Source organism: Drosophila bipectinata, chromosome XL, assembly GCF_030179905.1.
Source record: "Drosophila bipectinata strain 14024-0381.07 chromosome XL, DbipHiC1v2, whole genome shotgun sequence".
Lineage (NCBI taxonomy): Eukaryota > Metazoa > Arthropoda > Insecta > Diptera > Drosophilidae > Drosophila > Drosophila bipectinata.
The window spans coordinates 16,191,545-16,313,440 of NC_091734.1; the positions used below are offsets into that span (position 1 = coordinate 16,191,545).

At 42.6% G+C, this 121,896-nt stretch overlaps 12 protein-coding genes across 22 annotated transcripts; 6 read left to right on the forward strand and 6 right to left on the reverse strand.

The window, feature by feature from the left end:
- Positions 1-3,480: 3,480 nt before the first annotated feature.
- On the forward strand, positions 3,481-23,757 carry LOC108119334 (uncharacterized). The gene is made up of 7 exons (XM_043211174.2): positions 3,481-3,777; positions 5,297-6,548; positions 13,851-14,029; positions 14,902-15,009; positions 20,918-21,094; positions 21,168-21,273; positions 22,169-23,757. Exons 1-7 carry the CDS (start codon positions 3,481-3,483, stop codon positions 22,273-22,275), a joined length of 2,226 nt encoding a protein of 741 aa, XP_043067109.1. The 3' UTR covers positions 22,276-23,757.
- A 22,096-nt stretch (positions 23,758-45,853) lies between these two features.
- Positions 45,854-55,327, reverse strand: CoRest (REST corepressor). 5 transcript variants are annotated; one of them, XM_070282886.1, is made up of 11 exons: positions 55,190-55,327; positions 52,709-53,024; positions 52,595-52,642; positions 52,401-52,535; positions 52,092-52,306; positions 51,848-52,021; positions 48,704-49,179; positions 48,280-48,493; positions 47,768-47,962; positions 47,009-47,704; positions 45,854-46,932 (listed from the first exon to the last, which is right to left on the reverse strand). In XM_070282886.1, the coding sequence occupies exons 2-11, from the start codon at positions 52,938-52,940 to the stop codon at positions 46,864-46,866; spliced, it is 2,454 nt and encodes an 817-aa protein (XP_070138987.1). In that variant the 5' UTR covers positions 52,941-53,024; positions 55,190-55,327; the 3' UTR covers positions 45,854-46,863. The 5 variants fall into 5 exon arrangements, with proteins under 5 accessions (XP_070138987.1, XP_017089116.2, XP_017089115.2 ...); XM_017233627.3 differs by lacking the exon at positions 55,190-55,327 and adding an exon at positions 53,339-53,907 and having other exon boundaries at positions 48,704-49,176; XM_017233626.3 differs by lacking the exon at positions 55,190-55,327 and adding an exon at positions 53,339-53,906.
- Positions 54,165-57,859, forward strand: Idh3a (isocitrate dehydrogenase [NAD] subunit alpha, mitochondrial). Of its 2 annotated transcripts, XM_017233631.2 has the most exons (6): positions 54,188-54,316; positions 54,561-54,626; positions 55,213-55,380; positions 56,022-56,416; positions 56,479-56,614; positions 56,718-57,859. In XM_017233631.2, the coding sequence occupies exons 1-6, from the start codon at positions 54,290-54,292 to the stop codon at positions 57,054-57,056; spliced, it is 1,131 nt and encodes a 376-aa protein (XP_017089120.1). In that variant the 5' UTR covers positions 54,188-54,289; the 3' UTR covers positions 57,057-57,859. The 2 variants fall into 2 exon arrangements, with proteins under 2 accessions (XP_017089121.1, XP_017089120.1); XM_017233632.3 differs by lacking the exon at positions 54,561-54,626 and having other exon boundaries at positions 54,165-54,316.
- A 1,595-nt stretch (positions 57,860-59,454) lies between these two features.
- On the reverse strand, positions 59,455-90,528 carry LOC108120112 (serine-rich adhesin for platelets). Of its 2 annotated transcripts, none has more exons than XM_017233620.3 (6): positions 89,716-90,528; positions 70,130-70,419; positions 69,996-70,072; positions 68,278-68,504; positions 64,536-68,213; positions 59,455-63,104 (listed from the first exon to the last, which is right to left on the reverse strand). In XM_017233620.3, the coding sequence occupies exons 2-6, from the start codon at positions 70,312-70,314 to the stop codon at positions 61,842-61,844; spliced, it is 5,430 nt and encodes a 1,809-aa protein (XP_017089109.2). In that variant the 5' UTR covers positions 70,315-70,419; positions 89,716-90,528; the 3' UTR covers positions 59,455-61,841. The 2 variants fall into 2 exon arrangements, with proteins under 2 accessions (XP_017089109.2, XP_043067081.1); XM_043211146.2 differs by lacking the exon at positions 89,716-90,528 and adding an exon at positions 89,111-89,709.
- Positions 72,505-83,456, reverse strand: Pfrx (6-phosphofructo-2-kinase/fructose-2,6-biphosphatase). 2 transcript variants are annotated; one of them, XM_017233622.3, is made up of 2 exons: positions 83,021-83,456; positions 72,505-75,330 (listed from the first exon to the last, which is right to left on the reverse strand). In XM_017233622.3, exons 1-2 carry the CDS (start codon positions 83,181-83,183, stop codon positions 73,253-73,255), a joined length of 2,241 nt encoding a protein of 746 aa, XP_017089111.2. In that variant the 5' UTR covers positions 83,184-83,456; the 3' UTR covers positions 72,505-73,252. The 2 variants fall into 2 exon arrangements, with proteins under 2 accessions (XP_017089111.2, XP_017089112.2); XM_017233623.3 differs by lacking the exon at positions 83,021-83,456 and adding an exon at positions 75,550-75,934.
- Positions 90,529-91,959: 1,431 nt separating the features above from the next.
- On the forward strand, positions 91,960-92,588 carry ksh (transmembrane protein 167A-like protein ksh). Its single transcript, XM_017233619.3, has 3 exons — positions 91,960-92,120; positions 92,181-92,290; positions 92,353-92,588. The coding sequence occupies exons 1-3, from the start codon at positions 92,118-92,120 to the stop codon at positions 92,456-92,458; spliced, it is 219 nt and encodes a 72-aa protein (XP_017089108.1). The 5' UTR covers positions 91,960-92,117; the 3' UTR covers positions 92,459-92,588.
- A 34-nt stretch (positions 92,589-92,622) lies between these two features.
- Positions 92,623-93,389, forward strand: LOC108120108 (uncharacterized). The gene has a single exon (XM_017233615.2). It carries the CDS (start codon positions 92,623-92,625, stop codon positions 93,274-93,276), a length of 654 nt encoding a protein of 217 aa, XP_017089104.2. The 3' UTR covers positions 93,277-93,389.
- ND-18 (NADH:ubiquinone oxidoreductase subunit 18) lies at positions 93,302-94,188 on the reverse strand. Its single transcript, XM_017233617.3, has 3 exons — positions 94,021-94,188; positions 93,636-93,950; positions 93,302-93,582 (listed from the first exon to the last, which is right to left on the reverse strand). The coding sequence occupies exons 1-3, from the start codon at positions 94,068-94,070 to the stop codon at positions 93,399-93,401; spliced, it is 549 nt and encodes a 182-aa protein (XP_017089106.1). The 5' UTR covers positions 94,071-94,188; the 3' UTR covers positions 93,302-93,398.
- Positions 94,189-94,930: 742 nt separating this feature from the next.
- Positions 94,931-103,920, forward strand: pcm (5'-3' exoribonuclease pacman). 3 transcript variants are annotated; one of them, XM_017233610.3, is made up of 12 exons: positions 94,931-95,251; positions 95,325-96,419; positions 96,482-96,790; positions 97,889-98,353; positions 98,418-98,686; positions 98,745-99,064; positions 100,544-102,063; positions 102,128-102,601; positions 103,178-103,288; positions 103,343-103,423; positions 103,482-103,566; positions 103,814-103,920. In XM_017233610.3, exons 1-11 carry the CDS (start codon positions 95,177-95,179, stop codon positions 103,551-103,553), a joined length of 4,791 nt encoding a protein of 1,596 aa, XP_017089099.2. In that variant the 5' UTR covers positions 94,931-95,176; the 3' UTR covers positions 103,554-103,566; positions 103,814-103,920. The 3 variants fall into 3 exon arrangements, with proteins under 3 accessions (XP_017089099.2, XP_017089098.2, XP_017089100.2); XM_017233609.3 differs by lacking the exon at positions 103,814-103,920 and having other exon boundaries at positions 103,482-103,674; XM_017233611.3 differs by lacking the exon at positions 103,814-103,920 and having other exon boundaries at positions 94,932-95,251; positions 103,346-103,423; positions 103,482-103,674.
- Positions 103,921-105,111: 1,191 nt separating this feature from the next.
- Positions 105,112-111,256, reverse strand: LOC108120106 (probable ATP-dependent RNA helicase DHX34). 2 transcript variants are annotated; one of them, XM_017233612.3, is made up of 7 exons: positions 110,622-111,256; positions 110,031-110,564; positions 109,606-109,976; positions 109,348-109,545; positions 106,358-107,295; positions 106,073-106,305; positions 105,112-106,002 (listed from the first exon to the last, which is right to left on the reverse strand). In XM_017233612.3, the coding sequence occupies exons 1-7, from the start codon at positions 111,154-111,156 to the stop codon at positions 105,404-105,406; spliced, it is 3,408 nt and encodes a 1,135-aa protein (XP_017089101.2). In that variant the 5' UTR covers positions 111,157-111,256; the 3' UTR covers positions 105,112-105,403. The 2 variants fall into 2 exon arrangements, with proteins under 2 accessions (XP_017089101.2, XP_070133992.1); XM_070277891.1 differs by lacking the exons at positions 105,112-106,002; positions 106,073-106,305; positions 106,358-107,295 and adding exons at positions 107,926-108,049; positions 108,150-108,184.
- Positions 111,250-111,855, reverse strand: mRpS14 (mitochondrial ribosomal protein S14). Its single transcript, XM_017233618.3, has 2 exons — positions 111,696-111,855; positions 111,250-111,622 (listed from the first exon to the last, which is right to left on the reverse strand). Exons 1-2 carry the CDS (start codon positions 111,756-111,758, stop codon positions 111,299-111,301), a joined length of 387 nt encoding a protein of 128 aa, XP_017089107.1. The 5' UTR covers positions 111,759-111,855; the 3' UTR covers positions 111,250-111,298.
- A 401-nt stretch (positions 111,856-112,256) lies between these two features.
- Positions 112,257-116,523, forward strand: Naa15-16 (N-alpha-acetyltransferase 15/16). The gene is made up of 6 exons (XM_017233614.3): positions 112,257-112,613; positions 112,944-113,432; positions 113,515-114,302; positions 114,361-114,788; positions 114,852-115,504; positions 115,571-116,523. Exons 1-6 carry the CDS (start codon positions 112,557-112,559, stop codon positions 115,832-115,834), a joined length of 2,679 nt encoding a protein of 892 aa, XP_017089103.1. The 5' UTR covers positions 112,257-112,556; the 3' UTR covers positions 115,835-116,523.
- Positions 116,524-121,896: the final 5,373 nt, after the last annotated feature.

Sequence of the window (121,896 nt, forward strand, 5' to 3'; positions counted from 1 at the left end):
GCAGCGATTAAAAATACTATTTGTTTTACCAACTACCACATCGGCGCATCGAAAACAGAAACGAGAAATTGAAATTGAAATTTGGAAGCCAAAACATTTTTACTCCGTCGTGCGAGCAGTCACACATACACGCATAGGTTCACATTTTTGTTGACGGATACATGTAAAAAATTCTAAAAATAGAATCGTATGCATGTGCGTTCCCCCCTCACCAACAAGCTCGACGCAAAAAGTTGACCGTTTTGGGCCCTGATGTCCCATCTATGTACTTTATAATCTTTGATATATGTTAATATCGCCAATCCATCTTTTCTGAGAGTGTGTAGCCTGGAATAAATCGAAAGCACATTGAAAGAAAGAGAGAGAGTTTCTATTATGGTAAACTAGTTCCTTTAAATTTTCATTAATTACCATCCGTAGAAAAATATTAAGAGTCGTTTTTGTATAAAACTTAATTAAAGGTAATGTCGATAAAAATATTCCTTTTGCTTTAACTGTCAACTTTAAGGACGACTTAAGCCGTCCAAACTACTCTTTTTAATTTACTATTAAATCATCAGTGCTTTTAACCTTATCAGATCAACACTCACATTCCCAATGTATTCTAAATTTTCATTCTCTCAAATCTACCTCCATGATATTTGTAATAGTATAGACCATGAATTTATAAAGTAATAGAAACAACAACATATTACAAGCTTCAAGGTGCTTCAAGGTTACAAGCTAAACATATTACAAGCTTCACAACATTTAATTTTGAGTATTATAAAAAAATATTATTTTAAGTTTCATTAATATAAATTCAACAAAAAAACATTTGACAACCATTTATTTATATTAATTGATGAGATGTGCCACAAACTAAATAAATTTAAGCTAATTATCTATTTATAGGACGTTCATTTAAATTTCAGCCAATTAAATGACTTCCTAAAGTATGACCAAGCCACTAAATCGCATAAGGTTGTTGAATTTTGAAAAATTGATGATGATATCGTATTGATGATATTTGCTGTGAAAAAATATCAATCCGTAATATTAAGAAATATCACCAAAAAATCGATATATTGAGTATTTTTGATATTCTTTTATGTTTACGTTAAAACCAGTTTTAATATAGGATTTCATACCCCATGAACTGCAAATCATAGCTATTTTGTGAAACAATAGACTATTATTTGCTTAAACTTTATACCTACTCTCAAATATATTTAAAACGTATTAATTATTAATTCATAAAATTCGTACTTAATGCTTTTAATTATTAATTAGAAAACAAATCTTTATTTATTTATTTACTTTATTTTAGAAAAGCTCGTTCGGTTAGCTTGGTGGTTGTTTTTGAGATGGTATAATACATTTTTGGCGATTCCGGTAGTTTTAATTACTTTCAGGCATAATGTGCATTTTGCTGAAGTAGCTTTCACCTCCGTGTCAAACTCTTTTTCCGAACTCATTTTTACAACTTGTTTTCTCACTTTCTGGCTTAAGAGTGACCAAACATAAAATATCGGAAATATCAACTCAAAAATATTAATATCGACTATTTCTTCCCAAAAAATATCACGATAATAATTTTTTTTAAGAAAAAATATATCTATATATTGATATTTTGATATATTTCTGACATCCCTATCTCATAAGCTACATTAACTAAAATATAACACAAAAATTAAAAAAAAAACAAGTTAATGAAATCGAACTTTCAAATCTCCAAGGTTTCTTAATTAAAAGGCAGGAAAGCAATATTTATAAGATTATGTAACTTACGAAAACCCAAAAGTACAATTTTAAACAAAAAATACTTCGATACTGTGACTTAAAAAGTATATTGGGCGAAAGCGTTTATTGCTGTGTGGCTGGGCTGGATAAATCGATTTAAGCGTAATTTATGCAAAATGGGCTCTGATAAACATCGTACCAATTACAAATACATTGAATTATGTTATTTCGTGGAAATTATCATAAACAAGAAAGGAAAGCTAATTTCGGGCTGAGCCGAGGTTGATATACCCTTGCAGATATGATCGGATAAATATCCCAAATATCGAATATAGTTTGTCGATCGGTATAATAATTTAATAATAAGGCCATTTTATTAGATTACAAAAACTTCGAAACTACCATAATTGGTATTTTTACCAAGTATCAAATACCACTTCCGAGCGTTCTATATATGACAGCTATACGATAGGATAGTCGGTCCTTATGACACGACCTTATGAAATTTAATAGGTCGTGTCATTTTGCCTAAAATAGAATCCATAGAAAATCCAAACTCGAATTCTAAAAAAACCGATTATTTCCGATCAATCAGTTATATGCCATCTATAGGATATAATCGGCCGATCCCGGACGTTCTAACTTATATAGGATGTGTGCAAAGATTCAAGTCGATTTTAACCAAAATAACAAGAATGTGGGAAAGTAAGAAACTGGAAGGTATGCAGTCGACTGTTCTTCTATTCTGAGACTTATACATCCTAACACTTCCAAAGAATGTGTCTTTAGCTAAAATTCTGTAGCACTTAAAATAATTTATAACTTACTTATTTTACTTATACTTTTTATATATAAATTCTTTGATTCGAAGCCTTGAGAGTTGTCCCCTTTTCAACAGTGTTTGGTTTACATAACAGCTCCTTTCTGGGAAATCCTTGGATTTCCTTTGCTGTCCTAGCTTTTCCTTTCTTCCTTAAACCCACCTACTCTTTCTTCCACCATCTCACTCTAGCCTCTAGAAAATAGCGAGCCAGCAACGCTTGATCGCTCCTTAAAGGGCATTGAGTGAATCCTTTGGCTGCAGAGCTTCCGCCCATGTGTCTGGCCATGTGCCGGGTTAAACTTTTGGATCCTTATTTGTTGTATTTGGTTCGGGAGAAAGTTTTAATCATTTCGAGCTGTGGCAAAGGGGCGTTGTTGTTGGCAACGGGAAAGATATGACAAGTGGCCCTTTTGGGCCCATTGCAGGCCGTTTACAGCTGTTGCGGAGGGGATGCGGGAAGGGGCAGCTGCCGGGGCAGGCAACACCAGCGACGGCGTCAGAATCGAGCCACAGCCAAACAAATGGGTACATTCAGTTGAGAGTGTTGCTTTAAGGATAACTGAGATACAGGGAAGGACTTCAACTGGCAGGACGACGACTGGATGGTGAATGGACGGACGGACGGGTGGAGCGCGGTGCGCAACTGCAAGCGGGATGAAAGAAAATGGCAAGAAAATTGGCAACAGCGCCGCGGTGAACTTGCCGCAGTCGCAGTCACAGCCGATGCCACTGCCGTCGTCGTCGTCGCAATAACCGGCGCTGTCGTCGACACATTTAACGAGGACTAATTCGTTGCGCAGCAGCAGCAACAACAATGCAGAGACTCCATTTTGCTGCTTGCCGATTGGCCAAAGCCTGCTCTCGCAGGCGGGCGGGTGTTCGAGCGAGACAACCAGTGTGTGGTGCAGTCAGGACATGGCGACCATGTGGGCAGCATGGCAGGCGCTACTGGCGTCCTTGTCTGGCGCCGTTACTGCACTCGCTGCGTCTCGTTCTGGCAACGCCTCAGTCGGCTCACAGCAACCGGCGCAACATCAGCTCCGGCACCTTATTTGAATCGCACAGGTGGAGCGGTGGCTGGCTGCCCGGACGTTTGGTCCGATATGTTCTCTGCAGGAATTCTCCGTCGAGCGAGCTTCTCCATCGATCGGCTGGGGCGAGGGGCTGCCCCGGGAAGCTTTCTCTGGCCTGGCGACCGTGAAAGTGTGTCACCGGAAGTGTGCTCGTCCAGGGTAATGGAATAACTGTTAGTGGCAGCGAGGAAGGACCGGTGGTTAGAGCGCGTGAGAGAGCGGATGCGGGAGCGGGAGCTGGAGACGGAACATGGCCAATGGATCAAGGAAAATAAACAGAGGCCGACATGGGATTTGGCATAGCCCCTTCGCACACAGCCAGGAGTTTCGGATTTCGAATGTCGTCTCTCGTCTGCTGCAAAACAAACGAGTAGGCGACGTCCCGGCGACAGCTTCGACTGCAGCAGCAAGGACAGCAATGGCGACGGCATGAACTAACGAAATTAACCAAACAAGTTAAAGCGAGACGGCAAGTGGCAGTGGTGCGCGAGCGGGCAGGCAGCTGCTGCTGTCGTTCTGTCACACTTGTTCTCCATGGGGAGACGCACACACGGACACACACACACGCTGGAGTTCCATTATTTTTTTTAAGTTATTAGTACGACTAACGATTCGTGGTCACGACTGCACAAACACAGGCGCACGCAGACGCACACCCATGAGCCACACGCACACCGAGCCAGTGCTAACCACCAATCGTTCGCGCGCATCCCGCAATTGTCCCCGCAGCAGCAGCAGCGGCAACATAGCAACATCTGCAGCAGCAGAAGCAACCACTGGCAACGAGAACCGCCAGGACGAGCTGCGAAGTCGACGTCGGCGTCTCTGTTAGCAAGCACATGATCCTTAATTTCGTTATAATTTTGTATGTTGCTTGAAATTGTATATCATTTTAAGTTTGATCGGCCGCGAATACGTATCACCGTGCGTGCGTGAACCATCTGCAGTGAAAACAAAGACAAAAACAAACGGCGAAAAACAACAAACTTGAAAGCAACAAAACAAAGCGACAGATTTGAAGTACTACACAGCATCGGCAGCAGCAACAACCACGAAACAATTGTACGTCAGGGCGCGGTGAAGTTTTTTAGTTTATTGTGTACACACGCCCGTCGCCTCTCAACTACAACCCACTAACAAGCGACAGGAAAACGGTGCTTCGGCCGTGCGCTCTCCTCCTTATTACTCGTCGTCCTATCATTATTATCCTTCTTGCTGCTCGAGAGGAGCAACGGCAACTGTCACGGCGAAGCCAAGTCGAGGACGGAAGCGGGCAAAACAAAAACGCAGCAGCACACAGTTGCACCAGCGGCTCTTGTCCCAACGGTACACCCACGGTGTACGGTCCCGGATCCCGGTAAAAGTTCGCGTAACGGTGCTCGCTCTCGCCAGTCTCCCCACTAGAGATCAAGGAGACCCAAGGACTAGCGGGACGGAAACGGGATTTCTTTTTTTTATTTGGATGTGTAGTGTGAAGTTCACCAACCGAGTTCGTTTTTTTTCAAGTGACCTGACCACAGGGATGGCAACATTCCGCACCAACAATAACCGTTAGAAAAACCACGAGAAAGCTTGAAAAAGTGCTAACCGAGTGCGAGAATCAGTGAAGTCCAAGCGAGAAACACTTTGGGTGACTCATTGGGGGAAAGAAGAAGTTTAAAACTAACTGAAGGGATAGCCGACGGCAGGAAGCAAGCTCCCCTGTCTAGGCTTAGAGCCTGCCCAGTTCGAATTCGCTTACGCAACGGGGACGCGTTCGCCGCGAGACAGCTTCCAGTTGGATTACTCACTCGACTTCTTCAAGACGTATATCGATACGCAGCGTTTCTACGCCGGCCACAAGTTGGATTTCAAACATCAGAGTTGTGCCGGCGGCCCTGGTTCCGGTGGTGGAGGCGGTGGAGGAGGAGGAGCTGCTGGAGGAGTCGTCGTCGGCGGCAATAACAACAGCAACAACTCAGCGGTCCAGCAGCAACAACACCAACAGCAACAGCACCAGCAGCAGCAACAACAGGCTGTAGCCAGCAGCGGCAACAGTGCCAGTAACGGAAGCAGCTCCAGCTCCACACTGTCGCTTACCCATCCGCACGTCCACAGCAGTCACGCCCACGGCCACGCCCAGGCCCTAGCGGTAGCGCACGGCCATCACGGACTGCTGCCGTCGGTCTCCGTGCCTCACCAGCAGCCGCAGCAGGTACCCCAGCCCCAGCAGACGCAACAATTGCCGACGGGCGTGGGAGTCGCCGCGCCGCTACAGCAACAACAACAGCAACAACAGCAGCAGCAGCAGCTGATCAACAACGGAGCGCCGACCCTGCTGATCGGTAACGGACCCAGCTCGGCCGGGACGGGCACCGGAGCTGGATCCGTGTCCGCCGTTGCAGCGGCCGCAGCTGCTGTCGCCTCCATTCCGCACGTGACGCCCCACAGCTTGGGACTTAGTCCGCAGTCGAGCGCCGACTCGCAGCAGTTTAACATCTTTCCGGCGATCTTCAGCCGCCAGCTGAACTTTTCTGCCGGCGGGCAAGCGGGAAAGCTGAGCATGGACGAGCTGCGTCCGAACTTGGTGGGCGGGTTGCTGGGCCTGCAGCAGGGACTGCTGGAGGACCACGCCAGCATGCAGCACGGAGGCGTGGCACAGGATACCAAGTTCATGTCGTTCCAGGACCAGCGGCTTATGGGCATCGGCGGCTCACACGAGAACCGTTTACTCAGCCTGGCCAGCTCGGTGCAGGACACCCGCTCCCCGATCACTACGCTGGACAAGTCGTCCTCCTCGTCGCTTAACCACCAGCGCAAGTGCAGCACCACGCCGGAGGACTTCAGCGCCCTCTACTCGGGCCTGCCCACTCCCGGAATGGACTCGTCATCACACCACCACACCCCGGCGCACACGCCGCCCTCGCGCCTCTCCGACCACACAATCTCGGGTGAGTGCCCGTGAATGATCGCCCCTAATCTGACCACAACGTCCACGTCTATTATCTGGGAATTATCCTTTAACACCCGAACCCTTTAGGGCTCAGCCATTGCCTTTGCTCTTGGTCCTTGTTTTGTGTCTTTTGTTATTCTCCTCTATCCTTTGTTCTCTTCCTGTGTCTTTTGCTTGTTTGTTGCTGTTCATTTACGGATTCCTATTACTGTGTTGTGGGCTCTTTGTTGTGGGTTTATCGCTAGGCTGTCTCGTGTCCTATGTCCGGTGGTCTCTGTGCTCTGTGCCTTTCGCCTGGCATCCTGGCATTCTTCTTTCTCCCGTCCCACTGGAGGATTATTGTATTTTGGAATGGGGGGTAGAGCAGCTGAGCTGGTAGGCCCCTTCAGAGTTTCACATGATCTATTCAATATCACACTTTGTGTATAGCCATATTTGAAATCATTCTATTTCCTAGGTGATGCCACTAAAATTTATTTACCATAACCATTACATCTCTCTTTTTCACTCTTTTCTTCTTTTGGCCCATGTATAGTTTTTCATCTCAATCGGAGTTATGAAGACATTACGTCAAACTGCTTAAGTTTTGACACTATGGCTTACAGTCACATAAAAAGTAGATACAGTCTCGTCCGTTTACCGACTGTTGCTCTATGTCGGTAAATATTGTATAGTATTCTAGAGTGTTCGTATTTTTTGTACATTGCTGAAAATATTTCCCAAAATTTAAGCCGAGGAAAAAACGAACCCATACTCACCCTTTTAGAACCTACTAGACCTAACTAAAAAAGTACTACAACACTAACAATATAACTAGAAAAGCTAACAATACGAATTAATAAAGGAAAGTTACTCAAAGAATGGCTATCGTAAAGTTCCACGAGTTTATGTGATACAAAGTACACCTCTATTTTTACATCTTTGTGAATGAATTTTTTCAGATCTTAATGAAAGATTTTCCTAATTGATTCTTAAGAAAAATGTAATTTTTTATAGACTGACAGACCCTCAGATGGAAAAGGCTAGATCATCTAGTGTTGGTTTTAATTAAGAATGTAGTGCAAACATATGTATGTTCCTTATTGGGTTGAAAAGGATTCTTTCTAACTGTTACATACCATACATACCACATCACGAATTCGATATACTTGTACAATAGTAAATAAAACCCAGGAGTATTGATAAACAATCCTTTTCTTTTTCTTCTCCAAAGACCACCTCACTAAGGGTATATCCACGCACTGACTAATAATTCATCAAAAAATTAATAAATTAAAAATATTAATACTTATATTACGACCGTTTTAAACACTTTAACGCCTGATTGAACACCGATATATTAAATCGAGTTAATAAAGTTTGCTCTGCCGTCGGTATTTCAATAAAACTATCAAAATCGTCATGTAAAAGGTCATAATTAGAAGGTCATATATAAATTTTCTATAGGTTTCAAAAAATTTTTTTAAACAGAATTCTGAATCCCAAAAGGTTTTCAATGAAAGGATGGGTTTAACAACCCGTAAATCGTCTTCTGAAAAATGTTCTTTCAATGTGAGGGTCTGTTTGCATATGAGCTTAAGAAATCAGCTAATTCAAGAGGTCAAAAATGATTCGGTTTTTATTATTAGTTACACAGTTATTTTAAAATAGCTAATTAAGAGTTAAGTGAGATGTTTATATATACATACAGATATCAAACATATTTATGGACAGGGAAACATATGGTTCCTTAAAACCACCGTCAGCTTTATAAGTTGAAATCTTATTTATTTGAATATTAATTCAAATGACACAAAACTTAAAATAAACACATACAGATTAACTTTTGAAGTAAGTATATATTTAACAAAATTTAGCACATACTGTTTTCTATAATAGTACTAGTAACAATTTAATAAAATTAGTAACATTGAGTTACATACTGGAATGAAATAGGGTAACATAAGCTTTTATCACTTTGTGGTTATCACACTTAATTATTCGATGTGGTAGTTTGGCTTATTCGCTATGACACGAAATCATCCTTTAAATTGGATCATTCACATTCTTATATGTTTTTTTTTCTTTTTAAATTTTATACATAGATGGAAAATCCGGTCATATGACTAGTATTTTCCATGCCCTAGGGTAAACGTTTACTTATTCGATATGTTAGTTTCGCTGATTCAAAGCGTTAGTTTGACTTTTTCGAATGTTACTTTGACTTATTCGACTTATTTTTTGGCTTATTCGCTTTTGATAATCTATAATCGTTAAATCGGATATTCTGTTTTGTAGTGTATTCGTTATACTTATAGTAAGTTTTCAACAAAGATGTTACTTTGGCGTATTCGAAATGTTAGTATGACTTATTTGATATGTTAGCTTGGTTTATTTGCTATGACACATAGGGTCCGTTAAATCGGATATCCTTTTTCGTATCATATTCGATATATTTATAGTATGTTTTCAACAAAGATGTTAGCTTCGCTTATTCGATATGTTAGTATGGCTTATTTGATATGTAAGTTTTGTTTATTTTCTACGACACGTAGGGTCCGTTAAATCGGATATCCTGTTTCGTATCCTATTCGCTATTCTTATAAAATATTTTTAACATACAACGAAAATCGGTTCACATGTTCTTATTCGGTATGTTACTTTCGCGTATTCGATATTTTAATACGACTTATTCGATATATGTTAGCTTGGTTTATTTGCTATGACACATAGGGTCCGTTAAATCGGATATCCTTTTTCGTATCATATTCGATATATTTATAGTATGTTGTCAACAAAGATGTTAGTTTCGCTTATTCGATATGTTAGTATGGCTTATTTGATATGTAAGTTTGGTTTATTTTCTTCGACACGTAGGGTCCGTTAAATCGGATATCCTGTTTCGTATCCTATTCGCTATTCTTATAGTATTGTTTCACATGTACTTATTCGATATGTTAGTTCGGCTTATTCGATATATTAATTTGGCTTATTCGCTATAACACGAAGGACCCGTTAAGTAGGATACCCTGTTTCGTGTCGTATTCGGTATTCTTATAAAATATTTTTAACATACAACGAAAATCGGTTCACATGTTCTTATTCGGTATGTTACTTTCGCGTATTCGATTTTTTAATACGACTTATTCGATATATGTTAGTTTGGTTTATTTGCTATGACACAAAGGATATCATATTCGATATATTTATAGTATGTTTTCAACGAAGATGTTAGTTTCGCTTATTCGATATGTTAGTATGGCTTATTTGATATGTTAGTTTTGTTTATTTTCTACGACACGTAGCGTCCGTTAAATCGGATATCCTGTTTCGTATTCTATTCGCTATTCTTATAGTATTGTTTCGCATGTACTTATTCGATATGTTAGTTCGGCTTATTCTTTATATTAATTTGGCTTATTCGCTATAACACGAAGGAATACTTTCAACATAAAAAAAAAATCGGTTCACATGTTCCTATTCGATATGTTAGTTTGGTTTATTTGATATGTTATTTTACTTTATTTTCTATGACATGAAGAGTCCGTTATATCCTGTTTCGTATTGTATGCGGTATTCTTATTGTATTTTTTTAACATAGAACGAAATGGGTTCACATGTACTTATTCGATGTGTTAGTTTCGCCTATATGATTTATTAGTTTGGCTTATTCGCTGTGACACAAAGGATCCACTAAGTGTACATCCTATTTCGTATCGAACTCGGGTTCTTATACTATCTTTTTTGTACATAGAACGAAAATCAGTCATGTGACCGGACATTTTCGGAACACACAAAGTAATCTAGGTATAAACATAGGATTAGTTCTTTCACTTTTCACTTATACTTTTCACTCTGGGACAAAAAGTAGTCTACATACAATCATTCGACTTTTTTCCTTATATGTAGGACACAAAGTAGTATGGTATAGTCATTTAATTAATTCCATGGCTGTGACAGTTATTCCAATCAATAAGAAACCAAGAATTAAATATTATATAGAGAGAACAGAACCCAAAGCTTATAGAATTAAATACTATATAAGGAGATTAGAACGATGTTGGCTCATGTGAATCGTGTATATTCTTGATCAGCATTAACAGCCGAGTCGATATAGCCATGTCCGTCTGTCCGTATGAACGCGTGGATCTCAGAAGCTACAAGAAATATAGCTATAGGATTTGGCATGGAGACTTCTACAATGCCCACACAGTTCAAGTTTGTTTAAACGGCAAAATTTTGTACAAGTACTGGAAGGTTTTTAAAAAAATTAAAATTTTGAACACGTCGATTTCGAAGACTATAAAAGATAGAACTATCAGATTTGGAACTTTGAATCGTATGATGTCCGCGCAGATCAAGTTTATGTCTTAATTTTGCCAAATGCTTCCCCCGCAACAGAAATCTGATGTCAGCGCCAGTTTGTTAATGTTTTTGGGTATGCCAAACTGGGAATGTTTTTATGCCAAGCTGTTGCAATGGCTAATCTACAATTAAACAAGAAAGGAAAGCTAACTTCGGGCGGAGCCGACGTTTATATACCCTTGCAGTTAAAACCGGATATATATCGCAAACATCGGATATAGTTGGCCGATCCTTATGAAAATATGATAATATAACCCAATTTAATATAATACAAAAACCAAACCTAAAAATATCCCAAACTTCTATCTTCAAAAACACAAAAGTTGGGTAATTTCCGATCGTTCAGTTATATGGAAGCTATAGGATATAGTCGGCCGATCCCAATGAAATTTAGTAGGTTGGATCAACTGACCAAAAATAGAATCTGTACTAAATTTCACCATTCTATCTTCAAAAACACGAAAGTTGGGTCATTTCCGATCGTTCAGTTATATGGCAGCTATAGGATATAGTCGGCCGATCCTTATGAAATTTGGCATGTCGTAATGTTTTGCAAAAAATGCTCTCACGTCAAATTTGAACTCTCTAACTTTAAAAACGTCAAAGTTATACCATTTCCGATCAATCAGTTATATGGCAGCTATAAGATATAGTTGGCCGATCCGGGCCGTTCCGACTTATATACTGCGTGCAAAGGAAAGAAGGGTGTGTGCAAAGTTTCAAGACGATAGCTTTAAAACTGAGAGACTAGTTCGCGTAGAAACGGACAGACAGACAGACAGACAGACGGACAGACGGACAGACGGACAGACGGACATGCTCATATCAACTCAGGAGGTGATCCTGATCAAGAATATATATACTTTATAGGGTCGGAGATGTCTCCTTCACTGCGTTGCACACTTTTGGACAAAATTATAATACCCTCTGCAAGGGTATAAAAAGCAGCCAATAATCGGATAATTTTTAGAGTTATAGACTTTTTAGTCTGCTTCCCTTCCCTGTTTCCGGGCTGCTTGTCTCGCCCAAGCGCAAAAGTATGAAAAAAAAATTGTTGCTGAATCTATACCGTTAAAGTTTAAACAATAAAGTTTAGTTAAATTGTGGGTAGAAGAGATGATTACGGGGTATAAAATAGTTGGGAAACTTGACTATAGCCATCCTGTCTTTCTTATTTAAGAGATAGAAATCAAGTCGATTAATGCCAAGATACATAGGTGTTTGTGTTAGTTCTACAAATAGTAAGGTGATCTTAAACTTATTTTTATGACTTCTTTGACTCTGGATAAAGCTGTAGACATTATGGAGATTAACACCATTTCGCAATAATTTAACAAAAAAATAAATTTTTGTTAAAGATGCACTGTTACTGTTAGTCCAATAATTTCTAAGGTATGTACATATATGCGACTAGCATATACATATGTATATGTTGTGATCAATTTTGACATTCTTAAAATTAAATAAAAAGGATGAAGATTAAAGTAGAGTTTGTTTGGCTGTATGATCTAAAATCACTCTCGTGTCTTTAGAAAAACTAATTTATTATTTAACAGACAAATAATAAATATTGATTGGTTTCAGAATATTTTTTGTTTTACTTCTTCTAAAGTAGACTTCTGATATGTAATAGAAAGAATATAAACAGCAGAATAAAAATGTATAGAAAGTGTTTAAGAATTTTTCGTAAGTGACCCCTCTCGTATAGAATCTTTATGAAATAGCTAGAACGACTCGAATTTTAATGCTGATCAAGGAAAAATATAATATACTTTATGATTTTGGGCCTTGCTTTCTGTTACATGTAAATATTTTCGATAAGGCATATTTCTCGTACTCGGAGAGTACGGGGTATATTTATCCCTCTCGTGGATGCACATAGCCCTGTCACTTCACTCCTGGGCATCGGATGACCAATGACGTGCCATGGTTAGCAGAAAAGTTTATCCTTCGCCCGAGCGGAAAGCCTTAATCTGCATCTGCATAATTCTTTCTACGTGCAACTGGCGGCGGCGACTGGCGAGGATTGTTTGACCTTGTTTGGTTGTGCAACAGCCGACAGGCAGGCCAACCGGGGCCGGAGCAGCTTGGCCCACACAAAGCCACATCCAGCAAGGTCAATTGCATTAGACTAGGGCCTGCAGAGGCGGAGAGGGGAGGCTTACTAAACATAAATAACAGTACTCGCCTCGTTTCGACCAGGACTAGGTATCGACGGAGATTGTGTATAAACCAATTAGTGCGGCGACATCCAGCATTTTCTACATAGTTTACATTTCGTTAACGAGCTAAGCGCGCCAATTAAGCGCCAAAGCAGCCACATCCCCAAGTCATGCCCCGTGTCCTGCGTACCGCATTTTGCGCCCCTACTTTAACCTTTGGCATTTGCCCATAATTTGCCGCCTTTTGGCACGCGTTTGGCAAATGACATCATGAGCTGGGACCGACTGCTGGGCTGTCTGGAAGCAGCACCCTGTGACCAGCAATCCGCGACCTGCGACCTGCGTCCTGGTACCCAGGTACTCTGCCTCGATTAATGTGGCTGAAATTTGCATAAATTATCCCATATTGCATATTCATGCGACCGCCATCGCCGCCGCCATGGTCGGTATGGCCGCCATGGCAACGTGACCCAAGTGTCGGGCCGGTCCCAGAACTTTTCAGCTTTTTCAGGTCGTCAGCCGAGCCTCGACAATAGATGCCAGCACAGCGTCTTGTGGCCGCAGCTCTAATGTTGACGGTTGAGGTTGCTGTTGTTACTGTTTCCTGGGCAATTATGCAACATTTTAAGGGTCAAAAGGTCGACGGGGTCACAGACGAGGCGGGGGGAGCAGAGTGGGACAGAGGGCTTTTGGCTAAACGTTTCCCGCATATTAATCAGGCGTAGTGACTGGCACCGGCCGGTCGTTAAATCTTTAATGTGAATCTGAGTAACCCCGATGTGGTGTCTTTGCAGCAGAGGGAGCCTTCAAGAAGCTCAAGCCGGAACCCAACAGCGGCCTCTCGACGGTTTCCACAGGCATCACATCGCCAGGAAGTGGATTATCAACGCTGAGTCAGCACGCCGGCCACACCCCAACCACAGCATCCTGCCCCACACCAGCCAGGCGGAGACATCGAACCACATTCACACAGGTCAGTTTCCCGCCTCTCTACTTTCTCTCTTCTCGCTTCTCCTTTCACCGTTCACCTTACACCTTTACCCAGTGTCCTACTCCCTACTTCCCTGGCGGTCCCAGAGACCTGTCGGAGAAATTTTAATTAGATTTCGTGAAGGTTACTCGTAATTAAAACTTTGCTGCCACAAGAGCATGAGGCCAGCAACAAAAGGGAGCTTGGTGTCCAGTTTGAGAACGAGAACTCGCCAATTTCCTCCCTTTGGAGGGCGAGGCTCGAGCAAGTATGAGTGATTGGGCCCAGCTAGAGCCTTCCGTTAATCCTTCTCCATTTCACTAATAAGGTGCCATGACGCAACATTTCAATAGCAAAACATAACCCTGGGGTCATAATCTTCTTAATCTTGATTATGACCATAGCTTGCCGAGCTCTCCAAGAAGAGTCTCTAATAAATCCATTATTTTAAGCTGAACAAATATTAGGGGTAGTATCATATAAGGACAAAGAAATCACAGCTATACAAAGGTACCCTACAAGTTTATCAGAAGCAATTAAACCTCATTGTTGGCTTCTTAAAGAAACAAATGAACATTTATCAACTCAAAGGAGAAGGTTTTTAATATTTTTAATGCAATATTTAAAAATTCCTAGCTGTCCTGGCTAGTACATATGTTAAAAAAATAAACATTGTACCTTCTTCTTTGTTCTATTGGACCAGTATTTTTTCAAGGTATAAAAGCGAAGAAAGGATAGTTTGTTTCTGGTAGATATGTGATTTTCGGTTTGTGATCAAAAGTAAACAGCAAACGTACAATAAAACAGAGAAACAAGAAGAGAACAGGAAAGTACTGCCTAAAAAATTAGCCTAATTACAATCCGCTTAATTTCAGGAACAATTAGCGGAACTGGAAGCTGCATTTGCGAAATCGCATTATCCGGATATTTACTGCCGCGAAGAGCTGGCGCGCACTACAAAGCTGAACGAGGCGCGGATTCAAGTGAGTAAAGCCATTCCATTGATGACAGCTCCGCGGAGTACCACCCCCCATCCCGCGTCCAACCACACCCTCCGGACCCCCCTGGACTGCTTGAACGTAGCCAATTACCTAAAATTCAACAGTTGTTCACGCCAAATAGAAATCGACTCGGGAAGAGGGCGGGGGGCTTCCAACCACGCTTCCTCATCGCAGATCCATGCCTGCGTCTGGTGGTCGCTAGTCGGTGGTCGCTACATCCTGCTGATCAGATCCAAGTCACCGATTATCGAGCGATTATTCCGAGCGACTGCTTCCCAGTGGTGTTGCTCTCAAGTGCTCATGCCAGGCCAGGCCGTACTGGACCGGCCCAGATCAGACCCTCCGGGTATCGCGGACTCTGAACTCGGATTTTGAGCCCGGGCTTGGTTCGTTGACTCTGCCCTGTACATTTTCAGGCTTTCAAGTGCGCCGCTGTAAAATTAATTTATAGTTTTATCATGACTGCTAGACAAGTGAATGCGGCGTGTGGCTCCACTCCACTGCCACTGCCACTCCGCTCCGCAGGACCTTCCCGGAGGGTTGAATGCATCAGGGATTGCGGTGTTGAGTTACACGACATTATGTTCGTTTTTACGGGGTTTTTAGAAAGTGTTTCCAACAAGTGCCTTTCATGAAAAGTTTCCTTTGAAGTGGCTTTACAAAGAGCAATTGGGGAATTGATTATCAAAATAAGTGGATCGTCAATAAAATAGCACTCGAAATAGTGCTACAATTCTAGTTACATAACTAGAATTGCATATTTATAAAAAAAAGAAATAGCTGATATATTTGATATCAAGAGTCTCCATACGAATATATGTCTTGTTGTCTCTGAGATGATCAGCTCAACCTAGAAGGATAGGGAGGTGCAAGGAAATGACTACTCTCTTGCAAAAATGGAATCTTTTTACATTTTTGAATCTTCATTTAATTAAATATTAGTTCTTCATTATTTAATTTAAACTTAAATTATTTAATACCCAAGTGTTGAGATACATATTTCAAGACAATCAAATAAAATTTACTCGAAGAACGAAGTGGTTTCAAATGTTCAAAAAATAAGGTAGATCTTTTAAACTGATAAATAATTAAAATCTTTAAAAACTTTAAAAGAATAAGTTATGAGTCAAGAAAATTTCTAGACCCATGTTCTTAGAATGTTTCAAATAGCTTGGCCATCTGCAATTGGGGTACATTCCAAACCTTATTCTTTTTCAAGAAATTTGCTAGATTAAGTTTTACTCCTAGAGTCTAGAATCTAGATTGTCAAGTGGCTCTTCTTCTAATTTTAATTTTTTCAAAACAAACCTCGACGCGAACTTTGAGCTTTTATTTATATCTGCTCGTGTTGCACCGATCGATTACGGTTGGCTAGGAACCCATCGTTTAGGGGCCCAAGCAGGCCCTAGCGTCTGCTTTATGATACACTCCTCATAAACAAAAATTTGCAATCATAATCCGCAGCCCGACCATCCTGCCCCCTCCCCGGGCGGAACAACAGTTTGCGATAAAATTACACTCCGGGAACCAGAATCGAAACCAGAAAGCGTCGTCGGGCTATTAGAATAGCATTAACCGTATTTTCCGACAAATGTTCAAATATTTATTTGGGAGCGGGGCGGGCGGTGCAACCCCCTTTCCGCTGTCCTGGCATGTGCCCCCGCCCCTGTAATTTGACGAGTGTGCGGCGCCGTCGCTCACAACTTGACTCTGCCACTCGGCACCGTCAAAAACAAACTTCGCCACACCACCACGTTGTGGCTGTTGCCGATGATGTTGCTGTTTTCTTGTTGGTGTTGACAAATTTGTCGAGTATTCTTTTTGATGCGAAATCAACTAGATGGGCGGTTGGGCAGAAAGGGGGCGTTGCCGGGCACATCTGCCTGGAAAATCTAAACGTATCTCAAGGGCCGAGTGCGACTACTGGGGTGTGCATAATAATATTCACTTGTCCAATTTCGGGCTGCACTGCTTCAGAGTCAATTATTTCATTGATTTGTTACAGAAATATGAAACAATGTGTTCGAAATGTGTACAAATTCTGAATAATGATGAAAATGATGAACCCCAGCTTAGGCAGGAATCAAAATATCAGCACTTGAAGCTGTGTATCTAACAGAATTGAATTTATTTTCAAAAAGATTGTTTGATTTTGTGGAAAGTGTTTAGAGAATTATTGTTAGTCCCCATATCTCCAATTAAATCAGTCAGAAAAGTTTTGTATAACTTTTATAAATATACATTTCCCATAGTTTTGAAACTCTTGACTTTTGAAAGGAGTTTATTCCAAAGATCGGTACAAAAATTACAGAAGCAATTAATGAACCCAACAAAATTGTTTGAATTTTTAAAAATCAATACTCATAATATTTTAAGTATTTCCTTCATGAAATATTTGTTAATACTCAATAAATACACCCAAAGTTTCAAAACCTATTGCCTACTTTGTAGAGCCCACCTTATACTAATAATTCTACACAATAGGGTCTTGGAGTCTTGGAGATAATAAAACAAGAAAGGAAAGCTAACTTCGGGCGGAGCCGAAGTTCATATACCCTTGCAGTTAAAACCGTATATATATCGCAAACATCGGATACAGTTGGCCGATCCTTATGAGAATAAAATAATATAACCCAATTTATTATAATATAAAATCTAAAAAAAAGTCCCAAACTTCTATCTTCAAAAATACCAAAGTTGGTATTTCTACCAAAAAACATTTTCGATCGTTCAGTTATATGGCAGCTATAGTTGGCCGATCCTTATGAAATTGAGTAGGTCGGATTATCTGACCAAAAATATAATCAGTACTAAGTTACAGCTTTCTATCTTCAAAAACACGAAAGTTGGGTCATTTCCGATCGTTCAGTTATATGGCAGCTATAGGATATAGTCGGCCGATCCTTATGAAATTTGGCATGTCGTAATGTTTTGCCAAAAATAGCTCTCATGTCAAAGTTGAACTCTCTAACTTTAAAAACACTAAAGTTATACCATTTCCGATCAATCAGTTATATGGCAGCTATAGGATATAGTCGGCCGATCCGGGCCGTTCCGACTTATATACTGCGTGCAAAGGAAAGAAGGGTGTGTGCAAAGTTTCAAGATGATAGCTTTAAAACTGAGAGACTAGTTCGCGTAGAAACAGACAGACAGACGGACATGCTCATATCAACTCAGAAGGTGATCCTGATCATGAATATATATACTTTGTTGGGTCGGAGATGTCTCCTTCACTGCGTTGCACACTTTTGGACAAAATTATAATACCCTCTGCAAGGGTATAAAAAGCGACAAGTGGAGTCAGAATCCACCAAGGTAGGGCTGAAAGATAAGAAAAGGATTAGAATTCCATTAAAAACTTTTCATATACCATTCCGACTACTATAATCATAGGATTCGGATAGTTTTTTTTTATAAAATATTTCGCGCATTAAACCACTGGTCTTTGGAAGGCGAAGGTATATTAGATCATGTCTATAAAACTTTTACAATAAATAAAAAAAAATAAAAATATTTAGCAACATTAAATAACTCAACTAAAGTCCACCTTCAGAAATAGGATAACAACTCGAATTCGATGATCTGCGGGGTTCTTGGACAGCTGTCCTTGCGGGGATTGCCATCTATTTAAATGATCAGAAAACGCACTGTCAGCTTATTGTAATTCGCTAGCATGAGACATTCAAGAAACATGAGACGATTTGAAAGCTTGCACTTTCCCGGCGTGTTTGTTTATTATTTTGTGTTTGCTTAGGCTTCGGTTCAGGCTCCGACTCCGGCTCAGCCTCCAGCCCAGGCTCAGGCGCCAGAAGGGGCATGCCAAGTCGTCACGTAAACATCCATCGCCGCTGTGTGTTGCTGTCCGGTCCCAAGTCCAAGCACTTTTCGGCAATCACCTGCGGCAGTCAGCTCGGCGAAGGGTCAGCTGACAATTAGCCGGACTTAGCATTGTAGGTCAACGCACCGGGTGAACCTGGTGAGCCAGAGATCCTGCCTTACTCACGACGAGTTAGACCGGCGCAAAAAAAAAGCATAACAAAATTTGAGGGAAAAGCTCTAAATGAAGCGAATGGAAAAAACCAAAACCGAGCAAAAACAAACGTTGGCAGCGGCTCAATTTGATTAAATACTGAGAGCAAATTAAATTTGAATACGTTTAATTTTCATATTTCCGGCTGGAAATATGCAGGCTGGCAGGCCGGTTTGTGCCTGTGTAGAAGCCGTATTCCGTGTTTGTGTGCCTGCCCGACCATGGCTATTTGTAGTTATAATTTTCATTCATCTAATTACTCCCCAGAATAGATGTTTATGTTTAGGCCACGCTTTAAAGCGACGACTTTAAGCGGGATACAATGGGGCTGGGGCAGGGTCCTTCGTCCCGCCTATCAAAGGCGAGCCAGAGCGAAAAGTTAGCTGAATTCGAGTGTATTTCCATTCGATATTGTTGTTTGTTGTTTTCTCGGATGTGTGTGTGTTGGGGATGGATGTGTATGTGTGCCATCAAATGGATCCTTAATTGAGTTACCCCGCCCACAGACCCACACACACACACACACAGCAGCGAGGGGATACACACCGGCGCACAGACAGGCGCTAGAAATTGAACGACAGATAGACAGAGAACCATTGAATCATTCAGATAACGCATTTCCACCCCGAGCCCAAACAGCCCATACATAGCTGATAGTTAAGAGCATTATTTAGCAGCACACCCATCCGACTGCCGCCTTGCCCATACACAGGTCCAGGGACACGTACATATCTGTGTGTACGTGTGTGATGGCGCCCTAGCTGGAATTTTTATGCTGGCAGCCAACCAGACCAGACCAAACCAGACCGAACCAAGCGATACCGACCGAGCCATAAAGAGGGCCCTGAAAACAACCCTCCAAACCGGGCAGGGCCAGCTTGTATTTCTCATTTCTCATTTAAAGGCGAGTCACCCACACAGGCACACATTACAGCCACACACCCACACGCCCGAACACAGATACATAGTCATGGACAAAGATAATAATAATGATAAAATAAATAAAAGAAAATAAAAACGAGGAAAAAGACGACAGGAAACACAGGCAGCCACTACAGCTCAGTCCCAGCCCCAGTACCAGCCACCCTCACCTCGATTCGTCTGGGTGCCGCCATTACCGCCCATGCCTCATCCTCATCTTTATCCTTATCCCCAACCCCAAAGCATCCAGTCATCCCACTTCTTTCCGACCCTCGGGCCATGTCCTCCACCACTCGCAAGTAACTCAAAGCAAGCTGAGCAGCTTTCAAAATGTCGGAAATTTTTACACACCCACCCACACTACACCCACCGCTACACACCCGCTTCACCCGCCACGTTGTCTGGGGTGGAGCGCGGCTTTCATCTTGGCAATTTCTTTTTGCCATCGGAGGCGGGCGGACTGGGCAGGACGCTGCGCGCAAGGAGCCCGGTCCCATCATCAAGACGAGGACCGTCTTTAATAATATCTGAGAAGAGGAGTGGACTGGCCCTCCCCGACCCAGCACTCGCTCGGAGAGCAGGGACCGGCCAGACCCTTATACCACACAGCGTCGTCAACTTATTTTCAATTTCAATTTAGTAGATTTTTTCACTCATAAGACGTTGGCAACGTCCCGAGCCAGAGGCAAAGACAGAGGCCTGGAATTGGGACAGAGGGACAGCGTTGGTGATGGGGACTGCTACGGCTAAGGGGGATTTTGCTATTTGGTCTCGTCTTCTTATTTTTCTCATCAACAACCCACCCTTTTAAGATCCCAACCAGTCCCGGGGCCACAAGAAGAAAATCCAAATTGGAATAGAAAGCGCCTTAAAGAGCGCCGAAAAAGGGCGAAAAAGGACCAAAAAAAAAAACTTATATCCCTTTCCTCATTTCAGGTTTGGTTTCAGAACCGACGAGCCAAGTATCGCAAGCAGGAGAAGCAGCTGCAAAAGGCGCTGGCACCGTCTGTGATCCCGTCCTGCAACGGAATGATGCGAAACATCCAGGGCTACAGTGTCTCCCGCGGGTACCAGCCGTATCCGCATCACAACACCATGAATCGCTATCCCCAGGTGAGCCTGAGCTTAAGCTTTTCCAAATACATGACAGAAATCTGACTCTAACTAACACCATTCCCGTTTCCAGGATCTTTTTCAAATGGGCGCTTCCTCGTATCCCGGCATGACACAACCGTTCTCCATGGCCCACAGTACGAACATGGGGTCTGTCGGGGTCCGGCAGGACTCGATGGGTAAGTTCGCTGAGGATGAGGGGGACAATATCACTTACCTAGGCCTAGTCCTCCAAGACACTTATCGCTTTGGCCCTCTTGGGCATGAGTACCGAACACTGACCACTACATACTATACACTTTCACAAAACCTTGAGCTCAGAAGTGATTCACCTGCTCATGTCCACTGATCGACAGCGAATGCAAGATGGGTTGCACAGCTGTGGACAGATAGCTGGCTCAGAGCCACAGGCGAAAGCTTCCACGATCAGCTGAGGTGCCGCTCTGTTCCGAAGAGCTTAAGCTCTCGGGATGGAGCTTAATCACGGTCTTGGGCGACTCTCTGGTCTCTCTCGAGAAGGGACTTCGACAGCTTTTCCGTGGGTCCAAGTAAATTTCCGCTGCAGGCGTCGGCTCGGGTGTCGAAATTCGAGGTGTCTGCTGATCGGAGGGCAGGCAAAGGAGGGCAGGCGTCTCCCCTGAGACGCCGTACATATTGTGTGACTTCGCCCTGGAAATGTACCATAGTGAAACATCCAAATTTGTCCGAAAGCACTCACGGAGTGGGGCAGGGCAGGAAGACGGTGCAAGGGCGTAAAGGCATGACAGCCGGATATTATGAAGGAGCCGGCCAAAGGAATAGGTTCGACAGTGAAATTAATTTCCGGCTCCGTCTTGAGGCGGTTGCGAGCAGGACATGTAAGGCAGGGCAGGGTAGAACGCAACAGGACGGGACAGGACAGGACTGGGCAGCATCTTGAAATCTGGAAGGGTAACTGGAAATTTCCGCATTCGGGAAATGCAAAGCGTCAAAGTAAACTGATTTAATATATGTCGCAAATACATGGAAAAATTATTTAATTCACATCATTAAGCACGGACCCCGGTCTCTCTTCTGTTCTAATCTGTTTTGCAGGAATGTCACCGGAGGACGAATGGTACAACAAAAGCCTGTCCGCCCTGCGGATGAACTCCTCGCATCATCCCAACTTGTCGGCTCCGATGCTGCAGTACCAGACATAATCAAAAACCTTTGACGACTTCTTTTAAAAGATCGCAACTCACCCGATGATGTGCGGTGTTTTAAAGGCAAGTGCGTCAAACGGTGTCCCGCAGCATCCACAAAGGTCTCTGTCTATATCTATGCATATATCGGTGTATATATGTACATAAGAGAGTGTGTGTGTCTCAGTCAGTCACTTGGTCACTCAGTCACCTAGTCAGTCAGTCAGCCAGTCAGCCAGTTAGCCAGCAAGACATTAGTTTCCATACCCAAGATCCATATCGAAAAAGGACTAAATTGCATTCGGTTGAAACTAATTCAGGCGTAGATTGTAATCGTCCGTTGGCGTTTGCAGCTCTAGTCGAGATATTACTTATAAGACTTGTTAATATGATTGTTTTTTTTTTTAACTTTTTTTATTCGGATCCAAGGAGAGTGGAGAGAAAGGGACGAGGGTGGAGATACGGAGTAGAAGGTAAATAATTGCAAATGAAAGGTATTGTAATAGACAACTAGTCATAGGATCTAAGCGAATTGTGTATTGAATTTTAGCGTGGCATTATAATGTTAAAGAAAGCAGAAATCATGCACATATATAAATACAAATATAAATATAATTATAAATATATATATATATATACAAACGTATTTAACTATATACTAGCAATAGCGTAAGTCAGGTTGTTTAGTCCTCTGAATGTCAGAGCCCAGGCTCCGAGGCGACCCGCTCGGATTAGCTCACAGGCACCAGGCTCAGGATCCGGACATGGGTTCCCACAAACCGGTTCCGGGCTTTGAACTACTCTTCATTGCCTGCTCAATAGGTACTAACTAGAGCTTAACCGCACATGAACTACATAGTCCTCCTCCTCCCAGCCGACCACTGACGAAGCAAACTGCACTAGAACCCTTCCACGTTACTCCTCCAACCAACTCAAACTACAAACTTTCTAACTAAATCAAGATGTGTCGAACTAACTATAAGACGATTTTTTTTAGCTAAGCAATCCATTAACGAGTTAAATTTAATTGTAATACTAACGAACCCAAAAAACTAAAATAAAATGAATGAAAACGAATAAAATAAAAAAAAAAATAAAAAAAAATAATGAACAAACCAAAAACCAATAAAATACATTAACAAGGGGTGCCACAGAAATCAGAACCGGATCCCTGACTCGGAATCCAGTCCTTTCTCCCTTCCCTTTTTACCAACAAAGGAATCTTCCGAGTATCTTCGTATATGAGGCACGACGGAAGCTCTGCGATGTCAGAGACACTCACCTGCCCGGCAAAGTTATGTGCTGGATGCGATACTGTTTCCGATCCGATTTCTGCGGCACTCCTAAATATATATTTAAATACGGAACTATTATAATACAACCCAAAACAAAACTACCAGGATCAAGTTTCAAAAATTGATCTAGTCACTGAGGTGGAGAAGAATGGAAATAATAAAAGTTATTAAAACAAAATCGATATTTACATTATTATTTATTGAACTGAACGCAACTGATCAAAACTATTAAACGGAAAACGAAACATTAGCTCCGCAATTTGTGAGTGTTGTAAGCAATTAAATAGAAAAAAACAAACTAAAATAAACTTAAATCAAAAATTAAAATCAAAAGACTTGGTTGTACTCTGGCTGTACTCTAGGTTTAGGGATCGTTCCCGTCGTCGTTAAGAAGAAGTGACACATATATAAACAAGTAAGTAATCATCTAACAACTTTTCCAGTATTGACCAGTTATCTGGAATGGCTTCTCGATCCGCAGGCATCAAGTCCCCAAGGGAATAAACATCTCTGATATCTGAGTGTTATAAACTTTACAGGTTGTATATATTATCTTATGGAGCCTGGTCGACCTGGCTCCAGACTACAGTTCTCTCATATTGCAGCAATTGGTTGAAAATATACTGTCTCAGTTCAAACAGATGGGAATTTTATTGATATTACCTGTTAGAGCCCACCCAATCCCACCAGTAAGCTGTACGGATTATACTTATGACTACGGATTACGAACGGATTATGAACAGCTACATATTTGAAATATTTTTCATTGCAAAAAATGTCTTTAATATTTGTAAATTTAATAATTATGTAAATGTTACATTTAAAATTAGGTATAAAGAATGAGTCTGCTTTTATTTCCATGCATGGTACTTGGCAAACTCAGCAATCAAATACTTTAAATTTCCCACAAATAGTCGTTTCTGAAAGTTTTTTTCAAGGCTATATCGACTCGGCTGTTGATGCTGATCAAGAATACATGTAGTATACCTTATGGGGCCGGAGATGATTGTTTCTCTATGTTACATACATTCACACGACTACAATATACCCTTGTATAATATATTATAATATAATAATATATATATTGTATAACCATTTTTGCATAATTTTCTTCCTTTTTTTCCCAGGAGTATCCAGTATCCATGAAGCATATCCAGTCGCCTTTTTCGCGCTTTTGTTTTTCAACCATACATCAGAATCATCAAAGCTTTGGGCTTTTTCTAGGTAGCTCCCTGACCTAATGTCAGTCGTAGTGGGTAAAATAGATGTTTTTCCATCGACTTGTTGTTTATGCAAGCAAGGTTTCAATTCCTTAAACAAGGAGAACTAAAAACGGTGCTTCAGAACCTTTTCTGTTTGCTACCAACCGGCTTCTAGCCCCTAATTTGATGATAACAACAAAGGAATGCTAACTTCGGGCGGGGCCGACACCAATCAGACAGACAGACGGACATGCTTATATCAAATCAGAAGGTGATCCTGATCAAGAATATATATACTTTATAGGGTCGGAGATGTCCCCTTTCCCCCCTTTTATAGAGAAAATGCCAAATTTCATAGGGATCGGCCGACTGTATCCTATGGCTGCCATATAACTGAACGATCGGAAATGAGCCAACTTTTGTGTTTTTGAAGATAGAAAGCTGGAACTTACAGATTATATTTTTGGTCAGTTGATCCGACCTTCCAAATTTCATAACGATCGGCTGACACATAACTGAACGATCGGAAGTGGTTTTTGGTAGAAATACCAACTTTGGTATTTTTGAAAATAGAAGTTTGGGTTTTTTTTTAAATTTTTTATAATAATAAATTGGGTTATATTATCATATTCTCATAAGGATCGGCCAACTATATCCGATGATTGCGATATATATGCGGTTTTAACTGCAAGGGTATATCAACTGCGGCTCCTCCCGAAGTCAGTTATATGGCAGCTATAGGATATAGTCGGCCGATCCCAATGAAATTTGGTAGGTTGGATCAACTGACCAAAAATAGAATCTGTACTTTCTATCTTCAAAAACACGAAAGTTGGGTCATTTCCGATCGTTCAGTTATATAGCAGCTATAGGATATAGTCGGCCGATCCTTATGAAATTTGGCATGTCATAATATTTTGCCAAAAAATGCTCTCATGTCAAATTTGAGCTCTCTAACTTTAAAAACACTAAAGTTAAACCATTTCCGATCAATCAGTTATAAGGCAGCTATAGGATATAGTCGGCCGATCCGGGCCGTTCCGACTTATACACTGCGTGCAAAGGAAAAAAGGGTGTGTGCAAAGTTTCAAGACGATAGCTTTAAAACTGAGAGACTAGTTCGCGTAGAAACGGACAGACAGACGGACAGACGGACATGCTCATATCAACTCAGGAGGTGATCCTGATCAAGAATATATATACTTTATAGGGTCGGAGATGTCTCCTTCACTGCGTTGCACACTTTTGGACAAAATTATAATACCCTCTGCAAGGGTATAATAAGGGTATAAAAATTATGGTTATACTGGTTTACATATGTATGTTATGTACACAATTTTAGCTCAACCTTATTGCCTAAATGTAGAAGATTTACAAAATTTAATTTTACTTAAATTGGTTTCTTGTCTAAAAACTTGGGTTGTATCGAGCGTGTTCGGTACCCATAATGAAGGAATTCTAAAACTGATCTCGCAAGATCCTTCGTATATGGGCATTTTCAGCATCGGGGACGTTATATGCGTAATGTATATAATTGCGAAAAAAATATAAAAAAATAATATTTTTAGAAGTGTTTTTTTATACGATACAATACTGTTTTATTTCTAAAAGGCAAGATTTCGGCAAAACTTGTTGATTCAAAATAATTTGTAGAAAAAAATCCATCACAAACGGTACAAAAAATATTTAATTTTTATAAATAAATATTAAACTTAATAAAATTCAACTTAAATAAACATAAAATATATACTATAATATAAATGTTTGACTTTATGTTTGATTTTAAATTGCGAAATCCTGCAAATTTGAATGAATAATTTGAAAGAAAAAAAAAAGGGAAAGGTAACTTCGGGCGGAGTTGAAATTGATATAGTCTTGCAGTTAAGATCGGATATAAATCACAAATATCGGTTATTGTTGGCCGACCTCATAATTTTGGCCCCACATAAAAATCTCATAGTTTTAATTATAAAACAAATTTTATAATATAAAATTTAAAAAAAAAATACCCAAATACCTATCTACCATATGAAAAAGGCTTTGGGCATTCACAGAATAAGAATGTAAGAATAAACAAACAGATTCCACTACATTCAATATTTTATTTTTCCTTCTGGTTGACATTTTTCTAGAAATACCCATCAAAGAGTCAAAAAGAATACCTGTCGCGATGATCTAGCTCTATCTATTATTTTATCTCCCTTCAATCTTCTTTCTATATTTATTCAATAGCATGTTCTTCCGATTCTTTTGATATATTCTGTGACTAATCTTATTACTTAATATAAATGAACAAATTTATTTCTTAAAATTGCATTGTCGCAATGGATTTACGGCTCTCTAATCGATGGATTCTTATTTTTAGCAGGTTCCCGCAAAGTTGTGTGTGGGGTTTTCAATCCGGTTTCTGTGGCACTCCTGAATATATGTATATTATACTTTAACAATGCAACCCGAAAAAACTACCAGGATCATGTTTTAAAAATTGATCTAGTCACTGAGGTGGAGAAGAATAGAAAAAAATAAAAGTCATTAAAACAAAATCGATATTTACATTATTATTTATTGAACTGAATGCAACTGATCAAAACTATTAAACGGAAAACGAAACATTAGCTCCGCAATTTGTGAGTGTTGTAAGCAATTAAATAGAAAAAAACAAACTAAAATAAACTTAAATCAAAAATTAAAATCAAAAGACTTTGTTTTACTCTAGGTTTAGGGATCGTTCCCGTCGTCGTTAAGAAGAAGTGACACATATATAAACAAGTAAGTAATCATCTAAAAACTTTTCCAGTATTGACCAGTTATCTGGAATGGCTTCTCGATCCGCGCAGGCATCAAGTCCCCAAGGGAATAAACATCTCTGATATCTGAGTGTTATAAACTTTACAGGTTGTATATATTATCTTATGGAGTCTGGTCGACCTGGCTCCAGACTACAGTTCTCTCATATTGCAGCAATTGGTTGAAAATATACACTGTCTCAGTTCAAACAGATGGGAATTTTATTGATATTACCTGTTAGAGCCCACCCAATCCCACCAGTAAGCTGTACGGATTATACTTATTATGAACAGCTACATATTTGAAATATTTTTCATTGCAAAAAATGTCTTTAATATTTGTAAATTTAATAATTATTATTAAAAACATATATGTATGCATAGAGCTAACAAAGAGCAATCTCTAGTCGGCAACCGAAAACATTTTGCATAACACGTTCGCTATATCTAATGGTTTTCATTAAAGTATAAAAGAAGAAGTGGCTTTTATTTCCATGTACTTGGCAAACTTAGCGAACAAATACTTCAAATTTCCCACAAATAGTCGTTTCTGAACTTTTTTTTTACACTTATTAAAATAAATCTATTACAACAACATACCGATACTTCTTGAGCATTCCATTTTGTTCCATGTATGATTTGACACCTTTGATTTCAGGTATCGCTCTACTCACAGTATCTAAATTATTTATTTAAACAGTAGTTAGTACTAAATACAGTACTTATTAAGGGAAGAATCCGTACAGCTTAATATACCTTAACCACAAATTGATTGAAAGTGAAAAAATTAACAAAACCTCAATACAAATATGAGGATTATTGGCTTCTAATTGTTTTGGCAAAGCCTTGCCGTTTAACGCGTCTTAAAGGTCTAACTGGAGGTAGGTTTCTAGCAAGTAGGCTACGGTGTCTCAAAAGTCTTTCACTGTATCGGCTTTTGTGCCTACCAATCTGGTCTTCTACAGTATGTAGCTTTAATGTATCTTTATGAAGAGTGGCCCCGCGCACATACTAGTGACAGTCTGTTGTATTTATTAGTATCCGGTTGTGCAGCACCTGGATTCGTTTATAATTGTATTTGGCTGCGATCCCCCAAATCTGTATTTCATAAAGCCAAAATGGCAGGATACAATGCGCATATGCGCAGGATAAGCGGCAATTTGCTCTTTCTATTTATAAGCCAACCTTAGGTTAAATTTTCTAGCCGTGGATTTAAAATGTGGTCCAAAGGTAAGGCGCTTGTCCAGGGTAATGCCTAGATTGACTCCCTCTAGTTGGATTTCAAGCGTATTCATTATTTTCCTCTTCAGTGTGAAACAGGTGTTCGTTGTTCCACCGTTTGCACCAAGCTGCAACAGATTCAAGATACTCCTGCAGCCCATTAGCTGCTTCATGGCGACAGCAGGAGTTGTAGATGTCTTCAATGTCATCGGCATAGGTCGTAATAAAAGCTTTGGAGGGAGCTATCATATGTTGATTGTTGGGGCTGGGTATGTCAGCAGTATACAACGAATAGAGCAACGGTCCAAGTACGCTGCCCTGCGGAACTCCTGCTCTCATTAGGTAGTTATTTGAATGTGTATTCCTAACTTTAACCACTAACCAAACAGCATAACCATGCTGTATGGTTAGTGCGTAACCTTACATTTAACCTTAACTCTCGTTCTTCCAACAGGTAAGAAGGTAACAGGCTTTTAATTTTGCATAGTAGGCCATCATGCTTATCGAAAGCTTGTTGCGTCGAAGGCATTCAGAGTATCTAAGCTACAAACAAGAAATAAAAGCTAGCCGCAGGCGGAGTTCAGGCGAAGTTGATGTACCCTTGCAGCTAAAATCGGGTAAATATCGCAAATATCGGATATAGTAGGCCAATCCTTATGAAATTTGGCATTTCGTTATATTTTGCTAAAAGTCTATTAATTTAAATTTTAAAAACATCAAGCTATACCATTTCCGATCAATCAGTTATATGCCAGCTATAGGGTATAGTCGGCCGATCCCGACCATCCCGACTTACATATACACTGCGCGTCATCAGGTTAGCGCCCCCCATCTAACTCAACATTAGTGATTATTTTTCGGTAAACACATTGAGCTACATTGATCCAATAATTTTTTTAATAAACTGCAATGAATTTACTTTAAAATGAAACTAATTTGAATCATATAACGCTTAAGATAAGATTTTAATGAATTTTTTAGAAAAATGTTCAAGAAAAACGTAACATAAAATTGGTCATCAGGATAGCGCCTGCAAATGTGATTTCAATTATCTCGTTTGTTTTGCCGCGTACAGTCACCAAATTTTTTGTGTAACTTAAAACAATAATTAGCTGTGTAAAAATCGAAAAAATGGGAAGAGGAACAGTTTTATCTGAGAAGGAAAAATCACAGATTGAGGCATACTATGAGTGTGGGCTATCTCTTCACAAAATCGCCGAGAAAACTGAAAGGCACAGGAAAACAATATCAAGTTTTCTTAGAAATAAAGAAAACTATGGAAAAAACTTTAAAGGCGGTAATAATCGTGTGATTTCTGATGTTAACAGGCGATCGATACTAAGGCAAGCATCAAATTCGCATGACTCATCTGCAAAAATAAGAGAAAACTCAGGTGTTAAAGCGAGTTTGTCTACAGTTCAAAGAGTCATCAGAAAAGCTACACATCTTAAGAGATTAAAATTGAAGAAAAAACCCCCTCTTAATTGCCAAAGAAAAGAAACACGCTTAAATTTCTCTCGCTTGCACATGTCATGGACTACTGAGTGGCAATACGTTGTTTTCTCTGATGAGAAAAAATTTAATTTAGAAGGGCCCGATGGGTATAACTATTACTTTCATGACCTACGCCAAGAGGAGCATACTCTGGACCGCCTGCACAGCCGGGAAGGGGGTGTCATGGTGTGGGGGGCCATACCGTACTTTGGCACCTGCGAGTTGCAGTTTTTAACATCGCGTATGAATGCCGAAAACTACAAATATGTTTTGATAACGGCATTTCCGCAAATGCAAAACCTTTTCCAAAACTTGAAGTGGAGTTTCCAGCACGACAGTGCTCCAATTCACACAGCCCGGTCCGTGAAGTCGTGGATTGTAGCTCAAAACGTTGATGTCCTTGAATGGCCACCATACTCTCCCGACCTCAATATCATCGAGAACGTCTGGGGTTGGCTGGCTAGGAAGGTGTATGAGTCCGGAAAACAGTACAAAACAAAAACAGAATTGATAGATGGAATAAAACACGCTTGGAGCACCATTTCATTAAATTACTTAGATCAGCTATACAAATCTATTCCTAATCGAATTTTCGAAGTAATTTCCAACAAAGGCGGATCAACACATTATTAATTAATCATTAAGTTTGTTTAAAAAAGAGTATTTAAGTATTAAATCGCATAATTGTTGCTTTAAAAACAATTTATAATGAATTTATGTCAGATGGCGCTATCCTGATGACCAATTTTATGTTACGTTTTTCTTGAACATTTTTCTAAAAAAATTCATTAAAATCTTATCTTAAGCGTTATATGATTCAAATTAAAATCAAATTCATTGCAGTTTATTAAAAAAATTATTGGATCAATGTCGCTCAATGTGTTTACCGAAAAATAATCACTAATGTTGAGTTAGATGGGGGGCGCTAACCTGATGACGCGCAGTGTATACTGCGTGCAAAAGAAAGAAGGCTGTGTGCAGAGTTTCAAGTCGATAGCTTTAAAACTGGAGACTAGTTTGTGTAGAAACAGACAGACGGACAGAAAGACATGCTCATTTCAACTCAGGAGGTGATCCTGATCAAGAATATATATACTTTATAGGGTCGGAGATGTCTCCTTCACTGCGTTGCACACTTTTGGACAAAATTATAATACCCTCTGCAAGGGTATAATAAGGGTATAAAAATTATGGTTATACTGGTTTACATATGTATGTTATGTACACAATTTTAGCTCAACCTTATTGCCTAAATGTAGAAGATTTACAAAATTTAATTTTACTTAAATTGGTTTCTTGTCTAAAAACTTGGGTTGTATCGAGCGTGTTCGGTACCCATAATGAAGGAATTCTAAAACTGATCTCGCAAGATCCTTCGTATATGGGCATTTTCAGCATCGGGGACGTTATATGCGTAATGTATATAATTGCGAAAAAAATATAAAAAAATAATATTTTTAGAAGTGTTTTTTTATACGATACAATACTGTTTTATTTCTAAAAGGCAAGATTTCGGCAAAACTTGTTGATTCAAAATAATTTGTAGAAAAAAATCCATCACAAACGGTACAAAAAATATTTAATTTTTATAAATAAATATTAAACTTAATAAAATTCAACTTAAATAAACATAAAATATATACTATAATATAAATGTTTGACTTTATGTTTGATTTTAAATTGCGAAATCCTGCAAATTTGAATGAATAATTTGAAAGAAAAAAAAAAGGGAAAGGTAACTTCGGGCGGAGTTGAAATTGATATAGTCTTGCAGTTAAGATCGGATATAAATCACAAATATCGGTTATTGTTGGCCGACCTCATAATTTTGGCCCCACATAAAAATCTCATAGTTTTAATTATAAAACAAATTTTATAATATAAAATTTAAAAAAAAAATACCCAAATACCTATCTACCATATGAAAAAGGCTTTGGGCATTCACAGAATAAGAATGTAAGAATAAACAAACAGATTCCACTACATTCAATATTTTATTTTTCCTTCTGGTTGACATTTTTCTAGAAATACCCATCAAAGAGTCAAAAAGAATACCTGTCGCGATGATCTAGCTCTATCTATTATTTTATCTCCCTTCAATCTTCTTTCTATATTTATTCAATAGCATGTTCTTCCGATTCTTTTGATATATTCTGTGACTAATCTTATTACTTAATATAAATGAACAAATTTATTTCTTAAAATTGCATTGTCGCAATGGATTTACGGCTCTCTAATCGATGGATTCTTATTTTTAGCAGGTTCCCGCAAAGTTGTGTGTGGGGTTTTCAATCCGGTTTCTGTGGCACTCCTGAATATATGTATATTATACTTTAACAATGCAACCCGAAAAAACTACCAGGATCATGTTTTAAAAATTGATCTAGTCACTGAGGTGGAGAAGAATAGAAAAAAATAAAAGTCATTAAAACAAAATCGATATTTACATTATTATTTATTGAACTGAATGCAACTGATCAAAACTATTAAACGGAAAACGAAACATTAGCTCCGCAATTTGTGAGTGTTGTAAGCAATTAAATAGAAAAAAACAAACTAAAATAAACTTAAATCAAAAATTAAAATCAAAAGACTTTGTTTTACTCTAGGTTTAGGGATCGTTCCCGTCGTCGTTAAGAAGAAGTGACACATATATAAACAAGTAAGTAATCATCTAAAAACTTTTCCAGTATTGACCAGTTATCTGGAATGGCTTCTCGATCCGCGCAGGCATCAAGTCCCCAAGGGAATAAACATCTCTGATATCTGAGTGTTATAAACTTTACAGGTTGTATATATTATCTTATGGAGTCTGGTCGACCTGGCTCCAGACTACAGTTCTCTCATATTGCAGCAATTGGTTGAAAATATACACTGTCTCAGTTCAAACAGATGGGAATTTTATTGATATTACCTGTTAGAGCCCACCCAATCCCACCAGTAAGCTGTACGGATTATACTTATTATGAACAGCTACATATTTGAAATATTTTTCATTGCAAAAAATGTCTTTAATATTTGTAAATTTAATAATTATTATTAAAAACATATATGTATGCATAGAGCTAACAAAGAGCAATCTCTAGTCGGCAACCGAAAACATTTTGCATAACACGTTCGCTATATCTAATGGTTTTCATTAAAGTATAAAAGAAGAAGTGGCTTTTATTTCCATGTACTTGGCAAACTTAGCGAACAAATACTTCAAATTTCCCACAAATAGTCGTTTCTGAACTTTTTTTTTACACTTATTAAAATAAATCTATTACAACAACATACCGATACTTCTTGAGCATTCCATTTTGTTCCATGTATGATTTGACACCTTTTGATTTCAGGTATCGCTCTACTCACAGTATCTAAATTATTTATTTAAACAGTAGTTAGTACTAAATACAGTACTTATTAAGGGAAGAATCCGTACAGCTTAATATACCTTAACCACAAATTGATTGAAAGTGAAAAAATTAACAAAACCTCAATACAAATATGAGGATTATTGGCTTCTAATTGTTTTGGCAAAGCCTTGCCGTTTAACGCGTCTTAAAGGTCTAACTGGAGGTAGGTTTCTAGCAAGTAGGCTACGGTGTCTCAAAAGTCTTTCACTGTATCGGCTTTTGTGCCTACCAATCTGGTCTTCTACAGTATGTAGCTTTAATGTATCTTTATGAAGAGTGGCCCCGCGCACATACTAGTGACAGTCTGTTGTATTTATTAGTATCCGGTTGTGCAGCACCTGGATTCGTTTATAATTGTATTTGGCTGCGATCCCCCAAATCTGTATTTCATAAAGCCAAAATGGCAGGATACAATGCGCATATGCGCAGGATAAGCGGCAATTTGCTCTTTCTATTTATAAGCCAACCTTAGGTTAAATTTTCTAGCCGTGGATTTAAAATGTGGTCCAAAGGTAAGGCGCTTGTCCAGGGTAATGCCTAGATTGACTCCCTCTAGTTGGATTTCAAGCGTATTCATTATTTTCCTCTTCAGTGTGAAACAGGTGTTCGTTGTTCCACCGTTTGCACCAAGCTGCAACAGATTCAAGATACTCCTGCAGCCCATTAGCTGCTTCATGGCGACAGCAGGAGTTGTAGATGTCTTCAATGTCATCGGCATAGGTCGTAATAAAAGCTTTGGAGGGAGCTATCATATGTTGATTGTTGGGGCTGGGTATGTCAGCAGTATACAACGAATAGAGCAACGGTCCAAGTACGCTGCCCTGCGGAACTCCTGCTCTCATTAGGTAGTTATTTGAATGTGTATTCCTAACTTTAACCACTAACCAAACAGCATAACCATGCTGTATGGTTAGTGCGTAACCTTACATTTAACCTTAACTCTCGTTCTTCCAACAGGTAAGAAGGTAACAGGCTTTTAATTTTGCATAGTAGGCCATCATGCTTATCGAAAGCTTGTTGCGTCGAAGGCATTCAGAGTATCTAAGCTACAAACAAGAAATAAAAGCTAGCCGCAGGCGGAGTTCAGGCGAAGTTGATGTACCCTTGCAGCTAAAATCGGGTAAATATCGCAAATATCGGATATAGTAGGCCAATCCTTATGAAATTTGGCATTTCGTTATATTTTGCTAAAAGTCTATTAATTTAAATTTTAAAAACATCAAGCTATACCATTTCCGATCAATCAGTTATATGCCAGCTATAGGGTATAGTCGGCCGATCCCGACCATCCCGACTTACATATACACTGCGCGTCATCAGGTTAGCGCCCCCCATCTAACTCAACATTAGTGATTATTTTTCGGTAAACACATTGAGCTACATTGATCCAATAATTTTTTTAATAAACTGCAATGAATTTACTTTAAAATGAAACTAATTTGAATCATATAACGCTTAAGATAAGATTTTAATGAATTTTTTAGAAAAATGTTCAAGAAAAACGTAACATAAAATTGGTCATCAGGATAGCGCCTGCAAATGTGATTTCAATTATCTCGTTTGTTTTGCCGCGTACAGTCACCAAATTTTTTGTGTAACTTAAAACAATAATTAGCTGTGTAAAAATCGAAAAAATGGGAAGAGGAACAGTTTTATCTGAGAAGGAAAAATCACAGATTGAGGCATACTATGAGTGTGGGCTATCTCTTCACAAAATCGCCGAGAAAACTGAAAGGCACAGGAAAACAATATCAAGTTTTCTTAGAAATAAAGAAAACTATGGAAAAAACTTTAAAGGCGGTAATAATCGTGTGATTTCTGATGTTAACAGGCGATCGATACTAAGGCAAGCATCAAATTCGCATGACTCATCTGCAAAAATAAGAGAAAACTCAGGTGTTAAAGCGAGTTTGTCTACAGTTCAAAGAGTCATCAGAAAAGCTACACATCTTAAGAGATTAAAATTGAAGAAAAAACCCCCTCTTAATTGCCAAAGAAAAGAAACACGCTTAAATTTCTCTCGCTTGCACATGTCATGGACTACTGAGTGGCAATACGTTGTTTTCTCTGATGAGAAAAAATTTAATTTAGAAGGGCCCGATGGGTATAACTATTACTTTCATGACCTACGCCAAGAGGAGCATACTCTGGACCGCCTGCACAGCCGGGAAGGGGGTGTCATGGTGTGGGGGGCCATACCGTACTTTGGCACCTGCGAGTTGCAGTTTTTAACATCGCGTATGAATGCCGAAAACTACAAATATGTTTTGATAACGGCATTTCCGCAAATGCAAAACCTTTTCCAAAACTTGAAGTGGAGTTTCCAGCACGACAGTGCTCCAATTCACACAGCCCGGTCCGTGAAGTCGTGGATTGTAGCTCAAAACGTTGATGTCCTTGAATGGCCACCATACTCTCCCGACCTCAATATCATCGAGAACGTCTGGGGTTGGCTGGCTAGGAAGGTGTATGAGTCCGGAAAACAGTACAAAACAAAAACAGAATTGATAGATGGAATAAAACACGCTTGGAGCACCATTTCATTAAATTACTTAGATCAGCTATACAAATCTATTCCTAATCGAATTTTCGAAGTAATTTCCAACAAAGGCGGATCAACACATTATTAATTAATCATTAAGTTTGTTTAAAAAAGAGTATTTAAGTATTAAATCGCATAATTGTTGCTTTAAAAACAATTTATAATGAATTTATGTCAGATGGCGCTATCCTGATGACCAATTTTATGTTACGTTTTTCTTGAACATTTTTCTAAAAAAATTCATTAAAATCTTATCTTAAGCGTTATATGATTCAAATTAAAATCAAATTCATTGCAGTTTATTAAAAAAATTATTGGATCAATGTCGCTCAATGTGTTTACCGAAAAATAATCACTAATGTTGAGTTAGATGGGGGGCGCTAACCTGATGACGCGCAGTGTATACTGCGTGCAAAAGAAAGAAGGCTGTGTGCAGAGTTTCAAGTCGATAGCTTTAAAACTGGAGACTAGTTTGTGTAGAAACAGACAGACGGACAGAAAGACATGCTCATTTCAACTCAGGAGGTGATCCTGATCAAGAATATATATACTTTATAGGGCCGGAGATGTCTCCTTCACTGCGTTGCACCCTTTTGACCAAAATTATAATATCTTCTGCAACGGTAAAAAACGGTAAAATTTATGTTTTATGGATAACAAGAAAGCAAAGCTAACTTCGGGCGGAGCCGAAGTTGATACCGGATATATATCGCAAACATTTGATATAGTTTGCCGATCCTTATGATTACATCATAATAAAACCAATTAATTACAATAAAAAATCTAAAAAAAGGTCCCAAGCTTCTACCTTCAAAAATACAAAAGTTGATATTTCTACCAAATACCATTTCCTACGTTCAAATATATGGCAGCTATAGGATATAGTCGGCCCATCCTAATGAAATTTTGTAGGTCGGATTAACTGACCAAAAATATAATCTGTACCAAGTTCCAGCTTTCTATCTTCAAAAACACGAAAGTTGCGTCATTTCCGATCGTTCAGTTATATGGCAGCTATAGGATATAATCGGCCGATCCTCATGAAATTTAATGTCGGCATGTCGTAATGTGTTGCCATAGGATATATATATATGGCAGCTATAGGATATAGTCGGCCGATCCCGGCCGTTCCGACATATATACTGCATGCAAAGGAAAGAAAGGTGTGTGCAAAGTTTCAAGTCGATAGCTTTAAAACTGAGAGACTAGTTTGCGTAGAAACAGACAGACGGACAGACGGACATGCTCATATCAACTTTTATCGACTTTCTACATAATCAAGATCAGGAATATATACGTTATAGCGTCGAAGAAGTTTTTTTTAACCTTTGGCATACTTTTGACCAAAATTAAAAGGCGACTAATCGTTTTTCTTTTCTACTCCACTTCCCTCATATCCAAAAAGGTTATATTTAATTGAACTTATCTTTCCAGAAATAGATTACTAATATAAACTTATTTAACACAAGCCAGATAAGAGGAATGAAACTCCATCTAAACTATTTAAATAGATTTCTCCATTAACTTTTTGGACTCTTTCATCAAAGTCGCTTTGTATTGTATTAGGCACGGTACTTTTCATGAGCTCATCTTCAATATTTCCAACTTGCTGTATTATATCCTGCAGACCGTCTTCTATGAATGCCTCCAAGACATCCATTTTACCCTCCGCCTCTTTATTTTATTCTTCGTCGTTTGAATTTTCCCAATCGAATTCGCAAAATTTTTTTTTATTTTCAGTTCGTTTAATCGCTTTGGACGCATGCCTAATGAGTACAAACCATTTATCACTTGGGAACCTCTTATGACCAATGTTGCCTGTAGGCACCATTTACTTTTGAAAAAATCCACACTCTTTATACAACAATTTTCAAGCCCAACATTATACTTTTATCATAGTCTTGCCTATTTTGAAGATACATATGTACGTACTATTTTTTTTTTTATATTTTTTACTAATTTTAGTTAATCGCATTTCTTTTACGGACAGCTGTTAAAAACAGCTGTTTATGTTAACATTTACATGAGATTAAAATTTACGATTTTTTGAATCGATTTTAAAAACGCGAATATGTACTGAAAATTTTATGAACAAAATCAAAAGTTTTGAAATGAATACTTTTCAATGTGGTTTGTATTATGTGTTTGTGTATGTGAAGGGTCCAAAAAACTTGTGTTGTCCTTTTAATAAAGTGAAAATGTAAGTAGTCTAGCAAAAGAAATTTTTAGAAATAAATCAAATTGTTAAAAAGAGATTTAAACTAAGTCGAGCCGAGTCGAACATTGTAATTTAGTCCATGTTGTAGATTGTAGATTAATTTTCTACATATGAGTGAAATATGAAAATGCACTTCTATGCTCTTTCTAATAAATTCATAATTAAAGGAGGCAACCTCAAAGCCTTAAATGTGAATCTGTTGGCTGTGAGACTAGTGCAAAACCGATTTAAATTTTAAAAAAATAAAAGGTTTTTAATAAAAAAAACAAAAAACCACTCCTACTTTTCCAAAAGAAGACTATGGCTTTATAAAACACTAAAAAAGAACCAAATTGAAATATCTTGCTTAGTTCTTCAGTTAGCATGTTATTTTTAAATACGGCGCGTTGCCGCGCTCACAATTTTTTTGAAAATATAAAGCTGAAACTTAGCACAGATTATATTTTTGGTCAGTTGATCCGACCTACCAAATTTCATAACGATCGGCCGACTATATCTTATAGCTGCCATATAACTGAACGATCGCAAATGGTTTTTGGTAGAAATACTTTGGTATGCTTGAAGATAGAAGTTTGGGACTTTTTTTAGATTTTGTATTGTAATAAATTGGATTATATATTCATATGTTTGCGATATATATCCGGTTTTACCTGCAAGGGTATATAAACTTCGGCTCCGCCCGAAGTCAGCTTTCCTTTCTTGTTTTTAGATATTTTATTGAAATTAATTGGCTTTATTATGATATTCTCATAAGGATTGGCCAACTATATCCGATGTTTGCGATACATATCCGGTTTTAACTGCAAGGGTATATCAACTTCTGCTCCGCCCGAAGTTAGCTTTCCTTTCTTGTTATTTATCATATACCAGGCCATTAAACACCCAACCCAACATTAAGAAAAATCTTAAAATAATACATATGTAGATTGCGAATGGCTCGTTCAAGTTTCTTATATGTAGAAAGATAAGTGTTGAAATTGTATAAGTAGGCTCTGGAGTAGGAGTTTGGATATATTTGGTATAAAAGCAAGTTCTGTCCTTTCGAGAATCAGTTGCTGTCTGCCTTGAAAGCAGTTAGGACCTCATTTTATTCCACTTTTTTAGTTAATTTTTATTCTTTTTTTTATTATTTCTCAATTGTTTTCATGAGTAATGATGGGAATCTTTTGAATAATCTGATTTTCTGTTTTAATTTTTTTTATTTAATATTATTTTTACTTAAGAATTATGTACAAAGGTTTTCGTCGAAGTCCTCATCTTCGTTGGGATGTTTTAATTTCAAATTATTAACTTCTGACTGCTGTGGGACTTATTTCGATAGAGTAATGCAATGGATTTCTTAATATTTTAATAATTCATAGAGCTTCAAAAGCAAAGATTCTTGATGTTTTTGTTTGTTTTGAGTTATTTCCATCTGAAATATTAAAGAGAAATGGAAATATTTTTTTTTACTATTTTCACCAATGTAGTTTATGAAAAAAAATTTTGTTTTTACCAATGTCTTATAAATGATAACTTTAAAAAAATAAAAATCATATGAAAAGATATATAAACATCTTATTATCTTAGCTAAATGGTTTTGACTTTGTGTTTTAAGTTAGAAGGAGGGGCTTTCTATGGATTCTATTTTAGGCCAACTGATCTATATATATATATGCTGATATTTTATAAGGATCGGCCGACTATAACCTATATCTGCTTAAAACTGAACTATAGAAGGACTACCATTGTAGAGCCATACATTGCATGATTGTAAGTTTGTGTCACAAACTTTGTGACTTTTCCCAAGCTATCCGATTTATCGATTTTAATATTCGATCCGATATATGTATGTATATCCTACACTTCCATTTTACTGCAAGGATTTTATTGCCTTCCTTGCTTAAAAATTATTTCTAGGGTGTTGGTGGTGGCAGTGCGTTCAATTCCAATTTCACCACTTATTTTCCTTCAAGATTAAGAACAAAATATTATAAGCTGTATTTATAGACACAACTTTTAGGCGCGAGTTACCAAATAGAGGGAAACCCGGTATAACATGAAGTGGTTTTGATGGTGTTTTAGTGGTTGAAGTATTTTACGATTTGAATTTAATTAAGACCAATGCCTTTGGATTGTAAAACTGATCTGAGTATATTCTCCCGAAAGGTTTTACAAAGAAGCTCAAAGTAAGAAAAAGAATGAATGGTTCCCGTACATGCCGCCCCCGGAATGCTGGGATCAGCATGATATGGCTTCTATTGTGTTATTGGACTTCTTCAGGTTTCGGAGTAGGATTGGTGGATATTGGCAATGGACATAACTTGGACAGGGATCTCTTATAGGTTCCAGAAACGGTTTTCAGTGAGGCGACGCGAACTAGTCCATCTTCTCCAGGATGCAAATTGATTATTCGAGCCATCTTCCATTCGTTTGGGAGGAGCCGGTCATCCTTGATTACAACTAGATCGTCAATTTGCAGATTCGTTCGTTCTTGGCGCCATTTCGGGAGTGCTTGTAGATGTGAAAGCCAATCGGCGCTCCATCAATGCCAAAATTGTCTCAGGAGCTTTATGGACTTGTCTGAAAGAGAAGGTTCCGGAGGTGCCAATAAAGGTCCTCCTATAAGGAAATATATGTCGGAAGAGATTTTCCGCTCGAAGTGGTACATGATGCATCGTACACCCCCCAAACTTTGGTCGTTGTACTGTCCTCCTTACCACGGCATGGTGTGGGAGAGTACATGATGAGAAATACAGTTAGCCTCTTGGAGTGATCATTTGATGTCGAGATTCTGCGGTAGTGACTTTGGAGAGTTGCCTTATGAAATTCAGTTTTTAACGGAAGCCGGACCAGGTAATTTCCATTGGGTTGTCGGGTGCAGGTTAGCTGGAAATGATCCTCACACCATTGTTCTTCTGCTGTTAAAGCTGATTTGATCGTGATCGAAAAAACCCTTTACCAGTGCATCCAGATTAGTCTGATGGCAACGAATGGTTACCACATTTGCCCTTGTTTAATTGCTATGGCCAAACACGATCCAACCCAATTGAGTGAGTTGAGCAATAGGTTAATTTGAAGCTCTTTTCCGTAAATCTGGAAGCAACAAATATGGTATTAGATCTACTCCAAATAACGCGTCGATGCCTGAAGTGTAATCCCTGAAGATGCTGACAAGTTGACATTGCTTTTTGGTAAATGAGAGGTTATCGAGTTGAGGACATACGCTGGTCGCACCAGATGGTGAAATTGAGGGTCCATTCATGAGCTTATGGAGAACTCTGTACTAAATCTACAGATGTTCTTTGAGTTATCACCGATCCCGGTGATCTGTGCTGTGACAGTGCTGTGGGAAAAAAAATCAGGACATCACCGCAAAATGTGTTGCCCCTTACAGTTTACGCAAGAGATGGGACCGCTGGTTCAAGTCGTGGTGTGGAACGTGCTGCCCTTGTAGAAGCCGGAACCCTTTTGCTTAGGATTTTGGCGTGGATAATTTGTCGATTTTTTGATCGTAGAGTTTTGCGTGGGCTGTGAACATTTCCGGTTCTCAATGAGTTTCATGCTGACGAGGCGATTGTTGAGGAAAGTTTACAAATCAAGGAAACTCGGAATGTCGCTGGAGTTTCCCAAGCAATGCTCCCAGGCTTGTACAGTTGTCGTAGGCAGTCTAGCGATCAAATTATGGACTATCCATTGCGGGCTACAATGGATATTCATTTTGAGACGATTGAACTCGTTGATGCATACGTTGGTTACGTTTAGCATATGTTTGATCTCTGATGAGCTTTCCCCTGAGATAAAGGGTAAGTCGTAGAGGGCGTTCATGTGGTGCATGAATTGTAAACGGGGGCTATCATAGCGTTTGATGATGAGATCCCATGCGATTGTGTAGGCGCCATCCGTTAGTTCCATTTGGTGTACATCTTGGTCCTGCTCTTTAGGCAGTGCTTGCTTGAGGAAATGGAATCGCTGAATATTTGACAACGCCTGGTTCTGGTAAATAAGTTGCATAAACAGCACATGGAAAGCTGGCCAATCTATATACCTTCCGGAAAAGTTAGGTTCTGGCATTTTTAGAAACAGGCGTCGCTTGTTGCTCGGCGCACGCTGGTAGCTGACTGGGGAAAAGTGTTTCGGACTCCGTAGATATTAAACAGAACGCTGTGATAAATTCCTCTTCGAACTGGTCTGCTAATTTATCGACGAAGTAAGGGTGTGTGGGGTAGCCAGCGCTTACAAACTCTTGCTGGCTTATTAAGTTGAGTTTGGACAGACGCAGTTGGAAATAGGGCTAATTTTTCCGAGACGTGCTGTCCTTCTTGAAGTTTACTTGGAGTTGGTTGAGCTGATTGTGAAGATCTTTCTGGAGTGCAAACAAGCTGTCGGCGTTGCCACCCTTTGTCATTGTTTCAGACTCTGCACTGGAAGTGCTCGCTGGCTTGAACTTGCTCATTTTGCGTATGCACTCACACTTACGTACGTATCTTCCAAAGTGAGAGAGCGACAATGGGCAAGCGTTCGCGCGACACGTGCGATGCAAAGTTTGATTCCGTTATTTGCGCTTCCTCTTTGTCAAAGAGAATGAAGGAGTTGAAAAGAAGAATAATGGTTCCGTGTTGAGATTAGGTTTCCATTAACGATTTTGATGGAAATGTTGGAGATGAACATGGATTGTGGAGTCGTGTGTGGATTGTTCCCCTCATGGGCCACCAAAAATGTTGTGACAAATGCCGTTCATGGGCGTAATGTCATAGTTGAGCACAGTTCTGCTCGGGGGTTTTGAATCCAAACGACTAGACACAGTTATGCATTGAACTTCATTTTATTTACTTGCTTAATTAACGTTGGTTAATTTACAATTATATTTAATGGGTCAGCCTTTAATCCCGCGTGGTTTTTCTCTGACCTTCTACTACTTCGATCGCCTTGCTTGCTCTACGACTCTTCTTAAAACAATATTTTTACTAGGGGAGAGACAAGACAAGGAAAGCTTTGCAAAGATTACAGGGCGAAATCTGGGTGGATTCTAAGCTCGCTGAAGATGGAGCGATAAATCATAAAGATAACGCCCGTACAGTGTATAGGTTGCAAAAGTGCCTAGCTCAGCAATGGGCCGGATGCTTGTGCTTGGGATGATCCTCCTAGTCAGCATACGGCCGGGCGCTGACCGTATTGGGTGTCATCGAGGTGTAGACACGATGTGAAGTGGCAATAGGTGACCGTGACTTTAATGGCTAGTGACGTCGTCGGTAACTCTTCCCCTCCTAGAGTGAACTGACGTTGAGACCATACCTGAGTGAAGATATGGTCGACACGAATTACAGGGTTGTTTCCGGGGAAAAAAATGTTGTTGGTTGTCTTCTTCTCCTGATCGGGATTGAGATTATTGCCATTGTGACTATTCCTTACCAAGAGTATGTAAAGGTGGTCTTCGATCGCTGTTTCGCTGATCTCGTTATTTTCTTTTTTCTAAAGGTATAGTTCCTTAAGGTTTGGTGGTTTTGGCACTTGGCAACTGTTACGTTCAGGAGTTCGTTGAATTCACCAATACTTCCTCTGTACATAATAACGTTGATAGTAGTGGGACAGTTTTTTATTTCTAATAGGCCTGTACCGGTGAAGTTGAATATTTCACCACACGAAGAAATTATTCTAGTGTTTCGAGCGTTGATTAGGACGATGTTTTCGCCCTCTGATTGCCCGATCCGTTCCTCCTGGTCGGTTTCCTTTGTCATGTCGTTGATGTTCCTGATAAGATTTCCTCCAAGCATTTCTTTTAGACTTAGGATCCCTGTGGCATAGGTACACACAATTTTTTGACACTTATCTTCTACGCATTTATTCAATTTATCCTTGGAGCTTGCATGTCTTCCCAAGCGATTGAATGAATCATTTATTTCATTCACTTATTGAGAACTACCGCAGAATTGCTAAGCTGCGATTCCCAAACTGCTAGAGAAACTGGTTACTTCCCAACTGCAACATTTTTGTAACAGCATTATTTTCACTTCACAGCATGGTTTTGTCAAGCATCGCTCTACCACAACTAACCTTCGTGAATTCACTTCGATCATTCACAGAGGTTTTCTGAGCCGCATACAAACTGATATAGTATACTCTGATTTTAGCGAAGCGTTCGACTCTGTGAACCATCATCTCCTCCTTCATAAGCTGTATGTTATGGGGTTTTCTTCAAAAATCGTACAGTGGTTGACCTCCTATCTATCCAACCGCACACAGAATGTTTTGTTTAAAAACATTACATCACAGATTATAAACGTTTCATCTGGTGTCCCACAAGGTAGTCAATTAGGACCTCTTCTTTTTTATTTATTTGTTATTTATTAAGTGAAGAATCCGTACAGCATAAAATGTACATGAACACACATGGATAGAAAGTGAAAAAAATGAACCAAGCCTCAATACAAATATGAGGATTATGGGGATGGGAGGCTTATTGGCTCCTAATTGTTTCGGCAAAGCCTTGCCGTTTAAGGCGTCTAAAAGGTAGGTCTCTAGCTAAAATTCTAGCAAGTAGGCTACAGTGTCTCAAAAGTCTTTCGTTTCTCAGGAACGCGTTCCTGAAATTCCTGAAGGGGAAATTTTGTAAATTTGTCAAAATGGTTTGAAACTCTACTGAATTCACTCTGAATTTTGTCTATTAAAATTCACTTCGTAAAGGTAAGCACCGGAGCCTGCCTGAATATTACTATACGTTTCCACGTTTTCCTTGTCAAATTTTAACGTTATTAATTAATTTTATTATACCGATATGTTAAAGATACGCTAAAATCTATTTAAATTCTATCAAGGCAAATTCAATGATTCGATAAAAAAATTGGATTGGAGCTTTTATTCGTTGCTTTGAAGGGGTCTTCAAGTAAATAAATTTTATAAAATCGTAAAATTTTATTTCATAATTTTAGAGGCATTTTCGAAGTTAAGGCCTTATTAGTTTCGTGGCAGTAGACCGGATACGCGGATGACTAAAACTTGGAACGCCTTTTTCCCAAACCATTTTTTTTTTAACGGTTGACATGATACCTCAAGTTTTAAACCGCCAAATTTGGCACGACTATTCCTTAAATATCTCGATATCGCACAAACTAACAATAACTAAAATTTGTCTTATGAAATCTGAATTTATCATTAAGATTAGGAATCAATATTCCTATTTTCTTTAAGTTAGCTGCAGAACTCTGAATCATGTCAACTAGAAAATTTTTTTACTAATTCGGGAGCGCTTTTATTCTTATTAAATTATTAAATGGTTATTCTTATTTAAATTTATTTTATTCAATATTTTTAAAATGAAACTACATTTGTGCCCTTTTGTCCAAATCAAATGTGCTATTATTTTGTTGCCAACTGTACATATGTAGTGAGTTTGGAGATCCCTATCTATCCTCACGCACTTTTTAGTCAGCCCATCTGAAATAGAAAAACGCCATTTCTGGATTTATTTGAAATAATACACATTTTATTGAATTTTTTACATTATCTATGTATTTTACGCTCATAAAATAAGAGAATATAGTTAGGTTAAGGCGCGGGAACATGCAAACCTGCCCAAAGTCGTAAAGTTTTCAAGTTTGTGTTCAACTTTGGTATACAAATATTCAGAACTTAATATGTCGTGCAGAAAGTCAAATACATTAGATAAAAATCAAAATATTAAAAAAAAAAAAGTGCCTTCTTAAAAACCCAGACATAAAGTTTATTCCCATAACTTAATATGTAGCAACGCGGACTTCACGCTAAATTATTTAATAATTTCTCTTACGGGGGTGGCAGGCCACAACGAGCTCGCAGTTCTGCCACAGATAGGTTACAGTGCGTAGTGTTCCGAACAGGAGTGCGCAACTTTCCATCGCGTGCTGCTATTTTTCATGTGGCTGGCCGCTCTATGAAATGATGGGTGTTGCATTTCAAGGCCTGCCCTAGATAGTATTCTATACGCTAAGTTACAGTTCACAAAAAAAGGTTTATAATTTACACGCTTATAATTCGTTATTAAAATTATTTTAATACTACATCCGTTTGTAGTAACTCTTCCACTGTTGCATATTCTACTCATTAGGTTTGTGTGTGGTCTTCGTAGGCCCGCCATTGGGCCATCGGGACAGGAAAGTGTGCAGCCACAGTTTCCTAAAAGATCCATTGGTCGAAGCGTTTTGCAACTCATCAGATAGACTCACTTTTACCGGTATCAAAAAATAAACTAACATATTTAAATCTAGATCAAACCGTGATGCTTTTTTAGTGTATAATAAATGCGTCCCAAGTACTGAAGACAAAGAAAAATTTTAACTTAGCCGATTCAATAGGTCAGAAAAAAAGGAATCCGCCCAGCTAGCTGAGCACTTCGTCTTCGTGGCCGCTACCCAACTATTAGCAATGCTTATCGGTATATATTAATGTGTGCATATATATCGCGCGTCACACATCCCCAGTGCCGCTGTGTGTCCTTACTTTCCGGCGAACTCCACGGCGGGACTTAGCCCGATCTTTTTGGCCGGCGGCTGGTCAGCCACGTTCTTGAAAAAAAAAAAAAAAGGAAAAGATAGTAAAATTAGATAGTGTTCATCGTATTCGACTGGACGTGTCACTTACCATGGGGGCACTCTCTCGCTTGTTGTTGAGGTTGGTAGGAGGACTCGACGCTGAGCCTGCTCCAGTTGTACCGCCCGTGGATATGGACTTGGGGGCGGACGACTCATCGCTGCTGGCCACGGCTTGCTGCTTGGTTGCGGACGCAGTAATAGCGCTGCTGGCGGCGGCTCCAGTAGAGCCACTGGCAATCACTTCGCTGCTGGAATTAGTGGCAGTGTCGGATTCGTCGGTGATGGTAATCGTGGCAGTGCTCGACTTGAGCCCGGCGGCATCTGTGGCCGAGGCTGCAACAGTAATAGAACTGCCAGCCAGAGCGGAGGCGGGGCTTTCAGTGCCAGCTGCTTCTTCACCTCCGCTGGGTTTAGGAGTACCAGTCACCAGCTCTGACTTCTTTTTATCCTCCTTCTTGGCCAGCGGCTCCTGGGTTGATTCGCCCCCGTTGTTGCTGGCATCGGCGGACGGCTTCGTAGCTGCTGGAGTTGAATCAACGGCACCGGGTACCGCGGTTGCTGCTCCCATGGCCACTGCAGCTGCTCCATCGACTCCCGGTTCAGCCTGTTCCTCTGCTCCAGAATCCTCGGACTTACCAGCCTCGTACTCTTTCACGATCTGATCGAGATTGTGACGGCGACGATTGTTCAAGTAAAAAGTGCGCACATGTGCCTCTGTCTTGGTAGCAACCAACTTGGCAATCATCTGCGAAAAAAAGTAGTTTACACAACCCATCATTGCGGAATGAATACCAGCGTGAATACTTACAGGATAGTTCTTGCCGTACTCGCGAAATGCCAAAAGAGCCACCTGGATCTCATCTGGCGACCAGCGGCTGGAGATGCGGGGCTGTGCTGTGGCCGTCTCTGCGTTGGGGGCGGTCGGCTTGGAGACAACATCATCGACATTGATGGTGTCGCACTCCTTATCTAACTGCTCCATTAGCTGCCGGTTTTTCTGTATCTGGAATGGGTCAGGACGCAGGGAGCATTCAGTTGAAAGTTTTCAGTTGGTCCAGATGGTAAAAAATCGAGTCTTGTTTATTGTGCAGGTGTAGGTATGGGGGATGAGTTGAAGGGGTGGATGGAAAATGCAGTGGAATTTCTCACAGATCACGCTTTTAGTGGTTAGTGAAAGAAGTTAGATTAACGTAGGTAATGTACCCTTTCAAATGGGTTGTAGTTGGTCAATGATAGCAATACATTTTCACAACTTCTAGCTCAAAACCGCCTTTTCTGAAAACAGGACATAGGGAATGACTATACGAATTCGTATCTTACTTCTGCCATGAGGGCGCTGATTTTCCGGTCGCGTTCGGCTAGATATACGCTTGGGTTCCTGCAGCTCGCAAGAGCGGTGAGATCGTCGTGGTTGATGTACATTCCCTTCGGCGGCTTGCGCTTGGAGCGGTCGGCAGCCGCTGCGCTGTTGTGAGTAGAACGTCGAGGAGTATTGCTCTCCGGCCCGGATATGGGGCGTCTATTGCCCGTTCGCCTAACGGGCCGGCACAGATGCCCACAATGTACATATGACAATGTAGGTATGACAGTGTGTGCGTGTGTTTGTTAAAGTAAGTATGAGGATTTGGGTTGGAATGGAATGGACGACCACAAGACGTCAAGACGGAGATAGAAGGGGGAAAGAGAGATAAAAACAAAAATGAAATTAGCTAAATTTTTGAGGCATCTTTCCAAGGATATCTACCTCCAGTGCGTGTGGCAACTCTTGCACATGCGCCCCAGCGGTGAATCGAACAGAACGTGACACACGACGTTGCAAGTCTTGCAAAACCCGCCCACGACAACTCGACGGGGCGAATTCGGATCGCCGCCGACCTCGCCGCCACTGTTTCCGCTGGCGTTGGCGTTGCCGTTGGTTGTGGCGCCTTCGGAGGAGAGGCCAAAGCCTAGAACCTCGTCGCCCTGGGTGCTGGTCGAGAAGATGCACAGCTGATCCGGCTCCATGTCGGTGTTGCTGTTGTTACTGATGATGATGTTGTTGTTGCTGCTGCTGCTGCTGTTGTTGTTACTGTTGTTGTTGTTATTATTGTTGCTGCTGTTGTTGTTGTTATTGTTGTTGTTGTTGGCGTTGTTGTTAATGTTGCTATTATTATTGGCGGCGTTGCTGTTGGTGCTATTGTTGGAGCCGGCGGTACTGACGACGGCATAGCTGAGACCCTTCTGCCCACCAAGAATTTTCATCCGCAGAAGGATTCAAAGTTGTAGTTGCACCGATGCAGCGATTGTTCAATATCGACGAATTCAATATCGAATTTGCGAGTGAAACATTCAAATTGTTCGGTCGGATCGGTTTTCGGTTTTTGGTTTTTGGTTTTTGGTTTCGTTTGGGGTTTGGTTTTTGATTTCGTTTAGGACAGTTTCGAGTCAGGATTGATTAATTGCGTGTTTGGGTGTTGGATATTTTGACAGTAAATGCAAAGAGAAGAGAAAAAACGAATTTGTTTGTTGCTTTAGTTCAGTTGGTAACACTTATCAAGTACATGGTTGTATTTGGGTTGTTTGTAGTAGTAGGCTTGGTTGGTAGGTTGCTGGCCTATCAATTACGAAGGATTTGGAACGAAGTTCAAGGTTCTCCTAAGCCCTAAAACCCAAAGCCCAAACCCAGACTCGAGCCCCGACCAAATCGCAGTTGCACTTCCGAACATCACTCCGATCCTTTCCAAAAAACAATTAAAAAATTACCAAAAAAGGGTCTCGTAACAGGGGTACAAATGAACACCCGGCGTGTGGTCGAAGACTACCCAGGCGGCCCCCACAAGACAAGAAGACACTTAGCCAACAGCCCACCACTACCGCAAGTAACTGTCGCTCATAAGATCCCTTCAGATATCCCGTCTCTCTGTCTCTCTCTCTTTGGTGGATGCGGAAGGGATTGCGAGTGTGGTTGATATGGAAAGGCTAACCGTGATCGGTTATACCTAAATGTAGTAGGGGTTCCGGTTGGGACATAGGTTACAGGGCAAGATTTACAAAAGATGGCAGCAAAGCTGCAATCAACAAAAGAGACTACGTGGTTCGCTCAATGCTCCAGGAGGCATCGGGGACTGGGCGCAGATCAGTTGCTGTGACAGCTGCTGGCAGGACCGTGAACTATGAGTGTACTATGTTTGTGTTATTTGATGTGGGTGCGGGTGATAAGTGATGGTGTGGTGTTTTTATGTGTGGGATTAGGACATCGAACTTAAACGAAAGATACAATCGGAGAAGCGAATCGAATTTCAGTCAATAAGAAACACATACAAATTGTTTTTGGATTTCTGTTTAATCTTCTCGCAAACAAGATATGAGTTTATTAGTTTTAACTTAGGTGTGGTGATCCATCATTATTATCGTCTGTTGATTGTGTGGGTAACCGTGGTTTTCTCGCCCAACTCTCTGGTTGCATACAAATCTTCGTAACTCTACATGGTTCGAATTTGTTCTCTTTAATATTTAAATGCATTAAAGTATCAATCTTTAAAGTATATGTATAAATTACTAGTTTATGTATAATTATTTACCAATCTATTTATATAATTATTTAAAAAAAAGTTTAAAATTTTATATACTATTTTATATAGTGGGTGCGTGTGAACAAAGAACAAATCGTTTTGTTGCTCTGCCTTAGTCTAGTTTCAAGCTGGTTTTGTTTCTTGTTAGCGCGAATGATATCGAAACTCCACAAGCAAGTCAATCAATCAATCGCGTCAACCTTTCAGTTACTGTGTGTGGTTCAATCTCTGATCTCTGAACTCTGTCTCCCTGCTCCCTGTGTGAACACGAGAGTCTTCTATTATTTACGCGTATTAGTCTTATAGATGCTGGTCAATTTATCTTTTTGGCATTGCTATTCGTTCGTGTGTGTGTGGGTACTGAGTTAAATCTTTATGAGATGTATGCAGGCACGGCGATCATCTGAAAAATAACGAACCAGACTTTGAAACGGCATATATCGCTGGCTGGGCTAAACGAGGATCCCGCGGGACTCTGTCCTAATTAGGTGTACTTTTTGTCTTTGTATTACGGAGGAGGAGTGACACATTCGTTCGAGAACTGAACTACAAATTGTCCTACAACATTGTGGTAGCCTTGTGTGAGATCGATTGTGAGACGTCCACACAAAATGTCTAACTCCTACCTCGTATCACAGGCTTACATGCACCCTATGTACAAATTAAAGAGACAAACACGCCCAAAATGTTCGATTTTGGAATCGTTAGAAAAAAATGAGATGCAGGATGAACAAACAAGTCAATATTTCATTGCATTAAAATCACTTTTGGAGACTAAAAACCTACGTTTGTACAAACAAACTTGTTTATGCGTTGATTGTGAAAATAATCTATTGAATATTTCTAATGACACAAAAGTCATTTGAACGCGTGTTTATATAGTTTTCTGTATTGTCTGTTCACAAGAACTTTGTTTTTAAATAATGCATTCTTCAATACAATGGCCACTTATCTACACTGAATATGCATTGAAGTCGACTACTACTAGCACTAACTTATCGGTAGATTGGCATCCACATCCTGGAGTGGAGTAGTTTACAACGATGCAGCTCGGCAATAAAGTTAAGTTGTGTCTCTGATGCTTGCCTTCTGAAATCGATCATATTGAGGTATTTGATTCGCCCGACTTAGCAGTTAGCCGACAATATTTGAGAACTGAGCTTCCTGTGGCCCTATCGGATAGAGGCAGGTGGTGCGGGCTTTTTCATGGGGTTGAGTGTGGGTGAAGTGTGTCAATGAGTAAGTGAAGCTTAGATGGATGTGTGTGTTTGAGTTTAGTGCATGTGGAAGCGGGGAAGGATCTTAGTTGTTCGCTTAGCTATTTAACAGATAATTACCTTATCATCATTGTCCGACTCTTCATTACTCCCCACCTCGCTCCCATTTTCCGAGCCGTCCTTGACGGCCGCCTTGATAGTCTTTTCCTGCCGATCCATGGCGCTACTACGATGGCGCGTCTTCTTCCACGAATAGTAGTATTTCACAAGACTGGCAATCGACTTGTCTGGGAGCTGCAAACAACAGAGATTGTGGGTGTTATTAAGACGCCTAAACGACGTTCACCTCTAAGCATTAACTCACCATCTGGCGGATGCGGTGGAAGCTCTTCCCGTGAAACTGGAAAGCCTGCTCAAACAGAACCTTGTCCTCAATGGTCCACTCGTCAGGGAAGGGCGTGAAGTTGGCCAGATCCATCACTGCTCGTTCCAGATCGTGTTTATGCCAAAAGAGCATGCCCAGGGCTTGTTCGCCGTTGTATCCGTACTTTTCCTTAGCCACTGAGATGTATTCCTCCACTGTTTTCATAAATAAATATATTTTAGTAGATTCTCGTCAGTTAAATAGCTCTCAGGTGACATAGGCGTCACTGTAAGCAGAATAGAGTCGTACGTTTTAAGTCCGGGATCTCCTTTGTGGGCGACCAAACCAAGAGGGCACGCTCATTCATCAGCTCCGGGCGACGCTCCACCTCGGGAACAAGGGGCGGGCACACTGCCTGATAATCGCGGCCGACACGAATCTTTTCTATAAAAAGGAGCACAAAATAGAAAATGATCATATTTTCCCTACTTTAAATCACTTGCCTTCATACTCCGACTGCTTTGCCTTCGACTTGCCATTCCGCTTTGTGGCTGTGAATTAAAAAAAAAAATTGGATGAAGTTATCCTTGTGATTGGATCCATTCAAAGGCGCTTACAGTTATCATCGTCAGAGCTCTCCGGCGTTCCCGCCCCAGGCACGGCCGTGGCGGCCTTATCAATGGCTGCCGCATTTGCCGAGTTGCCACCGCCCGGTCCACCACCGCCGCTGGAAAGGCTGGTGCTGTTGGCCACGCCACCCACGGCGGTGGTGTGAGTGTTTGGGCTGGGGCCGCGCGAGCGTCGTCCGTTCCGCACCACGTCCGTGGTGTTGCGTTCGGCCAGCACCATCTTGTCCCGTATGAGCTGGGCCCGCTTGTTTTGTTTCTCCAGGGTGCTGACTGTTGCCGCGGCCTACGGATCTGAATAGGAGCACTGCGAAAAGAAGGATCTCGATTACAACAGCGAAAAGTACACCAAGTGGAAATCAAACGACTCGCTCGCAGCGCGTTTGGCGAGTGTGCGCCTGCCAGCGGCACTCGGCCCGCAACGACCGTAGCCGTGCGCTGACAAACAGATACCGATGTGTTTTAGCTATGTATGTGTGAAAAAGGGTGCGTGTGTGCGGGTACGCGGCGTTCGTGAGAGCACGGCTGTGTGAGTGCGTTGGATGGCCAAGCCAGCTGAGATGCCCAAGGATGGCCTGGATTCACTGAAAGGAAGTGCTGTGGAGGTGACCCTTTAATTACCTGACTATCTGGCCCGGAGGCAGGCGAACACTCGGGCGGAGAGCCGCGGAACCGGATTAAAAAAGCGCGTTCACTGCCTCTTGAGAGAAAAGGGCCGCTTTCGCCTTCGCTTACGTAGTTTCACGTTCGCCAGGCGTCGATTACAAGGCTCCCGGCCCGCTTGCAGTCCCTCCGGTGGACACTTTCCCTAGACGCAAGGCACAGGACGCAAAGCACTGTTCCGCGTTAGCGACGGGGTGTTGCGCGCAGGTAAATGAAACCCAAACTGAAACGCGAAAAAACTCGCTCGCGTACGATGATTCTCAGTCGGTCGGCACAGCGCACTTTGCCGCTGACGACCGTAGCGTAGCTTTGTCTGTCGGTTGAACAGATTTTTTTATCCAGCCAAATGACTTCGGCGGGTTTTACTTAATCTGTCTTTAGCATGCACAAACGAAAACACCTAAATGGCTTTACTAATTCGCTTAAATTGCTGACTTTACCGCAGCAATGACAGATATTTTCACGAATGTTTAAAATTAATTTAAACTGGCTGTGGAAGCCACGGTTGCAAGGGATACATTGAAACTATCGATAAACAGTCATTGATATTCAAGTGGCGCTGACATTGTTGCCACTCGTGTGGGTCCATAGCCTTGCCACATCCCAATGCCCATAGCCTTGCCGACAGCGGCAGAAATGTGAAATTTGCAGTTATTTAAAAAAAAAATGGAAGAATATGTATTTCCAAAAGTTGAAACGCCTATATGCCTAAGTATTGGCTTTTAATAATTTGTGATCTTATACAATTCAACAAGCTGGCAGCACCGCGATGGTCCCCGAGCTATCGGAGTATCGAAAAACAGCGGGCTCCGCAGTTTTCCGCAAGGTGGCGCAGAGTTAACGACCGACTTTTTTCTATACTCAGAGCTAAGCTATAGCAAGTGCAAACCGAGTCCTAAAGACAACGCAATGGCTGCTAGATTCATACAGAAAATTGTAAGGAAGTGTGTAGATTTAAGCGTCCAGCGCTTGCCATTTATCCCCGTAACCGAGAACCTCTTGTACGGCCAGGACAGCAGCTGATTACGTGCTGGTCGTTGGCTAAAAATAATAGCGAACTCCACTAACATTGCGATTTTGTTTTTCGTATGAACGGTCCTTGCCAAAATTATGAATTCGTCGACCCTCCTCCAACAAAAACAAACCACCGACAACAACACATTACGCAAAACACTTGCAGCTTAATCAATTGGGTCTGACCGCTGCGCGTGATGCGACAGGAGCGTCTTCGACACTCCAAGCCCAGGTTCGTTCTCCTTTCTCCAGAGAAGACAAGCAGCCGTGGCCGTAGCAGGAGCCGCAACCGGATCTGCTCTGCCCGCAATCTGCCAGGATCCCTTATCCGTCCTGTGAAAAAGCGCATGAAAAGCGCTCCCTTTACATAACACACACTGTTCTCCCTCGGTCTCGCTCTCGCTCTCTCGTTGCGTGGTCGATACCGATAACTAGTGTCGCGTGCGAAGGGGGTGGTAGGTGCCCCGGGCGCCACCAACCCACCGTCGTCCACTTACGAAGATCAGATTTCGGCGATTGCCACTCAAAGCTGGCCTTATCAATCCGGAAGGCCAGCTGCGATCTAACCTCAACATTAGCGGTAGATGAGGAGGCAGAGCTAGATGCGCGGGACGGGCTGCAACAGCTGCGACTGCCAATGCTGTTGTTGTTTTGCACGACGGCTTATGTAATGCTGGGCATACGGCGCGACGCTGCCCGTATATGTAGAGCTGTAGAGATGTGTGTTTGTTTGTTGTTTGTTGCCCCGCGAAGTATTCCAGAACCACCCGTGAAAGCTTACTGAATTTTACACACCCTGTTCCATTCAATAATTGCAGGTCAACACAACCCCCGCTGCCAGCCGTGGCTACTCCTCCGGGACCAAGAAGGTCACGTTGATTCCTGGCGATGGCATCGGACCTGAGATCTCCGCGGCTGTCCAGAAGATCTTCACGGCTGCCAATGTGCCCATCGAGTGGGAGGCCGTCGACGTTACACCCGTTCGGGTAAGTCCTTTTGGGAATTTTCCAGACTTTTGTCTGATATTAAATTTAAACATTTTTCTCTAGAGAGGTGGCAACTCTAAACAATAGGTTCACATATTGGGCGGGCAAAAATTAAAAAAATGAAAATATATAAATCATTTCCAAAGTGGTCCAGGTCGACACTAGGTGTGCACGTTCATAGATATGGAGCCATCAAATTATGGTAGTAGTTTTAGTTTTGCCTTTTTATCCCGGATTTGTTCGGAAACCCTGTTAGGGTGTCCACCGCAACCAGCAACTCTTCCAAAGGGGTCCAGGGACAATTAAAGTCGCCAACCTCTGATTAAAAACATTATGTAAAGAAGACTCGAAAGAAATTAGTCAGCCAGAGATAGCGAAAAACAGTGATTAGATCAGTAGTTATTTAACATGGAAACTTCAAACTAAATTAAAGCCTTAAGTTACTTGTTATTCGACAACTTAATAGTTAAACTGCCACTGTAAAATATAACATTCTTAAGGTAGCTGAAAGCTATTGTCCGAAGTTCAGGATAAGTTCTTTTTCCTTTAGCACACATGGGTAAATTTAACGGAGATAAAACATGATTAAAGTATAAGCCCTATACTCTAACTAATAAACTCCGAATCTTTGTTTTGAATAGGGTCCCGATGGCAAGTTCGGCATTCCACAAGCCGCCATTGACTCCGTCAACACGAACAAGATCGGCCTGAAGGGCCCACTCATGACGCCAGTCGGCAAGGGTCACCGCTCCCTGAACCTGGCCCTGCGCAAGGAGTTCAACCTTTACGCTAACGTACGTCCCTGCCGCAGCCTCGAGGGCTACAAGACGCTGTACGATGACGTGGACGTCGTCACCATCCGTGAAAACACTGAGGGTGAATACTCCGGTATCGAGCACGAGATCGTCGATGGCGTTGTCCAGAGCATAAAGCTTATTACCGAGGAGGCTTCCAAGCGAGTAGCCGAGTACGCCTTCCAGTACGCGAAAAACAACAACCGCAAGAAGGTGACTGTTGTGCACAAGGCGAACATTATGTAAGTGAGGCTCCCATCTTCGCGTAACTCCATTTAACCCATGCTTCTTCCTGCTTGACTAGGCGAATGTCCGACGGTCTCTTCCTACGTTGTGTCCGTGATATGGCCCAGAAGTTCCCTGAGATCCAGTTTGAGGAGCGGTATCTGGACACAGTTTGCCTTAACATGGTGCAAAACCCCGGCAAATACGACGTGCTGGTAAGTGTGATTAACTTCAAGGTTTTCTAGATGTAGATTCATCAATCAATTAAGATAAACCAGGCATAGGTACATGATTAATCCTACATATGTTCCATTTAAGGTCATGCCAAATTTGTACGGTGATATTCTGTCCGACATGTGCGCCGGTTTGGTTGGCGGTCTCGGCCTGACGCCCTCCGGGAACATGGGTCTCAACGGAGCACTCTTCGAGTCCGTGCATGGCACCGCTCCCGATATTGCCGGAAAGGATTTGGCCAACCCCACCGCCCTGCTGCTGTCGGCGGTGATGATGCTGCGCCACATGGAGCTCAACCCGTACGCTGACAAGATTGAACGGGCCGCCTTTGAAACCATCAAGGAGGGCAAGTACCTCACTGGAGATCTCGGTGGCCGCGCCAAATGCTCCGAGTTCACGAACGAGATCTGCGCCAAGCTGTAGGCGCCTCCATCGGACCGCCAACGCACCAAGCTGCAGCCAGCGTCGTCAACAACAACTGAACCGAGCAGATCACAGCCGAGGAACCACTAAGAAAAAAGTGCAGAGGGAGGAAGATGCAGTACGAACAACAACCACTGAACACTCGCCCCAAACCAAAAATATGTAGCAGCCACAACAGAAACCAGAACAGCAACCACACTCACAAGACTTGCCGCCAGTTTCTATCGTTAAATCCCTTAAAATTTTGCCAAAATTTCCCTCTTCCGACAAAAAGTTTAAAATGGAAACTACCCAAAGTATTTTTATGTTCGAATACTTATGTATATTATTTAATTTTCTTAGGCCAAAAACGCAAGAGTTATATTTTTAAATTTTGCTTGCATTAGTAAAGTATTTTTGAACCCATCCAATCAGCCCCTCGCGCTATTATTGTTTATATAATTAAAACGAACCTAATAATTTGTATTATTTATTGATGTTAGCCTTTTGAGTTAAGAATGAAAGTCCTAAATAACCACAATATGTAATCACTTGCATGTGCCGAAACACCTGTAGAAGGCAATTTGTTCTCAATTCGGTGTAAAACGATTGAAATGGAGGTCTGACTAGTTGAAAGTTGAGTGCGGACGGTTACAATAATTTTATTTTACAAATACAATAAACAAGTGAAACTTATTCAAACCAAGGGAGTAAAACACAAAAGCTACGAAATTTAAAGCAATTGTTACTGATAATTAAGTAAAATATATTGCAAAAGCATTATGCAATTGTTAAAACTCAATAAAGGAAACTAAAAATAAAAATAGCACGAAGTATGTAGTATATATGAAGTAGTATATGATTGTGAAAACAATGATATATGATTGTGAAAAAAACAAGAAAGGTAAGCTAACTTCGGGCGGAGCCGAAGTTGATATACTCTGCAGCTAAAACCGGAAACATCGGATATAGTTGGCCGATCCTTATGAATATATCATTATATAACAAATTTATTACAATAAAGCTAAACAAATCCCAAGCTTCTATCTTAAAAAATACCAAAGTTGGTATTATTACCAAATACCATTTCAGATCGTTCAGTTATATTGATATAGGGTATAGTCGGCCAATCGTTATGAATGGTTGGTAGGTCGGATCAACTAACCAAAAATATAATCTGTACAAACTTTCAACTTTCCATCTTCAAAAACACGAAAGTTGGGTCATTTCCGAGTTAACCGATCCTTATCAAATTTTTTCAAATCCCGGCCTTTCCGACTTATATACGCGTGCAAAAAAAATAAGTGTGTGTGTAAAGTTTCAAGTCAATAGCTTTAAAACTGAGAGACGAGTTCGCGTAGAAACAGACAGAAGGACAGGCAGACGGACAGGTTCATATCAACTCAGGAGGTGATCCTGATCATGAGTATATATACTTTATAGGGTCGCAGATGTCTCCTTCACGGCGTTGCACACTTTTGGACAAAATTACATTACCCTCTGCAAGGGTATAACAACTAAAAAGTATACAGCATATTATGAAACATCATCAGAGTTTCGGGCTTATATTAATACAAATATTAATTATTCCTAGTTTGGAGTTGCAGGTTAGGTGAGGTTGAGCCGGCGATGCGGAGGCCAGTCACTGACCTCCCGAATCCACTTGAGCCGCTGGGGCTCTTGTTATCCCGCAAGGGGACCCCACCCCATCCTATCTACTAAAGTGCCCAAAGGAATACTATCCTTCCCGACGCGGCTCGCGATCCAGCATTCCGGATGATGGCAACGAGTCCACGTGGAGCGATCTCAGTGAGGTCAGTTAGGTCCGTGAGTGTTTCTGCACCCAGGAGTTTGAGTCGCATGCTCCAAGCGCAGGGCAGTGGCACTGGAGGTGTGTGACTGTCTCCTCCTCCTCTACATCCCCGCAGCTCCTCAAGTAATCATAGTGTGACACCGCTAGTCTAGCCGCGTGCGTAATTTGGAGTTACAAGAAAGAAACAGATAGTAAAGCTAACATAGGGTTTCTGCCTATACACCCTTGTAATTAAATGATAAAGGTACTTAATAAATATATCACCCTAAAAGTACACGTATTCATGTATTTGAGATCTTGAATCGGTATACATATGTATGTTTGTAGGAATGAATCTTTTTCTTCTCTACACATTATTTTTGGGAGAGCTGTTCCAATCTACCAATATTCATAGGGAATGGGCAACTGTACCGCATAGCTCCCACATAACTCAACTGAAGCTCGGAAACGACCCAACTTTGGTGCTTTTAAAGATAAAAATTCCTACATACATATGTCAAACATATCAGATTTGGTATGAAATGTAAACTGCCCCTTAAGTGGAAGCCCACTTAGCTTAAGCTAATTATAACTTACGTTCGCTTTAAAAACAGCCTTAACTTCAGATTACGGGTAGTAATAGCATATTTGTACATATTTGCACGTGTCGCCTTTATTTATATTTTCGTCATTTTTCGGCTCACTTTACATAGTTTATTTAGCTTAGACACTGACAACTCTCACATACATTGTTATAGCCATTTTTATAAGGTATTTATTATTAAGGTAATTAAGGTAAACTTTGTTTTTCTTCACACAAGAGAGTTTCTAGGTTCTATTTTCTGTGTTGAATGCTCGACTATATGTAAGTGTAGCTTTGGTGCCAGGCATCGGTCCACCGATGTTCCTCCCTCTTGAGTTCTGTTTATTTCAGAGCTGTCTGCTCTGTTACGCTCCGCAGTTTGATCTACTTGTTCGGACCTATTCTCTAGTTGTGAAGTCTCTTACGTGCTAGGTGATTCGCATTCCACTGTCATTCGCAATGCAGGGAACCCACTCTCGGCGTGGTTTAAGGTTTATCTTAGGGCTAGGAAACTAGGCTACTAAGCATCTGCATTTCAATTTGCACCTGCAGCAAGTGCTCGCGACGCGTCTGATCAATCAGCGTCTCTTCAGATCAATTCAACTAGCAATAGGCTCCGTACAACTACTCAAAAATAAATTCTGCAATCATTGCTGGGCCACCTTCACGACAGCACGACTCTTTTCGACCTTCCAGTTTAGCGACTCGAAACTTCTATCTTTGGGCTTTGAAGCTGCTGCTCTTGTCTTGATACGTCTATTTTTATCAAAATTTAGGCTGCGATGGTTCTTTAGTTCTTTATATTAATTAATTTAGAACATGAAGCTTGCTTTAATTGTTACCAGGGACTGCAATCATAATCGTTGTACATCGTGTGGTAATCATTATTTTATGAGTTTTACTTTTTTCATAAACTAAAATTATTATTTGACGAGTACTAAAAAAACTTATGAAATGATAACACAGACCGACAGCACACAATTTCGACTCATGATATTACTTGCTCCAAACCTTATTCCCTGAATCTGAGTCGAGAACACTTTCGATACAGGTACATTTCGTTTGATACTTGTGGATGTCAAAAATGGAACTTTCCAGGGATACTGTGGTATACCAATATTCAATTGCTCGTCTTACATTTTGTATTGTAAATTTTCATCAATTTCTTTTCATAGATGCATCACGGAAACTGGGGGTGGTCCCTATGGTTTGCGGGAGCCAAACAAATTTCATTTTGTCGGCCTATGTTATTTATTGATCAAAAATAAAATTAAAAAAAATCTCTTTTTTTAGGGAAGAGGGGGCAAACCCCGCTGGAGATCTACGGCTACACTAGCAGCTGTTTAGTTCTGGTTTTTAAGGTATTTTTACTATCCTCTTTCTAGGTTCATTTGTGTTTCTTTTCTCCTAGCTAACTATCCGAGCGAACTGAACTTGCACTTGTGGCGATTTACGACTTTCCTTTTCAAAATTTACTATAAATGCAATAGTAAAAATTGAATATAAATATCTTCCCGAATAAGTGGTTGATAATAATATTTTATATATTTCTGTTTCATGATTCAACACCTTGCGTATAAGAAATAATTTGTCTTTCCAGGACTTTTTTTTAAGAACTTGTGCCGTCCGTCTTGGAGGCTTGGAACTCTTTTTTAAATTTAAAGGGAACGCCCATCTATACCCGATATTGGGGATTCAAACCGGTCGGATATGTATCCTATAATGAAAAGGTCATTAGACTACGAGGGTACCTCTTTCTTGGTTTTAATCAATAAATAATGATTATTTCATAAGTTACTCCTGGTACTCAACAAACTCAAACAAAACAAAGAAAAAATCAAGATTTTCTTCAAAAAGAAAAATTAGAAACACTTATATATAAGTACTGTACTGTATATAAGTCTAATAAGAAATAAAATTAACAATGCTTGCAGTCCCCGATTCTAACCTATTTTATATTATAGATTTGGTGTTTACTGCAAGTGAAACAGTTCTGCAATTATTATCTTTGGAAAACCAATTTCTGTGTAGTGTGAAGATAATGTTCCAAAAATCGAACTTTTCTTTAAATAATACGATATTCTTAAGAAATTATTCGAAATATTCCCTTTTAAAGGATCCGATTAAGGCATATATGCGACATGTCCTGCGCGTTTTAGACAAACTAGCTTATTTGTAAAAAAAAAATTGAGGTCGGTGTATAATACGCTTATAAAGACAAGTTCAAAATTAAGGTAATATGAAAAAAAAGGACTATTGGCGGTAAAGAGCGCCATGTGTCAAGTAACTCAGTTTCAGAGAAAAAGGGAAACCACTTGCAAGAATGGCGACTACTTAAGAAGAAGTCGTGCCTAACCACATGAAGTTTCAATGCGTTCAACTAAGAATGTTGAGATCGTGCAACAGTTTGACGGAACTGATGGAACCGCGCCTACTGAAAGGGTCCGAAATGCACAATGTCGGCTGCCATGCGCGGGGCGATTGCTGGGTTGGTCACCGTGATGGGGAGTTCCAGCGACGTAGGCACTCCGCTTCCGTGCGTCACGCCAATGACGGCCAGGCTATCCTCTAGGTTGCCGTCCACCAGGGGCGATACCCGCCGCAGTTGGACTCCGCTCGGGTTCTCCAGAGTGGACATAATAGGCGTCTGGTCGAGCAACGCGTTCGTCTCGTTCGTGCGCGCCGTAATCGGCGGCGTTAAATGGGAGTGGGTGGCTTGGGGCGGCAGAGCGTGCGATATAAACACCATGCCATTTGACTCTTCAACGACGTCCCCGACGTCGAGCAGCCCAGATCCTCCAGATGCCCGAGTGTCGATGTGAAGTAGTCCAACGCCTGCGTCGGTTGCGTCCACAAAATCGTCCACAGAGTCCTCCACTACCGCTTCGCCACTGGCTAGCAATGCGGGAAGCAAGTTGGGTGTATGAACAACCAGCGCCGACGCAGTGACAGATTCGGAGCTAACGGTCCCCTGGCCCAGAGCTGGTTCCTCCAAGTTCACTAGTTGCAAGTCGCGCTCCTGCAGGTACGCTTCCGCTGCTTCGAGAATGTCCTGGGCGTGCAGCACGGCCATTGTTCCACTGCCGTCAGGACCCGTTTCCACCACGCTCAATTCGATGCATGTGTCTGGCTGCTGCGCGATGCTGGCGAGCACGGAGGGGTCTAGCTCCAGCCGGTGCCCGTTGACGTTTAGCTGAAGCATATTGTCTGGCAGTTGGTCTACGAACAGCTCCTCTTCTTCGTTGGAGAAGCTGGTGACCGGCCCGGTGCATCCCTCCGCCACCTGGCTAAGCGGCGTCATAATACCCAATGTCTCCGTCGGCTCACCCTGCAGCTCATCGGCGTTGCTCAGCACTATCTGCGGCGGCGACAGCCTGACTTCGCTTTGGGCAAGGCCTGCATCCGCCTGAGGGTCGTTCGGGTCCACTACTTGGGCCACCGCCTCGCCGCCCAGGAAATCGATGTCTGCAAACACGGCCGACAAGGGATGGCCGTCGGCTAGGCGCGGAGGCTCCAGGAGCGCCTCCCGCGGCACTGGCACCAGATGGTTCTTTTCGCTGTCCAGGTATAGGGCCACGTTGTTGAGCGGCGTGAAGTTGTTGTTGGCCAGTGAACAGAGCATGAACGTGTGGTTGTAGCCCGGGATGGGCCGAGTCATCACAGCGCAGATGCGGCCAGCGCACAACTGGGGGGGCTGAAAGAGGCAAAATGGCAGATATAGATGCAAGTTTGTAAGAAGCTAGTGTAAGGGCTAGTGGTTAGCTACTAGGAAAGTTTAGGTATAGATGAACAAATTATATTCTCTCGATGAAAAGTTTCGGAGAATAAATAATATTTTTGATGAACATTTGTAAAAAACTAGAAGGAATTTGCAATGCAATGCACTTGAAGAATGCATGTTCCTAGAATGTTATATAAAAATTCTAAACCGATCAGAGCTATTAGGTAGGTAAAGTTATTAGGTAGAGGTATCGCTATTTGTTTGGGTCGGTTTATAAAGGCTTCAAAACAGAGCTTAAAAAGAACTGATCATTTCAAAGCGTCTGAAAAAAATGGATCATGTTCACTTTGAGCATCGGGTCTGAACAAAACCCCTCAAAGTGTTATCCTGTAAAGTGTTCTAAGTCTACACTTATTTGCAAGCTCTGGTTTAAAACTATGAAGGGCTTATACCACAACTCTTGTTTTTTGATCGCATAGCTCCAAAACGGGACATCCGCTAGGTTTTTTTGTTACTTTTTAAAAACCTTTTACTTTATACTTTTTTATTTTTTTATGTTATTTGTATCTCTAGAAAGAAGATTGCAGTCAAAAGCCCAGCAGCTAGTACCGCATACCTTGTTTATTAGTTTTTAAATGAAATACTAGTTTCATTTCCGCAATGCTGAAAAACTATCTACAATAAACAAATAAATAATAAAAAAAAATATACCTGTTTTTGCCAAAAATCTTGAATTCTACTTTCAAGTGCTTATTAAACTTGAAAAGCTGCAATTTCGAAAATATGTCTACCGACGCAGTATCCATTTTTCAATTTTGATGATCCAGAATCGAGTTATGATGCTCCCACAATTCACCTTAGTTCAGGTTATTGAGAAAAATGGCTGCCGTTGTCGTATTTGTTTGTGTTTCTCCATGAAAATTGTAAATTGATATTTTTGAAAGGACATTTTCTAAACGTCCGATAAATAGGAGTTCTTTCACCAAGAAAGAATAACAGAGATCAGAAGTCTTTACACAAGAATTGGCCCTATTCAATGGCGAACTTTGTGCAAAGGTTGAGTGACTCGGTGGAGACTCATGTCTCATGTGTCCCCAGTTAGATCCCCTGACGGAGAAAACTATAAGTTTTTCCGTCTTACAAAAAATATATGACACACAAAGTAAGAAAAGTTCCACTCCCATTCCCATTCCCATTCTATGGATGCGTTAAAATAACCCCAGCATGCAAGTATAGGCCTATTTTCCCTTAAAGCGTTTTGGGTTTTTCGAAATCCGGATACGTTTTACTTATTGAGGGATTGAGGCCCCAAGGGCTCATTATTGAGGGCTCTAGATGGCATTCTATTTAATCGTTGAAGAGATTATAGGGCAACTCATGCCCATTTAACCACAATCCACTTACGTTTTCGAGACTCTCCGAACCATCTTTCTGCTCGCAGAGGGATTCCTCGGTCGCATCGCTGCGAGCGGGAGTCTCTACATGCTCGTTGCTGGTCACGGTCCGTGAGCGCCGTCGCGGTCTTCGCGTTCCGCCGGCCGTGGCAGGCGGTAGTGGAGAGGCAGGCACGGAGGGAGTCGAAAGCGCGGACGCAAGGGTTTCACTGGAGCGACGGCGCCGCTGCTCACACAGATTCTCCAATTGCTGGTGAGCCTTGAAGACGGCGTCGCACGGCACATGGGCCAAGTCCCCGGAGGATTTGCTGGGGCTGATGGTGGCCAATGAGAAGCTTGGGTCTGGACTGTGAAAGTTAATCCCTGGGTGACTAGCAGGACGGCGAGAAGGCGACATTAGCATGGCGGGCAACGCGGCTTCCACGGCGGCCAGCTCCTTGGCCATAGAATTCTCCCAGTCCATGGTGTCAATGTTGTGATTCGCAGCGGAGGCCGCTTCCTCCAACTCGGCTGGTTCCTCCTCCTCTAGTTCTAGTGACTCTAATGCTGATGATTTCACCTCTTCGATGGGGTACACGGCCCGGCTCCATCGCTCTCGCGCTCTGCGGCACTTCTCCGCGCTTCGCCCGCTCGCGACATCGGCCTCGTACTGACGCAGTAGCTCTTGCTCCCGCTTCTTCAGGAGCACTTCTCGGTGTTTAGGCACATATTGGACCTCTTCGTGTGGCCAGGAGTCTAGATCCGGAGCTGTCTGGCCCACGGACTCGGATTCCAAGCCCTCGTCGGCCGCATAGTCCGCTATCTGGTCATCAGCCTCCGACATGAACTCCTGCTCGTGATGCTCTGTTGCCACCTCCTCCGTGTCATGATCTTCGGTCGCATACATATGCGTTTCCGCATCCACCTCTGTATCTGACTCCGCACCTACATACGCAACAGCCTCCGTCTCCATATCCGCGTTCACGTCTACATCCAGGTACACTTCTACCGAGTCCGGCGTACGGTCCTCGTGCTCATGTCTGGAGCGCAAGATTTGCTGTCGGCTGTCATTGCTGTCGGAGGACTGGAGGCCGGCGAAGGGCTCGTACAGATTTGGCAGCCGGATGTCCTCCAGAATGAGCACCCCTCCGCGCTGCACAGGCTGCGTGGCGTCAACGATAGACGAATGCACCAGCCCTGCCCCGGAGGCAGATCGCTGCAGCTCGCGTGCCTCCTCCGCGGATATCACCGCAATGTTCGATGCAATGGAGCAGCTGGTGCTTGAGCTAAGCCCGGGCGATATCGCTCCTCTGGCGTGCGACCGCGACCGCGCACTGGAGCGGGCACTGGCCGTCGAAAGCGGGTTGCTGTGGCAGCTCGCATTGCTGTTGCTACTAGTGGTGTTGCTGTTGTTGCTCAGTTCCTCCAGCGCTATGTCTTGAAGCCGCGTCTGGGTCTTCGTGCGCCTTGTCTGCCGGCGGGTGGATTCAGTCTTGGATTTCTTCCGGCGCTTGCTACCGCTCTTGCTCCTGCTGTGCCTCTTGCTGCCGCTTACACGCCCACTAGCGTTGCTGTTGCTGTCCGCAGTGGTGTTGGTGTTGCTGTTGGCATTGCTATGACTATTGTTACTCTCTCTTCTGCTACTGTGATCCTCTTCTCCGTTGAGGGTCGGCGGTCCCCCGCCGTTAGCCAGGTCCTCCTCCACCCTGTCCAGAATAGCTGGCAGGTCTTCCTCCCTGGAGGCTGCTACCAGAACTGACTTGTTGCGGGACTTGAAGATGCGCTTCTGGCGCTCCTTGATAGGCAGGTTTAGATGGTCACAAGCTTCAGCATCAGCATCAACGTCAGCCTCGGGGTCGGCCTCGTCCGGCTTAGCCTCTTCTTCCGGATCTACTTCGACGTTGGCGTCTGACGCTACCTCTTCAGTAGTCTTGGTCTCCTGGGCCTCCAGTATCCTCTCCTCGGACGCACTCGACTCTTTCGCCTCCAGTTCCGACTCGAACGATGCATTCGCTGCCGGTTGATGTCCCTCGTCAAATCCTCTGAAAAGTTCATCGTACGCTTCCTTTCCAGCCCCGGATTCTTCATTCGTAGCTTCAGGCGCCTCAGGCTCTAACTGCCCTTTGCCGTCGAGTCGAGTGGCGCAGTGCCTGTAGCTGAGACCGTTTTGGCCGTCCTGCAGTTCCTCCTCCTCCTCAAAGTCAAAACAGGAGGACATGTTGGCCGATACTTGCTTCGGTAGAGTCAAGGATTTGCCCTTTTCGCTGGGGTTGGCACCAGGATGCATATTCACGCTCTTCTTCCGTTGGCGCGGCTCGTTCTCCACGAAAACGACGCTCTCGTTGGAACTGGCGTCGCTGTCCTGAATGACTATGGGTTCGTCTGAGGTCTCTAGCTGGCCGTCTGTGTCGAACTCCTGCACCACCATGTCGCGCCGATCCTTCTTTGGTATGTTGCGAATGCGCTTCTTGGACGCCTGCTCCTGCTCTTCGCCTTCCTGCTCCTCTTCTGTCGTCCGATCTGGCTCCCTTGAGAGCTTTTCCATTTTTTTGCCGTTGGTCACAGTTGGTAGCTGTTGGGGGGGATGCTCCTCCGGAGGATCCTCTGTCTCATCGTCGCACCACTCAGCGAGCAGGCTCAGCTGAAGCTCCAAGGAGGATATTGGATCTAATACGGCGACGGGCAATGTCGACGACTCCTCCCCGCACTTTTCCTCCCCACCCACTGAAGGCGGTACTGGTGGTGCCGAAGAAACTGACTGGGAAGCTAGTGACACCGAGGCTCGATGTCTTGAGTGCGTTCGCTTCTGTCGTTTGCTGCTTTCAGGTGGGTGTTCCGTGGGGGCGTGAACCGGCGCGGGAGCCGCGGTCACTGTTTTCCGCATGGGATTGCCCCGCCGAGCTGGCGGCGCGGACCGTTCACTAACACCAGTGGCCAGCGTGCGTCGCCGGCCTCCACTGCGCCGCTGGGTGGACACGGGCATGGGCGGCGGCAGCTCTAATGCCTTGGCTGGCGGCGACATGGCTTGTTGGCGGCGGCTCATGGAACGTGTCAAGCGGCGTTGCTTAGCCGGAGGCTGGGGCGCTGGCATTGTGGCACGCAGCTGGTTGGCCCGTTGGCTGCGCGGATCCCGGGGATTCAGCGAGCTGCGGCGCGGCGCCACTGTAGCAGGCACTTTCGGCGACAAGGAACAGCTGTTTCGGTTACTGCGGCTGCGACTGCGCGTGGAGTTCGAGGCGGTGGAGCTGGTGTCGCTGGGGTGCACCACTCGTTCGATGGACGCCATTGTCATCTTCACGATACTTGCCACCTTCTGCTGGGCCTCGTCCGTCAGAGGGGCGTCTACCACGATGGAGACGTGCCGCGAGTGGCAGCGGACCGAGTTCTTGTGAAAGTGCGTGCTGTCCCGGCTACTCCTGACCGTCAACTGACGGGGGTCCAGCGCGTTTGTCGTGTTCGCCCGTCGCGCGGCCCGAGTCTGCCGGCTGGGATTAAAGCTGCTGACGCTCGTGTTGGTACTGGTGCTGGTACTGTGGCTACTGTAGTTGCTGCTGGTGTCCATGTGGGCGCGCCGGTGGATGAGCAGCACGCTCATGCTGTTTGTACGAAAGCTGCAGATGGTGCACTCGTAGCTGGCCTCGTCACAGCGTCGCTCGCGAGCCTGGCTTGGAGTCCCGCCGATGTCCATGATACGGAACGTGGGCTCCTGCTGTGGGTGAAGACGATTATAGCTAGTTGGGATCCGGCTTGGGAAGTGTTTATTGGCTACTTACTCGGCTTAAAGGCGAGGGCGCTCCGCTGGAGCTGCGCGTACTGCTGTTCTGGTTGCTGCTGCTGCTGGAGAGGAGCGCCTTGATGAGGCTGTCCGGCCGAGCGGCAGGCCCGCTGCCGCTCTCCGGATGCGAGTGCGAGCCGCCCAGGAGCTGGCGCTGGTATCGCGACTCTGCGATAGCGACGTCGTCGCTAAACTTGTCTCCAATGTGGAGTCCATCGGCTTTTTCTGCAGTTTTTAAAAGAGTGTTTATCAGAGATAGTAATTTTAAAATACATCGTGTTTGAAGCACTTGCCGACAAACTCTATAATATCCCTGCCAACAAACCTGACTCTTTGAACTCTGCAAACCTGCGATTAACACGCTGAAGCTATACTCTATGGGGTTTCAAATATAACCCACCTAAAAAACTCGTACCCCAAGTAATGCAAACAAGATGAAAAGGCAAGCTGGTTCTGAAAGACTATTCCTATCTCACACAAATAATCAAAAGTGCATTGCATTTTTTCAAAATAGTCTGTTACATTTTGAAGTATTTCTGAGTAAGAAGGTTGACTATTATATTATGTTACGTTAGGAAACTAAAAACAGACTTAAGGAGGCCTTCTACTGAATTGTATGTAGAGTAGCTATATCAACAGGAAATAAATTTAATATTTTTAACAAGTCGACCATCTGCCCTGTCAAACTCTTTAATGGTATTCAAATATATAATATACAAATACGAATGTATAAAGATATAAAATACTGAATGTAGCAGGAATATTGTTTCTCGGTATACGATGGTTTGATGCTTTTTTTCGACAAGTCCAGTCATCGCCACAAGTGTGGCTGACAAATTCAATCAGCCCACTGTCCGTATGGTCTACATAATGGCCTCATCCGAAGGGATTATGCCCCTTGGGACCACACCATCAAGGAAACACCTTCAAAGCCTCGCCTAACTATTATAGACCTAGCCTATTATGGCTAGCGTTCCTCACGAGAATGTCCACTCATATTTATTGCTGAAGTTGCGACTCAGGACCATCGAAATTACATTTTTTTTAGTTACTATGTTCTTTTAAGACTGATTATCGATTTTTCTGCTACTTAGAAGGCGTTAGCTCCGATCGCAACTTGGTTTTGCGACCGGGTGCAAGGTATTATATTCAAAGGTTTTTTTAAAGATGGGAAATCGTTTGAAATGCTTCTTGAATCGAACTGCAATTTTGGGTACTTCTGAACCGCTTTCTGTATGCCCATAGTTCCTTGCTCCTTATCTTGCTCCTTTACACAAATATTGTGTATAGTTCTGGCCTATATAATTTAATAGATACAGTTACTTTGATTTTGGGATGAAATTGAAACATAAGAAATTTTGTCCGCGCTGGCTAGACTGATTTTGCACAATATTAATACATATGTACATATATTCACTACGATAGCTATCTTTAAATTCTATTCATCTTTTAATCTAATCATACCCTTGCAGAGGGTATTATAATTTTGGACAAAAGTGTGAAACGCAGTGAAGCAGACATCTGCGACCCTATAAAGTATGTATATATATTCTTGATCTGGATCACCTCCTGAGTTGATATGAGCATGTCCGTCTATCTGTCTGTTTCTACGCGAACTATTCTCTTCAATGGATTTAATGGTACCGACTAGAAGGCATCTCATTCTGTTAAAGCTACTCGTATCAGAGTATCGCGAACACAGGCCGAAATACTCACTGGTGCCGCGCTTGATGAACTCCTCCTTGTGAGTGCATTGGAAAGGATATATCAGCTTCGCTGACTTCACTTGCTCGCTGTAAGCAGAGGGGAAAGCTAGAGTGAGTCTACACCATGTTGGAGGATGGGCTTACAAGGTTTTCTCATTGAAGAAGGCCACGACGGCGAAGGGAGGCCTTGAGGTGTTGACGAACCGAAAGTCCTGCGACGAGGTTACTTCGCCGGGCCACCAGATCTCCGTGTTATGTATCTTGACCCAGACCACGTCGCCGTCAGTGTACTGCGCCTGCTCGGCTTCCTCGTTGCGAAAGCGCGGCATTTTTGGACTGTTGATCAAGTGCTGTTGCTCCGGCTGGGTCGCTGATTAGTGGACAGACGTCTAGCAGACATGGGTGTGGGCACAGCCCGGAACACCTTGTGACAACTGAAAAGCAAATGAAGAAGTGAAATAAGACAGCGCTCGATCCAGATTACTAACCATCCCAGGAGTTAGGTTAGTCAAAAAAATTAGCTTGAGCAGCGTCTCAAGGAACTCTTCCTTAAATAATAACTAATAATAATCAATAACTAGTCCGCTCCGAGAAAAACCGTTGTTGTCTTTTCGTTTCGGTCTTTCAAAAACTACTTTCTTTGGTTGTTTGGTTAACAGAGTATTTTATGCACCAAACGAAGATTTTTCATTAAATGGCAGTCTATTATATTTTTCAACCATCTGGAAACCCTCAAAACCCTACTTTGGAGTGTATCTAGGCTTTGAACCTTCGCATGGTGTATTTTCTTCCCCGCCCACTAAAGAAAAGAGAAAAATGTAAGCCCCGTTCTGAGCTGCATCTCATTGTCCCAAATATACCCCATTTTTGAAAGAACACTTTCCGAGTCTTGTATTAAAGTTCTCAATAAAAGAAAGTTTTCAAGTAACAATCTACTTAAAAGATTCTTACTAAACTGACTTGTACTGCAGTTACTAAAATCAGATGAGCCGAATGAGGTGAGAATGTGTATCATTACACCCTTGCAGAGGGTTCATCTCCGACCCTATAAAGTATATATGTTCTTGATCAGGATCACCTCCTGAGTTGATATGAGCATGTCCGTCTGTCTGTTTCTACGCGAACTAGTCTCTCAGTTTTAAAGCTATCGACTTGAAACTTGGCACCCACCGGGATCGGTCGACTATATCCTGTAGTTGCCATACAACTGATTGATCGGAAGTGCGACAACTCGGAAGTGGAAGAGCATGTCCGTCTGTCTGTTTCTACGCGAACTAGTCTCTCAGTTTTAAAGCTATCGACTTGAAACTTGGCACCCACCGGGATCGGTCGACTATATCCTGTAGTTGCCATACAACTGATTGATCGGAAGTGCGACAACTATATATGCTATGCTATATATTGGTGTTTTTAGAGTTAGAGAGTTCGGATTTTGCATTAATGCTATTTTTGGCAAAGCAATACTACATACAACATTTCATAAGGATTGTCCGATTATATCTTGTAGCTGCCTGAACGATAACTAAACGATCGAAAATGATATTTGGAAAAATACCAACTTTGGTTTTTTTTTAAGATAGAAGCTTGGACATTTTTTTTTAGATTTTATATTCTAATAGATTGGTTATATTATGATATTCCCGGCCATGCTGTAGGATCGGCAAACTATATCCGATTTTTTCGATACATATTCGGTTTTAACTGCAAGGATATATCCACTTCGGCTCCGCCCGAAGTTAGCTTTCCTTTCTTTATCTTTTCTGTTCCCCCATTACAAGGACGTAGACGTTCTGGTTCCTACGTACGGTCTTGAGATCAGTTTCTGAATCACCATGAAAGAAATCCCACCCAAGTCATCTTCTGTAGGTTCTGCAAGTGATAGTTTGTGTAGACGATCTCATGTTCTCTTTTGTTCCGAAAATGGACCCATTTACTTACGATCAAAGGCTTCTGCAATTGGATAACCAATGTAAACTGCACTCCCACGCTTTTTCCTCTTCACTAAATACATTTTTAAAACATTGACTGCCTTAACTGACAATCGAACGCACATGGAACATTTTTGTTTAATATCTATAAGTTAACATATAGCGCATACTGAGGCTGGAGAAATTATTTTGGGTAAGACCTAAATCGTTCATGTCTGCCTACCTTTTCATTAAACAAGTTAATTTATCTATCGCTCTAAAGCCAACAAAATTAAAAAAATTTTTGGTCCTTTTGGACAGTTTCAGCGTTTTAGGTTGTAAACTAAGACAGTAAATGGACTGAAACCGACCCACAGAATAATTATCATATAAACTAAAAAATATTTCGATTTTTTTAAATTTCTTGCTAGATCCCGCACAATCAAAGGCGTCAAGTTTCCCAACCACTAAATTGAAACTGAATGCTCGATACCTTATATACGAGTGACTAGTGCATTCATTGTTACCCCTTTTGAAGCCCACTTTGCAATCCAAACCCCTTTTTGGCCGAGAACCCCTCTGAATGAGAATTAAACACACGTGGAGTCGAAGTTGGTGTTGGTAAACAATTATTTATTGGTTTTGAATAAGATTAGGTTGATATTATTAGTGTCATTACAATATTCGTCGCGAGTACGACCCAAAGGGAGCCACATACATATAGCCACATAGTTGACTAATGGAATCAAGTAGTCCTCTCGTTTGACGGTCAAGGTTCGCCAAACTAGCCTAAAAACACATCGAAACAGGGGGACAGGACAGCATTGTTCGGTAGGGTGCCCAAGGTGTGGTACAGTACACGACATTCATGTATATATCTATATATATAGGGTTTACGTATGTCTACGCGTTGGGGTAAAAGCTGCGAGCAATTCAATCACATCGAATGCAGCTAGAGCGTGCCGTCGCAAGAATAAGCATAAAATAGGTGTGTAGGGTTAAGTATACAGAGTCCATATCTTTATATCGATTATAATTTGTAAATGTTATCAAATCTTGTGTTTCTTTTCATTAAAGTACGTTGTAAACAGCTCAGTGGGTCAATCACAATTTCGTAAGCAGTCCGAAACATAAAAGACAGAGTCATCTCCACGTCCACGTGCACGTCAAGGTCCGAGTTCGGGTCAGAGGGGTTCAAGGGTAAGGGTGCGATGGGAAGGTTTCGGTATCTGTGTTCGGGAAGGTGGTGTTCTGTATCCGGTAGTTCCAGCTGCCGTTCCTAAAGTGTCTTGGATTTCGGAGGTGGGTGCGAAGGAGGATGCGGATGCGGATGCGGGCACGTCGGGGGAAGGCGGCGCCGTCATTGGTGCGCCTGGGCGTCGACCCGCCCGCCGTTGCCGTTCGTGACCGTCGCCACGTCGTCACCCACGATGAGCACCTTGCCGACGCCATCGGGCGCCACCAGCTCGCCGCTGAGTCCGTCGAGGCCCGGCTCGCTCACGTCGCCGGGGATCTTGGGCTTGGGGCGGTGCGTGTCCACGGCGTCGATGGGCAGCTTGATGTGCTCCACCTTGCAGCCGTAAGCCACTGGCGTCAGCTTGATGACCGTGTGCAGGGGCACGTACAGGTAGGGCAGCTCGTCGGCGGACTTGTCCAAGAAGTAGGCGAACAGGCAGCGCAGCACGGCCTGGTGCGAAACGACCAGCACGTTGCCCTGCCTCTCCAGCTCCATGATGACCGGCTCCAGGCGAGCCACTAGGTCCTCGTAGCTCTCGCCGCGCGGGTAGCGGTACGCAAACTTGTTCACGTCACGCGCCTTAAACTCCTCCGGAAAGCGCTCCTTGATCTGCTCGTAGGTCATCTCCTCGCAGTGGCCGGCGTCGATCTCGTTGAGGGCCTTCCAGCGCTCCTGCGGCGCCTTCACGTCGGCCACCGTCTGGATGGCGCGCTTCATCCATGAGGTCCAGACGCGCAGACCGTCGATGTGCTGCTGGGAGATGAACGTGGAGAGGGCGCGGGCGTACTGGTGCCCGCGGGCGCTCAAGTTCGAGTCGCCGCCGATCAGGCCACTTAAGTTGTGCTCGCTCTCGCCGTGGCGCGTCAGGTAAATGGTGCGCGGCGTTATATGGATGTTCATCAAGTAGTAGACGATTCGCGACTCCACGTGCCCCTCGTTGTTGTAGACGACCACCTTCTTGCCGGCGTTGTAGACCTTCATGAAACTGAGGTGCGACTCGGTTACCTCGTCAATGGGCTGATAGCGCTCCTCGTAGTGTTCGATGCGCTGCAGGAAGTCGCGCACCACCAGCTCCGTGTTCATGTTCAGGTAGTCCGGCGAACTGACCTTCACCTCCAGGATGTTCTGCTCGATGATCTGCGGATCGTCACAAATGGACTCGACGAAGAACAACCGGAAGCCGTGCTGCTTCACCACAATGTCGTAGATGAGCTGCCGCCGGTCGCGGGTCGAGTTGGTGGCGTCGAAGACGGCGATGCTGCCCTGGCCACTGAGCAGCCACTCGCAGGAGTCGTGCAGCGCCTGGTTGGCGCACCTGTTTCGGATGGCCATCGCCTCCTCGTTGTCCGCGCGGAAGAACTCGTGCGACTTGTACGCTGTTGTGGCGTGTCGTCGGTACTCTCCCAGGTTGAAGACGCGCGTCGCTATCCCGATCCAGTTTAGGTAGCGAGCCAGCTTCTTCGAGATGAAGGTCTTGCCGCGCGCCGGCAGTCCCACCATCGCGATTACGTGCGGCGTCGTGCAGTCGGCTATGGTGCGCTCGCCGCGCACGGGGAACGGCTTAGTCATCACCGTCTCCGAGGTAGGTGGCAGGAGCTTGCGCAGTTCCTCGGACATAACCGAGGGGCACACGTGCAGCTCGTTTTCGATGGCCAGGTCGGCGGTCTTCTTCAGCTGGTTCAGCGAGGTGGTGCGCACGCGTAGCGACGGCGAGGTGTTGTATGGCATGTCCATGATGCTGGTGGCGGTCACGGAGCGGGCTAGCTGCTTGGCAACGGCAACGGCGACGGCGGATGCAGAGGATGTGGACGAGGACGAGGAGGAGGATGCGGAGGAGGAGGAGCTGTTGTAGGCGCAGTTGCAGCAGGTGCAGAGGTCCGGGTAGGAGGAGGAGGAGCGGATTGGACGGGGGAGGAGCCGGTTGATAGCTGGCAAAGGCAATGGCAATGTTCCTACTTGGTCCTCGCCGTCTTCTTCGCCGTGGTCGTGGTCGTCGTCCTTTTCCTTTTCGTTCCCGCTGTAGTTGTTGTTGCTGGTGTCGGGGTTGTTGTTGTTGATAGTAGTCCGGCTACTGCTGGCTGAAAGTACTTGATCTGAGCTTGTTTTCTGCTGTTTTGGTTGCTGCTGTTGCTGCTGCTGCTTCTGCAGATGCTGGAGGTGAGCTGTTGCTCCTGGTGTGGCTGAGACTGGTGTTGCGGATGCTGTTTGGTGGTGTGGCGTAGCGAGACATGAAATTAGTCGAGTATTTTCACATAAATGTACTGTTGGGATGAGTTTTGCTTGGATGAGGTTCGTGTGCGGATGAGGATGCAGATGTAGATGTGCATGTGGATGTACCTGCGATGTATCTTATATACGTGCGTGTGCATGTGCGTATGATTCTGTGCCCTCTATGGCCGAAAGATACGCGGAATACCTACAAACCAACTGCCAGCGATCTAAATCCGCGTCTGTATCTGCGCCTGGACTAGCCTCTGGGTAGGTAGATACAAACACGAGAGGGTGGGGGTACACGGGTGGGTGAACGGCTAATATTTGACTTCTTTGCACTTGACGATCGGGCGAGCGGCGAGCGCTGGCCAACGGAGACAAATGAAAGTGAAACCGAGGCGAACACCACAAACACACCACACACAACGTGCGTGCGGCGTGGGCGACGGGCTCGGAGCCAGAGCGAGAGCGGAGAGTGGGATGGAGACTGAGAGTGAGTCGAATGGAGAGCGAGAGAGAACGAGGAACGAGGAACCACTGACACTCAAAAACAATAAATAAAAACACGCCAGCGAAAAGCGAACAAAACCAACATGAAACGGCACAAAACAGCTGATAACGAGGAATCGGCCGCTCGGGGCGCACACAGGGCTATCGATAGTTTCGGATGTCTGGCCAGGCGCTGTGCTGCGACCGGGTTTCTGCCACCGGACCAGAGTTGCCAGGTGATCGCTAGGTGCCAGGTGGCAGGTAACAGGTACCAGGTGTCGCCTGTGTCCCTTTGCCCGCTGCTCCAGTAGACACTCCCGGTCTGCTGCAATAAAGCGGAAAAGAGAAAGAAGAGAGAGAAAGAGCAGGCAAGGCAAGGCAAACATGGAATGGTATCGCGGCGGGGAATGGATTGCGGAATTTACGGCATGCTGGGGGATATTTATTGGTCTGCTTGGCGTATCGTATCGTTTCGAGTATTTCTGAATGGAACGGCGGCCTATCATCGTCCGAAGCTGCACACATTCTTCTAACGGCTGGCCAGCGCGGGCGAGGGCGGGGTCGAGGTCAGTGCTTCCGAGGCAGAACGACGCAGCGGAAATTTACCGGACCAAAGCAGCTTCCACAAACTTGTAAACATGGAAGGGCAGCCTGGGCTTAATCGGGAAATAACAACCAGCAAGCTTCTAACACCATACTTTACGGCCCTTTACAGGCGGGAGGCGGGGTGTTGCGGGTGATCTATCGACGTATCTACACGCGCAAAAAGCCAGCCAAATAGGTTCAAAAGTGGGGACACAACTCAATAAACAAACAAGCCAAATGGGCGGCGTTTAATACTGAATTTACTGCACACAATAAACATTTTTATTGTGCGCTTTGGTCGATAGTGCTAAGTGGATAGGGGTTCGGGAATACACCATTGTTGGAGCTAAGATCCAAACACTGATCGCAAACACAAGTGGAGTAGCGATGGAAGAGACACCTGGGAGGAGGGCTACCGGGATCAGTTTGGGGTACAAGATACGAGAGGCGGAAATGAAGGTGGCCAAGATGGCGATTGGGTGACAATAGGTATGGGTTTTAGGACGGCAATTACCTTGATCAATAAACGATACCCGGAGGAGCAGCGCTGCTGGAGCCGACGGGCCAGAAAGCGACCGCAGAGCGCACAGAAGTAGGAGCTAACGCGGCGAAGAACGCTCAAATACTAAAACCCAGCGCCAAAACTAGCGACTGGGTCTGAGAACGTCGCCGACAGCGCCCCAGCCACGACGCCGCCGACGACGGCGCCGCTAACCAAACGAAATGTAACTGTAACAATTTGCAAAACACAAAAAAAAAAAAAAAGAAAATAAAAGGAAGTGAATATTGGGAAAATTGCGCATCGCCGGCCAGCAACTCATAGCTCGAAGGCGCTGCTGCTCCCAGCTACCAGCTACCGGCTACCGGCTCCCGTCGCCCGGCGGGGCACTCAGTGCCCGGCTCGACTCAAAGTGCGCTGGCTGCCTCACGTGTTCCTGACCGCCAGTCAAGTGGTTGTGCGCAGTATGCAAATCGCAGTTGAGTCGGCTCGGGCTTGGCAAGTGCAATTGGAAGGCAGTCGTCGAGGTAGGCAACTGCCCCGCCAACCTCGCCAAACCCCTCTCCCCAAATCGGGGATCCAGTAGATTAATCGCCTTCGACCCACCTGCGTCATCGGCTGATAGGGAAATCGACTTCGCGGCGAACCCATCCGAGCGCTGCTCTCGCAACTGGTCCAGATGGCGTCGCAAGGTCAAGAGACGGAAAAACAAACAAGACTGGGGACTGGGAATATGGGCGGGCGATCACGCACTGGGGGCATGTTCGATTTGCATCCGCAAATCCGCGATCCGCAACCCCCGGGCCGCTTATCACTGGATTCTCCACAGCCGCTCCGAATTAGATAACCAAGACCTGTTCCCACATCTGATTCCGCGACCCACTTTGCACCTTCTCCCGTTCCCCGAGACCTGTTTCAGCGCAGATCTCTATATTCTTGAATTCCATCAAAAACGATCGAAAAAAACTTCACAGATCAGAGCCAGGACTCTTTCCCCGAGGCATCTATAGAGGAGGAATAGCATCCCTAAACTCGAGCCCAAGTTTCTATGCCGGTTTGTCCGGAAATATTTACTGAAACACCTGCCCGTAATAGAACAATAAAAAATCAATCACCAAAAATGGTTTAAACAACCTGTTTTGAACGATTTTGGGGTTGCTACTCTGTACGTTTCTAGAAGTCACGGGACGGCGGGTGACATGTGTAACAACTTTGGAATGGCTTTCTTTATCGCCATCGCTATGGGGATACTCTTTTTTGTCTATTACTCTTATCGCAATATTTTTGGAAATTTTGATTACTTTTATTATTTTGTAACGAGTACTGTACTTTTTCATTATTCTTCATAGATTAGTATTATTAGTAATAGAAGTACTCGAACCCTTATTTTACCGGTATCTATTTTTAGATATTCTGTTTGGCCATTTCCAGAAAAAGCTCTACCAGGACCGAAAATACAATTTTGAAAGTCATCACATTCCTTTAAGTATTTTCATAAAGCAGGAGTTCCCATTTTTAAAAATCTTATTTAAAAATGTTCTGGCATTTGGCAGAAACAAAAACAAGAATGTATTTCTTCAGTGAAAAGTTTTTGGCAATCTGACAGCAAAATGCGTTTAAATTAGTGCGAAAAACAGGAAATTACCACGAAAAATTGTTATTGTAGTTGCCCTTTGCCTATGCTACGTCACCAGCCACCATGTATATTACTTTGCATTTTCCAAATCCAACAACAAAGGAGGTGATTGCAATGATTGTATATCGTATCTAAGCTTTAATTGGAATGGAAATGTTGGCCTGCAAAATGTAAAACCGAAAACTTAGAAAAATTTCAACATTTAAAGGCAGTTTTACGTTCAATTATTTCGCATGCGAAACACTATATGATATGGTTGCCCTTGTCCCTTGTTGGGGTCAAATAGAAGGAGAAATATATTGTTACTCATCCATTTTGATTCTCTACTCATCTATTTATTCAATTTTTATTATTTTGTTTATTAAAATTTTTATAATATTTTTATCTGCAATGAAGTATTATGTAAAATAAATAAAAGTTGCAAAAATTTACTGATGTCACCTGCCGATAAAAAGTGAAACCTATAGTTTACATCAAAGTTTACATTCAGGGGTGACAGTCGCAAACTTTCATGCCAATTTCGGGAAGCACTTCCACTCAAGAGTTCCCAGCTAAGTTCGTTTTGTATAAACACCTATGAGAAAAGGTGTTTTCTTTGATTTGACATGCACAAAGTGTTACAAATTGTATCTCACAATCGAACTGAATCTGTGGAAGAGCCGAAAAGTGCGTCTATTTATTTAATTCATACACACTTTCTAGCCCTTTTTTGGCCATACTTCGGAGCTCCATAAAGATCCAATCAAGCTATTCAGAGGCTGTAATAAAGTGCCACAATTCGTATTTTTGTGAGTAAGGAACTTTAATGGGGAATTGAACTTCCTTTGAACAAACTGCTTTCATTTTAAAATTACCCTAGAAACGGCCAACTTTATCGGATAAAGTGCTAAATGCTAAATATCTTAGGAATAGAAACAATTCATTGTAGGACCCAAAACTATGCATACCCATTTTCGTACAATTGCATAGTGCATTTCTCACATTCACATCTAGGAGCTCTCGAAGTGTATTTATTTTGGATCAGGTCTTCTCCTGAGTAAACACAACCACGTCTGCGTCCACCCCTAGTCTCTCATTTTTGAACCTATCAGCTCCAAACTTCTCATATACCTATAGCTATGTATATAGACCTATAGCTTCCATAGAACCGCTTGATCGATAATGTTGTAACGTTATTATTTTTGAAGAAATCCGTTTTTTGAAAACGTATATTATAAGAAACTGGTCTCATATTAAAACGTTCATGGGGAATGGAATCCATCCATACTATGGATAACTGTATCCGATATGTGGCATATGCGTATGAGTATTCCCGTTAAATGTGAAAAGCGAATAGCCCAAAGGGTAATGCGACAAACAATTATATTTGCTTGCCAAACTGTTTTTTTTTTTAAAAAACCTATATTTTTGAGTCTCTGCAACCTATTTCTCAAAAACAGCTGTAATATAACAGCGGTAATTATGCACCTTTACAAAAAAGTCTAGACTCTAGAGCCTGATTAAATGAATATTTTAAGTAAATTTTTACTACCTATCAGCAGAGAAATAAATTTCCTCATTTCCTATTCCTATAATTTTCCAAAAATGTTTCTATTGTTGTTAATAATTTTATAATTAATATAAAGTTTATAATTTTGATTATAAAATCAAAAAGTTTCTCAACCAAGCATTCAAATATGTAATAATAAGTTTTTATAATTTAATTGCACTTAGTAAAATAATTAAAACAGTTTGTTAGACGTTTGAATCATTTTTGAATACATTTTTAGGGGCTGCAGCTCAATACTTGCTTATTGTAAGTGTAAATACGAAAATTAGTGTTCCATTAGTAAGCGACTCTTGCTACTGATTTAAATGCCTAACAAAAAATACCAATTTAAAGTGGAAACACTTGCTACCAACTTTCCAAACATTTTTCTATGTATAGGTAGTAAATTTCTAAGGAAAAAAACCCTAACCTAAACCTTTAAATGCCAATTCATGTTAATAATAAATGTTTCAGTTTGACATTCGCTTTATTTACTGCAGACTGCGAAGAGTTCTGCAGTTGCTCGTATTCTTTCTACAAGAGTTTCCAATGAGACCGCACCTGATCACTTATTTTACATCGATTTCTGGGCTCAATCATTATAACCTATGAATATTCGCAAAAGATACCCAGGCCTGGTGTTTGGTTGATTGGCAACTCAATAAAAGCATTTTCCAAAAACGACCATCCCCGGACGGCATGTGGTACAATCTCACGCCGCCTAGCTGATAATCGCCCCTCGGCTCACCACGGCGGAGAGCCAGAGCCGAAAGTAACCGAAAATAATGCCAGTGGCAACAGCAACAACTGTAATTATCGTCGGCAGGAACGGTTGGCCGGACAGGCCCTGATAAGACATGGGCATGGAGCAGAGCAAAAGAACGCAATAGCTGCAGGCAGAAAGAGCGCCTTCCATGCCCACGAGATCCAAGTCCAGCGGCCTGAACACCAATATAATTAGCGGCCGATCGCCCTTATCGCAGGAGCCATCGATCACTGCGAATATCTAAACGGCCAGACCAACAAACGACCGGAGCCAACCTGGCGGTTCCCACAGCCGCCCCACCCTCGCGCGGCTTGCGACAGGTTCTGGTGGTATCTTTATGATATACACCCCCTATCAAGTGTTCATGTCAGCTGCGAGTGATGCTGAGTATGCTGGCAGCGGACTGATGCGTGGCTTCGGCCGGCCTTCCCCGTACTTCCCCCGAGGGGGTCCGATTGCGGCAGTTGGGAAAAGCGGTTGCTCAGCCCCGATGAATGGCTCGCACTGAGTCACTCAGTCATGGGACTTGCTAGCTTTGAATCGTATTAACAATGCCTGTAGGGCCTGCGTCTGGAACTTGGTCTGATAACTGGAACTCTGGGGCACTGGGACTAAAAATAGCTCATCTTTGGTTAAATGCCGCTCTCCAACTTTAGTTTTTAATAAAACTGTCTACTGAAATACACTAGCAGTGCAGCCGCATGAGTCATGCAAGCAGTTTCGGCGAACACTTGTTGCCATCCAGCAAGGGCTCTGGAGCAGAGATGCCGCCAAGGCGCTGGGCCTGGGCCCCCCTCGTGACCCCACGCAACCCCTGGCTGGCCGATCAGGCCACCTGACTGGGGGCGGTGGCTAGCCCGCCCCTACAATGTAATTGCGATTCGCTTTAGCGAAGCTCGTGACCACCGCGCGTTTGTTTGCACACGCCTTAACGTGAATTTCGCCGTAGAGCCACCGTAAGGTGGGTCGGGTCGGCTGGGACCTCCTCCACACCATCCCTCTACAACAGGGGTGCCCAAGCTGCGTGGTGAGAACCAATGCAGATGCCTCGCAGGAGGATGCTCCGGAATCGGCACTGGGGAGTCTTGTTTCGCTCAAAACTAGCGGGGCCTTTGGCTGACGGGGCCATTGCTCCGGAGGTGCTAGAGATAAGCCCACTTTCGGTTTCAGCACCATGTGTGGCGGCCGCGCTCGAAGGGCTTAAGCTTTAAGCACACGAGCTTTCGCTTGCTCAGCAGATAGGGCGACGGGCAGAGGGGCGCATCACTTCTTCCATTCCGCGGAAGTGCTGAGCTGAGTCGGCCGAAGCCATAGGCGGCGTCACTCGCTAACAACGCTATTATAAATAACGGGACATGCCAAGGCCACAAGCCAAAACACAAAAGGGGAGGGAGGGCGGTGGCTCTGGCGGGCGAGCAGGTGATACGGCCAGCAACGAAAAAATGACAAGAAATGAAGACTGTGTGGTGCATATAGCGTATGGCATATGGGATATGGCACATAGCGTGAACCGTGTAGCGTATAGCATATAGCGTATATCGTACCCCGTAGCGGACGGGGACACCAGACGACTGGCCGGTGCAACAACAACGCCCCGGAGGCGGAAAGGAAACTCACGAAAATAGCGAGCGGAATAGTATTCGCATTAGAAGGCAACAGCCATGGGTGGCAGGCGAATGGGAGAGATGACGGCAGAGCAGTGACGACTGGATGGCCGGCAGCGGGAAGGAACAGTGGAGGGGAGCCGACAACGCATCAACAAACGGTGATGCTGCGCAATAAATACGCCCCCGGGAGAGGAGAGGAGAGCGCACTCGGACTATTAGCGATTCTCAAAACTATTTGCACGCAGGGGCGGTGTTTGTTCTTCTAATATGCGAGTGTCCATTGGGCTGCCCTCGCTACCGAGCAGCTACTGCGGAGGAGCAACTGGTGGCCGGTCTCCAAACAATGTTTGCTGGCAGATCAACGTGTTCTACATGCCAATAATGTCGTCGAGTCACATAAATGTTAACCACGCGATGGCCCCAGACGACGATGTCAGCGAAAATCACGAAAACTGCATCATCATCAGCAGCAGAAGAACAGAACAGCAGCAGCAACGGCAACTTGTGGAGGAAATGCAACGTGGATGACATTGTGGAGTAAATGCGGTCCACTCCCACTCGCATACGTACTAAGTGGCTTGGCCGGAGGCTGGGCTGTGGTCGCCAGATCCGGGTCCTTTATCGGGCTAGGGTCCTTGCCTGGGGCGGGAGCGGGAGCGGGAACGGGCACGGGCACGGGCACGGAGAGACCACCGCTCCCGTAGCGGGACGACGTCGTCGTCGACTGAGCCATCGGCGCAGGATAGAGCGAGTGGTCCTTCAAATCCGTTTTCGGTGGACACGGAGTCAGGTAAAAAAAATGTCAAAAAAATATAAACAAACGGTAGAAAGCCAATCAGACGGTACACAAAACACTGGGCGGCGAGATCCGACTGCGATATATATTTGGTTCGGACACGGCACAAGTAACACGACAAGAAACGAGACGAACGAAACCAAGAAGCGAAATAGCTGGGCGCTCGGCCAACCGCCTTCCGTTCCACACACGTCGCTCGACAAAGCAGGAATGAGCGCAGAGCGCCAAGCGAGGCGAGCTGCACAGGCACGCGAGCGATCGCCGAGCAGTGGGGCCGTCGTTGCCGCTGCCGCTGCCGCTGCCGAGGCCGACGTCACTCATCAGCCATCCGCTGTTCAGCGCTAATCGTAATCTCAGTCGCTTGTCTATGCAGGGATTACGAGCTGTAGCGGTAAATAGCGAAACAGCCACGCCGAGAAGTATAGCGCTGCCAATCGATGTGTCATCCTCCACAGCCGACTCGAAGCCGCAATGCCCTGACATGTCCAGGCCACAAGACAACATCACCAAAATCACCTAAATATTCAGGACATGCCTTCGAGACCGATCAGGGATCGAGCAAAGCTTAATAACATGACTCAATTTCAGTTCGCGAACCGGGCTTTCGACAGATAACCTGCTCGCTAATCTGGAAAATCTTTGAACATTGTATTCGACATCCAGGTGGTACCTGCTATCGAGTCGCCATCTGTGGGCGTCTTGATCGCTCCAACTTACTAGAGCCATGCCCCGTTTGGGACTCACAGGATTTTCAAACAAAAATGCAGTTCTTCAGGACAATAAGATTACTACTTATCCCCTACTAATTTTCCCTTTTCTTGGCACTCTTTTGCGCTTAACTGTATCACTGAGAGGGAAGTTCATTTCTGTGCAGGAGCGCCACATAGTTGTGTATAGTTCCTGCCATCTGCGGAAGTTCGGGTACTCAGACCTTGTCGGCCCATCCAGAATGCGTCAAAGGAAAAACAATAACAACCGGTACGGTACATATGTACACACATTTGCTTGTATGTAAGCGCTATTTTTGTTGTGTCTGTGGCAGCAAAGGGAGGCAGTATACTAATTGAATTAGCACTCGAGGCTTTGCCAAAAAAAACTATTTGCCACTGTAATTTTGATGTATTTTTGGTTGGACTTCTCCCGACTGATTTTTGACTCGTGATCTCTCTCCGCCATCTATTGCCAATTCGAATATAAAATAATTATTTTTGTTATCAGACCGCTGTTGAAAAAAACACTAGTTGTAATCTTAAATGTTGCTTTTTATTAATTATTAACAAGAAAGGAAAGCTAAAGCCTTGCAGTTAAAACCGGATATATATCGCAAACATCGGATATAGTTAATATGATAATATAACCCAATTTATTATAATACAAAATTTAAAACAAGTCCCAAACTTCTATCTTCAACAATACCAAAGTTGGTATTTCTACCAAAAACCATTTCCGATCAATCAGTTATATGGCAGCTATAGGATATAGTCGGCCGATCCGGGCCGTTCCGACTTATGTACTGCGTGCAAAGGAAAGAAGGGTGTGTGCAAAGTTTCAAGTCGATAGCTTTAAAACTGAGAGACTAGTTCGCGTAGAAACGGACAGACCGACAGACAGACGGACATGCTTATATCAACTCAGGAGGTGATCCTGATCAAGAATATATATACTTTATAGGGTCGGAGATGTCTCCTTCACTGCGTTGCACACTTTTGACCAAAATTATAATACCCTCTGCAAGGGTATAAAAATGTTAAACCCTGTTTAAGTTAAAATAACTTTAGGGGAAATGTTATGTCCAAATAGCAAGTCAATCTGGTAAATATTGTCACTATTTTTAAAAGCTTTTTTAGGGTTTCTCAGACGATTCTCAGAAAACATGATTCCAAAGTCGATGCCCATCATAGCACCATACCCACTGCGCTGATTCTTTTGAAACATTACTTCTTCGACTTTAAAGTTTAAACTGTTCTTAAGGGGGGACATCTGAGTAGAGTTTTAAAAAAATCGAAAATTTTTTTTTTTCGCTTAAAAAATTTTTTAGGGTCTTAAAAATAACATCAAAAGATGGAGTCCGGCCAAAGTGTCTAAGTGTCGAAATTTTCCATTCTGCGGCGATGCCTCACAGGTATATCCCACAGTACTTACAACTTTAAACGCGTTTTTCTCGAAACCGCTTTTTTTGAGTAGGTCGAACACATAACTCGAACAACTCTTAGCCTATCGATCTAAAATTTTGACAGTATACTCAGAATACCTATGTCTATCGACACACGTAGGATTTTTATATTGCTCCCTTTTTTTTATCAACAATTTTGTGACGTTTTTAGTTCGTGAAAATTGAAAGTTTTGTTCAATCACTCACCATTTTGGAAAAAATCAATATATAGAAAAAATCCTACGTGTGTCGATAGCCGTTGATGTACAGAAACTAACCAAACTTGATTTTTTGTTTTAGATCAAAAATTAAGGACGTTCGGCCATGGACCCCCTTTAAAAAATAGGGCCTACGAATAAGGGCTGCAGGGCCGCATTGGCTTTTAAGTACCGGCCCGAGTCTGCACAAATATATAGTTTTCAGGTTATAAAAACGAACTCTGTGTATATCTCTGTTAAGAGCCGATAACGTGGGTTTGCTAACAGAACGATTACCAATTTTATCTCGATTATTTCCACAAATAAACCGGGTATTTTCGATTAATATCAGTTTAAATTGCAATACCCCTGAGTAGATTAGAACTCCTCAAGGACAGCCACTCAACATCTGGTGGGATTTTCAGCTAATCCTAGCTAATAGTCCAACCTGAACCCAAGTAATGCCTGAATAACTTTAATTGTTAAGTGCTAGGATATATAATATACCGAGATAAAATCTTACGATATGGGACCCAACTTCCATTAACAACTGAGGCTCTGGCACCCATGTCAGCTCATATTTAGCAGTTAAGAGGCAGCTATAAGACAACCAAAAGTTATACTAATTCCACTGAAAAGGAAACAGCCCGAAAGTCAACAAACAAGCGACCTAAACATGGAACAGCCTTGGAAATAGGTGTTGCTGGTTGTCCGCTGGCGACGCATGCCTCAGCCACTCCCGCTCTAGGACTAGCAGAAAGAACAGGGGTTGCACCTCCGGGTGAAATTAAAAAAAAAAAAGGTAAAACTCCGAAACTATTTTAGTATTTACGAGTAAAAAATAAAGGAAAACGGAGCAACAGAAACATGCCACTACTGCACTACTGCACATCCGTTAAAATGTACAGATCTGCCAGCTTTCGTAGCTGGCATATGTAGTATGTTTTATTTAATAAGGTAGACAGTTGCAGTTTTAGGATCTCAGCGACTACGGTGACGTGGCCCTTCCCAATGGGTTAATGGGTTTCCGATTCGGCTTGTTGTTTTTGTACTCAAGCACATATGCATATAATTGTATGTTACCAATTATAATTACTGCGAGCGAAAAATTTTTATTGCAATTGTACTACGGACATGATACTATGTGCTGTAGAAAAAATTCCTTAAGTAGCACAAACACCATAAATGCTTGCAAACAAGTTCACCAGTCACTTAAGTCACTGGGTTGCGCAAAAAATGTCGAGATGACTGGAAAGTTCCCTATGTGCACCATTTAGCCCTATCATATAACTCGAATATAATTTATCGAATATATTTTAAAATATAAATAAATAAAATATATTTTTATCTTTTTCCAAAGTTGACTTCTTTTTTTTATTTTAAAATATGTATAAAAATCGGTGACGTTTTTTTTTTATATTTTTGTAAACAAACTTTTTTTCAACCTTTGTCCTGTCAAAAACAGCTATTCTTCCGAAGTAATAGGCAACACTGCAGAGGAGCTTGTTAAGGAGTTATACGCAGCTCCGTGATCGAAAAACAAGACCGAAACCGCATTTTTTAAATTTTCTTACGAAGAGACCTAAAACGCTTCCAAGACAATTATTAACTTAGCTATCAACTACTTTTAAGCTTATAAAAGCATGTCGATCCTGTAAAATTTACGGATCTGCGGAAGATTTTTCCTTTTTTTTATTTTTTATGAAAATAAAAATTAAAAAAACTTGACGGTAGAGAAGGATCCTAGCCGAATTTTAATGTGGGCCTACTTGGCGCCAGCCGAATGCTTCACCACTTCGCTATTCCTGAACATTTTAACTTAAAGTGATATCACAGTAACAGTAGAAAATCATGGAGTTGAGGAGTAAATATAGAAGGCGATATGTATGATCTCTTTTCTATTGGGTCCATTATGGGTTATTATTCCAATGTTCCAAAGATAGTGCGTTTCAACAATATAATTCTCCGTGGAACCCCCATTCATAGAGATTTCTACAGCGGTTTCCACTACGAACTGAGCCGAAGTTAAGGTGATTTGTATATTTTTTGTTTTTCTTGAAAGGATTATAAATTTTGAAAAAAAAATTTCAAACAATTAACATATAATATAAATAAAATAAAAAAACATAAAAATGAGGATTTCTCGAGCCCGATTTGAACTCGTTTCCCTCTGAACACCAGCCAAGCACTCTACCACTTGGCTATCCCTAACTCTTTGTCGCGCGAAAAATTTCTTAGGCTGATGTCAGAGTGCGCGCGAGAAGCGAAGCGAAGAAATGCGAGAAACGATGAGCAAAGCAAGAAGATGGCGGAGTGAGAGCTGCGAGAAGAATTGAAATGACCACAAAAATTGATGTATAGCTTCGAAAATATTTATCGAATTGAGTTACATATAGGAATATGTACATGTTCATGTTCATATGTAGATAAGAATAAAATAAAAACAAATTTTTTTGGTTTTTTTGAAAATCCTAACTGCATATAACCCTTTAGTTGTTAATAAAACATTATTCTTTGGACAAAGTTACCTTTGATAAATTTCATATTAAAAAACCGCACAATAGAGAGAAAGTTTTAAACCGATAATAAGGCTAATCAAGAACCTTATACAATTTTTATGCCAATGAGTATCCAAATATTTATATTTTATATCTGTTTTTAACTAAATGGAGAAAAATGGAGGTATCGGTCACACTAAAAATATCAAGATGAGCTTTTTACTTCCTAAATTTGAGTCTTCATGGCCCGAATTCGACTGTCTTAGCTAAATTGTAAATTTTACTTTTACATTTTTATTTTTACAATTTTATTTATTGGTTTTTATATTTATTTTGAAATATTTTTTATTTTTATCTTTTTATTATTTAATGCTTGGTATTTTCTGACATTATTCAATTATTATTATTCACCTTACAATTTTTCAAGATTCGAGTTTCCATTTCTATTTCGATTAAAGCAGTTTCGATAGTTCCTTTAAAAAACGAGAATCTGACAGCCCTACAGCGAATAAGATGCACAAAACAAATACGAGAAAAGCTCCCGCAGGCAGAACGAAACATTAAGCGGCAAAATGCAACACTGCCAAACAACAATGGCGGCCTCTCTCGGTGTGTTTGTGTAGCCCACCGTACCCCCAACGCCAGCTGTCAGGGAGAAAGAGACAGAAGAGCAGAAAGAACCACGTAGAGATGGACAACTCCGCATGTATTGTTCATTTAGGAGCGTACAGTGAGAAAACCAAAAACAAAAAGCCCGCGCATACCGGACGAGACGGAAAAGCACACGGTTCAGAGGGAGCAAATAACAAAACAAGGCAATCCAATCCGATAACAGAAATGCACTCGCCGAGTACAGAACGTCGAAAAACGTCAGAGTAAAAACAAAAATAAAAGAGCTTGCTGGTATTGGTGGCCTGTTCTGTGCTTGTGTGCGAGGTCTAGCTGTGTGTGGGTGAGTGTAGGGTATGCGCGTGTCATAGAAAGCATGGAAAAAGAACACAATAAAATGCAACTCACCTTCCGTTCGAGCTAAAGTTCTCTTAAAGCACGTAGCTGCTGTCCCGCTCTTCGCACCTGCACTGCTCCGTGGCGACGAAAGGGCACTGTTTTATTTTCTCCAGCCGTTGTTCCTCAATTCCAGCAATTGTCTTATCCTTCGCAAGTTCACCTTGTGCGCTACCGCCTGACGGATTTCGTCTGTGCTCAGCTGGTGTTTGGGGGTTGGCCAATGCTTTTGGCGAATATCGCTTCTGCCGAGAAAATCGACTCGGCGAGAGACAGCAGCTACAGAAGAGAGAGCGCAGCAGCGGCACCACAAAACGAAATACAGCTCGTCGAACACTGTTTTGACACTTTGCCCCAAACTGGCTCCACACTTCACAGTTACATATTTACTTTCGGCATCAACGAACTGAGCCCAGCTCCATTGACAAATACGCCCAAAATGCCTTGTGGCAAAGGCCCAAGACACTGGCCGTTGCTGTGCTGTTAACGGCTAACAGAGCTGTAAACGCAGAGCACACCAGTGCACGGTGCACTAGTGTGCGTTCCCACACGTACACCAATGTGTGGTTCGCGCTTAGCTTAACCCACTGCATCCCGAATCCGTCCCCACCACTTACCGCTTCAGCAGTCCAGCCACTTGGAGTTCCTAAATTGACATTTTTTTTGTAGTTGGTGCTGCAGTTTCTATTCCCTCGTTGTTTCAGTTGCTGCTGTTGCCACTTTCTCGCTCTCTCGTGACACACACCACAAGCCAGAAGCCACACGCACACACGCGCACTTAGGGCGCGCGGCCAAAAAAACTCTGGCACCAACAAACGGCCCGTTCGTGTGCGTCTGTTGCTGTTGTGATATTACCGATTTAAATACACTCACACAACCACGCGGAACGAGAAGACGTATCCGATTATTATATACACAAATATATCTATATATACTTTTGATTCTGATGGGCGCTCTTCGCTACAACTGCATCCCAAAAACACAGACACACACAGACACGCGCAGACGCGGGGACGAGGATGCACTTGGTCGGTTGGTGGGGAGCTCACCTTCCCGCCCGCAGCCGTTCTTGCAGTTGCAGTCCCTCCAGTTGTCCAGTCATCCAGTCATCGCCGTCCCCTGGGCCGCACTCCTGGCGGCCACCACCACAGGAGGAATTGCAATTTAAATTTGAAGCCGAGACGGAAAACGAACGCGGCGCAGCGCAAGAGCAAGACGAACACAGGCGTAGAAAAGAAAAGTCTTATTTGACGCAATTTTCAGGCACTTGGCCTTCGTTTGCCCGTTTTGGGTTTTGGTTAAACTTTAACCGTGCAATAAAAGGATTTATTCTCCTTAGCACTGATGATTGGATTATGTGTAATGACAAATACAAAAAAAAAAACCAGCAGCGAATTAGAAGACAAATGTAGAGTGGCGAAACTTCGGTAAGACCGTCAGCGGTGGACTGTTAGTTGACAGCCACACTATCGCTACCAGTGCTGCCAACTTGGCTATATTAACGTGTTGCTAACTTGCTAAATCTGGCAGGATACAATTATGTTAATCACCTAGTTCGCCTTTAGACTTATGGTGGAGCCGGAATGTTACTACTATGTTATAATAAAAAATCAAATTTGGATAGCTAAAATGGTTTATTTCTTAAATATATGTGTATTAGGATACATTAAAAATGATATTTTAAACAAAATATCATATTAAAAAAATTGACCAAAAAACACCACATGAGGATTTATTGTAAACCACAATGGTATATGTTCTTTACAATCTTCAAATCCCCTCAAAATATCGATAATTTTAATATATTTATTAATAATAGTAAGTTATACTAACTAATCCTAATCGAACGATTAGTAATAAAGGTTTTGGAAAAAAATGATTTTTTTATTTCAGTAAAAGGTCGAATAAGTTTTAAAAGAGTATTATTTTATAATTCCTTTTAATTCCTGTGAAGCTAAACTTTTGGTCCCTATTTTCGAAGTCTATTATCCCTATTTCGAAGCATTCTAATATGAATTATGCTAATGCTTCTTATGCTAAAAATATCGATAAAAAAAACCATAAAAATTAGGTAGAAATCCTATTTTACCAAAAATATACTACAAATGTAAAATTTTTGATTTAATGTTTTTAATCTCTTTATATTTTTTTACTTAGCTGGGCCAATTACTACGGTACATTGAGGTAATATAGGTTGGTCAACTAACTTGTATCTATATAAGCTACGAAATTAAATAAAATACCAAGAATATTTAATTTAAAGACTTTATTTCGAAAAATAACAGATAGTTTTTGTTGCACGTCTTGCTTTTATGGTGATAAAAGTTTGAAATAACAAGATATAAGTTTGTACATGTAAATATCTAGGTTATAGAATTTTACACAAAAATAGCCAGATTCAAGGTTTTTACACAAAACAAACTTTCGTGTTACCCCAACAGATGGCGCTGCAAATCATATTTCAGCGCAAGGCGATGCCTTTGACTAACATTCTGGCAACACCGCCGCGTCTAAATTTTATAGATGTGCACTTTAAAGTTGAAACATATGTAGACTTGGCAAATTAATTGAAATGTTACAATCAATCTCCATCCCTTTGACACAAGGAAAATAAAAATCTGTTATTATTTAAAAACGAAATCTAATACGCTAATGTGCTATATGTAATACATGTAATTTACATTTAGTTAATCGAATAATTATTTCCCATTTGGTTAAACTTCATTTGTTTTGTAGCCAAATCCAAACCCTTGATCCAATATATAGAAGGATAGCGCATATAGCGCTTTTTTCGGAACAAACTCAATTATGACACAGTAATTTAGATTCAGAAATAATTGGCTATGGCCAATAATATTTGTTTAAATTGTTACGAAAAATAAGCTAAATTTGACGGGAAAATTAGCGGGAACCTAGCGGGCTAGGTTGGCATCACTGAAGTGGATCCGTTGTGGCACGTCACTAGTTTCTTTTAACATAAACATATTTCCAATTTTCTTGCACAAACGGATCGCTAAAAATGGTTTGGACGAAGGAATAGGTAATTTTTGTTGCTAGAGACTTAAAAGTAATTTTCTTTCAGAGTGCCCTGTTCAACTTTCAGAGCCTTTTGTCGGTAATTCTCTTGCTGATCTGCACTTGCGCCTACTTGCGCTCGCTGTTTCCTAGCATCATTGACCGCAACAAAACCGGGTGGGTGCCACTACAAGAAGGTAATCTTTCCCAATTTTATCGTTTATTTAACTATTTTCTAGATTGCTGGGAATCTTCTGGAAGCTGGCTCGAATAGGGGAACGTAAATCTCCTTGGGTAGCGGCGTCATGTCTGATTATGGCTTTTACCGTGCTCTTCTGGAGCTGAGGCCGCATAGGTTCATGGCACCCAACATCCCCTATAATTTCTGGTTCGTTTGAGCCTATCTGACATGTAAGAATTGTAAATATACTCTGCGTTCTGCAGCACTGGCATTCTCGTCTTTCGCAACACTTCACATTGCTGTTTATTTTTTTTGTGTGATTGGTGCGATGGCAACGGAAGCTGTGCAAGAAGAGCTACGACGCTTCGTGGCTACAAGCCGCAAGCGTCTGCACAGCGTCTTGGGGCGTATGAGTTGGACTCAGGAGGCAGTGCGCCGGGTTCACAAAACCGATACGAAACCAGTCGAGCACGCAGACCAACTGCCGGTCTCATGTTTTACCCATCTAGCCTTTACTCTCCAACTAAATGCCAATGATATAAGGCAAATTTTAGAAAAAGACGTTCCATGCACATCCACTTTTGATAGTATTCAGGCCGAACTTGATCCCAAACAACGGCTTCTGATCTACAAGCACGTGATAGAGCACACAGCACGGCATCAAGGATTCCAGGACAATGCTGCATTCAGCGAATTGGTGGCTGGAACCAAGCGGGAGCAGATGAAGCAACGGCGCTATCGCAAAAGCAAGCCGACACTTAACGAGGAGCTTCATCAGCTGGTCAAACTTCAGATGCAAGCTCTGGAAAGGCAATGTGTGAAGCCGACTGAAAAAAATTCCACAGGGAAAAAGAGCCACAATCAAGAAAGAAAAAACCATGAAAGGTCCGATAGGAGGGATCGAAAAAGTAAAACGATACATAGGTCAAGGTCCCGTTCTCCGTACCACAGACGGAGGCATCGTGCGAGAGAGCGTAGTTAAATCCAGTCAAAATGGAAATTCTGCGTTTATTCTAATCCATATCTGATAGAACTTTACCGTTTATTAGCTTAGGTTTCTTGGTAATGAACAAAAATAAATTGCACTATACTATGCATTCTTTTTTACTTGGTGGAAACGCGCGTGCGCTTGTTCCAGGAGAAATTGATTCCGTAGTTCTTGACACGGTCCTTCTTCGGCTTCTGCTCGGCGCCATCGACATACCAACGCCAACCGTTGCGCTCGCAGTATGTGATGGCCTCTTCCTGGGAGCCGAACTGCACGTTCAGATTTGACAGTGGGTCGCCGCTGCCAGAAGGACATGGATTAAATCAAGATTGGCTTTCATACACAGTACTCACGTCGAGGCCCAGCCCATAAGAGGGTTCTCCCAGCGGTCGCGATTGTCAAACTCAATCTGCCAGGTATTGATGTTGTCAGTGCCGCTCTGCATGGCGTTCTTCGGTGGGATGTGAATGCGCACTCGCCGCTCCTTTATCTGCTCCTCCGGTACGCCGGAGATCGGGCTAAGATTTACAGCCGTTGGCACAGTAATCTTGCCGCTCAGCTTGTTACGCTGCTCCAGCTCCTCAGGGCGAGCAAGTGCTGTCTTAGGGTCCAATGGAGCCACATCTTGGGAAGCCCAGCGAGTCGATGCTAGTTTATTTGCCTGGTACCTAGACGGTCATCGGGACGGCAAAACAATTTATGTGGGCATGGCCTATGGAGCGGGCTGTGGCTACTTACAGTTGCAGAGGAGATGCCCTTCTCCACATCACTTGGCGGATGAGCGACATTTCGCTGGAGGATTGACTAACTGCTCGTCGAATCGGCTTCCAAATACGAATTACGTAAAATTTGGAACAAGCGTTCACGAAGTTTTGTTGTAGTGAAAACAGCTGTGAGCTTGATTCAGTGTGACCAACGCTCTCTTAGGTTACTACTGTGGAGTTGGCTTCATATTTAAATATCGTGTACCTGTAAAAAATTAAATTCACAAAAGATACCTTTTATTTATTTATTTATTTATTTATTTATTTATTTCGCCAATGGACAAATCCTTACATGGCTACATAACATAACAACTTACACCTAATAAATAAAACTACAAAATTAACAAAAACTTAATAAATGCCTTAATAACTTGTGTTTTAACACACCCTTATCTGAGCCCCACTCAGTTCGGAGGCTAGGCGGCAAAGAATTAAAATAAGAAAGAGCCCGCTCTATCGGCTCATTTAAGAAATAATTGGCCCTATGACATTTGACCCGAAAGGGGGCAAAGGTACGAAGATCCCTTTGAGGAACATTAAAATTAACGAGTCCCAACAAAAAAGGACAATCAATGTTATTAACGATTAAATTATTTAAAAAGGTTAACGCTGCCAGTTTACGCCGATCCTCCAACGTGCAAACGTTCAGAAGAAGGCAACGGCTCTGGTATGAAGGAACAGGATCCTGAAATCTTAGAGGCAGAAGTGCAAATTTTAAAAATTTTTTCTGGAGTCGCTCAATTCTATTGGAACGAACTTTACACTCCGGGTTCCAAATGATTGAGGCATATTCCAGCCTCGACCGAATGAATGCAGCATAGACGCTGAGGCTCGAGTATGGACTTTTAAACTGGTTCACTGGTATTTCTCAAACATTTTTGCTATGAATTATACCTTATAAAAAACTGGAGAATTATTTTTTGGAAAATCACTAGCCCTGGTCGATATGTTAATGTATCGATGGAACTGCCAGGGCAACAGCTAACCTGTGAAGTGCAACCCTGGCAGCTACTTTACAAATTTTCTGTGGCCCAAGGACGCGTCGTGCTGTGCTATTCCCGAAACAAGCTATTCTGCACAGAACATAAGGCTGCCAATCCTAATCAGAGCGAAAGCCAACAAACAGCGAAATGGGAGTCCCGAAGTTCTTCAGATATATCAGCGAGCGGTACCCCTGCCTCAGTGAGCTGGCGCGGGAGCACAGCGTAAGTCGTTCAAGATAAACTAAGAGTCATGATCATCTAACCATTTTTTATTTATGCCCGAACTGGATCTCAGATCCCCGAGTTCGATAATCTTTACCTAGACATGAACGGAATCGTGCACAATTGCTCACATCCAGATGACAATAACATCCACTTCCACTTGGAGGAGGCACAAATTTTTCAGGACATTTTCAACTATGTGGACAAGTTGTTCTACCTGATTAAGCCGCAGCGTCTCTTCTTTCTGGCTGTCGACGGGGTGGCACCGCGTGCCAAGATGAATCAGCAGCGTAGTCGTCGATTTCGATCGTCGCGCGAGGCGGAGCAAATGGAGTCGAAGGCATTGCAGAGGGGCGAACGCCGTGAACACGAACGCTTTGATAGCAATTGCATCACGCCGGGCACGGAGTTCATGCAGCGCTTGCAGGTAAGGTTGCGCGCCTTCCTGCAAACAAAGATCTCGACGGATCCGCTATGGCAGCGCTGCACCGTGATCCTCAGCGGCCAGGAAACACCTGGCGAAGGTGAACACAAGATCATGGACTATATTCGGTTCATGAAAGCTCAGCCCGGCTTTGATCCCAATACGCGTCACTGCCTGTATGGGCTGGATGCTGATTTAATCATACTAGGGCTCTGCACCCATGAACTGCATTTTGTTGTGCTCCGGGAGGAGGTTAAGTTCGGTCGGAATGTGAAGCGCACGTCCGTTGAAGAAACGCGGTTCTTTTTGCTTCATCTCGGACTGCTGCGGGAATATCTCGAACTGGAGTTTGACGATCTCAATACAGATACGCACAAGCTGGATGTGGCACAGCTTATCGATGATTGGGTGCTGATGGGCTTCATGGTCGGAAACGATTTTATCCCCCATCTGCCCTGCTTGCACATTTCCTCCAACGCACTGCCCCTTCTATACAGCACCTATATTAAAATCTATCCGAAGCTGGGTGGCAACATCAACGAGAATGGAAAGCTTAACTTGCACCGCTTGCAAGTCTTTTTGACAGCTCTCAGCGAGGTCGAGTTGGATCAGTTTAGGGAGCACGCCGACGATCTTAAGTACATGAATGCCAAGACGGAGGCTTTCGACGTCGACGTGTCGGAAATAACAGGCACCGAGAGTTACGACTCCGACCTGGCAGCTCTGATTGACAATAGCATGAAGGTAGGTAACGGCCTCCCAGTGCATATGTGTCCACTCATCTCTGATTTTTTAACTGTTTGCAGCTCTACGAGGGTGACAGTGATGAGGACTTGAATGACGAGGAAGCTAGCCTGATGTACGAGTTCAAGAACTACAAGCGAAACTACTACTGCACCAAGTTCAACAGCAATTCACCAGAACAACTAATCGAAGAGCTCAGCTTCCACTACGTTACTGCGCTGCAGTGGATCCTGGACTACTACTACCGCGGCGTACAGTCCTGGGATTGGTACTATCCCTTCCATTATGCGCCATTCATCAGCGACATTCGTAATGTCGATAAGGTCAAAGTCAACTTTCAACTGGGCGAGCCCTTCTTCCCGTTTCAGCAGGTAAGGTGCATCCATGCAGAATATTGGGGCTAGGTACATGCATTGGCATGTAAGAGTTTGATGTAAAAGCTATTTTTATATGGTACTTAATTTCCTACTAAAGAAATAATATATAGATAAAAATTTCACACAAAAAACAAAATCATATCGAAGGATTTTGTGTTTTATACAAAAATATATATGAATAGTAAAAAATGCGTTGCAAGAGTAATAGGTAATTTAGGAACTAATCAAAGCCTTTTAAAGGTGCCACCGATTCTAAAAATGTTGTTTGGGGAAAGGCAATTTAGGTTATAGACTTAATCAAGACTTAATTTCACTTCAAATACTACGATTATAAATTTTACGAACAAATAATATTGAGCAAACTATGTTGCTTTTTTCTCGCGAAGATACGGCGGAATATCTTCATCGCTGTAATAGTGACTCCGCCGAATGGAATATTAAAACGTCCTATTAAAGAATAGAATTTTACATATAAAGAGAATGAAAATCCTGTATGATCAAAATTTGGAATGGAATGAATGGAAAATATTTATTTATTTATAAATATCTCTATTTAAAATCTTTTTTATCCATATGAAATATAATTTAACAACTGATTTTACAACAAAATAAACAACAGTTTCACCAATTTGGTATCAGCATAATGCTGAGTTATTTGCTTTAGAGCTTATAAGAAGCTTATTATAAGTTATGATAGTTAAATGTAATTTTTTTTCGACGCTTTTTCGTTTTTATAATCTGTCATTCATCTTTTTAAATGATGGTATTCAGTTGTTTTAAGTTGCAATACAATTGCAGAGTTTCGTATCTTTTAAGTCTTTTATGATTCCGCAGATAAAAGCTTAGCACATTGGTCTTGTTTAAAACTTAAAAAAAAGCCCCATTTACCTCCATTTACCTACCTGCCCCATATAAATCACTTTTGTGATATATTTTACGACAATGGATTCAAAGAGTGTCGGTTAAAACATAAACCCTAAGTTTGTAAGACTGAGTTTTAAAAATTCTATCTTATGGATGGGTACATCCACATAACACCTTGCAGATTGGACTCTATCCTTTTCTAAATTTTCTGCATTCTCCACTTCTCAGCTTCTCGCGGTACTTCCGTCTGCGAGCTATAAATTAATGCCTACAGCCTACCACGACCTGATGCTAAATCCGAACAGTCCTCTGGCCGAGTTTTTCCCGGTGGACTTTGAGAGTGACCTCAATGGGAAGAAACACGACTGGGAGGCGGTTGTGCTGATCCCGTTCATCGACGAGCAGCGTCTGCTAAACGCCATGAAGCCGTGCGAGCCGCGTCTTTCGGAGGCGGAGAAGGAGCGAAACCGCCACGGACCGATGTATCAGTACGACTACATCGCGATCTCGCAGGGACCCCTCGCACCCCTTCCTCCACTTCGGGGGCTGACGCACTTGTACTGCACGGAAGTGTCCAGGTGGGCACGTGAGATCGCTCTCAACTTGCCGCACAGTGTGTGCGTGGAGTTGCCCAACGCGGCACGCCATGTCTTTTACCCGGGCTTTCCTACAATGCAGCATTTGCCATTCGAAGTGAGTTCTTGCCAATTGGCATGGAAAAAAAACGTTTTACGCCTTCTCTGTGCTTCTCTCACAGTTTGAAATTCGCAACGATCGCGTTAAGGTCTTTGAGCAGGTCAGTCGCAACCAGAATATGGTGCTAAAGCCGCTGAAAGGGCCTCTGGCCGACACCCTGGATGCGGTGGCTGGAAAGTTTCTGGAACAAGTGGTGCACATAGGATGGCCACATCTTACCAAGGCCAAGGTTGTACGCGTAGCGACGCGGGACCAGAAAGTGGACAACGAAGGTATTACCGTAAACGACGCGCGACGCTTTGAATCGGAATGCAAGAGTCTGCAGGAGCAGTAAGTGCTATAAGAGGCTTCCCGTGCCAGTTTCATCATCTGTTTCTTTCTATCTCAGCTTTACAACGCGAATGGGCATACAGTTCTCGAGCTACGAAGTGCTGGTGTACGTACGCACCTACGCCGGAAGCTCCGTGGAGTTTGGTCCCAAGGGAGAGATCTTTATGCGGGATGCATGGAGCAGCTCAGTCACAGGCTACCCCGCTCATGGTGTGGTGGCCGATCTCATTGTAAAGGAGAACATGCGCCAGCAGTTCCGAAACATGGAGGAACTGTTTCCTGTTGGCTGTCCGATATTCTTCATCGGCAACCCGTACTACGGAAGCGAGGGCACCGTTTTGGATCCGATGCTCGTTTACAATTGCGGCCGTATCCAGGGTAAGTTTGCCTATAAACTGATAACCAAAGTTTGAGAGTTAAAGACCTATAAATTAACGTCTTCTACGATTGGAAAATTTTTATTATACCCTTGCAAAGGGTATTATAATTTTGGTCAAAAGTGTGCAACGCAGTGAAGGAGACATCTCCAACCCTATAAAGTAACTATATTCTTGATCAAGATCACCTCCTGAGTTCATATAAGCATGTCCGTATGTCTGTTTCTACGCAAACTGGTCTCTCATTTTTAAAGCTATCGACTTGAAATTTTGCACACACCCTTCTTTCCTCTGCACGTAGTATATAAGTCGGAACGGCTCGGATCGGCCGACTATATCTTACATCCTATCCTATACCATATATTGCCATATAACTGAACTATCGGAAATGGTTTTTGGTAGAAATACCAACTTTGGTATTTTTGAAGATAGAAGTTTGGGACTTGTTTTAAATTTTTTATTATAATAAATTGGGTTATATTATCATATTCTCATAAGGATCAGCCAACTATATCCGATGTTTGCGATATATATCCGGTTTTAACTGCAAGGGTATATCAACATCGGCTCCGCCCGAAGTTAGCTTTCCTTTCTTGTTTTTATACCCTTGCAGAGGGTATTATAATTTTTTCCAAAAGTGTGCAACCCAGTGAAGGAGACATCTCCGACCCTATAAAGTATATACATTCTTGATCAGGATCACTTCCTGAGTTGATATGAGCATGTCCGTCTGTCCGTCTGTCTGTCTGTCCGTTTCTACGCGAACTAGTCTCTCAGTTTTAAAGCTATTGTCTTGAAACTTTGCACACACCCTTCTTTCCTTTGCACGCAGTACATAAGTCGGAACGGCCGACTATATCCTATAGCTGCCATATAACTGATTGATCGGAAATGGTATAACTTTAGTGTTTTTAGAGTACGAGAATTCAAATTTTACATGAGTGCTACTTTTGGCAAAATAATACGACATGCCAAATTTCATAAGGATCGGCCGACTATATCTTATAGCTGCCTTATAACTGAAGGATCGAATATGACCCAACTTTCGTGTTTTTGAAGATAGAAAGCTGAAACTTAGTACATATTCTATTTTTGGTCAGTTAATCCAACCTACTAAATTTCATTAGAATCGGCCGACTATATCCTATAGCTGCCATATAACTGAACGATCGGAAATGGTATTTGGTAGAAATATCAACTTTCGTATTTTTGAAGAAAGGAGCTTGGGACTTTTTTCAGATTTTTTATTGTAATTTATTGGTTTTTTTATGTGGAATCATTAGGATCGGCCAACTATATCCGATATTTGCGATATATATCCGGTTTTAACTGCAAGGGTATATCAACTTCGGCTCCGCCAGAAGTTAGCTTTCCTTTCATGTTTGTTGGGATATTGCTTTCAATCATAACAAATGCGGGAAAACCCACTGAGCTTTTGATAAAAGATTTGTTTTTTAATTGTGCTTTCCCTTTCCCACAGTCAACATACGAGTACGACCAGAGCCAGACCTAATGGCGGCGCGTCTAATGCAAGAGGAACGCGACCGGGACTTCATGAACTCGTTCGAGATCTGTCGCCAGCTGAACATAAATACCCGGGCGCTGGGTCGACTTACAGGCTCCATGTGGGTGGTGTTGGGACCGCGGCGCGAAAAAATGGAAAACGTAGCCAAGCACAATATTGGTCTGCAGCTGAAATACCCGCGGCAGAATGAGGAACGTGCCGGGTATTGCTGCCGCTCGGGCAACCAGTGGTTCTACTCTAATTTGGCTCTGGAGGTAATGCGCGAATACTGCGACCGTTTTCCAGATGTGGTCGATTTTTTCGGCTCCAGTAACGAGCGCAGCGAGTTCGTATTTGAGCAGGACATCTATCCTGATACCGTGGGTCAGGGGAACATAGAAGTGTTGGCCAGCTGGGTGCGCCAACAGCCGCATATGAAGGTGGAGCGCGTTGGTTGTGGCTCCAAGACCGTCTGCCGAGAGACAGTCGAGCTCCTATTAACCGCTGTAGACGACTTACGCTCGCTACCGATCAAGGATGTCAAGTTGCAAGTCAAGCCGCATCTGCTCATAAAACCAAACGTCACTTTGCCCGACGTTTACCGCTCTCGTCGACCGGTACGCCTATTCGACCGAGTAATCGTTGTCCGCACAATCTACATGGTGCCAGTCGGTATAAAGGGCACTGTGATTGGCGTGCACCCCATTAGCGATCCGAATCCGGTGCGCCTTGAGTGCGTCCGCACGGTTGATACCTTCTGTGATGTACTGTTTGACAAGGCAGTGCCTAACTTCAATGACATTCACGGCATTGCAGTTGACCGGGTCTACAAGGTGCCGGAAAGCGCCCTGGTCGTCATCTACACAAATGACCAGGGACAAAAACACCAGGCTAGCGAACAAACGTCCCTACAAGGTAGAGCCCAAGCGGAAAATGTCCGCATTGAGAAACGGGACCAGCAGTCAGCGAGCTGCAGTCGCTATGCGACGGCCGCAGGGACGGATTTCAATCCAATCACGATGAAAACGAAGGTGGCTGAAGAATTTCTTCGTCCTCAGGGGGATTCAAAAGCCAAGTCCAAGTCGAACAAGTCGCAGACAGAGACGGCGAAGCAGGAAGGCACCTGGAGGCAGCTTTCCCAAGACCAGTCGGCCAAGCAGCATATAGAGGGTACGGAGCAGCACTCCAACTGGAGGCAGCGTGTCAATAACCAGCAAAACAAATCGCAGGGAAAGCAAAAGTCTTCGTCCTGGCGTCAGAACCAAAGACAGCAAGGCGGCAGCTCTGGTGGTGCCGGCAAAGGCCATACCGAAGTGGCTGTGGTTGAACCTACCACAAACACAACGCCGCAGGCGCAGACCTTGGCACTTATGTCGATACTGGGCGTAAAACAGAGCTCGGATACGTTGCTGAGCCAACCTCATCACCCTGCTCCACTGCCCCAAGCTCCACTGCCGCAAGCACTGCCAAAAGCCCCACTGCCAGGAGACATGCCAGTGAGTCTTTTAAGTAGAAAATAGGTTTATGTAATATCCTTGTCCTTATCCTCTTTCATTTAAGAATTTGCCGAAGCCGCCGCTTTTTTGGCAGCAAGAAGCCCAAAAGCAGCAGTCGCAGGAGGTGGAACGCATCCAAAGCCAAAAGTGGTATCGAAGGTGTCAGCCAATTGATCAGGACTCAGCTCAGCTTGTCAACGGCATTATACAGCCCCTGCAGTCGCAGCCGCTACGGATGCCAATTCAATCCCCCAGTGGTCTGCCGATGGGCTTTAACAACGGAAACCAACTACAGTGTAACAAATTTGTGGCACCAAGTGTCTTCAACAATAATATGCGGCAGCCTCACGGTCAACATCCCCGAAACTACCAGCAGTATTCGCATTGTCAGCAGCCGCTGCAGAATTTCACGCAGCTTCACGAGATAAGCAACGTGGCACCTCGGTACACCTCTATTCAAGACTTTGTTCCCATTCAGGCGTACCGTCCCAAACAATCGTCGCGCTCCCAGTCCTCAAAGCGACCAGAGGCTGAATCGGTAAGAGAATTTATTATTTAACTAATTTGCGTAGAAACAGACACAGATTCAGAAGAAGATCCTGATAAAGAATATATGTACTTTATAGGGTCAGAGATGTATCCTCCACTGCGTGGATAATACCCGGTACTCTTCCAACCACACTTTAACTAACTTTTAAAGCAGTGGTCGGCACTTAATACATTGATATAATTTGAATGCATTATTATTAGCAACCAATATCAGAAACTAAGCTGAGAGCATAACGTTTCATACATTTTTTACTGTGTGTGAGCAGCAGAGCTCGGGCAGTGAAATGTTCTATGCCCCTGACATTTCCTAGGCACCCGCACCTGTGTGAAAATGTACCGGGTATAATTTAATGTATGCATATGCCAAAGCTTAGTAAAGAGTTGGTTGGTTGTCTTCAAGAACCGCCGTCCATTGAGACTTGTAACTTCTTGTAAATGCCTCTTGTAAATTGGAAGAATCCGACTTCGAAACTACTTTGAAGCTGTTAAATATTAAATCTCTTAATCTCTTAATTAAATTAATTAATAATAATTTTATTACAATTCAATGCCTTATATCTTGCAGCAGCCAAAAGTGGGCGTGGACAAAGTAGAGATAGGCGCAGGTTCTAGTCATCAAGATACATCAAGAAACGAAAATACTGCTGCCGATTTGATGCAGACACTGAATATTCCGGTGAGTACTGTCGCAAGCCAATTTAAGAAACAGCCGTCACCCTTTTGTTTCCAGCAGTCCTCGACATCTCAGTTGAACACCAGCGCCGTCCCAAGTGCCGCCACCGACGAAGGGGCTGTATTGACGCCAAACCAGGTACGTTATTTGAGTTTTGTGGTTACAATGTTTTGATTTGAACGTCATTTCATTTTAGGCAATTAAGCCAAGGAAACAGAAGGTCCCTCGCATTGGAGCCAAGTTTGACTTGGAGTACATAATGCATTAAAATGGACCTAAAGGCGATGCCCTAAATTTAAGGACAACTGTTTCCATTAATTTAAATTTTTGAACAAGTAACTGTAATCTAGGCATTGCATTAAATTTAGTCAGTATCATTCACATAAAAATGCTCGAGATTGTTTAAGTTTGACAGACCTTTATTTTTCCAAATGTATGCGCCCGATAGCAACCCAGACTCACTTTCCACCACAACTACATTTAAAAAGGCATTAATGCGAATATATGAAAAAAATCGTTGTGTTACAGATTTGTGAAACATGGAGTTACCACATCGGACGGTTGATTACCTGTATCCTATCCTGAGACTGAATTAATTGTTTATTTTATTGTAATAAACTAATTTTATTCTCAAAGTGTCAACGCTTATATATTAAATACCATGGGATGTGGGTAGCTTCCACCTACGGAAACCATCATTGGATGCGTATATGATGGGTGATGATGATCTATGATGGATGCGTATATTGCCATACTGCCTATATGTAGGAGCCAAAAAGAGTGAGAGGGCATATCATGAAGGAGAATGAGATACAGGGTGCGCAATTTAGACAGGACCTAATGAAATGTTGAATAACTCCTCCATTTTTTAGCCCATTTTGGAAAATAAACAAGATTCATTTAGGGTATAGAGTGCCATTTATTGACAATTCACTCAGAATACAATATCGATCAAATGACCGTATTCATTAGAAACACAAAAAGCGGCCCCTGCTTGGGCATTTCGCATTGTATTTGACAACATTTCGGGCGTAATAGCAGCAATTTCCGCTTTGATATTAGCTTTTAGTTGTTCAATAGTCTTCGGTTTGCTGACATACACCTTACTCCTCAAGTAGCCCCACAGAAAAAAGTCCGGTGCCGCCAAATCCGGCGAACGAGGAGGCCACTCCAAATCACCCTTTTTTGACACAACGCGTCCCGGGAACTTGCTCTGCAAAAACTTCATAGTAGCAACTGTGATGTGACAAGGTGCGCCGTCTTGTTGAAAATAGAAGTTCGTCAGACCGTGTTTACGCATTTCTGGACAAACAAAATGCGCCAACATCCAACGATAGCGTGCACCGTCGACGGTTTCTCCAACTTCGAAAAAAATGGTCCAATAATCGTTTTCGAGCACATTCCGACCCAAACAGTAACTTTTACGTCGTGCAATGGTGTTTCGTGAATGATGTGTGGGTTCTCTGTTCCCCAAATTCGACCGTTTTTTTTTTCTTTCCCAAATTTGTTGTTTATTGACCCCGCCAGAGAGCGAAAAATGAGCTTCGTCCGTCGTCAAAATTCGGCCCCAAAAATCAGGCTCTGCATCGCACAGTTTTCACAATTGAACGATTGCTTTCGATGTACAGCGCTACAATTTCAGCCCGATTTTTTGCTGTGAGTCGATCCATGTCTAAAATGGCATAGGCTGACGTTTCAGAATCTGGCTGGCTTGTCAAAATAGGCTGAAAAATGGCGGAGTTATTAAACATTTCAATAGGTCCTGTCTAGATGGCGCACCCTGTACAACCAGACATACAATTGATCTGCCTATATGAAAAATCTGATTGCTTTTTATACCCGATACTCATAGAGTTCAAAAATATATTTTATTCGTGTGAATGGGTGTAACATAGAGAAAGGATCAATTATGACCCCATAAAGAATACATATTCTTGATCAGCATCAATAGCCGAGTCGATCTCAGAGACTATAAGATATAGAGCTATAGGATTTCGCATAGCGACTCCTATAATGGCCACGAAATTCAAGTTTGTTTCATATTTTTGCCACGCCATTTGTAGGTAAGGATTAGGCATTGGAATAGTTTGACTCCAAAAAATGAATAAATGAATAAAACTAGTTCGAAGCATCGTTTTTCACAATTTGTACACATTGCCTTCTATGGCGCAGGATTTCAATCCGCGAAATTGGTAGCTGGCACTTGCAGGTCTCGCAGTAGTAGCTGTCGGAGGACGAGGATGTTGACCTGCTGGGTGCGGGATCCTGCCCTTTATCGGAATTCGGAGTGGAAGAAACTTTACTTTTTCTGCGACTACCATGGCACTGAGATCGGTGGATTAACTGCTCTAATACGTCGAACTCCTCCTGGGTAACATCGCAGTGCGTACACTTCCATGGCTGTTCTCTTAGAACTGCGTCCATTGCCATTGTCCATTGCTGTTCCCCCAAGCACGCGTATACTACGTGCTCCGAGACATTGATTCCCCCTTTCTCATCGTTGGCAGTCATTACATACCCGGGAGCAAAGGGATTTTCCGTAAGGTCCCTGATTCTCTCGGAGGGGGCTTGGTGCGTGTAAAGACGCTTCAGATCAGCAGGCAGAAGCCGTCGGACAGCGTACGCGACATCCAGAGCCATGTAGTCCAGCAGATCGTGCCAGAGCTCATTACTCTCGCTGTTTGCCGTGAGATGCGTCTCCTGCTTGTCACTTAGTTCTGGAAAAAGTTATTAAACGTTAGAAATAAGCAATAAAAAAACAGCCACAGCTCTAGTAGGAGCTCTAACCATTAAGCTTGGCATACAGCTGACCACTCCATCGGCGGCGGAGCTCAATGGCGCGACTTAGCAGCTGCATTCCGCTACCGGGTGAAGGAAGATCGATTCCCAGCCAGCTATCGCAGACGATCTGAGTGAGGCCCGCATTCGTGTCGATGGCGAAGCCAAATAGCAATAGCGTCTGGGCGCAAGGCAGTCGGATGCAGTTCATCAGATATGGTTTGGCCGTCTCCAGGAGCGACCTGTTAAGTAGGATTAGAGACAAATTTTTGGTGCAATTGGAGGTCTACTAACTGGTAACAGAGAATCTGATGCCGCGAGCTGAGCGGATGTTTAGTCGAGTAATAGTGTGGCTTGGTCAGCATGTCACTGTCGGACAATTGAAGGAGATCAAAGTACTTGGCGAAGTGGGAATTGGGATGCTGAGACAGAAATGGCTTTAGGCGCGAGTGGAAGAACTGTTGCGCCCCTCCCTTGCAGTAGTTAAACTCGTCGCCGACAGCCAGCTGCGGATAAAAGCCACTAGCTATCAGAAGCTTCAGCAGCATCACGTCCCTGTGTCGGTCGAGACGGGCCGAGCGTTCTAGCCGCGCAAGTTGACGAGCATCGTGCCGCATTCGCAAGTCGACGTCGCGCATGTCCTCGTCCTGCTTGTCGAGGCCCTGGCCTTCACCGTTCTGGTGCTGATGTTTGAGAAGCTTTCGTTGCCGAGGCTGCTCGAATCGCTGGCGTCGCTTAAGGGCCTTTAGCTGGATAAGTTCCCCATGGCGTGATAAACGCTCGGCGCTGGTCAGCTGGGAGCTTGAGCCCGGTCCAGAGCCAGAGTCGCTGCCAACTGCCATGCCGCAGCTTTCAAGAATGCGCTGAAACTGGTTCCGTAGCTTGGTGACTTCATAAAAGCGTTGCTCCTCGATGCCCAAGCGGTGACACCACTTCCGAGTTTCCTCGCGACGCAACTTCAGCTGCAGCCACTCGCGAAAGCATCGCAGAATGGTGAAGAGGTCGCCCTGGTCGGATTCGAACGGCTGGCGTTCGCGTTCGCAGCGGTGGTCTGTCTGTGCGCGGGTTGTCAGCGGGTTCTGTACGCTAAGCATGGCAGCCAGGGTAAGCAACTGCTCCACCTCTGGAAATACGCAGCCCATGAGTAACATTTTGCCAATTGAGAGTTCTACGGGTAGGTTGGCTAGCGAGCTACCCAGCGGAGTGATCTTTTCCTCCACGCTGAGGGCGCACTGATAAGAATAACAAAAAAGAATAATGAATGAATAAGCAAATCTACTAACTATTGAATTTATGATGAGCCCATGAAAGATGAGATTCTCTTGTAAATAAAATTAATTCAAAATTTTTTGTTTTAGCATATAATTATTTTTAAAACATATGTATCATTTACCCCTGCTGGGGTACTACAATTGTCCTAAGTATTCTCAGTATATCAAGATTTCAATAAAGTGTTGTATCATTGAATTATATGATATCGAAGATCGGATTGTTCAAAAGGCTCCAAGCTAAGTTAGTTTGGTCGACTAAGTAACTGCCATGTATAAAGCTGAAAAATATAAATAGGTCTCTTCTTACAACTATGTTGTGAGCATCTAGAGCGACCAAGAAATCATCACGAAGATTAATCAACTACATATGTATGGCATTTTCACCGAAATTTCCGTTTGTGGCCCGCGCAAGATGCTTGAATTTTGCAAATATATTTTGCAAAAACTACACCTTAACGCTGATAAAATGCTTCTTGGTAAACCTTTCGTGCGTGCGTTAAAGTTTTTTTTTTAATGTGTACGGCTGTCTCGTGCTGGATTGTGGAATAGCCATCGCTGTTAAATAAAAGGAAACTTTTAAACATTGTTTGCGAGAAAGTAGGTGCTTTGAGACTTCTTGGTGGCTTACATTCAAAACAGAGCTAAATTTCCATTTGTGGCTATCACTTATGCTTTTCTCGCCTTGCCGGAAACAGCTGAATAGTCAAATATTGACCTATGAAAAATTCATAACTTTTTTGCACCGTCGTACTTTACGAATATCCGGTATAATGAACTTTTTCTAAATTTCTATTTTCGGTTTCATTCACACTTACCTACATAAATATTTATCAAGACCCGTTTTATTTACCTTTTTAAAGAAAAAATTTAAAAAAATAAAAGGTGCTTACTTTTTATAACAAAGGTTTATAATAAAATTTAAGTTTCGTTCAGTTTCTAGCCGCAAAATCATTATTATTCGAAGTTGAAGGACACTCATATTCAGTGATAAAAAATTTAAATAAAAAACAAAGCTCAAAAATTCGAAATTATAAAAAACCAAAGAGGCAAATGTGTAATCTGTTCAGACTCCCTCGCAGCAATAGACTCATTTAAAAATACAAACAATAATATTTATCCAAATAAAATAAGATCAATAACAAAGTTAGCCCCAAAAATCAAATTAATGTGGATTCCTGGCCATGCAGGCAATTAGCAGATTAAGCAGCAAAGTCGACCGATAAAAGTCCACTAATCTGTACTTAAAATATAAATCCTACAGATAAAAAAAATTCGAATCTGAACTCAAGGCAAGACAAAATCAAAACATCAATGGTACCAATCCATCAATCCACCATCAATCAATAGTCACCATATTAGCGACCATTTTAGACAAATACTTTTCCTTAAAACAACACAATTATACCATAGAATCTGAATATAAAAATTTAAGAAGACTAGTCGCCTAATTTAGACAGAATAGCAACTCACATAGCCGAAGGCCGAAGTTGATCTAGTTGCGTTAACTTTTCTATGTTTTATAATGATAATAATAATAATTGTTTTTTTGTTTTCCTTATACATAGCAAGGGTTATACAAATTCCATTTATATACTCTAAGTGGTCTTTCAATTTTTACATTTTTACTCATTTTACAAGGTAAAATTATGTGTCAAAGATTCTAGAGATTCTCCCAGTATTCTTGCTGCATCGAATCGGCTGTTTATGCTTGATGGCTTCGCAAACGCCAAATTTTCTCGTATACAAGTTACCACGAGTTAGAGGCAGCTAACTTAGAAACTATCCGTCGTAAGCGGGATTCCGTCAAGCATGTCAACACTATTATAATATCAGCTCTATGATAGATCGTATGATTTTTGTATGTCTTAAGTTAATCTAAGTTTGGCAACGACCGAGCTCGAATGAATAAGAAGCAACACAAAAAAGTTTAACTTGCACATAATACATCCGTATTTTTAAGGAAGGGTAAACAAATAAAAATATACATTTTGAAATCCAAATGCCATTTCTTACGTGTTGTTTTAAAGCCAAAATTGTCTGCTCCACTTGCTCAGATTTCGGAGCCTCGATAAAGGGAAAATCACGGACGTTGGGTAATCCCATTGAAATCATTTGCAGCAACATTGTGTCAAGCGGCATACGGTGAATTTCCGGAGCCGGGTAAGGCTCGAAGGTATCGAACTGGGCTTGGCTATAGAGTCGGAAGCATACCTGTGAATCATAGGTGCTTTTAAATTATTTAGGCCAGGAGATTCGATAAGAAAAGCTTACGCCTGGACCAGTGCGACCGGCGCGACCTTTGCGTTGTTCAGCAGATGACTTGGACACCCAAAACTCCTTTAGGCGTTGGCCTTTAACGGCGGCGTCGTAGCTCATTTCCTTGACCTTGCCAGAGTCGATGACGAACCGCACGCCGTCCACTGTGAGCGAGGTCTCGGCAATGTTGGTGGAGACGATGCATTTGCGACTGCCCTCTTGCGCGTAGTCGAAAACTTTGTCCTGCTCAGCCAGAGCCAATCCGCTGTGCAGAGGCAGGACAATCCAGTGCTGCTGCTTGGTGGCATACTCCTCAACGGCAGCTACCACGGACTCGATCTCGTTTACCCCGCTTACGAAAATGAGCACGTCTCCGCGTTCGCTAGCTGATAATGAATGTAGTAGCACAAAAATGGATTAGGGAAGAAGTATATACTCACTAGGATACTGCTGGTCTATAAGACTGAGCACTTGGACAAATGGAGCCGGGTCCAGACGCCCGCTTTGGTGTTTAGTTGAACTGCCCGATTGGCCAGCAATAAGCTCTAGCGCTGGTGGCGGAACATAGCGCAACTTTATGGGAAAAAGGCGCCCAGGAACTTGAACCAGGCGAGCGCCGTCTTCCTGGAAGTAGTTGTGAAACAGCTGCACATTAATAGTGGCTGACATAAGAATCAGTTTGAGCTGAGGGCGTGCCCGCAACAGGCACTTGGTCACTCCTAAAAGAAAATCTCCAAACAGGTTTCGTTCATGAATCTCGTCTAAAATTAAGGCGTCGTATTGGTCTAGATTAGCGCCCACCGCCAACTGGCGCAGAAGCAGGCCCTCCGTTATAAAGGTGATGTTGGTGTGCTGAGTGCGACTTTTTTCAAACCGAATCTGAAAGCCAACCCGGCTTCCATAGTCATCCAGAAGTTCGTGGGCAACGCGTTTAGACAAGGAAACGCAAGCCAGGCGACGTGGTTGTGTGCAGGCTGTCAAATAAATCAATCTGGCTCAATATCCTTTCCACAAGTGTTGTCAATACTCACCTATACTACGATAGCCGAAATCGTAAAGGAACTGGGGTACCTGGGTGGACTTTCCGCAGCCCGTGTCGCCGGCCACTATGAGCACACGACTATTGTCCAGGGCCTCCCGCAAATCACATCGGAAGCGGGCTATGGGCAGGGAACGCTGCGCCTGTCGCAATTTGCGGATGCGCTGAAACTTCTCCTTTTGCCGGAAGTCCAGGTAAATCAGAATTAACTGCCGAAACTGCGCTTCCATCTCCCCACGGGCTTCTTGAAGCATCTGCTCCTCGTCCAGTTCCATGGCCAGGTGCTTGGTTCGATGGTAGGGTTGCGGAGAGGAAAGTTCCTTACTGCTAAGCAGCTGCGGTAGTTCCGGCTGACCTGTAGCCCGCATCATAGCCTCGTATTTACCAATAAACTGCCAGAAGTCGGTCTCGCTTTCCACCAAACAGCAAGGTTCCCGGCGACCCTTGGCCCGAAAAAGAGCTCTCAGCTCTGCCTTATGGTCAAGAAAGCTGAAATTTATCAAGTTGATCCTCTGTTTCCTGGACATTTTAGACTCAAGTCTATGAAACAACACAGATTTCGATAACAGTCAGCTGTGAGAAACGCACCCCTAAACCGATAACATTGCAATGCTCTATGCTCCAGTTGGAAAAACAGTGGTTTATTTTTTTTACTGCTAACAAAACAAACTACCAGATGGCGCGTTGTACGCCTGATAATTTGTTGTAGTCAGCCAGGTGTCTCCATACAATACGACTGAGCCGGTATTTGTGGACGACGCCGCGCGGCCGTGACGTAAGGGCGCAGCGTTCCCTTACGCGAACAAGCGAAGAGTCCCGCGGGAAGGCAGCGATCTCAGCATCAGCCACTTCTCTTAGTTCTGATGGAAGGATGTCATTCTTTCGTAGGGAGTTGACGCGGAGTCGTTCAACGGCATGCTCGCGGACGCACTTGCGGCGCTTAACGTCCCGGATCATCCTCCAATCGGCATACTTGGTGCGCACCTGCTGCAACTGTAATGGGCAAAAGTTGGGAGAGTATATGTTAATTATCCTTTTACGGAATCTATAAGGGCAAAATACTTACACCACAGCCGGCTATTTGTACAGTTTGGCACACGAATCCCCCAATCTTGGCCAGTGAATTCATTTTGCTGTGCCTTCCGGAGTCCAATTGGTTTTGATAACGATGGCGCCCGTGTATCGGCTATCGGCTGACAGCTGATTTTTAGTTTCCAGTGAATGGCACTTTTCGGTTGAGAGTTTTTAACCAATTGTGGATATGTTTTGAATCAAACGCTACTGCGAAATTGGCTGGGTGGAATTTATTATATAAATCATTTTGATGAATGCAAGGCACAGACGCTCCAACATAATTTTAATTAATGATCACATGCTTTACATAACTAGCGCCTCGGAGGTTCTTCTTCTTTCTACTTATTTATACAGATTTGATTAATGTGTTTAATAAGATTTAATGGCCTAAAACGCTGGGATGAGAAAGATGAGAAAACATGTTTTAAACATACTTTTGCAGTTAAATGTATAAATGCATAAATATGCGATTTAAACTAACCGCCTACCGCAAAATAGTTATCGATTGTCATTGTCGTTCCCCCCGAAGCGCGTGCAAACAAGCGTGTGTGTGTGACCGTGCATGCGTGTGTGTATAGTTCTGGTTCGTGGTGTCGAGTTAGAAATTTGCTCGTGCTCGCAGTGCGCCGTTTTTGCCGTGTTTGTCCCTCTGCGTGTGTGCACCTTCTAGAAACTGTAATCCAGCCAACTTAAGCTTCAGCTCTAGTCCCAGGCAGAGGTAGAGGCAGCTCAAGCTACAGAAGCAGCACACTTCGCAAAATCCGTTATCCGGTGCGAGCCAGGCGAGACGACAGTCAGCAACTAAAGAAGAACAAGACCGAGAATAAGAAGAAGCAGAAGCAGCGTTGCAGAGATGCCTTCCAACGATCCACTGCCACCCAAGGAGGGTGCGCTCTTCCGCAAGCTACTTGTAAGTGGCATGCGCTTCACCTGCACCCGCTCACCTCCGCCCGCACCCCGCCCCTGGAACTACCGGCTTTTAATGGCTGCATGGTAGCGACAGGGGCTTTCCATGTGCTTTTAGTTAATGAACCTATTTTTGGACCGCGGCAAGGGCAGTTGGAGACGAGGGGGCCGCATGCCATTCCCGTCCGGGACGAGGTCGCCTCCAGGAAACTGGAGGCACCTCTTTGAGCCCCACCGACGCCAACTGCTGGCCGACCGCGGTCGCATAACCTCAAAATGGGTATTGGGCGCGATGCGTGGGAACCGTTGACTAATTCTTGATTGCACTTTGCAGAAATGCTATGAACTGAAGCAGTACAAAAATGGGCTTAAGCTGGCGAAGCAGATTCTCTCAAACCCCAAGTACATGGAGCACGGCGAGACGCTGGCAATGAAAGGACTCACCCTGAACGGGCTCGGGCGGAGGGAGGAGGCCTACAAGTATGTTCGACTGGGTTTAAGAAACGACCTGCGCTCCCACGTCTGCTGGCACGTTTACGGACTGCTACAGCGGAGTGATAAAAAGTACGACGAAGCCATCAAGTGCTACCGCAACGCGCTCAAGTGGGAAAAGGATAATCTGCAGATCCTGAAGGATTTGTCGTTGCTGCAGATACAGATGCGGGACCTGGAGGGCTACAAGGAGACTCGACACCACCTGTTCACGCTGCGACCCTCGCAACAAGCCTCCTGGATTGGGTTCGCCATGAGCTACCACCTAGTGAGGGACTACGATATGGCCAACAACATCCTGGAGACTTTTAGCCAGTCGCAAAACTCAATTGTAAGTAGCAGCACACATATAAATGCCTTTTGATATTCGATTTGTCCAAATTGGCTTTTGCTGTTTTATTCTGTCATTGCAGGAGGCGCATGACTACCGCCATTCGGAGCTCTTACTTTACCAGAATCAGATACTCATAGAATCGGAACGGTTGCAGCAGGCGTTGGACCACCTCATAAAATATGAGTCCCAGATAGTGGACAAACTGGCCGTCCGGGAGACTATGGGCGATCTTTACATCAAACTGCAGCAGCAGGAAAAGGCTGTGCCAATCTTCGAGTCGCTGATCCGCCGCAATCCCGAAAACGTGCTCTACTACGAGCAGTATCTCGCTGCCCGCCAGCTCACTGATTCCAGCGCTGTGGTGGCCGCTTACCGCGTGTTCCAGGAGCAGTACCCGCGTGCTCTCTGTCCTCGCCGTCTGCCGCTGAATGTTGCTAGCGGAAGCGAATTCCGTATAGTAGCCGATGAGTACCTTCGTCGAGGGCTCCGTAAGGGAATTCCGCCGCTCTTCGTTAATGTGCGCACGCTGCATCAGAAGTCAGAGAAGGCGACTACCATCGAGGAGCTGGCATTGCAGTATTTCGAGAACCTCACCCGATCGGGACACTTTTCGCGGGAAGATGCCGACGCCGGGGTTCCAGTTGAGCCAGCGTCCGCGCTTGTATGGACAGCCTTGTTTTTGGCGCAGCACTATGACTATATGCGCGATACGGATCGGGCTCTCGAGTACATCAACGTTGCAATTGACCACACACCCACGTTGATCGAGCTGCTCATCACCAAGGGACGAATTTTCAAGCACGCGGGTGACCCGGTTGAAGCTTACGTGTGGCTGGAGGAGGCACAAAGCATGGACACGGCGGACCGGTAAGCTTGACTAGTTTGGTATGTAGCGTACAGACCCTGATTTTATTTTCCTCCATAGATATATAAACTCAAAATGCGCCAAGTATATGCTGCGCGCCAACATGGTGAGCGAAGCTGAAGAGATTTGCGCCAAGTTCACCCGGGAGGGCGTTTCGGCCATGGACAACTTAAACGAGATGCAGTGCATGTGGTTCCAGACGGAGTGTGCTCTCGCCTACCAGCGAATGGGTCGGTGGGGAGAGTCTTTGAAGAAGTGCCACGAAGTGGAGCGACACTTTGCAGAGATCGTGGAGGACCAATTCGACTTCCACACCTATTGTATGCGCAAGATGACGCTCCGTGCCTACGTGGGCTTGCTGCGCCTAGAGGATGTGTTGAGACAGCATCCCTTCTACTTTAAGGCAGCTAAGTGTGCCATTGAAGTGTACATTCGTCTGTACGATAAGCCGCTCAAATTGGAGGCGACTATCGAGGAGATTGACATAGGTATGTTAAGGCTATAGGTATGCTTGGAGGCTTGCCCTTTACACTTTTCCATTGTTTATACAGAAAACCTGCCTCCCTCGGAGCTGAAAAAGCTCCGCAGCAAGCAGCGCAAGGCCAAAAAGAAAGCCGAATTGGAGAGTGCGCAGGCCGCGCAGGCGCAGGTGAAGCGCGAGCAGCATCAGAAATCGAAGCAACAAGCTAATCAAGAGACCGATCCGGACGCCCCGCAACTGGATGAGCTGGTGGCAGAGAAGCTGGAACGAACGGACGATCCACTGGAGAAGGCTATCGACTTCTTGAAGCCGCTGCAACAGCTGGCCAAGGAGCGGATCGAAACGCACCTGCTGGCCTTCGAGGTGTACTACCGCAAGAACAAGCTGCTTCTCATGTTGCAGTCCATTCAGCGAGCTCGCGCCGTCAACCCTGCGCATCCTGAGGTCCACAGCTGCATCATTCGATTCATGAAGTCTTTGGCTGCTACCATAAAACAGCAGCCGCTAAACGAGCATGTTCAGCAAGTGCTGGACAAGGCCACCAAAGAACTGATAGGCAACAGGACGCCCCAACAGCTCAACGACGAGTTTATTGCCAAGCACAACGCTTCCATTCTGCATTTATATGAGGGAGCCCGAAGTTTGTACGAGCTGGATCACAGCAAAAAGGCCGCAGCGATTCAACTGGTCACTAGCTTTAATCTGAGCAAGATTACTCTAGAGGTAAGCATTGATCTATTCAAAGTCTCTCCATTTAACCTTGCGACTGACAATTGGTTTTGACTATAGGAGGCCATCAAGGTCTACACAGCGTTGCGGGACGGCGATGTGTTCGGAGAGTGTGATTCAGAAGCAGCCGCATATCAGCAGGCGTGCCACGAACGGTTCCAGTATGCCCGCGTATTTCGTAATGTCGAGGAGCTGGAAGCGCAGCTGCAGGAAAAGGAGGCCGCCAAACTGCGCGCCGAGGAAGAGCAGCAGCAGTTGAATCACATTAATTTCAGTTCAAGCGAACCGGTGTCGGATTCGGTCACGGCAGCAGCTGCGTCTTAGGAACCAACAAGACTGCTTAACAACTCCAACAACCATAGCCACATGGACAGTGACAGGGACACCAGAACCTGCGGCAACAATAACAAAAAGCAACTCTTTCAAGCAAAAAACCTTATGAAAAGCAAAAAGCTAAACTCTATAAACAACGGCAACCACAATAAAAATCACTATTAATTATAACCAACACAGTGCTAAGATGAAGAGGCTGAGCTGAGCCGAGCCGAGCGAAGTGAGGCAACGCCGATCTGACCTGTGTGGCTTTTGAGACATATTCAATTTGACACTGCAATCCGACGGTGGGGTGGCCGGTTTGCGAAACGGTATGGTAGTTAAAAGCGGACCGATCAAGCTTGCGAACACCCCCACTCATCTTCTTATACGCCCTATCCACACAGCATCCAGAATCCGGCATCTATCATCAGAACGAGGGGAAGCGATATGTGCAAGTTGCATATCCGTTCCGGCTCTGCGGGACTTTAGAAATTGGAACAAAGTGAATATTTTCAGACATTTGCTTGATTTTTAATTACACATTTAATTTTTTTTTATTTTTAACGAAAGCATTGTATGTACATATAAAGTCGTAATTAATTATACGCAAACCGAAACCTTAATTTGTAATGACAGAAACACCTGTAAAACACAACATGCATATACTACATACAAATGTATTATGATTCTAACTTGTATTCTCCTGTTTATTCTCGGAAACTAAATTCTCGGTGGTTACCGCGCCAAGTGTGGAAAACGTGTCACTCCTCTGATCTACGGTGGTTGCTTTTTTTCATTCATTGAACGCAGGATATCGATTTTAGTAACAAATTGGGATTTTAAATTTACTTACACAGAAAAAATATCCCAACCCTTTATATAACTGACTCACGAATATGATGGCCAAAATGACTTGGAACGTATGTATAAGATTTCCTCAAAATATATTGGAAACGAAATATCCTCCATCGGTCGGCACCCATAGCACGATATTTCCTAGTCCCTGTCATGTATTGGAAAATTGACAATCTCATTGAATATAAAAACAAATAAATACCACAAAGCTTTTGAATTGACATTTTATCCACATTTTGATCTGATGAGTCGATATAGCCGACCAAAATAAAACATTTTGAACTTTCTGCGTTTTAAACTGATCGAGTAATTTTGAACCAAATATTGATCATCAAAATCGAAAATTGATATTTTAAATTCAAAAGATCATGATTTTTCATCATTTTCCCAAGCTTAGAGATAAATAAACATAGTTTGCTCAGGGAAGACAATGAGTTTGAAGAAACTTTTGCTCAAAATATAATCATACAAAAATGTTTTTAATCTAATTTTGTTATTTTTTGTTACCGAAATTTTTTCTGTGTTGGAGCAAGACTTAGTTTCAGAAAAAATACTACCAAGTATATCCTATCCTATAACTTTACTTATTTCGGTAAAAATTCCTCAAAAGTCCCGGCTACATCTGACGTCCCCCAAGGAAGTCATCTTGGTCCGTTACTATTTACTCTTTTTATTAATGACTGGCCCCCCGCTTTAACGAACCCTCTAGCTCTTATGTATGCAGATAATGTTAAGCTTTGTCTTCAAAACAACTCCAATCCAGAGGTCTTAACTGGGATGCAATCTTCATCTTCCATCTTATAGTAGCAGACTCCTACAAATAAACGTACCAAGCTTAACTAATGCCAAGCTTAATTAACTATCCTAATGAGGATAGCCAGCATTTACTAACACTTTAATGTTCCTAATAAAAGGAATAGAAACTTTAGTCCTCCATTCCTTAGCCATTGTAGTTAGACATATTCACAGCACGACCCTTTTAGGGTCTTAAGTTTGAACTACAATGGTCTCTACTCTATAAAATCTCCTTTCTGTCCTTCAAATTAAAAATATAGAATTTTAAACCGTTTCTCGAGCCCCTCTGTCGTCTGGGCCTCCAAGCTTTACGATGAATTCAGGAATGCTAGCTGATGCCCTAAATGATGCATCATCCATTTACAAAATTCTACAAGACCGCAAAAAAAAGAAACGGTTGTGTGGGCACCACTGCTCTAAAGATAAAACTCATGTTTGGAGTGCAATAACTAGCTCTACGACGACGCAAGTAATACCTATGCACAAAGGAGAAAATAGGCTTTAACTTGACATAGTACTAGGAGTTTTTTTGACTTTGTATTTCAAAAAAGCTTATCATCATGACTGCGCCGATACTTCTATTGAAGTGTATGGACTATGAAAGGTTGCAGGAGAGGAAAAATTTCGTTTGTTGACAAATTGATTTGGGGAGTAAAACCAAATTCGAAAAATTCAAAATTTATTGCAGCTCTGTGATCACTTGTATAGTTCCTTTTTAAACTTCAATGAAGTGATTGGTGTTTAATTGGTATTTACTTGCATGGCAACCAATTATAGATTTTAACAAGCATAAAAAATGGGAGAGCTGGGGATTTGTTCAAAAGATATTGAACGTGTTCTTTGTAATACTGTTTAATACTGGGCTTTTTTGTATTTTTTTTGCTACCACATTCCACATATTCCAGAATTTTTCTTTTCTTAAAGCACTGAGTACTGAGTTGACGAAAATCCGCTGTCCAACGAGTGTCAGCTGTCAAACTCCATATAAAAAACGGTGTAAAAAAGGAAAGAAGAAGAAATTTTTGCCTTCTAGATTTTGCGGGTACTGAGTTGACGAAAATCCGCTAGCGAAATCGCACTTTATTCAGCTACCGAGCTAGTGTGACCAAAAAAATTAAGGAAAACGGTAATACTGAACAGCTGTTGTTTGTAAACAAAAAACAAATAAGCAAAAATGAATTCAAACCGATTGGATTTTGGTGTTTTCTTTATTTATTTCGCCGCTAAGGAGCTGATTAAGAAAAAGAAAACTTTATATAAATAAATAAATGAAGCAAAAAAGAACGAGTTAAGTTTTTAAAATAAGTTTGTTTGATATAGAATCAATATAGTACCAAAGCACCATAGTTACAGAGATTGGTCTCACAGCTAAGACATTCACATTAACAGCTTTAAGGTTGCCTTCTAAAAATATGAATTTAAACAAAATTGCATAAAAGTGCACTCTTTAGTTACACTTATTCGAACAACAATTGGATTCTCCTTTACAGACAAAATATTTCATTTATGGACTGACTCTTCTGGATTCAATTCATATCCCATTATGAAAACCATGTTTTACAATATAAAATTGTTTAATCACAATTTCACTTTATTTTTTTTTTTATACACAAAAACATAATATAAGCGAAACTTAATTAGGCCATTCAAAAATTCTTAGAAATGTGGCTTAAAATGCCGTTTTTTGCACTTTGATGTTTTAGTACAATTTTTGTATATTCACAATCATGTTATTAGCTATTGGACTAATGGACTATTGGACTGTCAGACTCTTGATGAGCCTAAATTGAAATACAGACACTTTTTTGCACTTATAATAAAATTTACTACGAATCAGCTATGAAATTTGAATACTCAGTTGTGTATTCGGATTAATATATAAATATACTATATTTCTTATCATACAAATCGTATCAATTAAGACAGGATTTACTAACAGATTCATTTTCAACTATTAATTTGAGATTATTGTGTGACCTTGTAACCCTTTTTTTTTTATTTTTTTTTTTCAAAATTCCTATTAAAAGTAATATTTTTGAAAACTAAACAACATTTTGTTATGCATAAAATATTTGTTTTAGTTGCACGACTCTGGTAAAGTTATGGTAGTTCGCCAGTGCACTATGGGCGATTAGTTGATTTTGACGGCATAAAGTCCACACATAGAGCTAGGAGCTTAATTTTTTTTTTAAGGTTACTAATATTTTAGTTTGTTTTCGGATTTTTTTTTTTAATTTAATTTGACCATGCCTTTATTTTCCGCCCCTTTATAGCCCCGGCACTTGTACAAAAATTTAAATTTTTATTATAAAGCAAAGCATAAAAATAGAAAAAATAATATTTTACCATGTTTTAACAATATTCTAAACTTAAAAAAACAAAAAGTTAATAATCTTCTTCATCTAAAACAAAAGAATTCTCATGTTTTTCATCGCTTTCGTTGTCTGATTCGGTGTCTTCATCATTAAAAAAATTGTATGAACTCAGCTCTGATGTTGGATGTTCAAGTGCATTTTTCTTTTAAAGGAACAAAAAAGAGCAAAAAACATGATTACTACAATAAACTAGACACTTTCGTTAGTAACTTGCCATTTTTAGTTGGATGTTTTGATATGCACTTTTCAAGAAATACTCCACGGAACACAATTAAAATTGTTAGATTTTTGCTAAAAATACAATCAACAATAACACTGGAAATTAAAAACACCACGAACATTTATACACATTTATCGTAAATAAAAGATTCTAAATACGTTGAGCTTTGCTATCCATATTACACTTATTAATTTAAACGAAGCCAATAATAATTTAGGCACTTTCAACAGCATGAAATTTTTTGTGCCAATTTATATAATTCGAGCATCAACAGATCATCTGGTTTTGAAGGGCTGCCACAAAAAGAGAGTTGCTACCCGATAAAAAAAAAAATTGTTTTTCAGCTAACTGAATTGTTTACTATTAATAAAAAAAAACATTTCCTTAATATTTCACCATAAATTTTATGACTTTAAGCCGCCCATTATGAAAAATCGCCCATAGTGCAGTGGTGAAATATACCTTCAGAGGTAGACCATTAATAAGTAAATATCGCTTATGTAACCCTGTTATTATAAATACATTCCAATTAGAAATTTTTTTTGTACAGGTTTTAACATTTAAAGGCCGTTCTCACAGATGGCGCCACTTACTGTCCTCGTACAAATCAACTGTTGTATAAAGCGCCACCTTTGCGTAGGGCAAACCTTTTTTTGTATGATTCAACATTATTCTGAAACGCTACCTATTTTTAAGAGGATCCTCGCAGCATACATGCATACATAGATGGTGCTTTTGTGAAGTGTGAATACAGTAGCTAAACTCATTTTTCAAAGCTCAAAGCTAACTTCGGGCGGAGCCGAAGTTGATATACCCTTGCAGTTAAAACCGGAGATATATCGCAAACATCGGATATAGTTTGCCGATCCCTATGATTAAATAATAATAAAACTAATTAATTAAAATAAAAAATCTAAAAAAAAGTCCCAAGCTTCTATCTTCAAAAATACGAAAGTTGATATTTCTACCAAATACCATTTCCGATCGTTCAGTTATATGGCAGCTATAGGATATAGTCGGCCGATTCTAATGAAATTTGGTAGGTTGGATCAACTGACCAAAAATAGAATCTGTACTAAGTTTCAGCTATTCTTCCAAAACACGAAAGTTGGGTCATTTCCGATCGTTCAGTTTTATGGCAGATATAGGATATAGTCGGCCGATACTTATGAATTTTGGCATGTCCGTTCCGACTTATATACTGCGTGCAAAGGAAAGAAGGGTGTGTGCAAATTTTCAAGTCGACAGCTTTAAAACTGAGAGACTAGTTCGCGTAGAAACAGACAGACACACGGACAGAAGTAGTATGTAATTAGGCAAACGGCGTACGACGTAAATTTAGTGGCGCCATCTATGGGTCAAGTTTGTGTAAAATTGGGCAGCGCCATCTACCGTAATATTTTATACGCCCTCTATTGGCATAAAAGCAAACGATCATGCCAAAAATTATACTTGCCAGGATCATCGCCGTCTATGTTTTCTATATTTTCTGATATCTTGTCTATGTTTTCTATATTTTCTGATATCTTGCATTGGGTCCCATTAAGGGAAATATGCATGTAAAGAAAAGATCATGTAAAAATGAAACTTGCTAGGATCATCGTTTGCCTAATTACATACTACTAAAATTTTTCTGGTGCTTATACGCCGTTTGCCTAATTCCCTACAAATTCAACTGTCTACTTAAGATACCTGTCTAAGATTCAGGATCGTGAAAAAATAAATAAGATTCAGGATCGTGAAAAAATAAATAAAATTGATTAACAAAAAATAAAATGCTTATTTACAAAAATTATATTCATGGTGCTGCAGTTCATTTAAAAATG

Excerpts from the sequence above, each read along its gene's own strand:
- LOC108120108 (XM_017233615.2), top strand. The coding sequence starts at position 92,623 with ATGGCAACGGAAGCTGTGCAAGAAGAGCTACGACGCTTCGTGGCTACA.
- Pfrx (XM_017233622.3), bottom strand. The coding sequence starts at position 83,183 with ATGGCTCAGTCGACGACGACGTCGTCCCGCTACGGGAGCGGTGGTCTC. Across the intron at positions 75,331-83,020 it reads GCCTCCGGCCAAGCCACTTA|CATCCGCAACACCAGTCTCA; the intron begins GTACGTATGCGA and ends ACCACCAAACAG.
- ksh (XM_017233619.3), top strand. Across the intron at positions 92,291-92,352 it reads ATTGACCGCAACAAAACCGG|ATTGCTGGGAATCTTCTGGA; the intron begins GTGGGTGCCACT and ends ACTATTTTCTAG.
- LOC108120106 (XM_017233612.3), bottom strand. The coding sequence starts at position 111,156 with ATGTCCAGGAAACAGAGGATCAACTTGATAAATTTCAGCTTTCTTGAC. Across the intron at positions 109,977-110,030 it reads TATAGACCAGCAGTATCCTA|CTAGCGAACGCGGAGACGTG; the intron begins GTGAGTATATAC and ends ATTCATTATCAG. Across the intron at positions 106,003-106,072 it reads GCTGTATGCCAAGCTTAATG|AACTAAGTGACAAGCAGGAG; the intron begins GTTAGAGCTCCT and ends AACTTTTTCCAG.
- mRpS14 (XM_017233618.3), bottom strand. The coding sequence starts at position 111,758 with ATGAATTCACTGGCCAAGATTGGGGGATTCGTGTGCCAAACTGTACAA. Across the intron at positions 111,623-111,695 it reads TACAAATAGCCGGCTGTGGT|TTGCAGCAGGTGCGCACCAA; the intron begins GTAAGTATTTTG and ends TGCCCATTACAG.
- CoRest (XM_070282886.1), bottom strand. The coding sequence starts at position 52,940 with ATGGTGCTGGCCGAACGCAACACCACGGACGTGGTGCGGAACGGACGA. Across the intron at positions 48,494-48,703 it reads AGTTGCCACACGCACTGGAG|GCGAACGGGCAATAGACGCC; the intron begins GTAGATATCCTT and ends CCGGCCCGTTAG. Across the intron at positions 46,933-47,008 it reads AGCGAGAGAGTGCCCCCATG|AACGTGGCTGACCAGCCGCC; the intron begins GTAAGTGACACG and ends TTTTTTTTCAAG.
- pcm (XM_017233610.3), top strand. The coding sequence starts at position 95,177 with ATGGGAGTCCCGAAGTTCTTCAGATATATCAGCGAGCGGTACCCCTGC. Across the intron at positions 102,064-102,127 it reads CACTGCCAGGAGACATGCCA|AATTTGCCGAAGCCGCCGCT; the intron begins GTGAGTCTTTTA and ends CTTTCATTTAAG. Across the intron at positions 102,602-103,177 it reads AGCGACCAGAGGCTGAATCG|CAGCCAAAAGTGGGCGTGGA; the intron begins GTAAGAGAATTT and ends TATATCTTGCAG.
- LOC108120112 (XM_017233620.3), bottom strand. The coding sequence starts at position 70,314 with ATGCCGCGCTTTCGCAACGAGGAAGCCGAGCAGGCGCAGTACACTGAC. Across the intron at positions 68,214-68,277 it reads CGCCCTCGCCTTTAAGCCGA|CAGGAGCCCACGTTCCGTAT; the intron begins GTAAGTAGCCAA and ends CTTCACCCACAG. Across the intron at positions 63,105-64,535 it reads GTTCGGAGAGTCTCGAAAAC|CCCCCCCAGTTGTGCGCTGG; the intron begins GTAAGTGGATTG and ends TGCCTCTTTCAG.
- LOC108119334 (XM_043211174.2), top strand. The coding sequence starts at position 3,481 with ATGGCAGGCGCTACTGGCGTCCTTGTCTGGCGCCGTTACTGCACTCGC. Across the intron at positions 6,549-13,850 it reads CTCCGACCACACAATCTCGG|CAGAGGGAGCCTTCAAGAAG; the intron begins GTGAGTGCCCGT and ends GTGTCTTTGCAG. Across the intron at positions 21,274-22,168 it reads GGTCCGGCAGGACTCGATGG|GAATGTCACCGGAGGACGAA; the intron begins GTAAGTTCGCTG and ends TCTGTTTTGCAG.
- Naa15-16 (XM_017233614.3), top strand. The coding sequence starts at position 112,557 with ATGCCTTCCAACGATCCACTGCCACCCAAGGAGGGTGCGCTCTTCCGC. Across the intron at positions 114,303-114,360 it reads AGCATGGACACGGCGGACCG|ATATATAAACTCAAAATGCG; the intron begins GTAAGCTTGACT and ends TTTCCTCCATAG. Across the intron at positions 115,505-115,570 it reads TGAGCAAGATTACTCTAGAG|GAGGCCATCAAGGTCTACAC; the intron begins GTAAGCATTGAT and ends TTTTGACTATAG.
- Idh3a (XM_017233631.2), top strand. The coding sequence starts at position 54,290 with ATGGCTGCTAGATTCATACAGAAAATT. Across the intron at positions 54,627-55,212 it reads CTTCGACACTCCAAGCCCAG|GTCAACACAACCCCCGCTGC; the intron begins GTTCGTTCTCCT and ends CAATAATTGCAG. Across the intron at positions 56,615-56,717 it reads CCGGCAAATACGACGTGCTG|GTCATGCCAAATTTGTACGG; the intron begins GTAAGTGTGATT and ends GTTCCATTTAAG.
- ND-18 (XM_017233617.3), bottom strand. The coding sequence starts at position 94,070 with ATGTCGCTCATCCGCCAAGTGATGTGGAGAAGGGCATCTCCTCTGCAA. Across the intron at positions 93,951-94,020 it reads AGGGCATCTCCTCTGCAACT|GTACCAGGCAAATAAACTAG; the intron begins GTAAGTAGCCAC and ends ATGACCGTCTAG. Across the intron at positions 93,583-93,635 it reads CTTATGGGCTGGGCCTCGAC|CGGCGACCCACTGTCAAATC; the intron begins GTGAGTACTGTG and ends TCCTTCTGGCAG.